Source organism: Meriones unguiculatus, chromosome 4, assembly GCF_030254825.1.
Source record: "Meriones unguiculatus strain TT.TT164.6M chromosome 4, Bangor_MerUng_6.1, whole genome shotgun sequence".
Taxonomy (NCBI): Eukaryota; Metazoa; Chordata; class Mammalia; order Rodentia; family Muridae; genus Meriones; species Meriones unguiculatus.
This window is the reverse complement of record NC_083352.1, coordinates 88,404,205-88,543,141: the sequence shown is the minus strand read 5'-3', so window position 1 is coordinate 88,543,141 and position 138,937 is coordinate 88,404,205. Positions and strand designations below refer to the sequence as shown.

The following is a 138,937-nucleotide window of genomic DNA, read 5'->3' as shown; positions in this document are numbered from 1 at the left end:
TGCAATCTAATCTGATGTGATCTCTCAGGGACAGGGCTGGGGCCCTGAATGTCAGCTGCCAGATTCTTCCCAGGCCTCCTCTGACTTTACTCTCCTTACCCTGCGGGACAGATCCCTAGTGGGAGTCATTCTAGAAGAGGACTAAGTGCCTGTGAACAGTTTTCATCAAGGCTCATGATGTGTATCAGCCACTCCTTTTTTTTTTTTTTTTTTAAGATTTATTTATTATGTATACAGTGTTCTGCCTACATGCCAGAAGAAGGGACCAGATCGCATTACAATTGGTTGTGAGCCACCATGTTGTTGCTGGGAATTGAACTCAGGACCTCTGAAAGAGCAGCCAGTGCTCTTAACCTCTGAGCCATCTCTCCAGCACCCCAGCCATCCCTTCTTGTTGAGGGTCATTTCTTGTATGCAGCCCTGTGGCATTGAACTTGGTCCTGTCTGTGGCAATGGTGCACACAGCCACTGTGTGGTTAGACTTCCAGGAATGATAGATGAAGGAAATAGGGTTTCTTCCGGAGCACAGCACCAGTCCTTCCTCTTCCATGGAGAGCTCAGCCTTCCCTCAGCCCAAGGCCGTGAGGATACGCAGAGTATGTGTGCCTCGGCTGGGTTTTATGGCTGTGGTGATGCTATCCTGCAAAGATGGTCACTTGGCCGGGTCTTGGGTGAAGAACTTGCCCCTGATGTCCACATTGGGAGCCAGTGCTGCCTCAGAAGGGCCAAGCGTGCCGGCCTGGGGAGTTTCTCTTGCACTTCTAACTCTTTGTTTTTCTTTTTAACTAAGATTTATTGAGCTTCTCCTGTGGCTGAGTCTGTGCTAAACATTTACACTTCAAAACCTCAGTGGCCGTGTGAAGGAACTGTTATATACACAGACTTTAGAGTTCCCCTACCCTACCCTAGAGCAGGAAAGCTACCTTCCTGCAATTGTTCTCACTTGTCTGAGCCTCAGTTTCCTTATTTGAAAGTGAGAAATGAGCGAGTCTGTCTGTCTTGTGCGTCTGTGCATGGAACCCAAAGGCCCTCACCACACTAGGCTAGCATGCTACTGCTGACCTACAGCCTCTGCCCCAGGATTGATAATCACTAAGAAGAATCTTTGAGCCAGGCAGTGGTGGCTCATACCTTTAATCTCAGCACTTAGGAGGCAGAGACAGGCAGATCTACAGGTTCGAGGCCAGCCTGGCCTCACTATGTAGATAGTTCCAGGACAGCCAAGGCTACGCAGAGAAACCCTCTCTTGAAAAACCAGCCAACCAAACAAACAAAAAGGAATCATTGATATGCTAAAGTTTATCATCTGTCAGATCGTGCTTTAAGGACATTTTGTGGTCATTAGCTCTGGAACTTCATAACTATCATAAGCAGGCCTTCATTTTACGGATGCAAAAATTGGGGTACGGAGGACTTCAAATACTTGCCCAGAGTCACAGCTTTGTAAGGTGAGGCACAAATTTCACATTCAGCTTTGTGTTATGAGGGGTTGTGCTTAAAGCTCTATGGGGGGAACAGTAGGCTAGTTGGAGGTCGCTGGGATGCAGGGAAATATACAAACCCAGCCAGGAACACCCGCAGGGCATATTCCCCTCTGCCCCAGTGGACCAGGCAGTTCCACCAAACTCTCCTGCTTGTCCTTTCTCAGGTTTCAGGTTCCAGGACAACAGGCCAAAACAGGAAGAGGAAGTAAGGGGTGGGGAGGTGGCAGGAGGTGCTGCTGCTGAGAGTACACAGGCTGGGGGCAGAGACTGGATGAGATGTGCCCTGCCTTGCTGTGCTGCTCCGGGTCCCTCACCCGCATGTGCTGGGTTGCTCGGCTCCATTGCCCGCATGGGCTCAGAAGAATTCTCAGGGTTGGCATTAGGCCAGCAGGGAATCTTAAACAACAGTCAGAATCCTCATGGCAGTGCCCCAAATTTACATGAACTTGAACTGTTTTGTAAATTCTCAGGCTGAAGCGTCTGTATTCTTGCTAGTTGTGTCAATTCTTGGGCAAAAGCCTTAAAACCCTGCTGAAATGTCCTGAAAAGTCTTAGGAATATATAAACCGGGCTGTTTCAATGCTGTTGTCCACTCCTTTCCCAAGATTCTTGGGCTGTCTCTTTGCTGTGTCTCTAGTCTCGTCTCTTCCACCTTATAGAGGGGGTTGGGTGTGAACCAGAGCTCTGGAGTGAGAGTTAGGATGGCTCTGGCTTGAGAGCCTGGCCTGCTGCTGCCATGCTTCTCTCCAGCAGGAGGAGGGGAAGAGCCTGGAGAGTTTCAGGTAGACTGGGATGGAAAGGAAGGTTTTAAACTGACCAGTAATAAAATCCATTTTAACTGATTTTACTGTGCCCCCTCTCAGCAAGTATTTGACATGGATTAGCATAACTACTTTCCCAGGCATTTACCATCATTTTTCCCCCTTAAAGACTAGGTAGCTCAGGCTGTCCTTGAACTCATTATGTGGCCAAGGATGACCTTGAATGCCTAATCCCCTTTCCTTTCCTAGTGCTGAGATTACAGGCATGAAGCACCACACATAGTTTATTTCAGTGTTGGGGATTGAACAGAGAGCTTCATGCACGGGAGGCAAGCATTCAACCAACTGAGCTACATTCCCCAGCCTCCCTTGATGGCAGTGTCATTTCCCCTGTTTCTTTGCTGCCCTTGAGCCGCTAGCCCACATGGGCAGACCCTGGCAATGTACCCAGTTGCCCGCTGCTCCTGGCCCAAATCTGATAAGTCGACTCCTTTGCATGAGGGTTACTTGCAAGATCCAGGTGTAAAGCGCAGGTGGCAGGCCCAGAGCATGCCCCCACTGAACCCAAATCCTCAGGTCTCCAGGAACTGGGGAGCTGCAAATGTGTGAGCCCTAGGGCTGAAGGAGGGGATGCCTTGGGGCTTGCTGGCCGCCCAGACAGCCAAGATTCAGACACTGGGCTGAGCCTGTCTGTTCTGAGAAGCCTTCCTCAGTTCCTTGTTGGCCTGTGCACTCTGTTCTCAGAATGGACCTGGATGTGGCCTGGGAAGGTCTTCACATCTCCCACCCATTCCTTGTCCCCCAGAGCAGGACAGGAAATTGTGTCCTGTTTGGGTATGAGAGTGTGGGGCCAATAGGATAGTGGTTGGTAGTTCATTTTTGTTGGTTTGTTTTGGTTTTGGTTTTTCCAGACAGGGTTTCTCTGTGTAGCTCTGGCTGTGCTGGAACTCAGATCTGCCTGTCCTGAGTGCTGGGATTAAAGGCATGCCTGACCACCGCTGGGATTAAAGGCATGCCTGACCACCGCCAGACGGTAGTTGAATTTTTAACTTTTAATGTATTTTAAGGCTTTCTTGGTCTGGAGAGGTAGTTAAGCAGGTAGAGCTGCTAAGATTGACACTCTTGAGTTTGACCCCTAGGACCCACATACATGGTAGAAGGAAAGAGCTACTTCCCAAGGCAGAGGCAGGTGGAGTGCTGTGAGTCTGAGGATAGCCCGGTCTACAGAGCAAGTTCCAGGACAGCCAGGGCTACACAGAGACCCTCTCTCCAAACCAAAAAAAAAAAAAAAAGTCAAATTTGCAGAATATGCTTAACTATATACTGTCTTCACTATTTGTGATTAACACTGATAGTGGCAGCGTTCCTATTTGGAAGATAATTGCTGTACACTGGGAACGCTCATTTAACTGTTAAAATAATTCTGTGAATTAATAGGTCAGACCCATTTTCTGTATACGGTAAGGCCAGGAGGCACTGACCCCTGAAGGACACAGAGCTAATGGATTCATGCTTTCCTCATCGGTACTCTTTGCTACTTCCAACCCCGAGTGGGCAGGCTTTACCATTCCCAGAAACAGACTCAGAGCCAAGTGTCGGGGCTGATGGGAAGAGAAGTAGGATTTGAGGGAGACACTCACTTCCCTGTTCCCGGCTCCTAGGTGGCGATGGTGGAAGTCCAGCTGGAAGCAGACCATGACTACCCACCGGGGTTGCTCATCGTCTTCAGCGCCTGCACCACAGTGCTGGTGGCCGTGCACCTGTTCGCGCTCATGATCAGCACCTGCATCCTGCCCAACATCGAGGCCGTCAGCAACGTCCACAACCTCAACTCTGTCAAAGAGTCGCCCCATGAGCGCATGCACCGCCACATCGAGCTGGCCTGGGCCTTCTCTACTGTCATTGGGACGCTGCTCTTCCTGGCCGAGGTCGTGCTGCTCTGCTGGGTCAAGTTCTTACCCCTCAAGAGGCAGCCAGGCCAGCCAAGCCCCACCAAGCCCGCTCCTGAATCAGCCGTGGCCGTGGCCAACAGCAGCAGCAGCGGGAGCATCACCCCAGGCGAGGCAGCTGCCATTGCCTCCACTGCCATCATGGTCCCCTGTGGCCTGGTGTTCATCGTCTTTGCTGTTCACTTCTACCGCTCACTGGTCAGTCACAAGACGGACCGGCAGTTCCAGGAGCTCAACGAGCTGGCTGAGTTTGCCCGCTTGCAGGACCAGCTGGACCACAGAGGGGACCATTCTCTAACACCGGGCACCCATTACGCCTAAGTCCTCACCTTCCCTCTGGCCCTGCGGAGCTTTGGCCTTACTCCCTTCCCCGAGACCTTGTCCTGGCCCAGTCTGGAGGACGGTCTGTGTAGGCTTCACCAGGGCAATGTGTGGAAGGAAGAGGCTTTAAAAAAAAAAAAAATCACTGCACTTTGAGACTTTCTTCTGTTGAGAATAAGCACTCCCTGTTCTTCCGGCTCGGGTACCCCTCCTGGTAGGAGGTGGGGGTGGGGGGTGGAATGGAGACAGATGATCTCTTTGTCCCTTCTCCTCCCCTGCACCAGTGCCACCCGGATGCTTCCTGTCCTGTCCTCCTCAACCTCCTTCCTGGTTCACCAAATGTGCGTGTTTGTGTGTGTGAGTGTGTGTGTGTGTGGTGTGTGTTTCTCTGTGTAAAATGCATAAAATATATTCACAAGGGACATCTCTTCCTCATGTCTATGTTCATTGGGTCTTGACTGACCGATAGGATGTCCCAGTCAGGTGAAGTACTAAACAGTCTTTTTTTTTTTTTTTTTTTTTTAATTGGGAGGAAGAGGCCCAGGGACAGAACACAACAGGCATGTTCAAAGCCTTGGGATCAGTTGAAATCAGTTACCAACTCTACAAAAACTGTTTTGCTGGGGACAGAACCCAGGAACTTGACTGGGCACTCTCCCACTGAGCTACACTTCCAAGTCAGGGAACTCTGTCTGGAAAATTTCTACTCAAAAGAAGTCTTTAGGGATAGTCATTAAAATGTGTACCTAAGTTGTTTCTTTTGGAGGTGGTTACCAGAAATGGGTGTGCACATACTGAGCCACTGTTTCAAGGGGAAATGCAAAGTTAGGTTCCTGTTAACCTCTGGTCACAGTATTTTTATGTTATTAAGATGCTACATTGTGTTGAATGAAGCTGATCAAAGGAATAAACAGATCTAAGCAGCCCCCCCCCCAAAAAAAAAAAAAAGATGCTACATTGTATTAGGTGTCACTGAGTTTGAATACATATGTTGCAGGGTAGGAGAAATGGCTGTGTTTCAGAGCCCTTGGTTGTGCTTCCAAGAAGACCCAGGTTTCAGGCCTAATATCCAACCATCTGTAACTTCAGTTGCAGGAAAGCCAGTGGCCTCTTCTGGACTGTGTGGGCACTAGGCATGCATGTGCTTCACAGACATATAGGCGCCACAAAACAGTCATACACATTACCTTTTTGTTGTTTTTCAAGATAGTTTTCTGTGTGAGTTGTCTGTCCTGGAACTCTGTGTGTGCTCTGTAGACCAGGCTGGCTTCAAACTCATAAGAGATCTGCCCGCCCCCCAGTGCTGGATTAAAGGTTTACACCTTCACTACCTGGCTTGAGAGATAACTTAGTCATGAAGAGCATATACTGTTCATCCAGAGGAGCGAAGCTCAGTTCCCAGTACCCATATCAGCCTGTTAACTCCAGTTCCAAGGCATCCGTCTTCCAGCCTGCACACATGGTATACACACACACACACACACAAGTTTTTATTAAAGACTCTTAGGACCAGAGAGAGCTCAGTGGTTAAGAGTGTTTGCTGCTCTTCCAGGTCTGAGTTCAGTTTCTGGCACCCACATGAGGGAGTTCACAACTGCCTGTAAATTCAGCTTCAGGGGACCTGACAGCCTTTTCTGCCTCCACTGGGCGCCAGTGCACACATGACATGCTCACACGGACACACAGATATCCTTGTTAGCTTAAAGATGACCTTGTGAAACCAAAGATATTCCCTTACATACCCATAGCTCATTGGTCAAATTCAGAACAAAGCAAACAAACTTGAGAACAGGATTTTATGTAACCCAGACTAGCCTCGGTCTTTAGGGATACCCACCTCCCAAGTAGTGGAATTAAGTGTGCGCCATGCATCCACTTTATGGGATGCTAGGGGTTAAATCCAGGGCTGCTGGTGCACTAGTCAAGGGCTCTGCTTTGTCTAAACCCCCAGCCCCAAATCAGGAACTTGGATTTTGGTACATTGCAGTTACCACCTGATAACTCCTGTTCACTTCCCTACCTTTCCTGAGAATACCCTTTCTAGCAATCCTTTTCTCCGCTCTATTTGTAGTAAATGAGTTATCCCTTATTGTCTCTAATTTGGAACAGTTGTATGGCTTTCGTCTTTTCAGATGTGAACCTCTGGAAGTCTTATTAAGATGGCTGCATGTAGCCCAGGCTAGCCTCGAATTTGCTATGTAGTGGAGGATTACCTTGAGCAACTGATACTCCATCTCTCAAGTTCTGGGATTACAGGTACATACCGAGTATCTTGCAGAGCTGGGTGCTAACCAGGCTCTCTGAGCTGCCGTCCTCACCCCAACATTCAGTTTGTTTGTTTAATGTGCATATGTGAGTGCCTGCATGTATTGTATGTGAACCATGTGCTCACCTGGTGCCTTTGGCAGCCAGAAGAGGATGCCATGCCACCTGATAACTGGACTGACAGTGGTCAGCCACCGACTAGGTGCTGGGGACAAAACTTGGATCCCGTGGGAGCAGCCAGGACTTTGACCACTGAGCTATCTCTCCAGGCCAGATATTAACTTTTAAAAGTTTTTGAAGCACCAGACCTGTGGTTTTACAGAATGCCTTGTTAGTTTAGCTTCTCTTGATATATTTTTTTTCCTGGTTATGATCAGATTGGGCATTTTGACAGGAGTGGTCCATGAGTCTGTTAGTACATCCACCTGAAACGAGACTAGTTAGCCATTGTGTCCACAGGATGCTTAAGTTCTGCTTGCTGCTCATTTGACCCTTGACCCTCAACAGTATCAAAATATGTTAATCAGCCCTTTGCAAGAAACAAAACTGTTGCTCAAGAAAGTTAATGTAACAGACCTTTGTGTCACGTGACTATGTAGGCAAAAAGGCAACATTGAGGATTTGTTTTAGTTTGTGTTCTCAGAGACATCAGGGCAGCGTGATGGAGAGGAAAGGGTAGAAACATCAGTTTATGTCATGGTGGCCAAGAGTCAAACAAGAGGATGTGGAGAGCAACCAGTCATCCTCCTGCCAAGCCCCAGCGCCCATGTTTCACCACCTCCCAATAATGTGAGCCCAAGAGGAGTGACTCCCTGCCACTGATTAGGTCAGAGACCTTGTGAGCTAATCGCCTTTGGATATGCACACATAGTCCCACAGGTGCTTTATTAATCCCCAGGGCTTTTCCTGATCCAGTCAAGTTGACAGTGAAGATTAACTATCACAAGTAGCCTGCCAGGACTCCAACCTGGAAGATGGCCCTGAGCCCAGGGCCTGGAAGGAATCTTACCTGGGCAGATTCTGGCATTGCTAGAAGGGGAAGGAAGGTCCAGGAGCACTGGTACCAGTGCTAGTACCAGTCCATACATACACTTCCACCCTAAGAATATAGAGGTCTGTGCTGGAGAGATGGCTCAGCAGTTAAGAGCATGTGCTCTTCAGCCAGAGGACCCTGTTTTGATTGCTTGCACCCATGTGGCAGCTCACACCTTCTTGGGCACCAGGCATGCATATGATATACACACAGGCAAAACACCCAAACACATAAAATAAAAATAATGTAGAACAACAAACAATATAGACCTAAGGTTAGACCCATACGAACCAGTTTCCTTTCAAACAGCACAGAGCGGTAGGCTACCTCACAGGCTCTGGAGTCACAGGAGAGGCAACTGGAGCTCTCCACATGGGGCCTGGGGCAGAGGAAACACTCCGCACCTGTAGTTGGGTTGGTCCTACATCTTGGAGTCAAGTACAGACAATACCCAATACCACACACCCTGAAGCAGGTCACCACACCTAGAGTTTAGGAGCAAAGAAAACCTCATCATGTCAGTGTGAGCTTTTTTGTTTGGTCGAGGCTATCCTTGTCCTCACTACTGAGACCAGGCTGGTTCTCTTCCTTCTCTAGAGAGCTGGAATTATAGGTGTGAGCCACCATGTCTCACTAAGGGCGCTTGCTGAGAATTTTATGGACAGACTTGGAGCCGAATCATTCCTTTGTAGCCTGTTTACATTGTAAGGTGTTGAGCTGGGCATAGTGGTGCAGGCCTTTAGTCCTCGGGAGGCAGAGACAGGCAGATCTCTGTGAGTTCGAGACCAGTCTGGTCTGCATAGTGAGCTCCAGGACAGTCAGAACTACAGAGTGAGACCCTATCTTAAAGAAAGAGAAGAAAACCAAATATTAAAAAAGCATTATAGCGACATCCCTGCTCTAGAGTCCAGGAGCATTCCTCTCTGTCCATCATGACACCCAGAAGTGTCTCCAGGCTTTACCATATATTCCTAAGTAGTTAGGGGACAGCAAAAATCCTAGGTGGTTTTAAACCACTGTCTGTCCATACCACAGAAAGAGGGTTTCTTTGTGTAGTTCTGTGTGTACTAGAACTCAATGTAGACAAGGCTGGCCTCAAATTCAGAGATCCTCCTGCCTCTGCCTCCCAAGTGCTAGGACTAAAGGCAAATGCCACCAGTGGTCTTAAAGACAAGATGTCGGGCTGGAGAGATGGCTCAGAGGATAAGAGCACTGATTGCTCTTCCTAAAGGTCCTGAGTTCAATTCCCAGCAACCACATGGTGGCTCACAACCATCCAAACATGAAATCTGGTCCCCTCTTCTGGCATGCAGGTGTACATGCTAACACACATTGCATAAGTAATAAATAAATAAATCTTAAAAAAAAAAAAACAAGATGTCACTATGCAACCCTACTCACTGTGTAGACTAGATTGGCCTCAAACTCACAGAGATCCTCCTGTCTCTGCCTCCCAAGTGCTAGGATTAAAGGTGTGTACCACCGCCCTGCTTACAGCTTCCTCAGGATTCTTGTATTAGTCTAAGAAGGTGAGGAGCTCAGGTCTTAGTGGCCACTGTGGCAGAGTACAGGCTCACTCTTTTTCTCTGAGCTATCTTAAGGGCAGAAGAGCTAAAGCCACTTGCTTCCCTGTCTCATACCCTCAGCTGCCCCTGATACCCATGTGTACATGTACACACACACCTACACCGGGGGAGAAATCCACACATTAGGGGAGGCGGCCTCTCCACTCCTTCAGGCCCCTCCAACCCCTACTCAAGCCATAGGCCCTTGGATTAAGGCCACCATGTTCTTTATTTTCATGAACTCAGATATAACACCATAGGGCAAAGGCTTTAAAACAAGTGGGTCCTGATGGAGAAGGAATACCCCATTCCCACTGGCAAAGAATAACCTAGTGTCTGGAGGAGTGGGTCCCTCTGGAGAAGCCAGGGGTGTGCCCAGAGACACTGGTTGTTCCTCCTGCAGGAGCTCCACCGGTCTGAGCAGTTTGGTGACACAGGCTGGAGTTTCTCCTGAGCCTCCATGCAGTGTCTGCACTGGAGGGGATGATGCTGGAGCTAGGATCAGAAACCAACCACCCGCACCCTCTCCCTAAAGCCCCACAGCCACCCCAAGACAAGGCCCCACCAACAACCCACAGCCATGTGCAAGGGCCTTGAGAAGGCATGAACCACCCCAGGAGGCTGAGAATGCAACTGAGGGGAGCTGGGCAGGACTGGAATGCACTTGGTCTTCTGGGAACGTGTTTCAAAGAGGAGTGACCAGGAAGGAAAATCTGGACCACGCGAGGCAAGAAACTTGCCCTCTCTGGTCTTCTGCTGAGCCCTTCAGTGTTCGGGGACCCAGAGCGGCCTCAGCCATCAGAGAGGGCAGCCGGCTGTGTCTTCTCAACTGGCATCAGTTGTGTCCCTCCTCAGGATGCATCAGTTTAGCTATTGCTTTTTTCAGCACGCCATCTGGGTCTAAAATCTCCACCTGCAGGAAAGTGGGGAGGGGAGAGGAGGGAGGACTGGTTGGTGGATTTAAGGAGCATGGAAGGCCCAGGCTGCCTTGCTAGAGATGCTCCGCTTGGAAAAAAAAAAGAACCACATCTATAGTCCCCAGACACGTGGGGCTGTGGATGCAGCTTTTCGTCTCGTTTTTGGGCAGCAGGAGGACCACCTACCTTAGGAATGGGGAACTGGGTGGGCTCAGGGGCCTCATCACGGCCGAAGTCAATCATGGTGCCACACTTGGCCACATCGTCCACCCAGAAGCCTTCAAACAGTTGACCATGGTCCAGATGAAAGAAACGCCCACGCCCATTCTTCATGCCTCTCTCCCAATTGCCCTCATATCTGTTTCCGTTCTCTAGAGAAAGTTCGGAAAAGCCATGGCTGCTGGGTGCAGGGAAGCAGCCAGGATCAGGCTGGGCCTGCCCAGTCCCAGCTGCTGACAAGTATGTTAGCTATCTGAGAGTCATTAAGAACAAAGCAGTAGGTGCAGTGTCCAGCTCAACATAAATGTCACTCAACTTCAACCACTTCAAGAGATTTTATTTTGCTAGTTGCAGTGGCTCACGCCTTTAATCCTAGCACTCGAGAGACAGGGCAGGTGAATCTCTGAGTTTGAAGCCAGCCTAGGCTACCAAGAGTTCCACTTGGAATAAAAGATAGTTCCTATCTTGGAATAAAAACAGATTTGATTTTTTTGTTTGTTTGTTTTTGAGACAGGGTTTCTCTGTGTAGCCTTGGCTGACTGGGATTTGCTTTGTAGACCAGTCTGGCCTTGAACTCACAGAGATCTGCCTGCCTCTGCCTCTGAGAGTGCTGGGATTACTACAGGTGTGGTCCACGTGCCCAGCTTTACTGTTTGGTGTTGGAGATAGAACAGGGCGCTTGTGCACTAGGCACATCCTTTGCCTTGAGGGCTACAGTTATAGCTCCAGTTTGTGCGCAGTAACAAAAACCAAAGCTGCTTTTGTTATTTTGTTTTGTTCTGCAGTGCTAGGGGTTTTGAGCATGCCAGGTAAGTGCTCTATACCCTCAGGCCTTGGCCGGAAACTCCAGATGTAGAACAGGAATTCAGAGCTCTATCTGCCTCTGCTTCCCAAGTACTGTGATTAAAGCCTAAACTTCATTTTATGAGACAGCATTTTGCTACACAGCTAGCACAGGCTGGTCTTAGACTCTCTTTTCTTTCTTTCTTCTCTCTCTCTCTCTCTCTCTCTCTCTCTCTCTCTCTCTCTCTCTCCTCGTTCTCTCCCCTCTCTGTTCCCCCTCTCCCCCCTCCTCAGTTTTTTGAGACAGGGTTTCTCTTTTGTAGCCTTGGCTGTCCTGGACTCGCTTTGTAGACCAAGAAGGACTAGAACTTACAGAGATCTGCCTGCCTTTGCCTCCCAGAGTGCTGGGACTGGAGACCACTGCGCCTGCTCAGGCTGCTCTCTTAAGTCGAGGCAGTACTGCTGATCCCAGGTGTTGGGAGATCATGCTCACCTCCCATTTTTTCTTCTGGCGTGAATGTGTTAAAAGCAGGCCCTTGCATGCCGTGGTTCATGGGTAAGACACATGTGGAGGCAAGAGGGCATCTCTGGGGAATCAGGATCAAACCAGATGGTCAGGCCTGTGCTGAAGCGCCATTGTTAGCCACCGAGCCAGCTCACAGGCTTTCCCATTTTTAGAAAATTCGGGCGTATGTTAACCACAGGGAAACGACTGAAGCCGCTCACGCTAATTACCTCGGGGTCCCAGAGCTAATGCCGGCTCACACCGGAATCTGAATTCATGCAAGCTCGCCCGGAGTACAGGCCATGAGGAATGAAGCACCAGGGACATTTGCTCTGCTCAGCCAGGGCTCACTGAATCCAGGTTACGCTCAGGGGAAGCTCACTGAAGGCAGTCCTGTAGCTATAGGGGCTCCAAACACCCTATAGACCCTGTAGACTGACCGCCTACACCCTCCCACCTGACCTAGGGCCTCAGTTTACTGGGCTCTCATGGAGGTCGAATCTCACTTTTCCCACGGCCAACAAGAATGGTATTATGGGGCGTGGCTGGCGGGGCAGGGGGTTGGGGCCAGATCTTTCCGGGACTGGGCGGGGTCAGAAGGCGTTGGGGCGAAGTTTGATGGACCCGGAGCACTCACTCAGCCGCAACATGCCCTCCCCGTCAGGCTTGTCGTTCTGCCAGTGGCCTTCGTAGATGTTGCCGTCGTGGTAGTACATGCGTCCCCACCCGCTGCGCTGGTTGTTACACCACTCACCCTCGTAATACTCCTTGGGTCCGAAAAACTGGATCCCATAGCCCTGAAAGCAGGAAGGTGTCCCCCCATTTGCCAGTTTACCCAAGTCTCACACCTACGCTTCCAAGCCCGCATTCCAAGCAGAGGTGAAGGAATTCTAGCTGTGTCTTCACTGCCTTCAGACACCCGCATATGATCGCCCAACCAACTCTGGCTGCATTCAGTGGCCTCCTCAGCTAGTCTACTTAGAAACACACATACATACATTTGGAGGCCAACCGCAGGAAATCAGAGACTGCTGGGGATCGCAACTCAAACTGGCTGGGTTTAAGTAACTGATCTGTACCTCCCTGACGCAGGTGCCATTACTCTCTTCCCTTCCTCGGGCAGACAAGACCTGCTGTTTAGCATCTCTGTTATTTCTTCTCACCCTCTGACACATTTGCCTGGCCAGCTCCTTGCTTCTTCGGGTGTGACCTCCTGCTCTGTGTATTCTAGGTCAGACTGCACGATCTCTCAACCACGGAAAACCACTGTTAACTCTGCATGAAATGTGAAGCATTTGTTTTAGGCTCAGTCTTTTCACCAGGAGCAAAGAACTTGGTGTCTCGGACTGTGCAACTGGCTGGCTGTGTCTCTAACACCGGGCTAGGGACTTCACCTCTCTGAGCTTGCTCCCTTGGTAAAAAGGAAATAGCCACGAAAACAAAGCTGTCAGAAAAGTCACTCAAGCGCCACATACATTAACTGCTCAAGAGCAACACGGCTGTAACTATCGGGGTCCATGGTTTATAGCCCAGGCTGCCCTCAAACTCACTAACCTCCTGCCTCCATCTTCAGAACTCTGCAGCCCCTCGCCCTGCTTCTGAGCTCTCATGGGACTCAGGCCAACAGAAAGAGGATTCTCAGAATGGGGTACCAGGGAGAAGAAAGCCAGGAAATGAGGGAGGGAAGGGGAGGAGACCTTGCTTGCTGTCTCCTTGTAGCCACAGAGGTTTTTAAAGGGCTCCTCCCTAGGGGCCCCCTTCTCTTGCTTCCTGTTTTCTTGGTTTTGATTTGAGAAGGACTATAATCCCCCCTTCCTTCTCCCACCCACCAAAACACTGGCTCAAGGTCCACCTCCCACCTTCCCCCTACACACACACACACACACACACACACACACACACACACACACTCTGCCTCCCCTACAAACAAGGCATGCTGGGAACCACTCACCGATTTCTTACCGCCTTTCCACCAGCCTGAGTACACCCTCCTGTACTTTCCAGTCTCTGGGTCAGGGTGACTAAGGATGCCATAGCCATCTTGCTTCCCAAACTTCCAGTCCCCTTCATACATAGCACCACTCTTCTTCCAGAACTGTGTTCCTTTCCCTGGTGACACATGATGGGCAAAGACCATAGATGGTTTATCACCCTGAAGCCAGAAGCCACATTCCAGCCCAAACCTCAGGGACCTCTGCCCTGAACGGTTTCTTCGTGACTGGAATAGGGTCTGTACCTCATCTTTAGACTGTAAGCATGGAGAAGAAAGGAAAGTTCCGTGTCTGACAACAGTGATTCTCCTGCCCACTAACAGCCATACTGATATGGCAAACCTGAGGCAGAGGTGAAGCTGAGGCGGGAGGATGGTGAGTTCCAGTCCAGCCTGGGCAAATCTGAGGCAAAATAAAGTTAAAAAAAAAAAAAAAAAAAAAAAAAAAGGCCAGAAAGTGGCGTGAGAGCCTCGGTTCAATTCCCAGCAGTGAAACAAAGGAAAAAGAAATCCTGCTGTTTACAACATGGATGAAAGACATTAAGATGAGTGAAACAGCTGTGCAGTGGTAGCACACACCTTTAATCCCAGCATTCAGGAGGCAGAGAGAGGCTAGCCTGGTCTATACAGTGAGTTCAGGACATCAAGGGCTACACAGAAATCCTGTCACAAAAAAACCAATAAAACAAAACAAACAAAACCCAAACCAAAAATAAATAAATAAAGAGCAAAATAAACCAGATGTAGAAGGACAAATACCAAGTGATAAGTGATGTGCCTGTCATGTGGACTATCAAACAGTCAAACTCAGAGATGAGAAAGATGGATATGGGTCAAAGGCTATTTCAGCATAAGGTGACTAGATTTCGGACTGTGATTATAGCTGATGACCAAGCCGGGGCTGGAGAGACTGCTCCTGGGGTGAAAGTGCTGGCCATGCAAGCCTGGTGACTTGAGTCTGAGCTCCAGGACCCACGGTGGAGAGAAAGAACTGGATTTCCATCTACACACATGCCGTGGCAATGCCTGTACTCACCCATGTACATCACACGTGCCTACATTTATGCTGTGACGGAGCTCAAACCCAGGGCCTTTTATGCATGCCCGGGAAGTCTTTTACCATCTGTCATCCTGTATTAGGAATTTGGGGGACAGGATTTTTTTTTTTTTTGTAAGATTGATTTTATTAAGTATATAATGTTCGGTCTGCATGTGCACCTGAACGCCAGAAGAGAGCACCAGATCTCATTATGGGTGGTTGTGAACCACCATATGGTTGCTGGGAATTGAACTCAGGACCTCTGGAAAAGCAAGCCGTGCTCTTAACCTCTGAGCCATCTCTCCAGCCCCTTGAGACAGGATCTTGTCCTGTTGCCTCATGATCCTTCCACCTACACTTCTCAAAGCCATGGATTACAGCTTGTGCTACCTTTCCTGGCCACAATACTTTCAGTGAATGTAGCAAAGGAATGAATGAATGAATGAATGAATGAATGAAGTCACCATAAAGCAAGCATGGCAAGCAAACACCCATGTCTACATGCAGCCACTCCTCAACTCCACTGTTGACTCGTTAGCAAGCGGGAATTTCCTGTCCCCTGAATAAACTTAGATCAAGAGCAGCTGGTGGCAGGGAGAGTATCCTGCTTCTTGGTTGGGTCTCTCAAGGAGAATCAACCACTGGAACTGTGAAAGCCAGGTGTCTCCCAGAAGGGACGGGCACATGAAGAAAAATATCTATGATTTACTTATACCCCTCTGAACATTTCCTTTAGCTAGGAAGAAAACTCTCACAAGTGTCAGGAATCACATCACTCTCCCTGGCATTTGTTCCACCATCTTCTGGCTATAGACTCTAGACTGAAGAATCGAGTCTGTGATCAGAACCATGGCTGAGTCAATCACTCTCTTCCTTGGATTTTCCCGTATTCGCTTTTATGTTTTTATAGTGCTGGGGGTCACATGCTGGGCTCGGCTCTTGTCAGGCAGCTGTCTACGCTATGCTAGCTACTTGACACAGCCAGAGTCATTCCTGAAGAGGGAGAAAACGTCTCCACCAGATTGGCCTGAGGGCAAGCTGGTGGGACATTTCTTGATTGATGATTGGTGTGAAAGGGCCATAGAGCTCACTGTGGGTTCTGTCACCCCTGTGTTAGTGAACCTGAGTGTGCTGTAAGAAAGCAGACTTGGGCAGGGGTGGCAAGGGAGATGGCTCAATGGTTGGGAACTCTTGCTGTTCTTACAGAGTATCAATGTCCATTTCCCAATACTCTTGGCTTACCACCATCCACAGAAATGAATGTGCTGCACACACATACATACAGGCAAACACACACATAAAATAAATGAACCCTAAAAAAGGAAGAAAGGAAGGAAGGAAAAGAAAGCAGAGTAGGCAAGCCACAAAGAGCAAGCCAGTCAGCAGCACTTCCCCGGCCTCTGTATCAGATGCTGCCTTGAATTCCTGTCCTGACTTTCTTTGATAATAGACTGTAATGTGAAATTTTAAGCTAAAATAAACCCTTTCCTCTCCAAGTTGCTTTTGGCCATAGTGTTTTATAATAATAAAAACCTGAGTAAGACAATTATTGAGCTATATTCCTAGCCCTTGTATTTTAAATTTTGTTTGTTTATAAAAGAATGTTTATTTCTAAAGATAGATTTTTGCTCCTGTGTCTATACCATGTGAATGTAGTAGCTACAGAGGCCAGAAGAGGGAGTTGTAACCCCTGGAAGCTGAAGATACAGGTGCTTGTGAGCCACTGGATGTAGTCTCTGGGAACTGAACTCAGGTTCTCAGCTTTTTAGTTTGTTTTGCTTTTTATGTTTGAGATGTGGTCTCAGAACTGGCCCCAAACTTGCCATGTAAATCAGGCTGGCCTCCAAGTCAGAGATTTTCCTACCTCTGTCTCCTGAGTGCAGGGTTTAGAAATGTGTACACCAAGGCCAGTGCACAGTACTTGTTCTTAACTGCCAAGCTATCTCTCCCGCCCGCTCTTAGGATCTCAAATCTAAAGCAGACGAGGTTTCAGTCATGTGTCATTTGCCTAGCGCTGTTTGAAATTGTGAAATAAGATATGCACATTAGGAGATAAAAATTTGATCTAGGCTCTTCCTGACAAGGGCAGACTCAGCCTTCATCCAGCACATGCTTGGCACACACAGTGCTGACTAGCCTGTACCCTTCTTTCCAACAGTGTTTGTCTGCGCTAAAGAGAGAGAAAGCTTTGGGCTGGAGAGATAGATGGTTCAGTGGTTATGAGCATTTGCCGCCTTTGCAGAGGACCAGGGTTCTGTTCCCGGCATGCAGACAGAAGCTCACAACCACCTGTAACTTCAGTTCCAGTGGGATCTGATGCCCTCTTTTGATCTCCTTAGGCACCAGGTACTCACATGGTGCATATATATATATATATATATATATACGTGCCGTGGTCCATGAGGCACAATGTATTTGTTGTATAGTTATCTGTACTAGCATCTGAATGTTTTTTTTTCTCTCTCTTTCTGTCTCTCTGTGTTTTGCTTTGTTTTGGAGATAGGGTCTCATTATACAGCCACAGCTGTCTGGAACTCCCCATGTAGACCATCCTGGTCTTGAACTCACAGAGATCAATCTACTTCTGCCTCTGGAGTAATGGAACTAAAGTTATGAGCCACCACAGCTGGCCACTACTTTCTTTTTTTAATTGTATTTTGTTTTGAGATAAGGTCTGGAGTAGTTCAGGCTGACCTTGAACTCCTGATCTTCTACATTCTCTTCCAAGCACTTGGGACAACAGGACTGGCCTATAACACTTGGCTTTCCCACCACTGTTTTGTTTGAGACAGGGTCATAGCCCAGCCTTAATCTTCCTACATCTGCCTCCTCAGCCAACAACAGGAATTACAGGTGTCTACACGAAAACCACACCCCAGTCTGGCCCACTTTCTCTCCCCGTGCCTCTGCTCCAGCTACACTGACTTCTAGTCTGCTCCTCAGTCAAGCTACACTAACCTACCAGATCCTATGGCTTAAGGTCAAAACTTGAGACCAAATGCCCTTCAGCCTGGTCCCTGCATTTTCATCCTTTCAGTGCAGCTCAAACATCACCTTGCTCCTACTGTCTTCTGTCTCTTTCCTCCCTTCCTCTCCTCTGTATCAGAGGCTGCCTTGAATTCCTGTCCTGACTTTCTTTGATAATAGACTGTAATGTGGAATTTTAAGCTAAAATAAACCCTTTCCTCTGTGGTGCCCTTACACCCCATACTATCCCTGGAGTAGTGGCTTCCTCCCACCGGGCCTCAGCTGCATCACTTGGGGAATGTGATGGTGATCTACAGATTCTCTGCAACTCTCCTTACTCCCTGAGTCATCTTGCTGGCCTCCCAGCTCTTTTTTGTTTGTTTGCTTGCTTGCTTGTTTTGTTTTTTGAGACAGGGTTTCTCTGTGTAACAGCCCTGGCTGTTCTGGAACTCATTTTGTAGACCAGGCTGGCCTCGAACTCAATAGAGATCCAGCTTGCCTCCGCCGTGCGCTGGGATTAAAGGTGTGCACCACTGTGCCCTGCACAGTGATGGTAATGACTATCTCAAGACTGAGGCTGGCAGAACTGGGATTCTGGCCGTGCAGGCTCGTGGATTCTAGAGCAGATAACCCAGGAAGGCAGGAAAAGAAGGTCATTAAGTCTGGAATTGCAAGACTGGATTGAGTTTTTAAATAGAGGCACACCGTCCAACCCCAACCTCACTCCCGGTCAGGATTTGTATTGCATCACCAGAACCCCTTCGCCCCCTGCTGGTCAGACCTGAGCCCAGGCACACAGACGTGTTCATGGACGCCCAGTTACTTCTGGGGGTTGGAGAGGTTCTACCTGTATCCTGAGGCCCAGGCCCTGTGCTCCACCATCTGCAGAGCATCAGGGCTGAGTCTGAAGCCCAGGACACCTACTGCAAACCATTTTCTTAATGTGTTACCTTTTCTCCTGCCAACCAGCCCCAGGCTCAGCCAGCCTGTCAGAAGGAGAGGATCACAGAATCCCCAGAGCCCCAGCTTTGGGCTGGCTTCTCATGACCCCTGTCCCATTTCTGTTCCTATGCCCTTGCTCAGCTGAAGTCGGGATTGAGATGGATTTCAGAGCCACAGCATGGCTGATCCTGGTCAACACTCACCCTCTAAGGAGGTTTGGGGACAGGCCGTTTATGTTCTTAATGGACTACATACACTGCTTTGCTTTGTTTTGCATTACCCACACACACTGACCCCACACAGACCACTAATCCTTCAAGGGTCTCCTACTCACCATGTTTCAGGTTGTCTTTCCACTCGCCTTCGTAGTGATCACCATTCACAGCGAACACTTGGTGCCTCCGTCCATTCTTCTGGGCTTTCTGTTCCCATTTTTTCCACAGGGGCTCTGTTTTTTTGGGGTACTTGGTGACTGGCATGATGGGTGCTTCTGTGATGGTGGTGGAGGAGGCTGGCAAAAGGTAGGGGCATCAGGGGCTCAGTGTATCCCATGTATCTCTGGGATCCTGGGGTTTCTTGGGGAGGTGCCAGCCTGAGTTCCAGGAGGGCAGGTCATGTGTGTTCTGAGTCCCCAGGGCAGGTGAGCAGCCCTCAGCGGGGACCCTGCTGTGCTGGATTGACCCAGGACAGCCACCTCCTTTGCATTTTCCTGGGTCCCTTCTATGGGAGGTGTGATGGCACAATCCCTTTGGAACCCAGGGAGACCAATAGGAACCCAGGGTTTGTGATGACATCAGGGAGACGCTGCTCCTGGGAAGAATGATGGTCACTGACATGGTGACTAGGAGGACCAATCAAACTGGGCTTTGGTGGAAGAGGAGCACAGTGGGAAGGGTCAGGTGGTGGTAAGTCCAGGGGTGTGAGTGGGGAGCAAAGAGACAGCTGCCTTCTGCACACACTGCAGAAGCATCCCGGGGCCAGCACCTGCACTATTATCGCTTGGTCATGTCTGATAGATGGGACAGAGAATGCTTAGGGAGTTGCCTTTCAGCTGGGGAGATCCCACAAATTAAAGAGACTGAGTCCAAGGTGACTGATTGTTCTAGAATGGCTAAACAGTGAGACCTTGCCTCAAAACAAATACACTAGGAAAGTCCTCAAAACACTGGTCATCTGTCTGCATCTGACCCCTGACCTCTGTTTAAGCACTCTATTCAAACCCCTGGCTAGCTCTTTCTATGGATCTACATCACGCTTTGTTTATGCAGTGCTGAGGATCAAACCCAGGGCCTCATGTATGCTAAGCAAGTACTCAAGCAACTGGTCCTCTGCCTTTTCCAGAAGGCAGCATCAGATCCCATGTGACTGGAGTTACAGTCAGTGATGACCCACCATCTGGATTTGGGGATGCAGACCCAGATCCTCTGCCTGAGCAGGCGGTGCTCTTAACTGCTGCGCCGCCACCACCGCTACCCAGTCATTTCTCCACATGACCTTTCAGCAGGAATCTGGATCCCTGGCCTCAGATGGGGAGTGGGAACTTTGAGAGGGGCAGAAGGATTTTGCTGCTGGCAGAGTTCTGGGGCTACCAATCTGCATCTGCAGTATCTTTACATGCTCTTCAAGACCAATCTTGGTAGTACCTTTCCCTGCTGAAAGCACCCCTGCTCTGGCCACCATTCTCAGCAGAGATGACAAGGGACCATGTGCTTTTCTGTTTCTTACCATACCCAGTACCTGCACAAAATATGTCCCCAACTAAGGACAGAGGGATGCTGGGACTGTTAATGCAACCTGTAGTCAGAACTGCTAGAAAGTTGAAGCAGAAGAATCACCATGAGTTTGAGGTCAGCTTGGGCTACAAAGTGAGGCCCCTGGCTCAAAAACAAGCAGAAACCGGGGCAGGAGGGGGGGGGAAGGATGGCTCAGTGGTTAAGAGCACTTACCACTCTTCTGTTGTTGTTTTGGGTTTTTGAGACAGGGTTTCTCTGTGTAGCCTTGGCTGCCCTGGACTCCCTTTGTATACCAGGCTGGCTGGGAACTCACAGAGATCCACCTGCCTCTGCCTCCCACTATGCTCGGCTTCACTTAACCACTCTTGCAGAGGACCTGGCTCAGTTCCCAACACCCAGAGCGCAGCTCACAGTGTAACTCCAGTTCTAGGGAATCAAATGATGGCATACAGATTGCACACAGAAATACAAGTAGGCAAAACACCCACTCACATAAAATTGAGAGAGAGAGAAAGAGAAGGAGAGAGAGAGGAACAAAAGTTAAAGGAGGTATTGGTGCCATATTAGCCCAAAAGTGACAGTGTGTCCTGGACTTCCTCAGAACTGTAAGAGAATCCTGCCCAGACACTAATGAGGTTACGGTGTCAATAAATGTCACTGCTTGTCTAAGACTCCACTCTTGTCCCCACGCTTTTCTGAACTTACAGAGAGGTTGAAGTCCACCGAAAAAGAAATGTCTGCAAGCCTGCCCAGGTTGTTTTGTTTCTAAAGAACAAAGGAGAGTAGTTCGGGCACTGGAGGCACGGGGCACAGACAGCTGGGGGTCATTTCTGAGCTCGAGCCCGGCTGCGTCCACCCAACTCACCTGTAGCAGCAGCTTTGAGTTTCCATTCAGCTAGAGTTAAACAGGAGTGTGAGGCTCCTGGGAGGTTGTTACGGTAACAGCAAAGCAAGCTGGTAATGCCGGCTTCTTCCTGCAGAGGCAGGAGAGCGGGAAATTATAAGGACAAGGAAAGTCATTTTTGTTCATAGTCTCATAGGACTGCTTTGGAGACCGTCTCTGTGGAAGTCATAGTCATAGATGCAAAATCTTGATCCCCAAACGCTCATATCCTATGATGTAGCCCTGCAGCTCCTGGAAGACCTGCCTCACTCCTCTACTTTTCTCTTGGTCCTGTCCTGCTAAGCCTCCCACTCAACATTTGCTGGAGCTACGACACACTTGCTTCCCTGCTGTTCTTGGAAAGTGGGCCACATTCCTGCCTCAGGCCTTGGGCTCTTTTGGGACAGCTGCCAGGACCTCTCTCCCTCCACTTGAGAGCACGGATCTTGCCTTCCTGTCCTGTCAAACATTAGCTCCTCATTAGAACATGAGAACCCAGGAGTTCTCAGAACCACCCTATTTAAAATGGGAACCTCCTTGTGTTTCATTCTTGTTTGTTCTGTTCCAGCATTTAGCAATGCTACCAACACACCCACCCAGCCCCCTAGAATTATCTATCTGTAGAGACATAGCTTTTTCATTCTCAGATTTTTTTTTTTTTTCCCTCAAGACAGGGTCTCACTATAGCCCTGGCTGTCCTGGAACTCAGTATGTAGACCATGCTGGCCTAACAGAGATCCACCTTCGTCTGCCTGGAAAGTGTTGGTATTAAATTTAAGCTTTTATTTATTTTGAATGCTCTATGTACCTGCCAGTACAGAGGGCAGTAGAGGGTACAGATGGTTGTGAGTCACCATGTGGTTGCTGGGACTCGAACTCAGGACCTCTGAAGAGCAGACAGACCTCTTAACCACTGAGGCATCTCTCCAGCCCTCATTCTCACTTTTATTTTGTGTAAAAATAAACAAACAGGGTGGTGGTGATGCACGCGCACACACACACAGAATACAAATTTCAAACACACAGGAAAACATGGCTGTAACGAATAGCCACTACTTCCTCTTCCTTCACTCAACATGTCTGCTATTCTTCCCAGTCTGAAAACAGAGAAAGTTTTGTAGGTTTTTATTGTTGGAACTCACAGAGATCCATTTATCTCTGCCTCTAAGTTCTGGGATCAAAGGTTTTCGCCACCAAGACTTTCTCATCCCACCGTCAGCTTCCTTATGTTCTTGGTGACAAATGAACTGCTCTTTGTGTCAATGTGATTTCGTTTCATTTTGTTTCCAGGCAGGGTTTCTCTGTGCAGCCCTGGCGGCCTTGGAACTTACTCTGTAGACCAGGCTGGCCTCGAACTCACAGAGATATGCCTGCCTCTGCCTCCCAAGGGCTGGGATTAAAGGTGTGTGCCAGCACTGCCTGGTGTCACTGTGATTTTAATTCCTTACAGGAATCAGCTGTTTCCAAATTCCTATCTCAAGTACTCAGTTGGCCCAGCTGGGTTCTACAGCCTGCCCTGGCTGACTCTGATTCTCCTCATTCTACTTCCCTCTTCAGGCACCTGGCCAGCAGCTGAAGCCAGCCTTTATCCTGGTACAAAATGTCCTTTGGCTAGAGGCCCTGTCCGGAGCCTCCTTGCCACCTGCTGAGCGGCACCGTCAGGTCCAGGCACTCATTCTTTCTAGGCCAGACTACAACCCAACATTCTGCATATCAGTTCCTCACTGTGAGTGGCTCATTTTTTGTTCGTTTGTTTGTTTAATGAAAGTTGGAGGAAGCCAGGTCTGACTCGCAGAGGCAGGTCTGAGCTATGGTTTATTTGTATCACAATCTGGCCAAGGGGACAGGTTGTAGGCGTATGATGCTGCTCTCCCTATGGGGTCAGAATCTGCCAGCATTTTTTAAAAATGTTTTTATTTTATGTGTATGAGTGTTTTGCCTGCATGGATGTCTGTGTACCATGTGAGTGCAGTGTCTATAAAAGCCAGAAGAGGATGTCAGATCCCCTGGACCTGGAGGTACAAACAGTTGTGAGCCGCCATGTGGGTGCTGGGATGGAACCCTGGTCCTCGGGAAGAGCAGCCAGCACTCTTAACCAGTGAGCCATCTCCCTAACTCAGGGGCATTTTTCACAAGTCTGTAAGTGGGTCACTTGGACTGGCAAGTCCTTGGTATAAGACTTTTGGCATTTATTTCAAATGCCCTTTTGCTGTTCTTGTTAAAGATTTTGTAAAATTTCTTGTTTTATGTGTTTGAGTTTTGCCTGAATATATAAAATGTACCACATTTCTCCCGCCTGTTGACTGCAGAGACCAGAGATACCCTTTAACTGACATTATGCCTGGTGGTAAACCTCCAGATTGGTGCTGGGAACCAGACACCAGTCCTCTGTAAGCGCAGCAAACATTCTTCACCTCCAAACCCTCTTGCCAGCCCTCAAACACGTTTATAACAATCTCTCGCCAGATCTGCAAGGTTGGGATGTGACTAGACTCTTCTCAAGGACTTCATTTACAAGAAGGGTGTTCCCGTGTGATGTGAAGAGAGAGAGGCTTCCCCCCCCCATATATAAATGCTACCTTGGGGAGGTGTGGTCCTGTAGACATTAACAAACTCCAAAGCTCTGGCTTAAGCCTGGGTGTTCTGCCCTAGCAAAGAAACCTCAGACCTCATTCAGAAGTGTCCAGATTCAGCGGGCACCATTCATACTGAAAATGAAATTGAGAGTGGGGCGTCCTGGATCAGAACAGCTTGGGTCTCAGCCTTCCCAGAATTACCAGGAAAGACCTACCTGTCTGGACCAGCAAGTCTCATTGAATACAATGGACAGAAGGTGGAATCAGCCCAAGTACCCAGCAGTGAGTGAATGCATAAACAAAGTGAAGTCTCTCTGTGCAATGGAATATTATTGGGCCATAAAATGAACGCAGTCCTGTATGGTGCATGCTGTAACACGGACAGTACTTGGAAACGCGATGCTGGGAGAGAACAGCTGGACACCAAAGGACACTAAATAGATCCCATTCGTTTCAAGTGTCCGTGGGAGGCCAATCCATCAGTAGAGAAGGTAGGTTAGTGGGTGTTGGGTAGTCATGCTTAAGGCACGAGTTGTTTCGTTTTGTTTAGACAGTCTCATTCTGCAGCCCTGGAGGGCCTGGAACTTGCCTCCTAGACCAGGATAGCCTCTGTCTCATGAGATCACGCTGTTTCTACTCTCTGAGGGCTAGAATTAAGAGCATGGGCCACTGCACCAGGCCTCCAGCTCTCTTTGCAGCTTCCCGGACCTTCCGTCACCAGCTCCAGGGTGCTGGGATGAAAGTGTGTAACAACAGGCAAGGCTTGCTGGGATTTCTCTTTTTGGGGTTGATAAGATTGTTCTAAAATTGACTGTGGTGATGGTTTCACAACTCTGTGGGAAGTCTTAAAACCAACTGTAGACTCTAAATGATGTATGAATTTTGTATCTATAAAGCTGTCTGTCAAGTCTTCCGTGTAGAAGGAGCGCCCTCTAGGGGCTATCAGAGGTTTAGATTGGGTCACAGGCCAATTTCTGTTTGTTTCTTTAAAGACAGGAACTTCCTATGTAGCTCTAGCTGGCCTGGAACTCTCTTTGTAGACCAGGCTGATTTTATTTTATTTTTAGTTTTGGTTTTTCAAGACGAGGTTTCTCGTGTAGCCTTGGCTGTCCTGGACACACTTTGTAGACTAGGCTGGCCTTGAATTCACAGGGATCCTCCTGTCTCTGCCTCCCCGATTGCTGGGAACACAATCATTCGCCACTGCGCGCTGCTGGCCAGGCTGATTTTAAATGGAAACAGATTGGACTGTCTTTGCCTCCTGAGTCCTGAGACTGACCAGTCACTGTGACTGGTCAATATTTTATGGTGTTAAGCACAGAACCCAGGGCCTTGCACAGGTTCAGTGACTGGCACATTCCTTCAATCCCAACACTCAAAAGGCAGAGGCAGTCGGATCTCGGGGTTTGAGGACAGCCTGGTGTACAGAGTAAGTTCAGAAATGGCTACACAGAGAAACCCTGTCTTGAAAAAAATAATACCATGTAGTCTTGGCTTTGTTTCTGGGGCACTCACTTGTAGGCCAGGCTGGCCTGAAACTCATGAGCCTCCTGAATGCTAGGGTTATGGGTTCATGTTACCACCCTGTAATTTTTTCTCTTTTAGTGCTGGGGATGGGATCCAGGCATGCTAACTACAAGTTTTACCATTTGAATTCCATCCGAGCCCTTGTTTAACATTTCACTGAAGTGTAAAAATGTGACAAGGTCTCATGTAGCCCGCACTAGCCTTAAGTTGTTTTGTAGTTGAGGGTGATCTTAAACTCCTGATCCTCCTTCCTCCTGTGTTCACCTCCCAAGTGCTTAGATTACAGGTGTGCACTGGCATGCCTCTTGTGAAAACTGATTTCCGCTGGGATTTTCTCCTTCAGAAACAATGTCTTTTATTTTATTTATTTATTTATTTTGTTTCCTTGCAGCTATGTGGGCCATCTCCTAGTGAATCTGCTGATTGTCTCTTTTTCTCTCCCTTTAGTCCTTTTTTTGTTCCTAATCTCTGTGGCACTGCTCTATGGGACCGGGCAGGATGAGAACAGTCCCTTATTCTGGAAAGTTCTACTCCAGGGCAGAACCGTGTTAGAGGGAATGGGCTTTGTCTGCTAGCCTCTATCCCCTTTCTGTCTGTCTGTCTGTCTCTCTTTTATTTATTTTTTTTCAAGATGGGCTCGCTCGTGTAGCCCAGGTGAGCCTTGAACTATGTAACCAAGGACAGATATAAACTTCTGGTTTGTCTTGACTCTAGCTCTAAAGTGTTGGGATTGCAAAGGTAGCTGCCACCATGCTGCAAAATGCCCTGTCAAAGCCAAGCATAATGTCTACAGGCATAAGCCAGTGGAAATTACAGTGTCCAAAAATAGTTGTTAGGCAAAGCAATAAAACTAATAAATTATCCCAAGGGAAAAAAAAGCACAGCCTCACTAGCAATTAAAGAAGTGAAAATTAAACTAACCCTTCCATACGATTACATACTGTCTAGACTAGGGAAAGTGCAGAAAAAGAATGGCCTGTAATGCTGGCTGCCCTATGGTCCAAGAGACCAGTACACAGCTGGCCATTCTTGCAATTAGGTAAACCCTTCTGAGGAACTTTCTGGAACTGTGCAGACAGAGCAGTACTACTGTCTTGTGTGTGAATAATCCTAGTTGTGGACTATTATTTGTTCAATACAGAATTAGAATGAGGCTCTGGCACACTTTAAAAAATTACTTCTTGGGCTAGAGAGATGGCTCAGTGGTTAAGGGCAAATACTTGCCAGGAGGTAGGGGCCATATACCTTTGAACCCAACACTCAGGAGGCAGAGGCAGGTGGATTTCTGAATTCAAGGCCAGCCTGGTCTACAGAGTGAGTTCCAGGACAGCAAGGGCTACACAGAGAAACTGTCTCGAAAAAACAAAAATAAACAAAAAAAGAATTTCCTTTTTAATTATTTTTCTGTGCTTGTTTTGAAGCATTTAAAAAAAAAATCATGCTGGTTTCCTCTTTGGCCTTGTACTCTTTTAAGCCTCTCTTCCTCAAGGGATAATTAACTTAGGGAGATAGGAGCTATACAAACAAGAAAATCTTAGAACAGCCGAGCAACTTCCTCAGGGCACAAGAATCCCTAATCTTACATTTTTTTTAGAACAGTGATTAGAACTCATAAATCTCCAAGAGTGTGGTAGCACACACCTTTAATCCCAGCACCTGGGAGGCAAAGGCAAGTGCATCTCTGTGAGTTTGAGACCAGCCTGCTCAGGAAAGAGTTCCAGGACAGCCACGGCTACACAAAAAGATTCATTCATTGGTCTCAGCCTAAAGGGGTTTTGGCCCAATAACGTTATTAACTCAAGACTTTCTTGGGGGCGGTGTCTCTGTGGGTGGTTGGTTCAAATCCCAGAGCCTCATCCGGTAGGAGAGCTAGCTCCGGTAACTTGTCTTCTGACCTCCATGCTCACACCACTGAGTGGGTGAGCTCTGCTTTGAGGTATGGCCGCCTGGAAGGAAGGCTGGTCTCCTAAACCCTCATGCCTCTACCTCCCGGGTGCCGCGATTATTGGCCTGAGCTACCACGCTTGGTTCCTAAAATACTTTTTTTGAGGCCTCAAGCATTCCAGCAATGTTAAGAAATCATCAGGTGTAAATACAAAACTGAAATATTTCCGACTGAGACGGGGCGGGCTTGTAATCCCGGAGTCTGTGAGGCTGAAGCAGGAGGATGGAAGTTTGAGGCCAGTCCGGGCTAACAGGTCGAACTAGTTCCAAAGACAAAAAATGAAAGAGAGAGAGAGAGAAAAAAAAAAAAGCTCCTTCGCGTAGAAGAAGAAAAAAAAAAGTGATTTTGCGAAATCCTTTAAAATCGAAGAATAATTCCTGTGCCCAGACGCCAGTGTTCACGTGACTTGCAAAAGCTCCAGACACCACGGGCGGAGTCACGACACGACGCTCCCCCGCACTTTCTGCCCCACCCTCCGTAGGTTCCGCGTGGAAAAGGCCCCCTCCCCCACTCACTTCCGCGACGGGCATCCAGAGCGCAGGCGTAACTCCCAGTCTCCTTTCCGTTGCTTCCCAGGCCAGCGTTGGCCAATGCGCATGTGCGAGGGCGCTAGGCCGGGTAATGGCGCGGGAGCAGGTGGCTCCCGAGAGCTCGCGCGACGGGCTCCTCCCACCTGGAGAGGCAGGCGGGGCCGCGCCGGCTTCGGCGCGCACGCGCGCTGGGTGCAGGGCCCGGCGACCGTTGAAGCGCGCCACACGCATGCTCGTTGAAAGCGAGCGAGCGCAAAGCTCGTGACGTCAGCCGCGGAGCCCGTGTGTGGGTTCCGCCTGTTGCCCACAGCCCGTAATATTAAAGAGCTGCCCTCTACCTAATTGTGGCTTTGATTCGCAATTTTATTTTATTGTGATTAAAAACTCACCGTGATTCTTGGGGAAGATTTCCAAGTTCACATTTACGGTGTTCTTGGCTAAATATAACCAAACGTTTTGTGCAATATTTATTTTTAGCTTACGTGTTTGGCTGTTTTGCCCGCATGTATTAGGCAACATGTGTGTTCCTTGTGCCAGAGAGGCCTGAAGAGGGCGTCAGACCTCCCGGAACTGGAGTAGCAGGAGGTTGTGAACTGAAGTGCTAGGAACAGGACCTCTCAAAAGAGCAGCCAGTGCTCTTAACCACCATCTTTTGAGAGAGGCCTCCCTCTGGAGGCCGGGCTGTCCTTGCATTTATAATACCCCTGCCTCAGTTTCCTAAGTGCTAGAATTACCACCATGCTTGACTTAAAATGCTTTTTGAAATTAAGTATTTAGGGCTGGAGAGATGGCCCAGTGGTTAAGAGTACCCGCTGCTCTGCCAGAGGCCCACAGTTTGATTCCCACCAACCGTATGGCAGATCTCAATGGTCTGTAGTACCAGTGAATCGGATGCCCTCTTCAGGCATCTACCCATGTACATTAATAATGACGATGATCATCTTCTAAGTAAAGTCGTCCTTGAGTGCTGACTGTGTGCGTCAGGCAGACTTAACCTCTCCTTTACTAAATTTTTCCTTACACAGTCTGTACTGGGCTGGCAAAATGGCTCAGCAGGTACAGGTGACTCCCTCCAAGCCTGAGGACCGAGGTTCATCCCTAGAACCCACATAAAAGGAGAGAACAGACTCTCACAAGTTGTTCTTTGACCTCCATGTGCACATGCGTGTGTGTGTGTGTGTGTGTGTGTGTGTGTGTGTACACACTAAAGTAAAAAAAAAAATGTGTAACAGCTAGGTTTGGTGGCACATGCCTTTAGTCTCAGCAGATGGAATTCTGTGGATTAGAGCCCAGCTTGGTCTGCATAGTTATTCTCAGGACAGCTATGACTACATAGAGACCCTGACACAATTGTGGTTAAAAACTCAATTTAAAATGTGCTTTTTAGGGCTGGAGAGGTGGCTCAGAGGTTAAGAATACTGGTTGTTCTTCCAAAGGTCCTGAGTTCAATTCCCAGCAACCACATGGTGGCTCACAACTATCTATAATGAGGTCTGGTGCCCTCTTCTGGTACACAGGCACACATGTAGGCAGAACAGTGTATAAATAATAAATAAGTTAAAAAAAATGTGCTTTTTAAATTTCTTCCACACTCAACCATACTCTTTCCTTAATGTAATGCTATGAAATGCCAATCTCAGTGATGTCCTCGGGACATCAAGAAGAATCTTGACTGTTTTACCTCCTCGCCCTTTAGTTCTAGAAATGTTGCTTAGCCAGTGAGCCCAAGGGTTTGTTGATTTTAAAAATGCAGACAGTACCCACCAGTCTCACAGAACTGTCAGAAGTAATTTTTAATAAAATTGTGTGTGAGTGTGTGTGTGTGCATATTACAAATACCTTCGAAGGTCAGAGAACCCCTGGAGCTGGAGTTACAGGCAGTTAAGTTGTAAGCAACCCAATATGGGTGCTGGGACTTGAACCTGGGTCCTCTGCAAAAATAATATGTCCTTTTTGTTTGTTTGTTTGTTTGTTTCGAGACAGGATTTCTCTGTGTAGCCCTGGCTGTCCTGGAACTCACTTTGTAAACCAGGCTGGCCTCAAACTCAAATATCCACCTGCCTCTGCCTCCCTAGTGCTGGGATTAAATTAGTGCACCGCCATGCCCAGCAATAAACACAAATTTTTAAAAATGAGTGTAGCTATTTAATTTATAGCTGCCCAGTTATTCCTGTATTTAACAAATACATTCTGTCCGGACCTTTAACCCCAGCACTTGAGAGGCAGAAGCAGGAGAATCCCTGCCCCACACAGTGAGACCCTACCTAACACATCAAAATAAACAAAGCACAGAGGCATTCTGAATTCAGCATCAATAGCCATTTGGGAAATGCAAACCAAATTTCAGTGCTATGCCGGGTCATACCCAGGAGCAACGTGAAAGGCAGCAGGAACAGGTGGAAGACACAGAGAGGGGCTGCAAGGAAACCTCAGTGGCTAAGAGCACTGGCTGCTGCTCCAAGGGACCTGAGTTCAATGCCCAGCACCCACATGGCAGCTCACAACTGTCTGGAACTCCAGTTCTAAGCGCTCTAAGAGAGCCACCTCGTCTGGCCTCAGGCCCCAGGCATGCACGTAATGCACAGGCAGAACACCCATATATTTAAAATACTAAGTGTTTTAAAGGCAAAGAAAAACGAAAACCCTTACAGGCCAAATTTAACTATGTGACACATAAATTTCACTTCTAGCTGTAGCCATGCCACCAAGAAAAGAAAAGGATGCATGTGTCCGTACGAAAACGTGTCTCTGTTATTAAAGCATCTTTTGAGGGGGGTTGTTTGTTTTGTTTTGATTTTGGAGGCAGGGTTTCTCCCTGTAGCCTTGTCTGTCCTGGAACTCACTCTGTAGACCAGGCTGGCCTCAAGCTCAGAGATCCACCTGCCTCTGCCTCGTGAGGGCTGGGATCAAAGGCGTGCGCCACCACAGACCGCTTAGCACCCACTCTTATGTACACATACCCATACACAGGCAGAAACACAGAAATAAATAAATCTTTAAAAAAGTAGATAATCTAAATGTCCGTCAATTCACGAAATGAATAAAATGTGACCTCAAATACAGCGGAATAGTATTCCGTCCTAAAAGGGAATGATGTGGCACATACACTGCCCCACGGGAAAACCTTGACAGTGCCCCATAGGTGAAAGTCAGGCCGTGTGGGCCTTCTGCAAATGCAGCGTGTGCTCTAAACGGTCGAGCCATGGCTCCGGTTTGCCTGCTCCTGTCTTGCAAGTGCTGGGGTTCCGGGCATGCAGCACCGCACCCGGCTTCCATCTTCCATTCACACCACCAGGCCCATCCACTGCTGCAGACGACAGCAGCCATCTTCCACAGCTGGGATACTCTGTGTGTGGATCCCCCACTCCTCCACTGACAAACTGTGTGTGTGTGGGGGGGGGGGGGGGGTTTCCAGTTAGGGATCTAAAGAAAGTGCTGCAGTGGACATGCTTGCTCCTTTCACCGGGTCCCTAATTGGATACAGTGTTCTATTTCCAACCTTTTGACACTGCAGTGTCTTTCACATGCTTTTCACTCCCCAGAGGATGCAGGCCTTCTGCTTTCTCTAATTACCTTTCAAAAGCACGTTTCATCTGGTTAGTGGTTTCTAAAAACATCCAAGTGTGTTTTCCTGAGAGCTGACAGTGGACTAATTTGCACTGAGTGGAGAAGTACCACTTGGCAGAAGAAAGCACTTGAAAGAGTTGAGCGAACTCAGGCCTCTTAGCTTCCTCGTGTTTGACAACAGAGCAAACACGCCTCCGGTACATTTTCCACACACCTTCATGAAAATAGCTGCTAGCTGTTTACAGTCTGCTCCACAAACGCCACTTCACTCGATCCTTGCGGCCATCCCAACAGGACAGGCGTGATCACTATGTGTGTTCAGGATGATGGAAGTGAACACCAAAGCACAGCAGCTGTCAGGTGGCTGCCCAGGTCAGCTGCCCAGCAATGCTATGGTTTAGACTCAAGGTTATCTTCTTTTTATCTTTTTTTTTCTTCCTCATTGTAGGTCATTTCTCTTTATCACAGGGTGACTAGAAACCTGAGACGAAAATCTTCCTGCACAGAAAATTCCTTTATTTTTATTTTTTTGAGAAAGGCTCGTGTAGATGACAGTAGAGACCAGAAGAGGGCGATGGATCCCTTGAAACAGGACCAACAGGCAGTTGTGACCGGCCTGATGTGGGTGCTGCCACCTAAACCCAGGGCCAATCTCTGCAAGAACATAAATGCTGTAACTGCTGAGCCATCTCTCCATCCCATCACTTAGGTGTCTTTGTTATGATCTGAATGTTTGCGGCGGTATAATGTGGACAGCCTTCCGGAAGATGAGAAAATACATCTACTACGTAATTTGTTGGGGCCCAGGGCAAAATGGCAGTGAGCAACTACACAGATATGCCCATGAAACCAGTGCATTTTACTACCTAGCAGACATTTTGATAGATTTAAGAGTTTCCTTTTTTGGAATCCAGGCATACAGCCAGGCAGAACACTGTATAAATAATAAATAAATCTAAAACAAAAAAATGTTTTTTTTTTTTTTTTCCTTTTTAGTTTATTGTGGTGGCGCATGCCTGGAATCCTAGCACTCAGTGAGGCAGAGGCAGGCAGATCTCTGAATTCAAGGCCAGCCTAGTCTACACAGAGAAATTCTGTCTGGAAATTTTAAAAAATTCATTATTTTCTGATTGGGAGTTCACGTACCACGGCAGCACGTGGAGGTCAAAGGACATTTTGTGCAATCAGTTCTCTTCTTCCACCTCTGTGTGCGTTCTTGAGAATTGAAATCACGTCATTAGGCTTGCTTGGTTGACTCAAAAGTGCCTTCACCCACTGAGCCACCTTGCCACCCTAAATCATTTACTGATTTAAAGTACTAATTTAAAATTCATACTTTTGAGCTGGGCCTAGTGGCACACACCTTGAATCTCAGCACTAGGGAAGCAGAGGCAGGTAGATTTCTGTGAGTTTAAGGTCGGCCTGGTCTACAGAATAAGTTCCAGCCAGCACCCAGCACTACATAGGGAAACTCTGTCTCCAAAAAAAAAAAAAAAAGGACTTTGGGACTTGGAAGATACTAACTTGGTAATACTTCTCATGCACGAATGAGGATTTGGGTTTGGATCTCCAGAACCCATTTAAAAAGTCAAGTATGGAGCCAGAGAAATAGCTCAGCAGTTAAGAGCTCTTACTGCTCTTCCAGAGGACCCAGATCATCTCACAGTTGCCTGGAATTCTAAACTGACTCCAAGAGTACCAGCACATACATGGCATACACTTACACAGACATCTCCACATAAATACAAAAAATAAGTTACTTCTTAAAAAGGCCAGGTGTGGGGGCTGGAGAGATGGGTCAGTGGTTATGAGCACTGGCTGTTCTTCCAAAGGACCCAGGTTCAATTCCCAGCACCCACATGGCAGCTCACAACTGTCTCTAATTCCTGTCCTAGGGGATCTGGCGCTCTCACACAGAGATGTACATGAAAGCAAAACACCAATGAACGTAAGCTAAAAAAAAAAAAAAAAAAAGCCAGGTGTGATGGCCCTGCCCTGTGATTGTGGTGCAAGGGAGGTGGACACAGGAGGAGCCCTGGGGCTGGCTGGCCAGCCAGGCTAGGTGACTGAGTCTGTAAGCCCCAGCTCACCTAGAGACCCTGCCTCAAAAAGTAAGATGGAGCCCAGGGTTGATCCCCTGCCTCCACAGACATACGCACACCAATTAAACTCTTCCTAAGAAGAATACTCAAGGGATGCACTGGAGCAAGGTACTGCACACATGTAAGAAAACATCGCAATAAAACCGACATGTTTTATGCTGACTGATTCTTTTCCAAGACAGGGTTTTTCTGTGTAGCTTTGGCTGTCCTGGACTCACTTGCTAGACCAGGCTGGCCTCGAATTCACAGAGCTCCACCTGCCTCTGCCTCCCAGAGTGCTGGGATTGCTGGCATGTGTGCCACCAAGCCTGGCTGAAATAATTTTTTTTTTAAATGAATAAGAAGAATTGAAAAGTCAACATTTCGCCTCATTAAGGATAAATGAACTTCAAATATTTGCGTTACCCGAGCATAGAAGTTCATCTTTCTGTGAGTGATAGATGACTAGTTGAGATTTATTCCTTTATTTTTTTCTGATGCTGAGGCTCAAATTCAGCCTTATGTAGTATTCAGGAATCGGTTTTTAACACTTGTGTTTTTTGTTGATAGGAAATAAAGTATATGAGATTGCCAGCAGGGGGCGCAATGAAACAAGATTTAAGCTTGCATCCAAAAAAAAAAAAAAAAGCAAATGAGCTCAGCCAACACACTGTACCTTGTTTTTTGTTTGCCTGTCTGTTTTCAATATAGGGTTTCATGTAGCCTAAAACAGGCTGGCCAGATAGCTCCCGAACTTCCTGACTCCATGTTCCTAGCCTGGGATTACAGGTGCGCGCCATAACCGCCAGCCTTGGCCTTTTACCGTGTGTTTGGAAAACATTTTTCTTGAATTTCCCAGAGGAATCTGCCATTGTACAAAAGAACCTGCTTAATATGGTTTAAGCAGAGAATAGTTTCTCTTAATCCTACAACAAGGACAAAACCATACACATTGGGCGCCTTCTCTACTGCTTGAATTGTGCTTCAAAATAATGGGTTTGGCTGGGGTCCAGGATCCGGGGCTTCTTTTATCTGCAGCCAATGAGGAGAGCAAAGGTTTCGTTATCGGTGAAGACAGGCTTATGTTCCCTCACTCCTTTCCTTCCTTCTTTTTTGCAGTCCCGATGCTAGAATCCAAGGCCTTGAACATCTAGGCAAGCTCTCCACCACTGAGTTAGCATTGATTCTTTTACTTTTTTAGGTCAGGAGACAGCCTGCAGAGTTCAGAAAACACGTGCGTCCTGGGGATTGAGCTCAGGTTCCCAGGCTCTGCGGCAAGTTCCTTTATCCACTGAGCCACCTCTCCAGCCCCGTGCTGGTTTTTTGTTTGTTTGTTTTTTTGTTTATTGTTTTTGTCAGTTTGACACCAAGTAGAGTCACCTGGGAAGAGGGAACCTTAGCTGAAGAATTACCTCCCTGAGACTGGCCTGCGGGCAGGACTGTGAGGCATTTTCTTGATTGGTGAACGATGAGGGGGGGCCCGGTCCACCGTGGGCAGTGTCACACCTGGGCAGGTGGCCCTGCGTTGTATGAGAAGGCAAGTTGAAGCTGGGCGTGGTGGTGCACGCCTGTAACCCCAGCACTCAGGGAGGCAGAGGTGGGCTGTTCACTGTGAGTTCAAGGCCAGCCTGGTCTACAAAGTGAGTCCAAGACAGCCAGGGCTACACTGAGAAAGCCTATCTGGAAAAAAAAAAAAAAAAAAAAAAGAAAAAAGGAAGTTGATCTATCCAGGAGGAGAAATACCAGGAAGTAGTCCACCTCCACAGCTCTGCTTCGGCTCCTAGGTTCATGCCTTGGCTTTCCTCAATGATGATCTGTAACTGTAACTTATAAGATGAAATTGACCCTTTCTTCCCCAAGCTGAACTCAGTTTTTTTTAACTCTATGTGTATGGGCATTTTATCTGCATGCACATCTAGGTACCACATCCGTGCCCGCTAGAGGCCAGAAAAGGGCGTTGGGTGCCCTAGGATTGGAGTCACCTGGGGTTCTACGATGTCATATGGGTGCCAGGAACCGAAAGGTCCTCAGAGCTCACACATGTCAAGCGCACGGCTAATGATAGTTTTTTAATGCAGTATTAGTGGGTATGAGTTTGTTTGAAGGAGAAATAACAATGTTCCAGAACTAGGCGGCCATGGTGGCTGTGCGGCCTGTGAATGTTCAAAAGAGCAGTGGGATGGGCGGTGATGGTGCGCGTCTTCAATCCCGGCACTGGAAAGGCAAGGCAGGTGGATCTCTGTGAGTTCAAGGCCAGCCTGGTCTACAGAGTGAGGTCCAGGACAACCAAGGGTACACAGAGAAATCCTGTCTCAGGGAAAAAAAAAAAACCCCACAAACCCAAAAACAAAAAGAGTTCAATTTCAAGGTTGGGGTGGGCTCAGTGGCTCACACCTTTAATCCTAGCACTCAGGAGGCAGAGGCAGGCAGTGTTTAATGATAGCGTCAAGTGCCATGCCAACTAGGACTAGATAGTGAGACTCTGTCTCAAAAATAAAAGGGGTGGAGAGATGAGAGTGCTGGCTACTCTTGCTGAGGGCTTAGATTTGGTTCCCGGCACCCACAGGGCAGTTCATACATATCTGTAACTCCAGTTCCAGGGGACATGAAGCCCTCTTCTGGCCTCTGTGGGCACTGCACCCACAGGTGGTGCATGGACTTATATGCAGCAGAACATCTATCTGCATAAATTAAAACAACTAAAAAATATGTCAAGGTCATTCTTGGCTAAATTATGAGTTTGAGGCCAGCCTGGGCTACATAAGAACCCTTCACCAAAACACAGAGGGAAGAAAGGTAAAGGCAGGGAGGATTGAGGTTTCCACAGTGAGCCCGGGAAGGTGTTAAGGGCTAGAGGAGTTATGCTCAAAGCCAAAAGATAAGTATCACACAGTCTGCTCTTTATAAGCCTCTGAACAACACAAAACAGGGCTTTGTTTTATTTTCGTGGCACTTGGGTTCTGTGCTTGCTAGGCAACTGCTATACTATTGAGCTATGTTCCAAGCCTCTGTCTTGCTTTTCACTTTGAGACAGGGTCTCACTTAGCTGCCAAAGGATGGCCTTGAATTTGCTGTCGGCGCCCTCCCCCACCCCTCCACACCCTGTCCCTTCTCTCCTGGAAGGTCTTGAATTTCTGATCCTCCTGCCTCAACCTTTTAGATAGCTAGGATTAAATGCCTATGCCAGCAGGCTTGCCTAAAATGGAAATTTTTAATTTCAACAGAACATCTGAGTAATTTTGAGAAAAAAAAATCCATAAACGTATATAATAGACCGCTTCTGTTATATTACATTTACCTTTTTTTTTTTTCAGGAAGCATGAATGGTCATATATCTTTAATCAGCATTCTTCTTGGTTTTACTACCTTTAGGTGGATATTTTGAGACAAGGTCTCGGTATCTGTCCCAAGATGGCCTCCAGCTCACAAAGATCAGCTCCTGGATTCTGGAACAAAAGGCTCGTACCACTATGCTGGCCTCAGACTTTTTTTTTTAACCCCCAAGATAGGGTTTCTCTGTGTAGCCTTGCCTGTCCTGGACTCACTTTGTAGACCAGGCTGGCCTTGAGCTTACGGAGATTCACCTGCCTCTGCCCAGCTCAGACTATTCTTTTTTAAGTGTTCCCCTAGCATGGGGTATTTGAGGTGGTTCTCGTCCGTGCTGTGCTGCTATAAATATCTTTACAAAATGTCTCGGTGTAGTCTTCAGGACTATTTTGAGCAAGCATGTTCATGGAAATAGACAAAGGAAGAGTCCCTGGAATTTAAAACCTTGGGCAGCCGCGGTCGGTCAGAAAGGCCTGGTGTTTTGCAATGCAAGCACCTGGGTAAGTTTGTCACCCAGCCATGCCAGCCACAAGCACTATTTGGAGGCCTGCAGGACGACAGTGTTGAGACAGAGTCTGCATTTAACAGGACTCCCACTAGGGGCTCCCGGGGCACACGTAGAGCTGGAGGAGCCCTGGATCTGTGGTCGTAGTGCTTAAAAGGATACAGCAGGGGAGCACCACAAGGGCAAGGTCATCCTGGAATGCATAACTCTCCCCCTACCCCTCTTTCTGGCAATACAACCAAATTTCGGTATGCATCCACCTTTCAACACTTTGTGGTCCCGAACAGAGTGGAGAGCTTGGCAACAAGCCAGGAGGCCAACAACCACCTGCCTGCAACTCGGTGAGGCCCCTCCCCCATCTCTCCACACACCCCCACCCCACCTCGGCTCTCTGCTGCTGAGGGTCTGAGGAGCAGCAATACTGAAATCTGAGTCTGCAGGTCAGGGCCTCCTGTTCCAGCTGTCAGGCTTCATATCAGGCCCGATGGTGACACAAGAGGCATGTTGAAACCTCTTCAGTCTGTAAAAGCAAAGCGGTTTGGGGAAGAGGAACCAACTGAGAGCCATGTGCGCTTAGGATTCTCTGAAACACCTTTCTCTAAGTGTACCGGACAAGGACCCTGAGCGCTGGTGAGTCTGATCCGCCTTGTGACTGCTCTGTGCACCCGGAGACCTGAGCTCAAAGAGCACCGGCTGATGGTGGTGGCAGGACCAGGACAGGGCACTCCCTTCCCAGGCCAGTAACAAACGAACTCGTGGTCCAGAGCTCAGTGAGGGATGCCAGATTCTTCCAGCCTCATCTGATGGCTTCTGGCCACAGCAAGTATTGGGTGGTGATGGGCAACAGAGAACTGAGAGAATTGAGGAGCGGGAAAGCAGCACTCCTTGATAAAGATGGGGAGACAGGAAACCTTGAATTCCTCACCCACAGTGGATTTCAGAGCGGGGAGGGGGGTTCAGTCTAAGCTTTGGCCGAGTGTGGGAATGGAGGGGAGGCGATGGCTTGCACGGGCATCTCCTAAGATTGGAGAAAGCAGGGGTGCATGCAAAACCCCCAGCCTTGCAATAATTCCCTGGCTGCCACCTGAAGGCTTCCTATCTATGCTAAGGGCCGCCACAAAGCTGTGATGGGAGGGTGGGCGGGCAGACAACGGCATTCGGGCGTATGTCAGCAGCAGGTGTGTGCCATGCCTATGCCCAGCTGTGCCCCCCTCCCTAAGGAAACCAATTTCAATACACCTTAACCCCAGAAGTTCAACCGGACAGTACTTACACTTGATGGAAGATGTCACACAGCCCAGCTTCGGCGTTTCAAAGGGACCAGAAGTTAGGTGTAATGGAAGTTGTGTTTTAATCTCAAGCGTGGAATTTTAGTTTGGGCTTTAGTTTGTCCACAGCTGGTAATTGCCAACTGGTAACGGCCTGCCTTGTGCTGCCCGGAGAGGGGCGCGGTTTAGGACTCTAAGGGACACAGATATGAGAGGCCAGCAAGAGAAGGTGTGGCGTGAGAGGTTGGCGTGTGGCATGCAGCAGTTTGGAGTGACCGGGGATGGACAGTGTGGTGGACACAGAGAAGTGTGTCAGCGCAGCGGCTTGGAGGAGACTGCCTGCTGTGTTTGCCATTGAGCGAGATTGGTATAGCCCCAGGGGGAGCCATGGACCCTAAACAGCTGGAGAAGTAACAGGGTCTGAGCCCCCTTCCCCACTAACCTTCTCTCTCCCGCCTAGGGTTGGGGGGTTGGAAGGGAGAGGTGTTGCAATATTCACTAATATTTACTATTGATATATCTTTCAGTATCGCTGGTGTTAATCCTAAACAGCTGTATAACCAAATCACCACACAGAGACTATGATTTATTTAGTTAACCTAGAACATAATGCTGGGCAATAGTTACTCCATCCTAAACCCCCTCATATTTTCCTAACATTTAGATTCACCCATTATACTTGCTTTTTGTGAAATCTAAAGTTCGGTTCATTTCTCCACGTCATTCCAAGACCTCTCCTTCAGCCTCTCCTCTCCCAGCTCCTCTCCTCTTCTCTGGGATTAACACCAGCGATACTAGAAGATATATCAATAGTAAATATTAATGAATATTACAACAGAGAGGCTTTAAGGAACCCCAAATTAAAAAAAAAAAAACAGTTTAAAATCAAGCACAACAATTAGTATCAGAACAGTGTCTCAGGATGAAGTCTGAGTGGATATTCCTCTCCAGTACTTTGAGGTGTACAAGACATATCTAGAAAAGTCACTCCTGTGGAAAATGATCTGGGCAGGGACGCTGGGGCCTTGGTGACTAGTGACTGTGATTGTCCTTCTGGCGGCTGTGGCCGCTCCATGTTCTCTTCCTGTCGCCAGGTTCCAAAGCTCCTGCAGGATGACTTTGGTGCTGTGGGAAGTGTCACTTCCCCGGCACTGCCGTGGCTTTCGTTACAAACCTTTCAGGTGGGAGGGTCCTCCTGGTGTTTAGGCCCGCATTCTATTTCAAGGCTGTGCATTCAGTTTTCCCAAATTGTTCTTGGAGGCCCAGTCGTCATGCCTGACCCTCTTGTAAGTGTCGTGCCTTTGTCATCATCTGGACCCCAGCTAACTGCACCTCACCTGCTCCTTTCTGGACTTCCTCCAGACCTTCCAACAGTTGGAAATTTCGAGGAGACTTTTACTCCGGACCCTGTCATCCTGCGTTGCTGTGGTTGCCTTCTCTGCCTCTCTGAGCTAGCAGGCTTTTGCCCCAGCATCTGGCTCCTGAGTCTTTACAGGTAAGATCAGATCAAATGCATTTGCTCCTCATTGAGTTTGTTAAAAACAAAGGAGTGTCCCACCATAACCATTTCCTCTTCAAATTTTCTTTCTTTCTTTCTTTCTTTCTTTCTTTCTTTCTTTCTTTCTTTCTTTCTTTCTTTTCTTTTTCTTTTTTTTTTTTTTTTGTATTTGTTTTTTTCCACACAGGGTTTCTCTGTGTAGTTCTGGCTGTGCTGGACTTGCCTTGTAGTCCAGGCTGACCTCAAACTCACAGAGATCCACCTGCCTCTGCCTCCCTGAGTGCTGGGATTACAGGGTTGTGCCATGATTTCCAGCTCTCTTTTTCAACTTTTCACTTCCAGCATTAGACTATGGAAAGTATTTCTCTGAAGGAGAAACAAAACAAACGAACAAACAAACAAACCCCAAAGATCTTCATGTCCTTGAGTGCCTTCCTTCCCCCAGGGAAGGGACTCACGCTCACTCGAACTGCAACAAACTATTTCTGAATTTGCTCACAGCCCCCCACTGAGTTTTAGGGAACTCTCATTTACTCATAGTACACCAGGTTATGAATCAGGGATGAGAACCTGAATTCAAAATGGGTCATGAATTTACATCTCTCATAGAGTACATTCCTCTTCTGGTTTCAAGTAAGAATTGAAACATATCTAAAATGGAGAGCTTTACTCCCAAGCACTTGGGAGTCAAGTCTCTGGGAGTTTGAGAGACTCTGCTAAAAAACCACACCAGCTACAACAAAAAATCTAAAACCTAAAAGAAAATAATAAAAATAAATGTTTAAAAGATATCTATATGTATGTAACATATGTAAGAATTGAAATTGGGGTAGAGAGATGGCTCATTAGTTAAGAGCAATTGCTATGCACAGCATGAGTGCTCGAGTATGGATTCCAGCACCTGAGCTGGCCCATTCGCAACTCCAGCTCCAAGGGATCCAACTCTCCCCTCTGGTCTCCTCAGGTACCCTCAGGTACTAATGCACACACACACACACACACACACACACACACACACACACATACACAAATGAAAAAAAAATGAATCTTTAAAAAACAAAGTGTTTTTGGGGCTGGCTCAGTCGTGAAAAGCACTTGTTGGTCCTTCAGAGGATCCGGATTCAGCTCCCGGCTACCACATGATGACTAACAACCAATTAACAATCCAGAGGAGGTAACAACACCCTCTTCCCGCCTCTACGGGCAACAGCACTCATGTACACATACCCACACACAGACATATGCTTCCTCATAATTAAAAATAAAAATAGGGGTTGGAGAGATACCTCAGTTTTTAAGAGATTAGTTGCTTTTATATTGCTGTGACAAAACATCATGACCAAAGCAACTTAAAGAGTTTTGCCGGACGTGGTGGCACACACCTGTGATCCCAGCACTCTGGGAGGTAGAAGCAGCCGAGTGCTGTGAATTAGAGGCCAGCTTGGTCTACAAAGTGAGTCCAGGACAACCAGGGCTACACAGAGAAACCCTGTCTCAAAACAACAACAAAATAAAAAAGGAAAAAAGGAAGAATTTAATTTGGGGTCCATGGTTCCAGAGGATTAGAGTTTTGACCATCATGGCAGGAGGTGGAACAGCAGGCAGACAGGTGTGACCCTGGAGAAGTACCCGAGAGCTCATGTCTGTTTTTAAAAAATATTTCGCCATGTTTTTATTTCTCCTACACCTAATTTTTTTCAATTTCAATTTTTTTCTTCATAATTTATTCATTATATATCTCAATTGAAGCCCCCTCCCCCAACTCTTCCCAGCCCCACTCTCCCTCCCTCTTCCCCCATCCCCTTCTCCTAGTTCACTGAAAGGAGTTCTCCACCCCTGCCATCTGCCCATAGCTCGTTAAGTCTCCTCAGGACTGCCTGGCTCATATCTATTTTAGAAGAATGAGGCAGGTGGGGGTGGGGGTGGGACAGACAGAGAGGACATAGAGACAGAGAGAGAGCAAGCCAGATGGGAATGTCGTAGGCTTTTGAACCCTCAAAGCCACCCCCAGTGATATATCCTCCAGCAAGGCCACACCTCCTAATCCTTCCCAGACAGCTCCACAACAGGAGACCAGGAATTCAAACATATGCACCTATGCTGGCCATTCGTTCATTGGACCCAGGTTCAATTCCACACACACATTGGGCTCACAACCATCTGAAAACTCCAGTTCCCTCATCACCCTCTTCCGGCCTCTGTGGCTGCTAAGCACATGTGGTGTACAGCAAACACAGGCTCAACACCGATAAACACATCTTTAATAAATCAAAATTAGAGTTGGTTGTGGTGTCTCGGCCTGGCACTCAAGAGGCTGAAGCAGGAAGATGACAATGAATTCAAGGCAAGCCTGGATATGTAGGTGGTCTAGGCTAGCTTGGAGATTCTGTATCAAAAAACCACCACAAAACTGAGTTGTATGTGAGGAGCCCGTTGTGTGGTATCATGCTGTGTGATTTTTCCTGAGAGACATGACCAAACCTCTATTCATCCCGATAGAGTGCAAGGACAGACAGACCAAAGAAAAGGATTCCACCAAAGTCTAGCTTGGTGAGGCAGTGAATTTACTGAGGCTATTCACAGGAGTATGGGAGAGGAGTTACTTAAGAGAGTATAGATGACATCAGAGGCAGCCGAATCTCTGAAAGGTCCGTCCCTTCCCAGGTAAAGACTCATGCATCCATGGTGCTCTTGCAAGACTGGCAGGCAGTTAGGCTGCATGGAAAGCCTCCTCTTCCAGCAGCTGTTGCTGTTCTGTAACGCTGAGGAGGAGTGGTCTTATGAGTCTTGTAAGTTTCAGGAGCTTCCTGAGGTCTGTAAATGTCTTAGAAGTCTCAGTCCAAGCCAGATGAAATAGGTACACAAAGACTAGAGTATGCTTGTAATCACAGTAGGAGGTGGAGGCAGGAGGATCAGGAGTTCAAAGTCATGCAAGTTTGAGGCTAGCCTGGGCTACATGAGCCAATGTCACAATTCTCTTTCACTCCCTAAAAACTGTAAGTATGCTCCTTTGTGCTTTCGTGGGTTTTCCCTGAGTTCTTGGAGTGAATGTTCTGGGAACCCCAAACATTGTGAGCTTCCACAGTAGATGATTCTATTATTCATTCCTTGTAGGCGTTCAGCAAATATTTGTTCAGAGTCAGCTATTCTCTAAGCTCTTGGGACCTAATGACAGTGAAAAAAAAAAAAGACAAGTTCTTTGCAGTCTCATAGAGACGGCTTACCCCTGGAGAGAAACGTACACTCAGCCAGAAAACAAAACAAAACAAAAAACAAACAAACAAAAACACTTGAGAAAATGCAACTTACATGAAGGAAATAGCAGCTAGTACATAAGCAGCTGAGACAAGGTGTGGCTTTCTGACTTTTAGTTTCTTTTGAGGTTTTTCGAGACAGGCTTTCTCTGTGAATCTCTGGCTGTCCTGGAACCGGCCTTGTAGATCTAGCTGGTCTCAGACTCACAGAGACCCACTTACCTCTGCCTCCAGAGTGCTCTGATTAAAGGTGTGTGCCGATACTACCCAATTTTGACTTTATTCTTTTTTCTTTTTCAAGATATGTAGAAAGGTTTTATTTGCAGGGGAGCAGGAATTTAATCAAACAAGCCACATTCCACGTCATCATCTGACTCCTCAGACTCCTCCTTCTCGTCTTTCTTCTCCTCCGCGGCTGCAGGGGCAGAACCAGCAGCAGGAGCTGCAGAGCCAGGGGCAGCAGAAACAGCCACAGCCCCACCAGCAGGCACCCTGGCAAGCTTGCCAACACCCTGAGCGATCACATCCTCAATGTTTTCTCCATTCAGCTCACTGATGACCTTGTTGAGCCGGTCATCTTCCGCCTCGATGCCCACGCTGTCTAGGATCTTCTTGATGTCTTTGGCACTAGGAAGGAGTTGCCCCCGAGGGCAGCCAGCAAGTAAGAGGCGACGTAACGAATGTCAGCAGTGGCAGACAGACCTCACGCATGCCACCTCGGTGGCGTCGGGCGGCGAAAGGCTTGACTTTATTCTTAATTTAAAATGTATTTTAAGTTTATGAGTATTTGCCTCTATGTATGTCTGGTGCCTAAAGATTCAGAAGAGGGCAACAGACCTGGAGCTAGAGTTACAGATGGTTGTTAGCTGCCAGGTAAATGCTGGGAATCGAACCGGGGTTTCCCGGAAGAGCAGCCGGTTTTTCACTGTTGAGCCATCCTCTCATGCCTGCTTTCTGGCTATTTCTGGAGAGTCGTTCCTACACAGTGTTGATGTGCGAATATCCCACCGGTTACAGTATGACCTCACATGGAAACAGGGTATTTGCAAATGTGATTAGTTACAGTAAGGTTGTATTAGGGTAAGATATTGTCCACGCAGAAACAGCTCACACTTCAAGTGGCTGAGAGTTATTCTGTGCTGAAGAGATGGGTTAGCCGTTAAGGGGGCTTGCTGCTCTTGCAGAGGACCGGCATTTGGCTCTCAGCACCCACAGGGTGGGTCATGATCTGCTCCAGTTCTAAGGGGTCCCACGAGCTACCCCCTCTTCTGGTGTCATGCACCCGGTGCACAGATACGCAGGTGAAGCCCTCATACACGTGAAGTAAGTGTTTTGTTTTTAAAGTGAGATCATTTATCCTGGAGCCAAACACGAATGCTCACGGTACAGGAACACAGATTCCGTGCCTCGAAGTCCGTGTTCCAATGTGTTAACAGTTTGATGAAGTTTCTATAGTAACTGAACAAAGGAAGCCATAAATCAAGACACTTAAAGAGACACTGCAAAAAAGGTCAGAGAGTGGAGTAATGCAGCTGAAAGCCAAGGATTGGCAGCTAGGGATGAAAGCCTAGGGTTGGCAGCCACTGCCATGAGCTGCGGGGCTGTGAGGGAAGACTGCCCGGGGTCTCGGGAGGCGTGAGGTTGCTTTGCTTTCCGTTTGTAGCCGCTAGAACGGAGAGAAGTGCATTTCTGTTGTTGAGGCCACCCACTTGGAGTTACTGCAGCCCTATGAAACTAAGGTGTCTTTTTTATGATGATTATTTTAAGCAATTAACTAACTTTCCAGGGTCTTACTGTGTAGCTGGCCCAGAACTCGCTACGGAGACCAGGCTGATCCTCTGCCTCGCTGCAATGAAAGGAGCCTGCCGCCCAAGCTCCACCTACAGAACGCACCCTTCAGCTACCGAACCTTTACCCAGCTCCCACAGGCATCATTTGGTATTTTATTTTGTTTCTCGAGATGAGCCTTACGACGTTGTCAAGGGTGTGCAATGCCACACCCAGCTGCAGGTATCATCTGATTCAGGCTCCCAGGTTGAGCAAGGAGCCGCCGCAGGAAGATCCAGAGGGAAGAATGCCAAGTCGGGATGGGAACATGGCTGGGGCCAGGGCAGTGAGACGGAAGGTGTGACAGGCTGGTGCAGGCCTTGTCGGACTTCGCAGGGAAAGGGAGGAAACCATATTCAGTAAACTTGGAGGTGGCTGTGTCTTTTGAGTGGCAGCAGCAGCCGTCAAGAGTCACCCGGCGTCTTAGAGGACAGGAATCTAAGCTGTGTCAGTTACAATAAATACCAATGCCAACGCGAGTGAGTCAAATCTGCATTTTCCCACACCGCCCTTGACCTCACTACATGGTCACTGACAACTCCGGCATCCCAGGGCACTGGCTTCGGCCTAGATCAAGAACCGTGAAGGGGTACGTGAACTGTCTTTCGCGCCTCCCCCCTCCCCCCCAAACACAACCCAAGGAACATAAGTCGTAAACGCAGCTGACGGATGAGCCCTCCACCCGCTCTGGGGAGAAACGTACTACGCAGGAGAGGAGACAGAAAAGTTGCCCGGTCCACGCGGCCGGGGCCGGGGAGGCGCATGCGCACGTGCGGGCGCCACCCTCGGGCGAGGGGGTGGGGCCGGCGCCGGGGCGGGGCCCGTGACGTCAGGTGCGCGCGTGGCTCCGGCTGCGCAGGAACAGCTGTTGGCTCGGGAGGCGGCTAGTGAGCGGGCGGGCGTGGGGTGCTGGTGGCCGGCCGGGTCACGCTGCGGGAGCCGCCGCCGCCTTGCACCATTGCACCATGTCCGGCCAGCTGGAGCGTTGCGAGCGCGAGTGGCATGAGCTGGAGGGAGAATTTCAGGAGCTGCAGGTAGGACCGGGCCACCTGGTCCCGCAAGTCTGCTGCCTGCGGTGCGGTGCCTTTCCCCGTCTAGCCACCCCAGGGCCGGAGGTGGGGCGAAAGGACCCAGAGGATGGCGCAGGCTGTGCGTCCGATGGGTCGGTGGGTGGCCTGGCACAGCCCCTTCCCATCTTCCAGCGCTTCGGCTCCTCAGCCTCGTGGGGCGCCCGGTCGAAGCCCCCATTCTCCCGCCCTCTCACCGGCTCTTTGCTTCATGCTCCCCCTTCGCTGCAGAAAGTTGGTCTCTGGTCCCCGGGGACAAGTTCCAGGTGTGTTCATGAGGGAAGAGGGACACTCAAAGGACACCGGACCAGCCCCCATGTAGGGGGTCTCCGCCAACCCTGCTACTCTCCAGCTGCGGTTGGCAGCTCAACTCCTCTCTCTGTGCTGGCGGGGCAGCCCTCTCCTGCAGCTGCGTTTTGAGGGATGTTCATAGTTGAACTTTCACCTTGACCCCTTCATCAGCTCTTAACCGACTGGGGTCGGCGACCCCAGTCATAGCCCTGTCTTTGGGGGCTCTGATGTGGTTATTCTTGTAGGCTGCTGCAAGCTGCGTTTGGCATTGTGGATGGCAGGCATCTGTCGGTTCTGACAGCTGGCAGCCTCACCCAGTGAGAGAGGGCTGCACCCAACCCTAACCCTTTTGGCTCAGCTTTCCACCTGAAGGTTGAAAGGTTGTTGTGAGAACGGGCTCTTGAGAGAATGGCATTGTCACCAGGTTCTATCAGGAGAGTCCTTCCTTCTAGGTCCAGAGAGGCCTCAGCTCTATACTCTGGGGACTGGAGACTCAGGATACCTTGGAGGATGTCAAGAGGAACAGCGCATGGTTCCCTCTCATGCCCCTGCGTTGCTTGGAATCCTCCCAAGCTTCCTCCCCTCCATAGATACCTCATCATCTCCCCTGTCACCATAGCTTTCTGTTGACGTGCCCTCTATGTGCGGAGGAGGGTGTTATCAAGGGCCGGTCTGTGATGGGTCTTTCTGGAGTGAGGCTGTGGATCCTGATGTTGCAGCAGGATGCTGGTGAGCCTGGGCAGGAAGGCATGTGCAAAGACTATGGTACCCAGCACTGTCTCCCTTCCAGGTCACAAGGATGGGTTGGTGCCTCCTCTTTCAGATCTAGGCTCTGGATCCCTCAGTTCTCTTTTGGTCCCGTCCTCCGGTTGAAGATGCAGCCCATTCTTAACTATTTGTTCCGCCGCGCTGTGAGGCCATGCTCAGCCACAGAGCCAGTGAGTGAGTCTGAGAGTTGTGAGTGTGAGAAGAGGTTTCCCGTGTGGGGCTTTAGTTCATAGCCCCTTCCTTTTGGCTTGTCTTTAAAAATATGAGGAGGAGGAGCCTAATACTAAAGAACCGTGCAATTAATGCAATTAACAACAATTAGGTAGCAGGTCTTGGCAAGCACATGTTGCAAAGGAGCCCTTTGATTTGTTATGTTCCGGCTTGGACAGAAAGATGTCAGGATTTGTCAGATGGTGCCGTGGTCAGGGACAAGAGGAAATAGGGTTGATCTGGATTTCGTGGTCTGGTGGTGAGCAGCCTGGGACATAGAAGGACCTTCGGGGTAAAGGTGTTGAAGTCTCCGACCGTGATCCTCGGAACAGGACAACCTGAACAGACCACATCTTCCCTTCAGAAGAGGAACCCAACCGGGGTGGGCTTGATGGGCAGCTGCTGGGTCTGACTCCATAGTAAATGGCTTCCTGGGGGTCAAGGTCATAGACTGAAGCAAAAGCACCATCTCAGCCGGCTGTGGCGGTGCACGCCTTTAATCCCAGTGCTCTGCAGACAGAGGCAGGTGGATCTCTGTGAGTTCAAGGCCTGACTGGTCTACAAAGTGAGTCTAGGACAGATAGGAAAAAAAAAATCTTTCTTTTTCTCTCTGTATATACATATGTATGTAAAGGTATAAATATACTTAAATATTTAAAGGTTTATTGTTTTTATTTATGTGTGTGGGTATTTTGCCCACATGTATCTCTGTGCACCACATTTGTGCCTGGTACCAGAGGAAGTCAGAGGAGAATGTCATCAGATCTCCTGGAACTGGAGTTACAGAGGCTTGTGAGCCAACCTGTGGGTTCTGGGATCCAAACCCAGGTCCTCTTCAAGAGCAGCCAGTGTCGGTAACCACTAAGCCATCTTTCCAGCCCATTTATTTATTTACTTATTAGTTTTATTTATGTGTCTCTCTGTGTGTGTGCCACGAATGTGTGGCTGCCTGTGGAGGTCAGAAGACAAAAAGGTGTTCGAGCCCCAAGAGCTGGAGTTATACCATTAAACGTTTTTTGCTTTTGAGACAGTGTCTCACTGTAGCCCTGACTGGCTGTGTAAATTAGGCTGGGCTCAAACTCACAGAGATCAGCTTGCTTCTGCCCTCCGAGTGCTGGGATTTAAAAGGCGCGTGTAACCACCACTGCCTGGAAAGAGGCCCATCTACGGTTTTCTCTGTATAACAGCCCCGGCCATCCTAGGTTTGCTTTTGTCCAGGCTGGCCTCGAACTTAGATCCATCTGCCTCTGCTGGGATTAAAGGCCTGCGCCAGCGCGCCTAGCTCTTATTCCAAGACAAGTAAACTGAAGCTTGGACATGCCAATTGTTCTAGCTGGGAAAGTTAGTGCTAGATTTTATTCTGGGGATGTCTAGAGTTCGGCCTGTTTTTTGCACACACAGGAATTCGGAACTCTTGGGAGAAAAAGTGTCCAAGTCCTGGGTGTATGTTGTGCATATGTTGGACAGAGATTCTGATGAGAGACATTTGTGGGAAACGAGGTGATGTAGTGTGTGTCTGAGTGTACACGTGTGTGGTGTATGTGTGGGGTTTGACTGCAATTGGAAAATTTTACAATAGAAGGGACTTTTCATTTTGTCATCAGGAAATCCTGATTAGCCAGTTTTCCTACAGCTGCCTAAGAATCTGGGATTGTGGGTTTCAACTTTACATCTCTCACCTCTCCATTTCTGGAGAGACAGGCCGCGTCTGTGTTTTCCTGCCCTTTCCCTTTTTGGAATGAAGAAAGAGGAAGCCCATGTCTCAGACCCTGGAACATTTAAAAGGTCTTTGGAATCCCCCTCCACCCACAAAAAGCCCTAGCGCAGTGCCTGAGTCTTCTTCGGAAAGAACCTGCTTTCTTTGGACTGTGATTTACCTTTCCCGGACCTTGCTGGGCTCTGGGGCAAGTCCACAAGGACTTGGCGTGTAGGCGGCTGAAGTTTTGCCTGTGCTCATGAGCTGAACATCAATCGGAGATCAGTGTGTACCTGGCCCCCTGGCCTGGATTGTGATCACAGAAGGTCATTCGAAGATACTGGGGCCGATTTAATGATCAGTTCCTGCCTTTGGTCACTGGAAACCTGACCCCATCCTCCCCAGCACAGGAAGCAGCCCTTTTCAACGCCTGGCTCAGGGATCACTGGGGCCTTGTATACTGTTGTAAAGAGTTAGAGTTTTTCCTGCCAACGGAATAGCATGCCTCTGCTTCCAGCACCGCAAAAAATAAAAACGAGGGTGTGAGCCTAGAAACAAAGTCAGTGTTATCTCACTGAGACCCCATGAGATAGCAGGGCCCGGTAGCGCACGCTGGTAATCCCAGCACTCAGGAGGCAGAGGCAGGAGGATCTCTGTGAGTGTGAGGCCAGCCTGGTCTGAAAACCAAGTCCAGGACAGCCAGGGCTACACAGAAAAACCCTGTCTGGATGCCCCCTCCAAGGACCCCCAGAACCCCCAAAAAACGAGCCGTGAAATGTAACCTAAAGTTAAATCAGTTGCTTGGGGTGCTAGTGTCAGATTTGAACATAGACTGTACCAGTGTATGCTCCTCCCCACAAATATTTGTACATAATTATACGTATTTATGTGTATGCACATGTGAGCACAGGCGTTCATCAAGTCCAGGAGAGGGTGTTGGAGCTTCCGGAACTAGAGTTGTGATCTGCCCAGCATGGAGACTAGGACCTGAACTTGTGTCCCCTGGAAGAGTAGCGAGTACTATTAATAGCTGAAACATCCCTCCACACCTTGCCCCCATTTGGTTATAGAAACATATGTTTATTTGTGTGTGTGTATGTGTGTGGGTCCCACAGCAGATGCGTAGAAGTCAGAAGACAGCTTGTGAGACTTGAGTCTTTTTGTCTCCCTTTAAGGTCCTGGGATCAAATTCAGGTCATCACGCTTGGTGGCAAGCGTCTTTCCCTGCCAAGCTCTCTGGCTGGCCCTAGAGTCTGCTTCCTTCCTTCCTTCCTTCCCTCGCTCCCTCCCACCTCCCCTCTTTCCCTCCCTCCTTCCCTCTCTCCTCCTCCTCTACCTTCTCTCTCTCTCTCTGGCAAGGTCTCTCTGTATAGCCCTAGGACTCTCTAGAGAAATCAAGCTAGCCTCAAACTCACAGATTCTCCTGTCTCTGTCTTCTTAGTGCTGGGATTAAAGGCACTATTCCTAAGTCTGCACTCTTGACCACTGCACAAGGCAGATTCACAGGGAGAGTTCTTTTATTGGCCCTGGTTGCTCTTTTATTTGGTTGCCCTGGGAACCTCTCACTTTTGAAGTAGGTAAAGTAGAAAGAGCGCTGGCTGGGGAGTCGGGGTTCCTGGGCTCAGGTCCTTGCTCTGTCACTGTCTAGTATCTGGCCTTCAGTAAGCCACCACTCCAGGCTTGACTAAGACTTAACAGTAGTTTCACCCTGTGCTATAAGCCAAGTAAGTGACATGTAGATATCCTGTTTAATCCAGACAACAGCTCCCTCCAGGAAGGGGAGCAAAGCTGAGGAACTTGAAAAGCATCTAGAGGGCAGGGCCTAGAGATACAGGAGTTTAATCCCAGTACTCGGGAGGCAGAGGCAGGCAGATGTCTGTGAGTTCAAGGCCAGCCTGGTCTACAAATCGAGTCCCTGACAGCCAAGGCTACACAGAGAAACCCTGTCTCGAAAAACCAAAAAAGAAAAAAGGTAAATAAATAAATAGATAGATATGAACTTAGGTCTGTTGTTTGACTCTGATGTGGGTTCCAAAGTGTCTTGAGACTCCTCAGCTCTAGAAGAAAACTTTTGTGTTTTATTTCTTGTGCATGTATCTATGCCTGTGTGAAGAGCGTGAGTGTTGTGGCAGTTGTCTGGAGGTCAGGGGACAACTCTCGGGAGTCAGCTCTTTGCACCACATGAGTTGCAGGCATTGAATTTAGGGGGTCAGGCTCTGTGCAAGCCTTTCTTCCCTCAGCCCTCTCGCTGGCCCCTAGAAGAAAAGCTTTAAATTTGCTGAGTTCCTTTTCATTTGTGTGGAAGTTCCTTCTTCCTTGTCCAAACTATTAGTTATAACTCTCAGTGATGGAACCCAGTTCTACTGGCTTTAAGCCAGAAAGGGAGTTCATGGACTCCTGACTTGGGAAGTCCAGTTGAAACGACTTTAAGCAAGTTTGGATCCAGGAGCTCAATTTATGTTTGTCAGCGTCACCCCTGGTCCCCTCTCTTCAGTTTCATCGCCAGTCCCCCTTCCTCCCCGATGAAGGTAGCCAGGGCTAGGTGTGGCGGCATACATTTAAAATCCCCGCTCTCAAGAGGCTAGGCAGGCGGGTCGTAAGTTCAAAGCCACCTCTCTGGACCTAGTTTCAAAGAGAGAGAGGGAGAGGAAGAGAGAGAGAGAGCGTGACCAAGAGTGAGCGCTTGGCTCATATTCAGCTGGCTGCTGTACCGACTAGCCAGTCACTGGTCATATATGTGACTCTGGAGTGGAATAAGAAGAGGTGCGGTTCCCACGGAGGAAAACCGAAATAATAAAAGTAAAAAACAAAACACCAAAAAAACCAAAAAAACAAAAAACACCCAAAAGAGAGAAAGGGATGATTGCTGCTTGTTTTAGCTAAAGAAATTACCTTTATCTGTTATTCTCAAATTCTGTGTCATGGCAGCCCTCCCCCCAATACGGGTAATTAAAAATATCAAGGGAAACAGTGAAATGTCAGGTCCCGGGTAACCTGCCATTCTTTTTGATGATGTCATGTCTTGGCAGCAGCCTGGCCCTCACCTCTTAGCCTTTCCCCCCGATGAGGATACCCAGGCAAGAGCAATTACATAACTCAGCTAGTAAGTGGAGGCACAGATCCGAACACAGCAGCCCGACTGACTGCAAGGACGCGGTCGCTTAACCGTTACCCTGCCTCCCTTGCTGAGTACCCCTGTGGGCCGTCCTCCTCCTTTTCCTGTGGCAGACATCACCTGTCAACCCTGGCACATGACTCACAACATTCCTCCTGTATGGGAATGACATGCTTGAGGTGGAGGGAACCTGCCATGCTTGGTTGTGTTTCCATGGTGACAGGTCCTCCTAAGGGGTAGTCAGCACGAGAAAGTCTGCTTGGGGATGCTCTCTTGGACAAGAAGCTGTACGAAAGCAGCCTCTTTAAAGTTTCCTGCCAGCGAGTGGCACAGCTCTCAAGGCGATCTGGTGTGGCCCTGGCTCTGGTGCGGCCTGCTGGATTACCACCAACTTCCAGTGCCTCTGGGCCAGAGCCTGCCTGTAGGTGCCGGGAGAGTCATTGGCTGACTCTGTTCTGGATTGTGGGCTTCGTGGTTGTGTTAGGGAGGCGTTTCCAGATGTTTCACATCTGCTGGGACTTGGAGTCATTAGCCTCACCTTCCCACTGGGGTGGAGCCTGGGCCCTCGGAGGACGGCCCAGGATTCGCGCCTCCGTAGGAAACTCGCTTGTTTGTGTCTTCTACGTGTGGCAGGTGGCGATTATGCAGGAAAGAAAGATGCTAGGGACACCCTGGGCACAGAGCTAGCTTGCTTTTTTTCTTTTTTCTTTTTTTAACCTTTTAATCCAAATGCAATCTTGTCTATATTTTGTTGTTGTTTTGTTAATTTTATTTATCGTGGTGCCGGGGTGGGGGGCATGTGTTACAGTATACTGTGGAGGTCAGAGCGCAACGTGTGTGTGTTTGTGTGTGTGTGCCTTAGTTTGTGTGTGGAGGTCCGAGGACAGCTTGAGAGTAGGTTTTCCCCTTCTACCATGTGTGCTTTGGGAATTGAAGATGTCAGGATTGGTGACAGGCACCTTTATTACTGAGCCATGTCGTCATACTGCTGTCTCCCAGGCCCCAAAAATGGCATTTATAATAGAGCTAAAAGCCTTCAGAACAATTCGCTGTGTTGCTTCATAGAGTGTGTGTGGTAGCTCAAGCAAAAGACTCTCGCAAGAGGTGGCAGAACTCTAATTCAGCTTGGTGTGGTAGCACATTCCTGAAATCCCAGCACTTGGGACATGGAAGCAGGAGTCAGGAGTTCAAGGTCATCCCCAGCTGTGTTAGCTAGCCTGGGCTACGGGAGACCCTGCCTCAAAGACAGAAGTACCAAAAAAAGCAAACAAGTCTGTTAAGAATAGCAGTGTTTGCCGGGTGGTAGTGTCGCACACTTTTAATCGCAGCACTCAGGAGGCAGGGGCAAGTGGATCCCTGTGAGTTTGAGGCCAGCCTGGTCTACAGAGTGAGTTTGAGGACAGCCAGCACTACACAGGGAAACCCTGTCTTGAAAAACAAACAAACAAACAAATATTATATATATATATTTATCAATCGGTGGTTTAAGGGGGGGGGGGAGGGTTGGCTTCCAGGTGTGTATAGTTTAAGTGAAGCCTCCCTCTCCCTTAGAACTCAAGTCTGGTTTGAACTGTAAGAAAGAGTGAAGATTATTAGGAAGGCCCTGCCTAACCTCCCTGGAGCTGCAGTCAGGAGCAGTTCTAGTTGAAGGATGCTTTGAAGCAGGAGGAAGCAGCATCCCAGCTTGTCTTTTCTCCCGTCCGCTAGTCCTCTTGCTTAGGCCCATTGACCCAGGCCAGTGAGGGGACAGAGCAGGGGAGCCCAGGGTGGGCAACGCATGGAGGGGGTCAAAGAAAACCGAGCAGATCTGGGATAGGAATGAGGGACAAAATAACCAGCTAAAGTGAGTCTCCTCTGTGGGTCCCATATAGGAAGGATGTGAAACCTCTCAATTCCCTGTGCACTGCCGGTGGTTTTTGTTCTGGGGACAGGATCTCACATAGCCTAGTACATCTTGAAACTTGATGTATAACCATGACCTTAAATTCCTAATTCCCCTGCTTCCACCTATAAGAATTCCAGTACTAACACTGACAGTATAGTTCTCATTGAGGGTGGAAGGTGGTTGCTAAATCTATAATTGTATTTTGTGTATGGGAGGGGTTATTTGAGGCAGGGTTTTTCTGTGTAGCCTTGTCCTCGACTCACTTTGTAGACCAGGCTGGCCTCAAACTCACAAAGATCCGCCTGCCTCAGTCTCCCAGAGTGCTGGGATTACAGGAGTGTACAACTGCACCAGGCTTTGTAATTTTATTTTTAACAACTATTTTTAGGTTCATCTATTTGATGTGCATGAGTGTTTTGCCTGCTTGTATGTATGTATGTATGTATGTATGTATGTATGTGTACTGTGTGTGGTGCTCTCCAAAGTCAGAAGAGGGCATAGTATCTCTTTGAAATGGAGGTACAGATGGTCGTGAACCACCATATGGGTACTGGGAATCAAACCCAGGTCCTTTGTGAGAGTGGCCAGTGCTCTTACGCCCTGAGCCATCTCTCCAGCCCCTGTAGTTTTTGCTCTTGACAAGTAAGCATTTGAGTCTTCACTGGCAGTGTTTTCTTTATTTAACGCCTCACAGCACCTCGGTCTTTGAGTATTCTACGATAGGTTGCATGCTTTTTTTTTTTTGTGGTAGGAATCTGTATTTTTCGCCTTTGTTGAGAATACATGAAATTGGTAAACATGTCACATGCCTTTGGTGGAAGAACTCTTACTGCTATACATAAACTATGAGACTGGGTTAGGAAAAAGACAGACAGGTAATGACAGACACAATGGAATCCCCACATCATCTCATAGCAAACCAAAGACGGGGATGTGGGAAGCATGCTTTTTTGTGTGTGTTTGGATTACTCTGGACAGTTGGGGACCTGGGCTTGCTTTGAGCTATAGGACAGAGTCCTCTCCACAGCTGTCTACCTTGCTACTTCCAACACTGGATTATTTTTAGAAGTAGCGACTCGATGTGGGAATCAGTCGTGTTTAATAACGTGGTTTAAGAAGCAAATGGCAATGTCTGCTGAGGGCTAGGTCCTAGTTTGGGGTGAGTTAGCTCCCATGTCCCAACCCCTTGTTAAAGTTAGAAGTGAAAGTGACAAGAGAAACCCTGTCTCAAACAAACAAACAAACAAACAAACAAACAAAAAAGAGGTAAAGATGAAGTTCAGAAGTTTGGCTTTTTCTTTAAAAGTTAAAATTTACTTTATAAGAAAAAATAAAGATGGATACAGTAGCACATCCTTTAATCCCAGCACATGGAGGCAAAGACAGGCAGAGTTTAAGGCCAGCCTAGTTTATCTATATAGCAATTTCCAAGCCAGCCAAAGTCGCAGGGTAAGACCCTGTCTTCAAAGACAGGGGTGTGTGGAGTGGGGGTGGGGTGTGGGGTAATTTACTTCACAACCCAGCAAACCATTACTAAGTATCTATTCAAAAGCATACCACACCCAGATGATTTTGAAGTTCTAATCCTCTTGCCAGTACCTCTGGAATCCTGAGGCAGCATTAGAGATGTGTGCGGCTGTCAGATCCCAAGGAAACTAGGGTGCCTATTAGTACACCAAAGTGCATGCTGGCCTCAGGCTCTCTCAGCAATTCTTACCCGGCCCCTGCTCTAAACTCCAGCCCCTGGGTGCCCTTTCTCCCGGTGTCTAATTCCTGTATAACCCTGCCCTTTTGGCCATGCACCCTTTTTGCTCTCTTGACTCTCTTGGTTCTCTTTAGCCCCGTCTTTCCCCTGCCCTCATCCTCTCTTGCTACCCCCAACTTCTGTCACGGCCCGGTTCAGTCTGCTGGCCATGTTCGTTCTACACTTTTTCCTCTCTGCTCTGGGCTCCTTCAGATGCCTCTGGCTATCAAATGTACAATAAAACCCCTCAGCCATACAGGGAGCCGTCATGTCCTCGTTTCATTCCGCCACCACATCCTATTTACTAGCACTGAGAGTGAAATCCAGGGCCTCTTGCTTGCTAAGCAAACACTACCAACTAAACTAGGTCCTTTACAAACAGACGCGTTCTGTAGAGGCAAGAGAGTAGTAGACAGGGCTGGGGGAAGAGAAACAGCCAATGGCTGTTGATGGAGCATAGGAATCTTATTGGGTGATGGATGTCAGACACTAGCTTACACCTTAGAAAATGCCTAAAAGTCCCTGAACTGGTCCAGGGAGATGTCTCGGCAGGTAGAGTTTGATCTTTTGAATCTACATAAAGGAGGAAGGGCTGACTTCATAAAGTTGTCCTCTGACCTTCCCATTCGTGCCATGGCATGTTCCCCATGGGTACCTTTATACACACACACACACACACACAAACACACAAATTTAAAGTTAACAGATGTCACTGAACCGTCCTTGTAAAATGTATCCATTTTTGTGAGCTTGTATACAGTCTATGTGTATACACATTTGTCAGTGTGTAACTTGCACATTAACAAAGTTGTTAAAAAAGGAAGGCTTTGCTTTCTGAGGTTGGTGGCAAGCTACCCCACCTGGATGGTTAGGGAGCCACCTGCTTGGCTGCCTCCTTAGCTACCGGCCTGATGAAGGAACCGCTCAACTGCCTTTCAAGCCCTTATTTGTGGCATTTTTTTAGAGGACAGTGCTCCAGGCAAGAGACTGGTCACTAGACCAAGGTCCGTGGCTTCTCCTCTAGTCTGACGTGGTTAACCTTACCCAGAAGTGAAGTTCTGTTCCTTGATCCATCAATGTGGATTCTGGCACCCATCTCCGTGGGAAGATAGTCCGAGCTGGTAACGCCTCACAGGGCACAGTATTTGCTAATGCAGCTGGGAACTCAAGGACATGCTCTCAGGGGAGGCAGATTCAGGAGAGCTCTCGGCCTTCATCTCCCTCTCAGCTTTCCTCTCCTCAGCTGGGTTCGTGCCCAGGTATCCAGACTTCGGTAGGGCAGCCCTGTTAGCTCTGGACCTCCATCTTGCGACGTTCTGAGTTAGTGAGAGCAAGCCCACTCTGCTCCAACAGTTCTCTTCCAAGTCCCACACTAACTGTCCTCAGTCGTGGGTGCTCATCCTGGCGTCAGCCAGCTGAGCTGTCAGTGATGGGTGCGGAGGTTCTAGTTGGCTGGCCCAAGCTGCATGTCCTTGAGACTAAGGCCAATCTCACCCCTAGCCTGATCTCATAGATTGAAAGTGGGGAGAGATTGGTCTCCAAAGGAATTTACAGAAGTTGAACCCTGTCTCATTGTGGGAAAACACCACAACGACAACAGAAGGGCCCCCCCCTGGCCAGCTGGCTCTCTAGAGGAGGCCGAGGTTGCTTGAAGGAAAGGAAGTGAGGGACAACGTTGTCGTTTGACTGCGAAGCAGATTTCACAGGCTCGGTTCTGAACACGAGCTGTAGCTGGTCATGCTGTTTTGAAGGCTATAAAGCCTCTAGGAGCTAGGGCCTGGCTGGTAGAAAGCAGGTAACTGGAGGTGAGACTTTGAAGGTTATAAACACCTATATCCAGCTGTCTTAGTCAGAGTTTCTGTTGCTGTGAAGAGACACCATGACCACGGCAGTTCTTTCTTTCTTTCTTTCTTTCTTTCTTTCTTTCTTTCTTTCTTTCTTTCTTTCTTTCTTTCTTTATGTGCATTAGTGTGAAGGTGTCAGATCCCTTGGAATTGGTATTACAAACAGTTGTGAGCTGTCACGTGGGTGCTGGGAATTGAACCTAGGTCCTTTGGAAGAACAGACAGCACTCTTGACCACTGAGCCATCTCTCCAGCCCCCACAGCAACTCTTATAAAGGAAAACATTTAACTGGGGCTGATTTAAAATTCAGAAGTTTGGTTCATTATGGTCATGGTGGGAAGCAGGGCAGCTTGCAGGCAGAAATGATAGAGAGAGGCACCTAGAGAGGGAGCTGAGAGTTCTGCCTCTGGATCTGTAGGCAACAGGAAGAGTGAGACACTCAAGCCTGGCTTGAGCATCCGAAACCCAAAGCCTATCCCCAGTGACACAATATCTTAGGGTTGTATTGCTGTGAAGAGACACCACGACCAAGGCAACGCTTACGAAGGAGAACACTTAATTGAAGGGGCTTACAGTTTCAGAGGTTTATTCATTATCATCATGGCAGGAAGCACAGCAGCGCGCAGGTAGACCTGTGCCTGGTCTGAAGGCAGCGGAAGGGGACTGTGTTCCACACTGGGCGGAGCTTGAGCATAGAAGACCTCAAAGCCCGCCCACAGTGACACACTTCCTCCCACAGGGCCACACCTCCGAACAGTGCTACTCTCCCATGGGCCAAGCATTCACACGTGAATCTTAGGGGGCCAAACCCATTCAAGCTACCACACACACTTCCTCCAACAAGGCCACACCTCCTAATAGTGCCACTTCCTAGGGACCTGTGGGGCACATTTTCATTCAAACCATCACACCACCCCAGCCTCCTGTCTAGCCTCCTCTGCCTATGTTCCTCAGTGATATGAGAGGTCTCTGTTGCATGTTCTGGCCGTCACAAACTCCACCATGCCTTCTCCGCCACGGTAAGTGGAGTCCTCTAAAACTGTGAGCCAGAAACCTCTTCCTCAAGTTGTTTCAGGCTCTGTTTTGGTTAATGACACAGAAGGACAGACAGCTTCTTTGGTTTGTCTTGGCTCCTGGGAGAAGCAACTCACAGCATGTAGGACTAAGCATGATGGAGACACTCTGGTGTACAGAAGGAAGACAGGAACAGTACCCTTTGCTTCTGCTGGAAACCCAGAAACTTTGTGTCAGTGGAGAACTGTGGGCCTGAGGATGTGTCTCAGCTGCAGAGTGCTTGCCTAGTGCCGTGACTCCGTGAGAATGCCCCTGATGGGTGACTCTGTTTGAGGAGGTTTAGGAGGGACAGCCTTGCCAGAGGAAGTATGTCACTTGGGATTAGGCATTGAGATGAAAAGCCCTGTGCTATTTCACTCTCTGCTTCCTGCTTCAGTTGAGGATGGGAGCTCTCCGCTCCCTGATCTCTGCTGCCATACTTCCCCACCAGGATTCTTATCCCTGTGAAACCATCAGCCCAACAGACACTTCTTTAAGTCCTTTGGTCGCTGGGACCATCACAGCAATGGAGAAGTAACAATGCATAAAAGTAACTAATCATGGTACCAGAGAGTAGGCTGTTCCTCTGAAGAACCTGACCATGTTTTTTGGGGGGTGAGTGTGGAGGACTTGGGAACTTTGGACTAGAAAAGTAACTGAACACTATAAACAGCACACAGGAGCTTGGAAGGCAGTACTGCCAAGGGCAGCAGGGGCCATGGAGACTCAGCTCAAGAAGTGTCAGAAGGGGTCAGTGTTAGCCACTGGGCTAGAAGGCTATTCCTGTGATATTTTGGCAACCTGTGTCTTAAGAATTTGCCTGAAGACCTGCTCTACAAAGTGAGTCCAGGACAGGCACGGCTACACAGAGAAAGCCTGTCTCAAAAAACAAACAAACAAAAAAAAATAGAGGATCAATTAAAAAGCAATAGACTGATTTCTTTGGCTGAGGCAATTTCAGCGCAGCATAGTATTCCCTGTGTGGCATGGTTATTAGTAATAACTGACTCATATTCAGGTCTACAGTGAAAAAAAGAGCAAGAGGAGCAGAAAGAAATACAAAACGTACAATATGCAGAGGAAAACGAGCACCAGGAAACTCTGTGTTGCAGAAAGAGATGAGATTAGAGCCATTACGGGGAAGGCCTCCTGCTCTGCACCTGAGTGAAAGCAGGGGCGCCCTAGGGTGAGACCCTGTCCAGCTAAGCTTCCAGCCCGTGAGAGAGTATGAGGAATTCTGCTCCCAGAAAGCAGCTCAAAAAAAGCTGCTAAAGCTTCAAGGGGGCCAAGCTGGCGGAGGTAGTTAACTGGTCACCCATGTGGGTTGGCTTTAGAGGCATGAAGGCTACAACAGTGAAGGAAGTGTGGATTCTCTCTCCACGGTGGCGGGGAGCCCTGAGGTTGGGCGGTGTGGCCAGGGAGTCCCTGCGTGAAGGTCAGGCTGTTCTAACAGAGGCCCCTCCAGTGTGGCAAGAGTCAAGGAGTCTCCTCCTTCCTCCCCTTCCCTAGCCACTGAGGTGCATTCCAGGTGGGGACATGAATGAGGATTCAGTTACATGTATTTTGAGACAAGGTTTCAGTGTGTATCTCCAGATAATCCAGAACCCTCTGTGTAGACAAGGTTGGCCTCCAACTCATAGAGAGAGCGCTGCCTTTGCCTTCTGAGTGCTGGGATTAAAGACATGTACCCACTCTAGTTTTTGTTGTTGTTGTTTGTTCATTTGTTTTTGTTTTAATCCCATCTTGGACTTGAACTTGCTATGTAGCTGGTTGGCCTTGAACCCGCATCCTTCAGACTCCATTTACCATGCCTTGGCTTTTAATTCCACGTTGCTAAATAGAACAAATGTGACTGCCTCAAGCTCATGGACTTGGGTTGTGGGAGCTTGGGAATTGAGACCGGGCACAGGAATTTAGAGCTGGTGCAGAGGCCTGGCTGGGTGATGTCTAAAGTCTCAGCTGGACGTCTTTAATGGCTAGTGTGGCCAGGACCAGAACCACACGGAGTGTTTATTTTTTTGCAGGTGTCTGGCTGGACTAACTTGTCTTTATGTCAGTGCACTTTCTGACTTTTGCATTCTCTGTATAATTAGGGCCTCGGGGTAGTTGGACTCTTTGTTCCAAGAGCAAACGTTCCAGTGAGTGAAGTAGGAGCTGTGTGGGCCTCTGCGACCTTTGCTCGGAAACTGTACGGTGTCATCTGGGCCACATTCTGCTGGGCCGGCAGTGCAGTGCTGCTCAGATTGAGGGGGGACCGAATTCCCACTCCTCTCTTCTCTTTTAAAATAATTTTAGCCAGCACTTGGGAGGCAGAGGCAAGTGAATCTCCCTGAATTCTAGGCCAGCCTGGTCTTCAAAATGAGACATTGTCACAAGACAAAACACTCAAAGCTATTAGAGAAAATTACTTTTTGCAACAGTATTTATTTTTCTGTATGTATTTAGAAATAACTGTATCTGGAATATAGAATCAGGCGATAAAGGGAAGGAGGGCAGGGAGATACTTTATTCAAAGCATACCTGGTTTCAGTCATCCAGCGATAGAGGCCTGTCTAGCATAAACGGTGTCCTGGGTTCCAGCTCTAGCACTCAAAAAAGGAGGCGGGGGGAAAGGCTAAAAGGAACCACAGAGCACCAGGCCAAATGCAGTGGCGGGCGCATTTAATACCAGCACTCAGAAGGCAGAGGCAGGAGGATCTCTTTTGAGTTGAAAGCCAGTCTGTTGTTCATAGTAAGTTCCAGCCCAGTTAGGGCTATAGAGTGAGACCCTGTTTGTTTGTTTGTTTTTAAATACATACATATATATATATATACATATAAATATATATATATTTAAATACATATATATATATATTAAGATAAAATTACCAAGATCGTAGCTTTTATGTCAACTATTCATTTTTCTCTACCTGCTCCCTCTGTCTATAGCCCTGGCTGGCTGGAGCTTACTGAATAGACCAGGCAGGACCTTGACCTTGCAGTAATCTTCTTGCCTCTGCCTCCTAAGTGCTGGGACCACGAAGGTCCGCCCGCACATCTGCCTTGAATGTAGAAGTCAATAAGAAGTCAATAAGAAGAGGATGAGAGGAGACCTTTGGGAGTGCACGGAAGGTTCTTCACATAGACTGTGGTGGCGGTCTTGTGGTTGTACACTCATCTACACTTTCTTTTTTCTTTTTTTAGTTTATTATATATACAGTGTTCTGCCTGCATGTACGCCTGCACACCAGAAGAGGGCACCAGATCTCATTATAGATGGTTCTGAGCCACCATGTGGTTGCTGGGAACTGAACTCAGGACCTTTGGAAGAGCAGACAGTGCTGCTAACCCCTGTGCCGTCTCTCCAGGCCCTCATCTACACCTTCATCTCATTGTAGACATTAAATTCGCTTCCTGTTGTATGTCAATCACACAATAAAGTGCCTTGTTTCGGTTCTTATTTTGGTGCTGGGCATCAAAACAAGGCATCACACATGATGCGTTTTTTAAAGAAGGAAGGCCGTAGACACACAGACACACAGACTGCAACCTGGAAGAACGGGGGGTGGGGGCAGAATGTCTGGGAGATGAAATCGTAGCTGGTGACCGTAATGCACCTCTGTAATCCCAGCAATTGGGAGGCAGAGGAGGAGCCCCTGAGATCAAAGACAGCTTGGGTTATGTAGTGAAGGTGATGTCAGCCAGGACCCCATTGCGGACCTTGGAAGAGCTTGGTACCATGGTGACTTCCGGGGAGCAGGGGAGAAGGTGGACGGCAGTGGTCTCTCAACCCTCCTCACGTTGTGACATTTTAATATAGTTCCTCCTGTTGGGGTGACGCCCCTCAACCGTAAACTTACTTCTTTGCCATTTAATAACCGTAATTTTACTGCTGGTATGAATTGTAATGTAAATGTCTGACATGTGACTCCCAAAGGGGTCTTGACCCACAGGTTGAGAACCACCGGATTAAGGGACTATTTGCAGCTGATTTCAGCCAGGGGTGGCGTTTTAATTTTTAACAAAGATAATGTCTTTGTGCTTGACTTGTGAAATTAAATATTAATTCGCACTGAAGAGGGGCCTGGCCAGCATCTGGCTGCTGAGGCTACAGCCTTTGTCTTATCTCTCCAAGGTAGAGCCTAACCCCAAGAGCGCCAGGAGGCTGTGCAGGCCTTTATCGCCTGGAGCCAGCCCCTCATGTGAAGGCCTCACCTTCTAGAGTCAGCCCACCCTCCCATGATGCCTTGCAGTCTTTTCTTTGTTGTATTTATGTGCTGCACTGAAGCATCAGAAACTCGCTCACACGTGGTCTCCATCCGAGAATTTGTTTCATTGTGTTTGTTTATACATCCCTGTTGCTGGGGCCTCCGTGCACAGGCGGGCACTTTTCCGTGCTCTACACCTGGCCAGAGGTAGCTTGTTCATTACAAATAGCAAAGGCTGACTGCTCTACAGCGGAGCCTAGCAACCGCTCCAAGCTGACGTCAGGGACACGCTGTTCCTCCTACGGGAAGTTCCAAGCACAGCGCATCACAGCCAGGCCCACCATGGGCACAGAACCAGATCTCTAAATGTCTTGCGCTCTAAAGGCATCGGTTCATCAGCAGGGTGGCACATGCCTCTGAACCCAACGCTCTGGGAGGCGGAGGAGTTCAAAAGAGAGGGAGGCGAAGCTCTGGCCTAGATTGAACAGATAAAAGATGGCTCAGTGGTTAGGAGCACTGGCTGCTCTTCTAGAGGACCCGGGTTCAGTTCCCAGCACCCACATGGCAGCTCATAGCTGCCTGTAACTCCAAGATCCAACATTGTCATACAGACGTACATGCAGGCAAAACACCAATGCACACGAAGTAAAAATAGATATATAAATAAATTAGAAAGAGACAGTGAAGTGAAAGGACATGCATGAAAACTCAGTGTGAATGGGGTCCAAGATCTGAAGGACAAATCCCATAAAGAGACAGTTTTATGGGCTACAAGATGGCTCAGCAGGTGAAGGGGCTTGCTGCCGAGCCCGACAGCCCAAGTTCTATCACCAGGACTGGCATGATGGAGGGCAAGAGCCCCTCCTGCAGATTGTCCTCTGACCTCCTCACATGAGCTGTGGCAAGCAACAAACAACCATACAGAGAATAAATGAATGAATGAATGAATGTAATCTAAAAACATTTGAAAAAGACAGTTGGCAAAATGTGAGTTGTGGAGTCTGAGATGAAAGCCTCATATCAAGGTTTAAAACTGCACCTGGACATAGCAGATACCGTTGAGCCCAGCTGAAGCACACTGATGCCCAGTTGAGAAGTTCTGTGCTTCCAGCTACCTCCCTAATGGGTTGGCACAGGGGTGGGCAAACTTCCTTGGCAAAGGGCCAAATAGAGATGTTTTGTTTTCTTTTAAGGCCTGGAGGCCATATGGTCTCTGTCACTGCCACTTACTCAGCCGTGGCGGTGCCAAAGCAGCCACAGGCCACATGTGAGAGGCGTAGCGGAGCAAAGCTGTATGTGTGTGTGTGTGTGTGTGTGTGTGTGTGTGCGTGTGTGCGTGCGTGCGTGCGTGCGTGCGTGTGTGTGTGTGTGTGTGTGTGTGCGTGGCTGCCACCATTCCAGTGGCCTGTAATGTTTGCAGAGCATGGGATGTTTTACAGCATGTTCAACCCTTCAACACCTATTCTACTTCTGGCTTAGAGCCTCCAGACTCAGATGGCAGGTTTTGCCTGGAGGTTCCTGGTGCCTGATACAGAAACACACACCCAGGGGTCACGCCCTGAGGGCTGCCTGTGACTGGGGGAGGCATCTGCATGCTTGAAATTGTTTTTAGGATAAACAAGCATATTAGGAAAACCTGGTTTTCCTCTCTAGGGGACCCCAGAAGGAGAGGAGGCTGCAGGTTATGCATGCGCCTCGACTCCTCCCCGTCCCCAGCAAATGAATGGTCCGTGGTGACTGACTTACACAATCTTGGATGTCATTGCTTTTTGTTCTCCCTTTTTTTTTCCTTTTTTGAGACATGGTCTCACTCTGCAGTCCCGGCTGGTCTAGAACGTGCTGTATATACCAAGCTTGGCTTACACTAGAGGTGCTCCGCCTGCCTCTGCCTCCTAAGAGCTAGGATTAAAGGTGTGCACCATCATTCATGGTCTGCTTTCTATTTTTTTTCCTTCTTAACTTTCTGCTTTAACTTCTCTTGCTTGGCAGACAGAGTCGTTTAGATTCTGTACTCAGTGTCCCTTCCTTTTCCCCTCAGCTAAATATGCTTTTACGTCGGATAAGAAAATGACCGCTTAAGCCACGTATGGTGGCATACTCCTTTGATCCCAACACTTGGGACACAGAGACATTCAGATCTCCAAGTTCAAGGCCATTTCTGCCTACACAGAGTTGCAGGTCAGCCAGGACTACACAGTGAGACTGCTCGAAAAAAAGGAGGAAAAGAAGGAAGAAAAGGAGGAAGACGTGAAAGTGGGTCTTTGTACTACGTCCACTGCTCATTGATTTAAGTTCCATGCTCTGCGTCTTCCTCTTGGCTCCCACAACGGAGTGTGGCAGCAATTTGAGAACCATGTTCCCTTCTCCCAGCATTGGCACAGGTCTCTCGTTAGAACTCAGAAGGGTTATCTCCAAGAATGAAATATCAGGTTTATTGAGTGATGATCTCTGGGAAAGGGAAGATGGCTTTAAAAGAGGAGATAGGCGCTTTGCTTAGTTGACTTTGCCAGAGCTCTCTTCACAGTGAGGATCGGAAACCCAGAGTGAATAGTAAGTGGAAAGGAGCTTACAGGCCCATACAGCCTATGACTCAAACTCAAGAGCTGAGATCCGTGCTGTGTTGCTACCGTAAAATACTTGAGCCTGGATACTTTATACGGAAAAAAGGTCAGCTTTGGCTCACAGTTTTGAAGTGGCAAGGGTCGTGCTGTGCATCGTGTGGTAGATGATATCATGGAATGTGATGAGAGCAGTGGGAGAGGGGAAGCATACGGAAGAGCATCTGCTGAGTGGCTGAGGGAGAAGCACCAGACTTCAGTGTCACAGTGGTCCAGTGAGTACTGACTTAGCCCCACGAGACTTAGCCGACCCAATCCTGTAACTTGGTCCTTTCAGCAGGCATGCTGCCTTGATCTAGCTATCCCTCACCTCTTCCCAGCTCTCAAAGATCCTGGTACGTCTCAATACTGTGACACGGAGGACCCGGCAATGCACCTTTGCACGACAAAGCCTCACCATAGCAGATGCTGTGAGGATTTCATCTTTGCATTCCCTTTTCCTGTTTGGCTTCATTATTAGGAAGACTTGGGCTTTTCAGACTAGAGATCTGACTTCCATACCCAGGGAACATACCCAGAGGACAAAAGCATCTCTCATCTCAGTTAGAGTCCCAGGACTGGCTCTCATTGGGCCAGCAGGAGACATGTGTTTGCCTCTGAACCAATCAGGAGACTAGAGGATAATGATTGGCTGGGCCTAGGCACCTTATGCTCTTCCAAGCCATGCAGGGTGGGCTGACAGAGGTGGGCTGGGGATGCTGCGCAGTTGGTACAGTATGTGCCCAGCATGCCTTGGGTTGAGTCCCAGCACCACATAGACTGGGTGTATTGGCACATGGCTGCAATCCTCATACTCGGGAGGCAGAGGCAGAAGAATCAGAAGGGTGGTCAACTACATAGTGAGCTCAAAACCATCCTGGGATGCATGAAACCAAGAAGAAAGAATTGATAAGGAGGCTGAGGATGTAGAAGGTGAGCCTAGAATGTACAAGGTACCAGTTTCAATACCCAGACAGATACCCACACACAAACACAGATAATGCATGGCAACGCTTCTACAGCTTCTACAGCTTCCTAATGTTTGGTTATTAACATCAGGAAGAATGAGATGAGCACATGCTGTTAATCCTAGTACTCCGCACGCAGAACACAGTGTGTTCAAGGCCAGCCTGGTCTACACAGTGGCTTCTTTTTGTTGTTGTGTTTTGGTTATTTGAGACAGGGTTTCTCTGCGTAGCTCTGGCTGTCCTGAAACTCTCTCTGTAGAGCAGGCTGGCCTCAGACTCAAAAAGATCCACTTGCCTCTGCCTCCCTAGAGTCCTGGGATTATAGGAATGTGCCACTGGGCCTGGCTGCACAGAGAGACTGTTGTCTAAAAATAAGTAAGAAAAGGAATGGATGGATGGATGGATGGATGGATGAACGAATGAATGAACAAACAAATAAAATCAGGACTAGCCACCTGGAGAAAGCAGGCGCTTGCTCCACAGCTGCTGCGTCCTGCCTCCTTCCTCAGTCAGTTGCAGTACTAGTTTTCAGAACCACATCCTTGGTAGGTGGACCATTATAGCCGCCACCCGAGACCTCTCTCAGCCTGTCCATGGTCCACCCTCCCACCTTGATGCTCTGTCCTCCAGGAGACACATAGGATCTACAAGCAGAAGCTGGAGGAGCTGACCGCTCTGCAGACACTGTGCAGCACCTCCATCAGCAAGCAGAAGAGGCATCTCAAGGACCTGAAGCACACGCTCCAGAGGTAAGATGCTCGAACGCCCTGCCAGGGTCGCCTGTAGCTGAGACTGCTTTCACTCCATAGGTAGCTGAGGACGACCTTGAATTTCTGACCTTCCTTCCTTCCCTCCTGAGTTGGGATTACAGGTGTCAGCCACCACATATGGCTTACACTGTTTGTGTTCTCTGGGATGGAGCCCAGGGCTTTGCACACAGGAGGGGAACCCTCTACCAACTCAGCTACAATCCCAGCCCTCCCCTGGTTCTAAGGGACAGAAACCCAATTCCAAACTGGCTAAAGAAGAAACCCAGGGCTGGCTTCAGGCTTCACTGGATCCAGGGGTCAAAGTGTGTTTGTAGGAATCTGTTTTTTTCCTCTGAGTGCTGCTTTTCTCTCAGTCACTGAGGTGGCCACTGGCATGCTGAGCTTAGGCCCTCCAGTCCTCCTGACTGAGAAGTCTGGGGCTTTCGGCCTCCGTCTTTTTAATACATGTCTGCTGGTCCTACTGGACACTGTGGGTGCTCATCAGAACCCCAGTCAGTGCCAGAAGAGCTTCTGTGTGTGACAGCTGGAGCATCTGCAGACACTGCTTGGCATTACCACAAGGGAAGCACCCTCTGAGGAAGGCCGACCTGAGACTGAGAAGCCCTGCCCCTCCAAGGGGTGTGGCCTCCTAGTGTGCTTCTCTTTTTCTTGGTTTTTAAAAACAGGGTCTCATGTAGCCCAAGCTGGCCCCACACTGCCTAGATCAAGGATGACCTGAACTCTCAATCCTGCCTCCACCTCCCAAGTGCTCTTTCTCCTCTTCTTCCTCCACCCCCACTTCCTCTTCTTCCTCCACCCCCACCTCCTCTTCCTTCTCCTCTTTTTCTGCTGTTTTCTGTTTTTGTTTGTTTGGTTGGTTTTGTTTTTGTTTTTGTTTTTGTTTTTGAGACAAGGTTTCTCTGTGTAGCCTTGGCTGTCCTGGAACTCACTATGTAGACCAGACGGACCTCAAACTCATAGAGATCCACCTCCTTCTGTTTCCCTGACTGATGGAATTAAAGGCATGCACCACCACCACCTGGCTTCTCCTCCTCTTTCTCCTCTTTCTTCTTCTCCTCCTCCTCTTGCTTCTCCTCCTTCTCCTCCACCTTCTTGTCGGTTCCTCTGTAGTCTAGGCTGAGTTCCAACTCAGAGACCCACCTGCCTCTGTGCCTCCTGAGTGCTGGGATTAGAGGGGTGTGTGTGGCTACCCCCTTCCCATACCCATCTCCAACTTTTCTCATTTTGAGAGATGCATCTCTCCAAAGGGCTACAGGAAGACCTTGATAGGCTGACAGCTAATGCTTTCTACAGCCTCTCAGTCAGTCCTCTTAGAACCTTCGAGTTCTGTTACAGTGGAAGGAAACAGCTTGGCCAGCCAGAGTCCTGTGTGCCGAGTATGGTCCCAGGTGCCTCACCATCTACTCACGTGATCTTTACGTGCCTATTATTTGTGAAGTACCCTGGTGCCATCCTTCTTTGTCTGGGAAGTGAGACAGAGACTCAAGGACGCCACCAAGGTCGTAAGACTGCAGGGGCTCAGCGTCACTACCTTACAGGTACAAGCGCCATTCCAGTCAAGAGGAGGCAGAGCTCATCCAGCAGATAGGCGCCAACATTAAGGAGCGGCAGAATGTCTTCTTCGACATGGAGGCCTACTTACCGAAGAAGAATGGGTAAGAGCAGGGGCCCTCCGATTTCCTAATGCAGTCCCTGCTGGGGTGTGAGATTCTGAGGAAAGGGGGGACCAGGACGAGAAGGAGGAGAGGGCACTTCTGTACCTGCCCCTCCCAATTCAGGAGGAGCTGCAGTCAGTCGTTCCCCTGTGGCTGGGAGTGATATCCCTGGGCACGACTCTTTTGAGCTGGCACCTGATACCTATGTGTACCACCTGGGATAGAAGGAAAGTATTCTCTCTCAAGAGAACCAACATGTAGTGAGTATGTTTTGCATGGCCAATATTGTACTGGGCATGCCCATGGCAGTAGTCACTTTACCCTCAACAGCCTGCTGTAGTAGATTGAAGTGTTCCTCAGGGATTGAAACCAGGGTACCCTGGCATGTTAGCCAGTGTTCTAGACTCAGCGACGTCACCACCTACTCTTTTTTTTTTTTTTTTTAAGGCAGGGCCTTACTATATTGCTCTGGCTGGCCTGGAACTCTGTGTAGACCAAGCTGCCCTTAAACTTGGGATGATCCTCCTGCCTCTGCCTCCCGAGTGCTGGAATTACAGGTTTGTGCCACACTCTGCCCTTATTTACTTTCTATTTTTGAAGCAGGGTTTAGCCTGGCATGGAGTCAGATTTTTTCGAGAGGGAAGATACCTTTTTAAGCCTCAGCCAGATGGGTGTTGATACAGTAGCCCAGGGACATTGCAACCCATTCCTTCTTTTCTCTTTCTTGCTGTATTTGGATGAAAAACTCCCTAAGTTAGTTGGCATCTTCTCCATCAGTCAAGACCCTTTCCTCTAGTAGAGTGTTGCTCAAACCCTTTTTCCCCAGCTTTACTCTCTGAAGCCTTTGGGGCATTTTACAGCAGTTGGGAATCTTTATCGCACAGGCTAGAAAACTCAAGAGTTGCTTAGGAAGAAACGAATTTGTAGCTCAGATATTAGTATAGATCAGGTGTGGATGGCTCCTGCCGTTTAGATGCTTTTAGAACCTTAGTCTTCTCCATTATGCGTATTTATTCCATTCATAGGTGGGCCTTTCTATAACTACCCCAGCCATGCTAGGCTTACTCCTACCTGCCTAACCATAGGGGGGAAAATCTGATTCCTCGGTGGTCTAGTGCCTTTTCACTGGATTAGATTATGTCCTGTAAATTTAACCTAATCAAGAAGGCACAGTGTTTGGATTAAGCTATCTATCTTCATGTGCCTTTTGGGGCTGTTCTCTGAAGGGATTGCATTGCCTTTGCAGGATATACGGCTGAGTGCTAGGTAGGAAATCCAAATGTCCCCTTAATACTGCAGTCTTCTTCGGCAGACTGGCCGTGCCCACAAAAGCCCCTCATTGCTGAAGAGAAGGGCCCCCTGCTCACATTTCTCCTCTCTGACTTCTAACAATTTTCAAAGCACAGTTCACGTGCCATTGCCTCAGCCCCGTCCATCCCAGGAATTTGCTCTTCCTCCCTCAAGTCTCCAAGAGCCTGTGTTTGCACTGTTGTTCCTGTGTCAGAGCACAGGCTGTTGAACAGAGGCCTGGTCACTGTGGTTCACATAAGAGAGCTTCTCCAGGGGCTGGAGAGATGGCTCAGTGGTTAAGAGTACTTGTTGCTCTTGCAGAGGACCTGTGGTCAGTTTCCCAGCACCCACATGGCGGCTGACAATTGTCTGTAACTGTAGTTCCAGGGGGTCCTCATGCCCTCTTCTGGAGGACATGTGTGGCCCTACACACATGTATACATATGCACATATGAACAAAACATCCATACACATGAGAGAGCGAGCAGAGCATGAGAGTGCACTTCCCTCTGTCATGAAGAGACAGAGGTAAGAGGCCAAGAGCCGTGGGCTCGTGAGACCGTCAAGGGGCCATAGTTCCTCTGGCTGATGTTTCTCTACCCCCCAGGAGCCGTCTTCCATGAGGACAAAGACAGCTCCCACCGTCACAGTCTCAGGAAGGGAAAAGAGAGGGAGGAAATTTCGCAAATGATCTCTTTTTACAAAGAACAGTTGCCACGTCTTGTAACAGCTAAACAGATAACATATGCTGTGATCCAAACATGCCCTTCCGGCATGTACACCCAGTGGTAACGACTGCTCACGTTCCTACGTTTGTTTCTGAGTGTGCGTGTCTGTGGGTACACGCATCCTGGTGTGTGTGTGTGGAGGACAGAGGACACCTTGCCTGAGTCTGCTTCCTCCTTCTATCATGTGAGTTCCAGGGATTGAGCTCAGGTCCTCAGGCTTGGTAGCATGTACTCTTATCCACTAACTGGCCTAGAATCTTTTTTAAATTGACCTGAATGTCGGATACCTGTCTTTGACCCTTTGCTTGTAAGTTATTCGTACCTGCACTGTAAGTTAGTCACATGCTTGCATCTGGCTGCAGAAGGAGGCTGGGAGATATGGCCTGTAAGTCAGCTTCAGTGGGGAAACATGTTCATACTGTAATGTGTGCCGTTGCCATGCTCTCTGGCTAGCCATTGTTCTCAGCCATCGTGGGGCCCTTTTGCCCACTAGCCTGGCATCCTGTTTTCTGGTTTGCGACGCACAGTGCGCATTCCTCTAAGCTTGAAAGGTGTTGGTTGCGCCCTCACAGGTCTTTCCTTCCAGGCTCTACTTGAATCTGGTTCTTGGCAATGTGAACGTGACCCTGCTCAGCAATCAAGCCAAGTGAGTATGCCCAGATCCCACCCAACTTGTTAGCAGTTGAGGCTCGGCTGTCTGGCTTTCTGGCCTCGGTGGGGGAGCACTTGGGGGAACCTCTTACGTCTTCCTTTCCCAGTGTGTTGGTGGTTAGTACTCCCCCATTTCCCACGAGGGCTACACCTGCTCTGTCTTACATCACAGCATTTGTCCTGGGGAAACGGAGAGTCCTGTCCAACCAAATCTAGGGGACATTTCCAGGTGTCATTAGCCCTTATTTCTGCTGCAATCTGTAGGTAAGAGCCTGTCTGTGACCTCTGTCTGTCCTCAGCACAGCCCCAAAGCCCAGGGACAGGGCCCTTCTGTAGTTGGTCCTCTTTCCCTTCACTAGACATCACTAGCTGAAGGTCAGGTTCCGCTGTAGATCGATGGGCAGGATGTGGCAGCGGAGGCAGGGCCTGGGGCTGCTGGGGCGGAGTGGGATGGTAGCAATGTGAGACCTTTCCCGGGGTGTCTGTCCTGGCAGGTTTGCTTACAAGGACGAGTATGAGAAGTTTAAGCTCTACCTGACCATAATCCTGCTTCTGGGTGCCGTGGCCTGTCGCTTTGTCCTTCACTACAGGTAATGAATGGGGCGTGGCAGTGTGTGCAGGAGGGCATGGGGGCATGGGGGCATGAGGAGGGGCTCCTCAGGGAGGGCCAGTCCTGACAGGAGGTCCCATTCCTGCCCACCTCATATCCATCTAGCAAGCTTTGTGGAATAGCTGCTGGCAGGCAGGGACTCAGGATGTCATAGTTGACAGTCCAGTGTGGTTTGTGTACACACTGGAATGTGACAAAGCCTGAACATGGAGTTCAGCGCTGACGTGCTGCAGCAAATGAGCTTCAGCAGCATCGTGCAGAGTGAAGGAAGCCAGGTACAAAAGGCCACGTAGTGTACATATCCACTGATATGAAATGTCCAGAAGGGACAGGTTCAGTGACAGAACTTGGTGCCAAAGAACTTGCCGTGGGAAGCAGGAACAGGGAGTGGCTATTTTTGGGCACCAGCATTTTCTGTTTTTTTTTTTTTGTTTTGTTTTTTTTTTAATTTCATTTTATGTGCATTAGTGTGAAGGTGTCAGATCTCTTGGAATTGGTATTATGGACAGTTGTGAGCTGCCATGTGGGTGCTGGGAATTGAACCCCCGATTCTTTGGAAGAGCAGACAGTGCTCTTAACCACTGAGCCAGCTCTCCAGCCCCGAGCATTTTCATTTGAGGGTGGTGAAATGCTCTGGAATTAGTCAATAGAATAACAACATGGACAAAAGATACCAAATTACATGCTTCTAAAAATTATTTATTATTATTATTATTATTGCCTTGATACATCTCGTTGTAGCCCTGGCTGTCCTGGAACTTACTCTGTAGACCAGGCTGGCCTTGAATTCACAGAGATCTGCTGCCTCTGCCTCCCGAGCGCTGGGATTAAAGGTGTGTGCTACCCAGCCTTCAAATGACACACATTTTTATGGTATGTGGAGTATATCTCAGTTATAAAGCCACTCTGTAGGGCTGAGGCGACCCAGTTGGGAGGGTGTTTGCTTGGTGTGCAGGAAGGCCTTGGTTCGGTCTCCAGCACCGAGTCAACCAGGTATGGTGGCACACCCCTGTAATGCCAGCTCTCAAGAGAGTGGAGGAAGGAGGATCAGAAGCCCAGGCTCATCGATGGCTATAAGAGAGTTGGAGCCCAGTGTAGGATATTTGGGACGACTGATACATGGAAAGATTGCATGAAGAACAAAAAGAACCAGGCCAGGCCATCTAAGTTGAAATCCTGGCTTTGAAACCGAATGATGTATCTGTGGGCAGATTCCCTGCGGAGTCCTCGGTCTCTCCATTTGTCAGCCGATGGCAGCAGGCCGTACCTCAGAGGGTTACAGCCAATCACTATGTGTGGTAGCACTCTGCGTGCCCCTCACTGACTGCAGAGGGAGGTAGGGAGAGAGAGAGCAGACCGAGCTGAGCATGGAGAAAGGAGCCGTACTGCCAGGAGGGTCTGGTCCATTCTCTCTGCCTGGGTTTTCTGCTCTAAGGAGGGAGGCAGCCAAGTGTGGTTTAGGCATTTGGCCTAAGTGTCAAGGGTTTATTTCCTGGCATGCGCTTTGCTGCAGAGAGTCCAGCTGCTGGCCCAGCTACTTGAATTTCCCAACAAAGGCCCTCGCAGGCTCTTAGTCCATGCCTGCCTGCTGCCAGTGCCCAGCTGGTGCCCCCGAGGGTAAAGGCTGCACACACCAGTAATGCCTGCTCATCTGCCCCTCTGGAAGAGAGAGGAGTTCTTGGGAAGCCATCGCAGGGCCTTACCCTGGGGCCCCTGGGTTCCTCCCAGGGCAGCCTGTGGTGTATCATGTTCTAATTTAGTGTCTAAGCTTCCCCTAGAGCCCTCCTCTTATCCATGACTCCCCTACAATCTCTCTAATGAAGTTTTACCAACTAGAGGACTTAACACAGCAGAAACATGTTTTGTCACCACTCTGGAGCCCGGAAGTGAGAGGTCAGGGTGTTGGAGGACAGTGCTGGCTCTGAGTTCCAAGTTCCGACAAAGCTCATTCGTGTCTCTCTTTGCTTTCATCAATCAGTGTTTTTTTAGTACCCCAACACCCCATTAACACCCCGGTTGCTGAGTGGGCTGGGTAGCTAGGAAGGGAGCCTCTGCTAGACCTTAATATAAGTGGGTAGAGATGGCACAGGGTGGGGCGTAGGCAAGAGGAGGCAGCTAAGAACTGGTAGGAACACTGGGCATTTCCGGTCCTGGCTGTCCTGTCAGGGCGAGGGGAGAGCTCATGCTGTTCCCTGGGGGGTGTTTCTTCCAACCAGGGTGACAGACGAAGTCTTCAACTTCCTGCTCGTGTGGTATTACTGCACCTTGACCATTCGGGAGAGCATTCTCATAAGTAACGGTTCCAGGTAAGCAGAGGCTCTGTTTGTGGGGATGGTTGGTTGGAGGGCGGAGAGCCAAAGAGAGATGTTGACACTCGGGGCTGGGGAGACCATCCGTGATGCTGTTGGTGTAATGTCACCTACTTTATGCTCAATCTCTTGGTGAAAAGCAATGGAAACCCTAAGTCACACTGATTTCCTGTCATAAGAAATCTGTCGTCTAGGGCTGGAGAGATGTCTGCTGGCTGCTCTTCCAGAGGTCCTGAGTGCAATTCTAGCAGCCACATAACAATCCATAGTGAGATCTGATGCCCTCTTCAGGCATGCAGGTGTACGTGCAGGCAGAATACTGTATACATAATAAAAAATAAACACATCTTTAGTAAAATGAATAAATTATAAAAAAAATAAATTTAAATTAAAAAAGAAATCTGTCATCTCATAAAAAAACAATAGGTTTGTTGGGACTGACTTCAGGTAAGGTTTCAGTCAAGGTCTGGGTGATAATCAGTTTCTCTCCATCTCTCACCCTCCCGTTCTGTGCTATCTATTCTTGGGCTCAATATAGGGTACTCCAACAGCCTTTGGCTTATGTCACCACTGCTAGAAAATAGGGCACTCTTCCTTTCTTCCAAGAGTCTCACCAGCCTTGTTCCATTGGCTGGGCACAGGCACTGGCTGGACCGTATCTCTGAACCAGCTATTGTCACCAGAAATTCAGTGATGTGACTGGCCAGGCGTGAGTGCCGCACACATCACAGCTCCAGTGACAGACCTGACTGGGACATCGGGGGAATGAAAAAAAGACAGACATACACAGACACATGGTCTCACAGAAATGACTAGGTGCTCTCATTCCCCCCTCCTCTCCTGGAGACAGGGTTTCTCTGTGTAGCCCTGGCTGTCCTGGACTCGCTTTGTAGGACAGGCTAGCCTCAAACTCACAGAGAGCCACCTGCCTTGCCTCCCAGAGCACTGGGATTACTGGTGTGCACCACACCCGGCATGACTGGGCTCTCTGACGGAGAAGCTGCAGCACCCCGGAAGCTCATGGTGTTTGTAATATAGAGTTGGGTGGAGGGGTGTAGTCAGTGCGCACAGCTGAACGCGGAGGCGGGGCTGTTGTAAGCAGCTGGCTGAGGAGACAGGGTTACTGCACACCGATAAACCGAGTGACAGCGTTAGGGTAGACAGCTTTAGCTGACGTCAGTAGGAGCAGTCTCTGCAGGGGAGCAGTCTTCACTTCGTAAATACATGGGGGAAGAAAACTACAGTGGACGTCCCAGCTCTGCCATGTCCTCATGGGTCTGAGGCCTGGAGGTCTCTGACAGGGCTGTGCTCATGTCAACAGCACACAACCACCCAGGACTTGAGTCATGGCTTCCTCTGCTCCTCACACTGAGTCTCACCTTCTGCTGGATCCAACAGCGGCATAGATGGAAGTGTCAGGAGGGGAATGGATCCCTGGAGGAGCATTGTTCCTGGGAGAATGAGTCGGTTTTGGTGAAATGAGTGGGCTATCTTCCACAGGAGAGGTGAGGAGAGTGTGGACCAGTGATGGGGTTCTTGTAGAACACCTCCATTGTGCTAGGAAATTCTGGGGTGTCTCTGAACAGCTCTGGAGCACCGGGCAGGCCATGGTCCCTCTTTGGATTGTTTCCGTGTCCTCTGGGAGAGTTGCCGTGTCTTACTGTCAGTATGAATCTAGCCAGAAGGAGGTTCCCAGTGGTTCTGAGTTCCAGAAGACCCACTTTTTTTCTTTTTCCTTTTCTTTCTGTCCACTCTGCCCGCCTCTGAGCAGAGTCTTAGGACCCAGGTAAGATCTGTGATTTGGGGGACTGGAAAGATCGCCCAGCAGTTAAGAGCTCCTGCGACTCTTGCAGAGGACACACTTTTGGTTCCCAGCACCTGTATGGTGCCTCACAGCTGGCTATAACTCCAGTCCCAGGGGTATCCAGTATCCTTTTCTGGCCTCTGAGGACACGGGGCACACATGTGGAGCACATTCGTACATGCAGGCAAAACAGCCATGCACATAAAATAAAAATAAAATTTAAAAAGTATTTTAAAAAGATCCATGATTTGGGGCTGGCAAGATTGCTAGCTGGTAAGGGCTCTTTAGTAACCTGGCTCTAGTTCCTGGGACCCACATCGTGGGAGGAGGGAACCAACTAAAAGGTGTTTTGTGACCACACACTCCCACCCATGATAGATAGATAGATAGATAGATAGATAGATAGATAGATAGATAGATAGATAGGTGGGTGGGTGGGTGGGTGGGTGGGTGGGTGGGTAGATGGATGGATGGATGGATGGATGGGTAAGTAGGTAGATAAATGTAATTAAAATATTTTTAAAATTTATAATATGCTAGGGGTAGTGGTGCCTGCCAGCACTCATGTGGCAGGGGCAGGTGGATCTCTGTGAGTTTCAGGCCTGCCAGGGTGGCACAGGACCTGTTTTTTAAACTTCTGACTCCTATTTAATTTCCTAACCCCTTCCTACTTCCTTGTGAAAATTGTCTATCTTGTGTGTAGGGGACACGTGCAACACTGTTACAACTGTGGTCAGGTGGCCACCTTGTAGTTGTCAGTTCTTTTGACCTCGTGGATCCTGGGAGCTGAGCTCAACTTGGTTAGGCCTGGGGGCAAGTGCTTTTTCCTTTGAAGCCAGCTTGTTGGTCCTACCTTCCCTACTTCCTCCTTCCTGGGAGCAAGGGAGGATAATCCCAGAGCTGAGTGTTTAAGACAGGGCCTTCTGCTGCCCGTGGTGGCACACGCCTTCAATCCCAGCACTCTGGGAGATAGAGGCAGGTGGATCTCTGTGAGTTCCAGGGATGATGGTCTGCACTTATGGTGTCAAACTTTGTGTGGGGGTCTGCCCAGTCCATGCCCCCATGTGCCGTCCGTCACACACTGGTTTTGTTCCCTAAGCGTCAGACCCTGCATTAGAGATTTCAAGATAACTCACCTTTTGCCTCTAGGAACCACCCACACACAGACTTTTAAAAAGAGGCTTTCCTCACAATCCCATGCAGTAGTGGAACTATTTCTCAAGGCCTGGGAGAGCCTGGAGTAGACCCAGTGGGCCCAGCTTCTGGAGTGACTGCAAGAGCTGCTGCCAGCCTGTGGGGAGACAGGGCAAGGCAGATGGACGGCTCTGTTCATCTTAAATTTCTTTCTATATATTCATTGTCTATGTATTGTTTGTGTGTGTGTGTGGATACAAATGCAACCATGTGTGTCCTAATTGTTTTGCATTTATTTCATTGTGTGTATCAGCAGGCATGCATGTGCAACTAGTATGTCTTAATTTTTGCATTTGCTTATCATCTCTGTGTATGCGGGTGTGCATATGCAATTGTGTCTTGGTTTTTTTTTTTAATTTATCGTATTTATGGTCTGTGCATAAATGGACGTGTACATGCCACCGTGTCCATGTGGAAAATAGGGCACAACCTGTGGGAATCAGTTGTCTCTTCCACCATGAAGGTTTTGGAGATTGAACTCAGGCCGTCAGTCTTAGCAGCAAGTGCTCCTCCCACTGAGCCATCCTGCTGATCCCTCTCTCACCCCTTAAGTATCACAGGGTCTATGCAGGGCTGATACCCAGCAAACACCCCATAAGCCTTGTTGAGATGAATGAAATCTGGGCTCTTCAGTGAGGAGAGGTCTTTGGTGATACCTAGGTTTCCTGGGACAGCCACACAGGCCTCCTGGGAAGGGCTCCTTGAAGCACACTGTCCTTATTCCTGCTTTGTACCTGGGAGCAAAATTGGAACAGAAGGAATGGTCAGGGAAAGCAGGCCTGGGGTAGTGGGGTGGGGATCATCCTTCTTTGAGATGGAGACATCCTTGCTGAGTCCCATACCTCTTACCACAGGTGTCACCGATTAGCTCAATAAAAACAGCTTTCCTTTTTTCGAGGGATTTTAATCCAGCAACATGGCTACTCTTGCTAGAATACAGACATGCCCTTAGCACACACTTAATCCCAAACAATGAAGGTAAAGTTAGTTTGTAAAAGGAAGCACCCATGTTTAAAAGCGATGCCTACTTGAGAGGCAGACAAAGTGACAAATCAGAGAAAAATTTGACAGAATGAGTCAGGATAGGACAGGCCCTATCACATGAAGAGACAGGAAAAAGAGGATTTAGGAGAGCAGAGAGAGGAGGAGGAGGCTGTTTTACAAGGAAAGTTTTACAGAGATGGGCTGGAGAGAGAACAAGCTAGAGACAAGTAAAGACAGACAGGCCAGAGAATGAGAAGGAACCAGAAGAGTAGAACAGATTGCTAGAGTTAGTTTGAGGCCAAGCAGAGCAATTCATTCAGAAGCTGAGAGAAGCCAGTTCGAATCAGTCAGCTTGGAGAGGAGTTTAAGCTAGCCAGAGTTCAGAAAGAACTAGAAAGGGTAAGTTTATTCAGCAGCTTATTTCAGCAGAGGCTGAAAACATTCTAGGCCTAGATCAGATTGTACGGAGACTAGAAGCTTCCAGAAATAGGCCTAGGTTAGCAGACAGAGGCAGTAGAGGACAATTAGACAGGCAAATAAAGGATTCTTTTACACCCTTATATTTTGCAAATGTTGGAAATCCACCTAATAGAGACCAAATCAGAAGGTTGCTCCACTGCTGCTTTTACTGGGACGTTCAAGGAGGCAAGAAGGGCTCCAGCCATGCTAGCAGCCCCATTGGCTACCTGTTTTCCCTGCTTTACTCCCCACAGCCCAGGCTGGCTTCCCATGGCATCACCAATGCTGGAGCAGGAAGCCTTCCTGTCACTCCCACACAGCCAGTGGGAGTCTTGAGAAAGGCTTCTGATTAGCTAGGCTTAAGGCACTTGCTCACTTTTGAGCCAATCACTGAGGCTGGAGGGCTGCAGAACCCAGAGGGCTGGCTCCGAGCTCTGTGTCCAGATACATTCCTCATCTCCATTTAGGCTCCTGACTGGCTGAGGTGCTGCCCCATAAGGAAGCAGAGGCCTGGGAGCCAGAATGGGTGCTGATTGACAGATGGCAAAGGAGTCTTTCCTTCAGGGTCAGAATGACTAATGAAGCCAACCACAGTCCCCGGCTCCCACTGGTTTTTTTTTTAAGGGCTATACTTAAAATGCATCCCGAAGGTAGCAGGCAAGGAGAGGAGTCTGCAGCACCAAAGTCATCCCACCGGCTCTCCTGGAAATCCAAAGCACAAAGCCAGAAGCTGCCCAGTGAGCAGTGAGTGCCTGCCTGATACGCCCCTCCTCTGCATGTGTGCAGGGAGAAGCAGTGAGCTCCGTCACCCCACCCCCACACAGCGCTCAGACGCTAGTACATTCTGTCCCCACATTCTAGGTGTAGGTGCACCTGCCCCTCCTGGAACCCAGAAGCCGCTACAAGCTGCACTTCTACAGCAAACAGATCCAGAAAGTGACGACTAAGCAGTCCAAGCCTAGTAGGGCTGAAACAGGTCCAAAATTGATTGTGGTGATGATTCGCACACATCTGTGAAAGCGCTTAAACCCACCGGACTGTGTAGTATCTGAATGCCATCACAGTGGAAACTGTTTCATAGAGAAACACATGTGCACAGAACCCAGAGCCTTGGGGCATGCAGACGATGATGGCAGTGCTCACGAACACGAACACGAGGCTGGGGAAGAAGGTGGCTTTCTAGCTTCGCCCGATGTCGCTGAGCTCTGTTTATGGGTGGCATCTGTCAGAGCTGGGCACAGCGGGCTGTGAAATTAAAAGCTGCTGCTCCGCCAGGCTTGTTGCCCAGGGTCTGGACCAGCCGAGCTGCTCCCATACCAGGAGAGGGCGTTTCTCACGGGAGCTTTGGGGGGACTAGGACAAAGGAGCCTGGGGGTGGCCAAGATCACAGGCCTGTGGCACGGCCTTGCAACGCTCTGGGGAGGTTGCAAAGCTCTTGGTTGCTTGTTAAGCAGAAAGTCGAAATCTGGCAAGCTGCCTTTACTGTTGGGAAATTGGAGCCAGAGTCTTAGAAAGGCGAGCGATGCGTTAGGGCTGCTGGGGACAAAGAAGTAAACGTTTTATCCTGCCCCCTCTGTCATGTCTGTGTTGATGACATCTAGACTCACTGCTTTTTTTCCTTTTCTTTTGTAATTTTTTTTTGTTTGTTTATATTTTTGTCTTTCGAGACGAGGTTTCTCTGTGTAGCCCTGGCTGTTCTGGACTCCCTTGTAGACCAGGCTGGCCTTGAACTCAGAGACCTGCCTGCCTCTGCCTCCCTGAGTGCTGGGATCACAAGCATGTGCCACCGTGCTGGCCTGTCTTGTAATTGTTAATCACTGTAGGAGTGTGTACGTATGAGCACACGTGTGTGCAGGGGCCTGTGCAGGCCAGAGGTGTTGAATGCCCAGGAACGTGAGTTATAGCTGGCTGATAGACCCCTCCCATGGACATGGGAACCGAATTCAGGTCCTTAGAAGAGCAGCAAGTGCTCTTAACCACCGAGCCGTCTCTCCAGCTCCGTTTTCTTTACATTTGAGACGAGGTCTCAATATGTCATCCAGGCTAGCCTTGACCTCAAGATCCTCCTATCTCAACATGTGTGTTGGGATTACAGGCGTGCGTCACTGTGCCTGGCTTCAGGCTATTTCTCTCAATAGCCACAGGTCCTAGATACCTGTGACAATACCATTCGTATTGTCTACCTGCTGCTGGCAACACAGAGCCACATCAGCTGCACTCAGTTGGCCTCAAGGTCCCCTCTACTCTCTTTTTTGACACAGGGTCTCATTGTGTAGACCAGGCTGAACTCACAGAGATTCGCCCGTCTCTGCCCCTGGAGTGCTGGGATTAAAGATGTGCACCACCACCCTTTCTTGGGAGAGGTAGCTCCTTGGACCCATCTTCGTTATCTTTTCAGAAGAGGGCTGTGAAGGGAAGACCAAGGCTCCCTGTTCCTGCTGCTCGGTCTCTGAGGAGTCCATAGCTCTGCTTTTAGCAAAGCGGGTTGCTGTTGCCTGCCGGATAGCCATTCCCAGAGCTGCTCAGAAGCCAGGGAGGCCTGCAGCAGACCTGGGCGTGTGGAAGCGTGAGGATCCGGCTCCTTTTCCCTAGCCCGGCTCTGATGCTGAGGAGGGGGTAGAACTAGGTTCATGAACTAGGGCCAGGGCCAGGGCCAGGCCTGCGTCTTTGGCAGATGATAGTAAACTTGGGATATATGGGAGCTACCACTGTAGTATCATATCTGTGCCTGTGTAAGCTCCCTTTGATCATGCCGCTGTGCGTGTGTGTGTGTGCGTGTGTGTGTGTGTGTGTGTGCACATGCATGTGTGCACATGTGTGTTTATTCAGCACATTTACTAAGCGGCTGCTCTGTTTCTACAGACACGCTGCCCTGCTTCTCTGGGCCTTATGTCTGCACAGGACAGAGGGCTCAGATTACAGCTGAGAAACGGTCACATATAATAAGCATCATAAAGAAATTGAAGCCAGGCTGGAGAGGTGGCCCAGCAGTTCAGAGCACTGCCTGTTCTTTCAGAGGATCTGGGTTCAATGCCCAGCATCCCCGTGGCAGCTCACAACCATCTTTAACTCCAGTTCCATAGGTTCCAATATCCTTTCTAGCTTCCACAGGTAATGCACATACAAATACACACACAGACACGTACATACATACACGGGACACAGCCATTATGCAGACAAGGCACTCATACACATAAAATAAAAATAGTGATTAAAAAATGAAGACAGGGAGCGCTGGGGAGATAGCTCAATGGTTAAGAACACTGGCTGCTCTTCCAGAGGACTTGGGTTCAATTCCAAGCACCCACATGACAGGTCACAAGTGTCTTTAACTCCAAGATCTGACACCCTCACATAGACATACATGCAGGCAAAACACCAGTGCACATAAAAATAATAATAAATAAACTATCTTTATGAAATGGAGCCAGATGTGGTGGTGCACACCTGTAGTCCCAGCACTCAGGAGGCAGAGTCATGAATATCTCTGTAAGTTCAAGGCCAGCCTGGTCTACATAGTGAGTACCAGGACAGCCGGAGCTACATAGTGAGACCTGTCTCAGAAAAAAAAGAAAGAAAGAAAATGGAAACCAGACTTCTATCTCTAATGGGGTTGTAGAGCCGTTTTAGACAATATAGTCAGGGGAGAGCTGAGGGTGGAGGTGACACTGGGTCTGAAAGTCAGGTTGGGACCCCAGAGCCTAGCAAGGAAAAAAGACGGGAGCTAAAGGACAGTGTGTGAGAAGGACCTGTATCAGTCCATGGGGCTGCCACAAGATCCCCACACTGGGCGCCTTAACCAGCGACACTTCTTTCCCGTGGCTCTGGGGGCTGGAAGTCCTTGATGAAGATGTCATTAGCACCCGTGGAGGGTGGAGTGGGGCTCCCTCTCCTGGCTTGCAGACAGCTGCCTTCCCATCCTGTGTTCTGTATGGCTCCCTCTGTTCTTCCTGGCTTGTCTCTTACACAGACACTAGGTCAAAGGTCCTTGGTGAAAGCTTCACCCTTGTGTCCCCTGAACCTGTTATCTCTCCAGATAAAGTCATGCTGGAGGGAAAAAAGTGATCAGACTGCAGTGCAGGAATTTGAGCACATACTTCTGTCCGTCCTAGGCCCTAGGTAGCCTTAGGCTTGGGGGTATCTCAGTGCTGGGGAGCTGGGGGGCGGGCTGGAGAGCACTGTGCAGATAAGGATGTGTTCTGTAGGTCACAGGAACTCCTGGACAGCAGCACAGATCCCTGGGCCGATCGGTGTGTGGCTTGTTTGGGTTTAGACGCCTCTGCAGGAAGAGGCAGTTCTTAGGTACAGGGCAGCCCCTGTTCCTGGAGGCTAAGAAGCAGAATGCTGTCTTCACCTCTCCTGTCATCTGAATTCCCTTCTGTTTTTTGTTCTTCCCAAGAATCAAAGGCTGGTGGGTGTCTCACCATTACGTCTCTACGTTCCTGTCTGGAGTGATGCTGACGTGGTGAGTCGTTCTTCACTGGACTCTTTGACCTCCGTGGCTGGTACACGGGGAAGGGGTTCTCAAAACTGGGTTAGAGGCCCAGTGCCAGGGTCCTGCCAAGCCAGCTGGAAGTTCCGTGGGGACTATTTCATAGTGTTGGCTGGGGCAGAGGTGACAGGGCATGAGGAGCGAGAGTGACTGTGATGTCCCTTCATTCTGGAAAGGGTGATGGGTGTGACCTGGCCAGCTCAAGGGCAGAGGACTGAAATCAGGACTTCATTTTACCTTTGAAATGTTTTCTTCCTTTTAGTTGGAATGAAAAAGAAACAGGGGGGTGAAGGTATGGATGCATGCCTGGTTTTACAGCCTGTCCCACCTCTTGTGTTTTTTTTTTTTTCCAGGCCTAATGGACTAATTTATCAGAAATTTCGAAATCAATTTTTAGCCTTCTCCATTTTTCAGAGTGAGTACTCAAGCCCGGCTTAGACGGAGGGACCTGGTTCCCTGAGCACTTTTACTGATGAGGAGGTCCCCAGGTGATAATCCGTGGAGGGGGTGGAGAGAGTCCTGGCCAGAAATTTAGATCAACCCTAGCTCCCGCCCCCCAACACAGTCTTTCATAGTGGTCCTAATATGCTTTATCCTTTAGAGTGCAGGCAGCTCAGACACACAGTGGCCCAGCAAAGCACCAACCAGATTAGAAGCCTCTGGGGAATTTTCCTAGGCTTGCAGTAGGTACTTAATAGATGTGTGGGATTATGCCGGGAGCAACAAGCGACAACGTTAAGACTCAAAAGAAGCGGCTCCACGCAGAGGGGAGCACAGATGCTAAAAATGAGGTAGCGACGTAGAATCGTAGCTGTGGCAAATTATTAAAAATTAAAGTAGGCCCCAGGGTGGTCCCCTTGGCCCTCTGCTCAGCCCACCCACTAGCCTGCTTTTTGTTAAGGACATTGGATTTGGAGGAGAGGCTGTGGGTCTATTTAACTTGAGTCCGGGCACTGTGCTCCCCCTACAGGCTGTGTTCAGTTCCTACAGTACTATTACCAGAGGGGCTGTCTCTACAGACTGCGGGCCCTGGGGGAGAGGAACCACCTGGACCTCACCGTGGGTGAGTAGCTGGGCAGCGGGTAGAATTGGGAAGGCTTGTCCACATCCCTGCAAGGGAGGCACAAAGTCAGAAGGGCATGAGACCCCCGGCTGGGACTGCCATTCTTTTTGGTTTGTTTGAGACAGGGTTTCTCTGTGTAGTCTTGGCTGTCCTGGACTTGCTTTGTAGACCAGGAAGGCCTCAAACTGAGAGATCTGCCTCCCCAGTGCTGGGACTACAGGCACGGGCCACCACACCTGGCTGGGACTGCCATTCTTTACCCCTTTTGCTGTTCATAATTCACCAGGGATCCTCCTGTTCCAGCCTCCAAGTGTGGTAGCCACAGAGTGCTAGGCTCTTCAGGGCTGGGCCCTGACCTTATGCTTTGAGATGCCTGTAGTTTTTTGTCTGAACTTTATAACATACATAATGTTAAGCTGGGTGTGGTAGGGGCATATCTGAAGTCCCAGCTACTTGGGAGGCCGAAATGGGAGGATTGCTTGAGCCCAGAAGATGGAGGTCAGCCTGGGCAACAGACTCTGTTGTTTTTTAAATAGTCATACACACCCTCTTAACTCTGCCCCACAGAAGGGTTCCAGTCCTGGATGTGGCGGGGCCTCACCTTCCTCCTGCCTTTCCTCTTCTGCGGCCATGTGAGTCCCTCTGTTTGTGGGTACCCCTGTCAGGGATGATCCCTGGGAACAGGAGATCTTTGGGGCACCCCTCCCTCACAAGGTGTCTGTCCCGTGTACCTGGGACAAGATGATCGTCCATACAAATATCACCCCAACCTAGCTCCCTGTTCTGATGTATTTCATGCCTGAGCCTCACAGATTCCTGGGCATCTGAGGGCTTCCCCACAGCTTGCTGGCATAGCGTGGGATAGGGCCGGGAGAGGAGGATAATCTCAGGTGTCCCCATTTCCTCAGGATGTAGGGACACTAAAGATAGAAGGAGAATTGGTCCTTCAGACATGCTGTGTGTGAGACACTTGTGGTTCCATGGGAAGGGGGTGTCCGTGGCTTGGGTAGTTGCTCTTTGACACCGGAGGCCTGGTCCATCTCCCTGGCTTTCCGCATGGATCTGCAGGGAAACTGATGGGTGAGTGGTGCCTGTCTCCCTGTCTCCAGTTCTGGCAGCTCTACAATGCCGTCACGTTGTTCGAGCTCTCCAGCCACGAGGAATGCAAAGAATGGCAGGTATCATGCCTACATTTGTCTGTCTGGCTGGCAGTAGGGAGTGGGGCGGGGGCTTTTGGAGAGAGGTGGGCTGGGCGGCCATGGGGAGGACTCTGAGCCCTTGTTTCTCTGCGCTGGGCTGCTTCTGCCCAGAGTTCTCTATTGCTGGGGCCTGAGAAGAAACAGTAGGAAGGAACTCAAGAGGTCATGGGGCCCTCAGCGTTGCTGAACGAAGGAAGATTATCCCATTGAGCACTTTTCTAGAACCCCACCTGACCTTGGGAGTTGTCACTTTATTCACTTCCTTCCATCGTTATTCTGGTCCCACCTGTAGCTTTGCTGAGAGTTTGGGATTGGGGTTAGAGGCAGGTTCTTGGGCCGTGGAACTGACTTCTTCTCTTTACTCTTCCCCCCCCCACCACTCTGGGTATTTCGGGGTGCTGCATGTCTGGATCGAGCAGGTGTTTGTGCTGGCTCTCACCTTCCTCATCCTCTTCCTCGGCAATTTCCTGACCACACTCAAAGTTGTGCACGCCAAACTCCAGAAGAACAGAAACAAGACAAAGCGGCCATGAGCCTTCGGACTCTTGTGTCTGGGGTTCTTAGGACTTAAGACTGCTGAGGATTCCAGTCAGCGCCCTGGCTGCCAGTCACTGGTAGCCACAGGCAGCAGCATCTCAGGGGCCAGCAGCATCGCTGAGAGCAGGGCCGAGGCCCCGGTCCCTGGCCAGACACGAGGAATGTGAAGGCCGCCTGTGCGCACAGTATTAGCCTGCCCCATCTCCGTATTTATAACGTATTTAATGCCGGGTCTTCCCCACGTCCCTGGAATCGGAGGCCTTTCCCCAAAGCTCTGGGTAACGGCGGTGGCCAGGTCTGTGTCTGTCTTCCAGGGAAGGGCAAAAAGCCTCAGGGAACCCCTCTCTTCCTACTCCTGTCATTTGAACCCCTCACGGGGGTTTGGCTGTGCCTCACCGGGGTTGGCTTTAGCTGACCTGCTTTTACCGTGTCCCAGGCACTGGGCGGAATGAAACTTTGAGCATCCTGTGGAGTGGCCCCCCGCCCTGGGCCACCACTCTGCTGTAAGCCTCCCACAGGCCCCACTCTCTGTGGTGGCGGGGGAATATTTTAGTTCTCAGAGAACCTACCAGTCTTGTCTCTTGCCTTGTGTCTCCTGAACCGCCTTTCTACTGGCCACTTGGGGAGAGTGGCGCAGCCTCCTCGGATCTTCGAGATCTCGGCTCCTTGGAGCCCGGGCGGCAGGGTTTTAAGGACGGTCTCCACCAGGGGGCGCCAAGCCTCTGGGTTGTTTGCGTTCTAGCCGGCTACTGGGGGTTTCATGTTGGCACCCTTCAGCCTTCCTTCACAAACTCGCTGTGAGAACTTGACATAATCCAGACCCTCAGCGTGACTGGCATTTAAGGTCACCCATTCCCTGCCCCTCTCCACCTCAGGGGTTCTTGTTTGTGTGGGAAGGGGAGGGGTGGGGCCTGAGTGGGCTCAGCCCAAGGTGCGACCCTGTGAGATGCAGGCAGCAGCAAGGCGGAGGAAGAAACAGGCCCAACTGAGTGTCCTGCCCCCTCCCACCCACGGGCCCCAGCTGCCCACCCAGCTCCACATCACAGCTGTCGTCCTCAGACATGCTTCATTCGGTCCTCACAGTTTTTAAATTCTTTAGTTATGCGATAAAAATGAGATCTCACCTTCTCCCACGCTGAGATGCCACAGAAGAATCCAGATTTCTGTTTACCTTACTAAAATGGAAAAACCTGGCAACATTCCCAAAGGGCAAGAGCAGGCACCTGCTCCTGTTTGCCGCGGCCCGCCCCTCCCTTCATCCCTGCCCTACTTCTGTCCTTGGTCTCCTGTCCTTGAATCACCTGGCCTGGCCTGTGCAGGTATGCCCCAGATTAGGAATCAGCAAAGTTTCCCCATTAAGGCCCAGAGAATGAGTATGTTAGGCTTTGTGGACTAGTCCTGTGGTAACTTCAGCCTGCAGTTGTAGAACAAAAACTGCCATTACATACTTGTGGCTTTTCAATAAAACTTTATTTACAAAACCAGGCAGGGGCTACATGTGGCCCACAGGCTGTGGTTCACTGACCACTGCTCTACACCTTTCTATCCACAACGTCTAGGATTCGGAGAGAGCAAGAGGTCCTTGGTTGGCTCCTCAGGGGACAGGGCCTTGGACAGGGGAGGGGGTCCTTGGCAACCTGACCTTGGGGGCTGAGTCAGGAGGTACTGGGACAGACGGGTCAGCCAAGGCCATGGTTCCATGGTCGGGTGATGCCCCCTTCATCTCGGAGGCACTGAAGTGGGATGCCTGGCTTGAAAAGTTCTGAAACGCAGACTCTAGACCTTCTAGAAGGTGTCAGGACTCGAGAATCTTGCCGTGGGAGACACCGGCGATCTGTAGGCGAGTTCCGAGAAACTGTCCGGTGTGGGAAGGGGTGGCCATGTCAGTTCTGGAACGAGGCAGGGGTAGCCTACTCCCGACCTCCACGTCATGGTGAGGCTGACCACTCAGATGACCCAACCCCAGCCATTTAGAGATGGGGCATAGTCCAGGGTGAGCGCATCCGTCAGGAGCCTGGGCACTGGCTATCAGGAGTCTCCAGTGGAAATCGGCTGAGGGTTTGGAGGAGAGACTGCAGCAGGAGTCAGATGGGCGGCCTACATTCATTTTGACCTTTTGAGAGGTTGTTTCTTCTGCACTTTAACATGTGTCTCAGTCTGTGGCCAAGGCTGAGGCAGAAGTCCTCAGTGTGGTGTGAAGGGAGAGGCCAGTGCCAGCCTCATGTCCGGCTTGACGCCTGCATTCTCCTGATAGGCTGTGGCCGCCAGGTTCCTGAGGGGAAGCAGGAAGGGGCTGGAGGATGTAGCTGAGCCTATCTCAAGAGCTCACGGAGACGGGGACTCTGAACAGCATTGCACATCCACATGTTGCTCTGAGGTTTTAGCATGAGTTGGGTTTGGAAAGGAAACAGGCGTGGCTAGGGCAAGGAGGAGCTGTGACAGGGAGGGCCCTCCCGCAGCCTGGCGATGAGTGCCCGTCCCAGGGTAGAGTGCCGGTGGGGTCTGGCATCTGCATTCACCGCTGAACTACAGTGTGACCCCGAAGGGGATAGTTCCAGAATGTTCTGAGAGTCTAGCCCTGGCGCCAGGCACCGCAAGGCTGTGAGGGGGCCGGGGTCCCTCGCTGCGACAGTTCCCCCAGGTTCACAGCAGCAGGCAGATCCTGTGCTTTTTCTTCCTCTGTGCTTTCTTGAGGGCGCTGAGGGCCACCTTGGCGGCTTCCCTGAAAACATCTTCCACGTTCTCCCGAAACTTGGCAGAACATTCCAGATAGAGTGCAGCTTGCATCTGTTCACAGGCACTCAGGCCCTGGGGAGGGCAGGGAGAGGGAGTGTTAATTAGATGAGGGGCCTGGGGCCTTCTGACACCCCTAAAGCTTGGGAGGCCCTCCAGAGTTGGAAACCTAACCTTGGGGGGACCCCTGCCTCTCCACGGCTGGATGGAAGAAGCCCCTTGCTGGCCCTCACCCATCTCCTTCTCTCGCCAGCTTCCAGCAGAGAGGGGAACTGAGTTCTGAGACCTGGGGCCAGGGCTACCTCTCAAGCTGTATCCCTGTTCCTTGACAGGGCAATTTAGGCAACTGAGTTTCCTGGCAGGGTGAACTAATAAAAATCTTGGTCTTCCTATTATTAGTGCTTCTTTTTATTTTATTTGTTTGAGACAGGGTCTTACTGTGTAGCTTTAGCTGGCCTGGAACTTGCTATGTAGACCAGGCTGGCCTTGAACTTACAGAGATCCACCGGCATCTGCGTCCTAAGTGCTGGGATCAAAGGTGTGCGCCACCGTGCTTGCTTTCTCTCTCTCTTTTTTTTTTCTTTCTTTCTTTCTTTTTTTTTTTTATGACTCTTAGACCCTTGTTTGTCTCAGCTCCCCTAAAAGTCAGCCAAGGCACTGCAGTTGAGAAGGCAAAGGCCTAGGTGGTTTCTGGCCGGCTAGGGGTATTCAAAGATCGTGGATCTGAGTGGTAGCGGGGACCCTGGCCCACCTGTGTGTAGGTGATGGGCTCCAGCTGGGCTGCCCGGAGCTTCCGCAACTGCTCCTTGTCCTTCCTCAGGTCTGTCTTGCAGCCGATGAGCACGGTGGGGGTCCCTCGGCAGAAATGTGTGACCTCAGGGAACCACTGAGGAGAAGGTAGGGCATCAGGGCAGAGACCCCCCTGGGGCTGACCCCCTCTCTCGGAGGCAAGCAGGACAGTACCTTGATGAGGACGTTGTCGTAACTGGTGGGGTTCATGACATCATAGCAGATGAGGACGAGGTGTGTGTTCTGGTAGGACAGAGGCCGCAGCCGATCATAGTCTTCCTGCCCTGAAGCCAGAGAGGGGTAGAGGCATGAGTCCCTGTCTGCCTGGGGGCCCCTTCTAAGCTTCAGTGGGGAGATGACCTCGGGGCCTACTTTCCTAGTTTATAAAATGGGCGGGAGAGGGAAAGAGGTGACAGATTGTATGCCATCAAACCCACGCGGTGCCCATCTGGACTGGTAATAGAGAAGAACTGCAGACTGCAGCCATTCTGCTGAGGATGTCTGTGCTCCCTTGCCTGACAAGCCTGAGACTCAGAACTGGGGTCTTTGCCACCCAGATCTCCCCAAGGCCCGAAAGAGTGTGCTGAGCTCCAGCATCCTTGGTTCTGGGGCAGCTGCCTGGATTTCTCTTGCCCATTTTTTGCAAATGCTGATGAAGTAGGAATAAGCACATTCATTACCATATCTCACCCGGCCCTTCAGCTGAAGCCCACCTGAGGAGCTTTCAGACCCCACCTTCTATAACCCCTCCAATCAGAACCTAGAAGCTGGGCCTAGGCTTTCTTTAGCTTTTGTAAATTTTGGAGGTAACTTTTTGTTTTGTTTTGTTTTTTGAGACAGGGTTTCTCTGTATAGCCCTGGCTGTCCTAGAACTTGTTCTGTAGACCAGGCTGGGCTGGAACTCACAGAGATCCACTTGCCTCTTCTTCCTGAGTGCTGGGATTAAAGGTATGCAGCCCCACCGCCCAACTGGAGGTAACTTCTTAATTTTTAAATTTTATTTTGATTTTTGACATAGGATCTTACTATGTAGCCATGGCTAGCCTGGAACTTGCCCTGTGGACCAAACTAGTTTCAAAAACTCACAGCCATCTGCCTGCCTGCCTCTGCCTCTGTGTGTACCACCATGCCTAGCTGGGGGGAGCTTCTTTGGTGAACAGTTTTAAACGTCCAGAAAGAGTCTACGAGGAAGAACACAGGACTCCAAGCCAGGACTCACCTGCTTGATCTGTCCCTGAGAGCCGGCCTGGGAACCTCCCACTGTACCCACACTGCTCTCCCAGCAGGATGTCTTAGGGCAGCCGTCCCATGCTTGTCATGGCCCTGGTGTCAGGCCCAGAGAGCCCCACCAACCCTGTCCTTGACCCACTCTGAATTCAGATTTCACCCATTTCACCAAAGAGATCTTTCCCCCCTAGTCTAGTAACCGGGCAGGATGACCCTTCATCCTGAGTCACCGTGCAAAGGCATTTTTAAAAACTCGGTGTGGGCGGAGCACCTAGGGATGTGTCCCATCATGCAGCTGTCCACTACAAGGAACATGGCTGTCCACAGGCCTCCCCCCTGTCCCGTCCCCACACTGCTGGGTGGTGTCAGCCTGCCCTCCAGTCAGAGTATACATTCTTGTTCTCCCATTGGTGTCAGAGCACAGGTCCCCTCTCCTGCCTGCTCTTACGTCCTCAGCCGGCTCCACCACAGCACAGTTCCAGAGGTCAGAGGTGGCAGAGCCAGGCCAGACACAAGTTCAAACCTTAACTGGTTCCCTCACTTCTGTGTGACCTTCCCTTACACAGGTCCTCTGAGGAGCCTGAGTCTCTACCTGGACCATCAGCATCTTTTAACTTTTATTTTTTAATTTTTAAGAAATTTACTAGTTATTTAAGAATTTCCTTCTTATTATACTTTTGTTAGCTAAAACAATTAAGTTTAAAACTTCTCTCCCTCTTACTACTCACACAACTTTAAGTCCTTTTATCCAAAAAAACCCAAAACCTAATACAACAAACACCCCCAAAATCAAGAAAACAAAATAAAGCCACCTCCCACAAAAACAAAAACAAACAAACAAAAAACCAAAACAACCCACCAAACTATAATCAAATAAAGCACACAAAAAACCCGTGGAGTCCATTATATTGTTGGTCAATGACAGAACAAGAGGCCTGTCCTGGAATGTTGATGCACTCAGGTCACCCCATTGTGGGGAAGTAATCTTCCCTCTCCCAGCCAGTATAAGTGACAGGTCAGTAGTTAACCTTTAGCCTCGTGGCTAGGTTTTCATCAATTCCGCCCCCCCCCCTTTTTTTTAAATTGTTTTAATTGGTTTAGTGGAGCTACAGAGACGGCTCAGCACTTAGGGGCACTTGCGGCTCTTCCAGAGGACCCAGGTTCTGTTCCCAGCACCCACAAGATGGCTCACAGTCATCCATTCCTCCAGTTTCAGAAGATCTGAAACCCCATTCTGATGTCTGGGGACACCAGACACATGGTACCTATGTGTGTGCAGCCAAAACACTGATACATGGCTAAACCAATTTTTTTTTAAGACAAGGTTTCTCTGGGCAGCCTTGGCTGTCCTGGACTCAAAAGATCTGCTTGCCTCTGCCTCCTGGAGTGTTGGGGTCAAAGGCCTGTGCCACCATGCCTGGCTGGACACATTTTTTAATGTACTTATTTGGGGGCTAAAGAGATGGCTCAGTGGTTAAGAGCACTGGCTGGGCTTACAGAAAGGACCCGGGCTAAATGCCGAACACCTAACTTTTAAAATGTACTTATTTCGTGTGTATGAATGACTGTTTTGTTGAAATGTACATCTATGTACCACATGTATGCAGTGGGAAGGGGGTCCAGAAGAGGGCATCAGATCCCCTGGGATTAGAATGACAGTTGTCAGCTGCCTGTGGGTGCTGGGAAGAGAACCCAGGTCCTGTGGAAGAGTGGCCGGCGCTCTCAATCACTGAGCCATCTCTCCAGCTCAGTTCTCTCTGTTTCTTGTTTTTTAAGATGGGCTCACTGTATAAGCCTTGGCTGGCTTCCAACTCGTTCTCCTCCCTCTGCCTCCAAAGTGCTAGGATTAAAGGCATCACCACTAGGTCTGACTTTCCTTAATTTTTTTTTTTAAATGTGTGTGTGTGTGTTGGGGGGTTGACACAGGGTTTTTTGTGCAGCCCTGGCTGTCCTGGAACTCGCTCTCGCTGGCCTCAAACACACAAGAGCTATACCTACCTCTCCTGAGTGCTGGGACTAAAGGCTTCCACTACCATCTTACAGTGTTTTGTTTTGTTTTTTTTTTTTTTTTGAGATAGGTTTTATATATCCCAGGCTGGTCCTCAACTCCTGACCCACCTGTCTCCAAATTCCAAGTGCTGGCACATACCAGCCCACCCAACTTGGGACATGGACCCTGTGGACTGCCACCAGCCAGTATCCCTCTAATGTATAGGGCTTATCAGCGTAGGCACAGGCCCTCCTGGTGACAGCTGAGCCAGACACTACCTGTGCTGTCCTTCAGTCCAGGTCCCCTCAACACGGGAGAAGCCGCAGCCTCCTCACTATAATCAGGAGGCACCCGTTGTGGGACAGTGGAGTGTTGGTTCAGGATGTTTTCCCATCTACGACCCTAAGCACCCTTCTCTTCAAACCTCTGTCAGTGTCCTTCTATACGTGTGTATCCAACGGGCAGCTTCCAGCCCTGTGTCACTATTTGAGTTCCTTGATCACACTAGCTAGCTACAGTGTAAGGGATCCATTGCCACACCAGGCTGGTGGCTGTCACTGCCAAGAGCCCTGTGCACAGCTTCAAGCTGTCTATTGTGGCCCTGGCTGTTTGCCATCCTCTCCAAAACTACCAATGGCTTCTTCCTTTTTTCATTTGTTTGTTTGTTTTTTGCTTGTTTTGCTTTTTTTAATTTTTTGAGACAAGGTTTCATTATATAGTCTTGGCTACCCTGGATCTAACTATTTAGACTAAACTAGCCTTAAACTCATAGAGATCTGCTTCCTGAGTGCTGTGACTAAAGGTATGTATCACCATAGCCAACAGCTTCCTGTGTCACCTCTTCCTGATCTCCTGTAGTCCTTTTCCACCTGGCTGCTGGATAGATCTTTCTTTTCTCTCTCTCTCTCTCTCTCTCTCTCTCTCTCTCTCTCTCTCTCTCTCTCTTTCTTTATGTATACAGTGTTCTGCCTCCATGTGTGCCTGCAGGCCAGAAGAGGGCACCACATCCCATTATAGATGGTTGTGAGCCACCATGTGGTTGCTGGGAATTGAACTCAGGACCTTTGGAAAAGCAGACCATGCTCTTAACCGTTGAGCCACCCTCCAGCCCCCTGCTGGATCTTAAAGCAATACTCAGATTCAGCGGCAACACACAGTGGTCCTCTAGCCTGCACATGCTGACCTGGAACTTGTGACATAGCCTCCCTAGTTCCCAGATTATAGGTGTGTACCGTCCCAGCCAGCTTTTTTCTTCTTTGTAAACATGTGGAACATATTATTCCCCTTTTTCTCAGTAAACATGTTCTGACTCTACTTTTACCTTCTGTAGTATGAAGTGTTTTATGTGCCTGGCTCTTTAAATGACCCTGTGACCTTTCAGTGTCAGTTGGCTCTTGGACTTCTGGGAACAGGAGAGGATATAAAAGCCAGCAGAGGCTGAGAGTACAGAGAAAGAAGAGTCAGAGAGGGGGAAGAAAGAGGAGTAGGCAGGAGTAGGCTCCAGGAGACAGAAAAGTGGGGTCAGAGATGAAAGTTGATGCAAGAAGATTGAGTAGGGCTAGAGAGAAGAGACTGAGCAGAGCGAAGGTAAGAGAGTAGAAAGTGGATTGAGCAAGCAGAGTGAGAAGACGGTTGGTGACAGTTGAGCCAGGAGAACCTGAGCTGAGCCAATGAAGATATTGTTAGCAAAGAGTCAGGAGAAGAACCCACAAAGTAGCTAAAAAGATAAACTATAAAGACTAAAGAACAGCGGCCTTCATTTCATCTTATATCTTGCTTTCTGTTTGTTTGGTTTTTGGCTTTTCAAGACAGGGTTTCTCTGTGTAGCCCTGGCTGTCCTGGACTCACTCTGTAGACCAGACTTGCCTGGAACTCACAGAGATCTGCCTGCCTCTGCCTCCTGAGTGCTGGGATTAAAGGTGTGCGCCACCACCACTGCCTCTGTGTGGCCATTATTTTATGTCCCTTAGTCACTGTTCTGTTGCTCTGGGGAGACACCATGACCAAGGCAACTTTTAAAAGAATGCATTTAACTGGGGCTGGCTTACAGCTCAGAGGCTTATCATCATCGTGGTGGGAAGCTCGGTGGCACACAGGAAGGCACAGTGCTAAAGAAGAAGAGTTCTACATCTGAGCTACAGGTTCCAGGCAGAGAAACGGGGCCGGGCAGGAGCGTTTGAAACCTCAAAGCCCACCCACGGTGGCACACCTCCTCCAACAAGGCCACACCACCTAATCTTTTCCAAACAGTTCCACTAGCTGGGGACCAAGCATTGAAACATATGAGCTATGGAGACTGTCACAGTGTGTGTGTACATCATGTGTGTTCCTAGAGCATATATCTGTCAGATCACTGGAACTAGAATTACAGACGGTTGTGAGCCATCTTGTGGGTACTGGGTCCTCTGCAAGAGCAGCCAGAGCTCTAAACTGCCGGGCCTCCTCTCCAACTACACCGTATGCCTTTCTTTATGTGTGTGTGTTTTTCTTGCCTGGGTGTCTGCAGCATGAACAAGCAGTGCCCACAGAAGGTAGGAGAGGACATCAGATCGCCTGAAATCAGAGCTGAAGAACATTCTGAGCCGCCATGTGGGTGCTGGGAACTGACCCTGGCCCCCTATAGGAGCAGTAAGTGTGCCGAACAACTGAGCCGTCACTCTAGCCCCTAGTTTGTTTTTGTTTGCCTATTCATTGTTAAGGGGTCTTTACAGGGGCGGGAGAGATGGCTCAGCGGTTAAGAGCCCTCGCTGCTCCTATGGAGGACCTGAGTTTGGTTCCTCAGCTCCTGGAGATTCAGCGCCTTCTTCTGGACTCTCGGGAACTTGGACTCACATGCACATTCCCTCACAAAAGGACTTGCTACTCTCACAGAGAGGCCAAGCTCTGTACACGGTACTCACACGGCACAGTCACCTGTAACTCCAGTTCCAGAGAATCCGATTCCCTTTTCTGACCTCCTACAGGCACCAGGCACACATGTGCGGCACATCTATACATGCGGGTGAACACTCATACACATAAAAATAATTCTTAAAAAAATAGATGCCTTTGCTGGGGTGGGGTAGCGCTCACCTTTATCCCAGCAGCTGGCAGGCAGAGGCAGGTGGATCTCTGTGAATTTGAGGCCAGCCTGGTCTACAGAGTGAGTTCCAGGACAACCAGGGCTGTTATACAAAGAAACCCTGTCTCAATGCACCCCCTTCCCAATACATACCATTAATTACAACCCAGTACGAAAGGGAAAATAATTGGACTGGAGAGATGGCTCAGCAGTTAAGCACACTGGCTGCCCTTCCAGAGGACTCTGGTTCAATTCCCAGCGCCCACATGCCAGCTCACAACTGTCCTGTCTGTAACTCAAATTCTAGCGGATCCAACTCCCTCACACAAACACCAAATGTGCATAAAAATATTTGAAAAAGGAAAAACATGGAGTCAACCAAGTATCTTTGGATCCTGTATCCACAGAAACAACTTCAGACAGAACTCAGACAGAAACGAATCTGTACTGACCAAACACAGGCTTTTTGCCACCTTTCCCTAAATGATACAGCACTGAGAGTGTATCGTGAGTAACCCAGAGTAACTGAAGGGACACCTGAAGACGCGCCAAACCACTGACGGCACACCATCTTATACACGGACCTTGAATTTGAGTCTCCATGGGTTTTACAAGGGGGTAGCAGGTGGGGGTCTTGGAACTCACCCTGAGAACCGACTGTCCCCAGATCTCACATACACGGGCTCAGTTTCACAGAACAGAAGCAGCCTGCCTCAAGCCACTGATCCAGGACTGCCAGCCCCAGACCCCACATTCTAAGTGGAGTTAATACAGATGAACAACTCGCACCCTGTCTCGTATAAGGACAGGCTCCGGGCCTCTAAGGTGTACCTAACTCTGAAGCAGCAAACACGTTCTCTTCCAAAACGGTGTCCAGAGCACTGGTTCTCAATCTTGCTGTGCGGGACCCTTGAATATGGTTCCTCATGTGGTGATCCCCAGCCATAAATTCTTTGTTTGTTTCAAGACAGGGTTTCTCTGTCTTACTCACTCTGTAGAGCAGACTGGCCTGGAACTCACAGAGATCCTCCTGCCTCTGCCTCCCCAAGTGCTGACACTACAGGCACGCCACCACACCTGGCTTCCCATAAATTCTTCTCATTGCTACTTCATAACTGTCTTTTTGCTACTGTTATGAATCATAGTGTCAATACGTGATGTGTGGGATATCTGATAGGCGACCCCTGGGAAAGGGACGGTCCATTCCCAAAAGGGGCTGCAGCCCCCAGGTTGAGAACCGCTAGTCTAGAGGTTTCTACCGGCAGTTGTAAAATGAGGTCAGGTACCGGTTGGTGCTTTCTCTGCATGCCAGCTGCCGGGGGTTTGAAGGACGCCCGCTCAGATCGGGCCTCCCTGCTCTGATCCTGTCTTCCAAGTGTGCCCCATTCTGCTTGTTCCTGACAGGTTCTGTATACAAGCACCTGTATTCTGTCTCACCTGGGCATACTGTCAGGGCAGAGATTTACCAAGTCCGTCTTTAAGAATTCCCGGCTGCTGGGCGTGGTGGCACATGCCTTTAATCCCAGCACCCTGGAGGCAGAGGCAGCCTACAAAGCCAGTCCAGGACAGCCAGGACTATTACACAGAGAAACCTTGTCTCAAAAAACAAAACAAACAAACAAACAATTCCTGGCCCCGGGAGACATGCAGGAAATACTGGGTAATCATTGTCTTGCTTTGGCTCGAGTGGCAGCAGAGATGAGGGCAGAGATGTGACTACAACTCAACTATTTCATTAAAGGAGCCGCCTGAGTAGAAGTGGGTGGAGTCAGGTGGCTGGAGGTTGGAGGAAGTGGAACCACAGTGGGCTGAGAGTGTTCACACACTCCTCTTGCTGGCCCCTCTTCCGGGAGGTTCTTCTGGCAGGTTGCAGCTGGCTGGTTCTCTCTCTCCTTACCTTTGGGTCTAATGAGAAAAGTCAGCTCCTCAAGGAAACCTTTCTTGATCACCCTGAAGCAATGGCCTCTGTCCATCTGTCCCATGACATTTGATGTCACAATATTTTATGACTTTTGTCCCCTCCCCAGGTAGGGGGCCATTGCAAGCCTTGGAAGTCATGTAAATGCAATAAAAACAGTGAGCCAAGGGAGAAAGCTCAGGTCCAGCCCCGTGCCCACACAGCCCTTTGGGGTTAAGTGCGTTTTACTTCCTGTTCCTTGCTAATCCAAGCAGCACCCAGCAGGTAAGCTGGCCAGGAAAAGTTAAGAGCCCAGGTGGCTGAGGAGAGCGCCCCTGTCAAGGTCACAGCTGGGCACGCTGTGAAACTGCTGTGCCACACATCTCAGCTCCCACTGCCAAGGTCAGGCGCTTGCTCAACCACTCTAAAAGTGTCCCCACAAAAGCTTCCCCACTAGGAATGAACCCCACATCAGGTTTTTGTGAAATGGAGCTGTGAGTCTTTTCCCCCCTAATCTTTTTTTTATTTCCATTTTATTTACCTTTATTTTATGTGCATTGGTGAAATGGAGCTGTGTGTATTTTTTCCCAATCTTTTCACTTTTTTTTTCAATGTGTTTACCTTTATTATATGTGCGTTGGTATTTTGCCTGCATGTGTGTCTATCTGAGAGTGTCAGATCTTGGAGTTACAGACAGTTGTGAGCTGCCATGAGGAACTGAACCCGGGTCCTCTGGAAGAACAGTCAGTGCCCTCAACTGCTGAGCCATCGCACCAGCCCCGCTGGTGAGTCTTGACAAGAGTGATTACAGGGATGCTTAATGATAGTAATAGTTACCTGTAAATGTTACCCTTCCTTTTTAAATTTAATTTTGTATAAATGTGTGCATCAATAAATGGATCTGCACGCTTGAGAATGTGGGTGCCCCCCCTTTTATTGTTTTGGGACAGGGTTTCTCTGTGTAGCTCTGGCTGTTCTTGAACTTGTTCTGTAGACCAGGCTGGCCTTGAACTCACAGAGATCCGCCTAACCCTCTGCTGGGATTAAAGGTGAGCGCCACCAACGCAGACCTCCTAAAGCTGGCCTCACAGGCAGGTGGGAGCTGCCTGACTCCACACTCTAAATCACCGAGCTCTCTCTCCACACACACCCCTAGCTGCCTCCCTTTTCTAGCCAGAGAAACCAAAAGGCAGACAGGTGAAATGACTTACTCCACAGAGCTAAAAGGGCATCCGGGTGCTTTTTGATCAGCTTCACCGAGTCAGGGAAAGAGCTTTATTCTTTTGTTGTTGTTCCTCTGTGTACCCTTGGCTGACCTGAAACTCTCTTTGTAGACCAGGCTGGCCTCGAACTCAGAGATCTACCTGCCTGTCCTCCCTGAGCGCTGGGATTAAAGGCGTGTGCCACCCTGCCCGGCTTCCTTTTTTATACCTGAAATGGCCAGTCTTGGGTGTCAACAGGACACATATGGGAAGAGGGAGCCTCCGTTGACAGCCGCCTCCACAGGTTGGCCTGTGGGCAGTGCATTATCCTGATGGCTAACTGATGGAGAAGACCTAAGCCCACTCTGTGTGGTGCCACTCCTGGGCAGGCGGTCTTGGGTTATACAAGGGAGGCGGCTGAAAAAGCCAGTAAGCAGCGTTCCTCCGTGGTCTCTGCTTCAGTGCCCGCCTCTTGGTCAGTGTTTCTCAAGCTGTGGGTCAGGACCCTTTCATAGGGGTCTCAAGGAAGATACTGTGCATATCAAACATTTACACTGGAATTCATAATAGTAGCAAAATCACACTTACGAAGTAGCAACAAAATAATTCTATGGGTGTGCACGGTGGCACACACCTGCGATCTCAGCAGCGGGGAGGCAGAGGCAGGTGGATTTCTGTGAGTTCGAGGCCAGCCTGGTCTACAAAGAGAGTTCCAGGACAGCCAGGGCTACACAAAGAAAGTCTCAAAAAACTAGTAACAATAAGAATAACCAATAATAATAACGTTGCTACTATCATTATTATTTTATGGTTGGGGATCCCACAACATGAGGAACTGCTCTAACGGGGCACAGCGTTAGGTAGGGTGAATCACTGGTCTAGGTTCTGTCTGGAGTCCCTGCCTTGGCTTCCCTCGGTGATGGACTGTAAATGAAATAAGCCCTTTCCTCCCACAAAGTTGCTTTTGGCCACTTTTTCTGGTTTGGTTTGGTTTAGTTTGGCTTTTCAAGACAGGGTTTCTCAGTGCAACCTTGACTGTTCTGGCCTAACGTTGTAGACCAGCCTGGCCTCGAACACACAGAGATCCACCTGCCTCTGCCTCCCTGAGTGCTGGGCTCACAGGTGTGCGCCACCAGGCCCCGTCTTTTGGTCACTGTTTTACTATAGCAACAGAACACCCAGCCCTGACAAGGCTGGCACACAAACAGTGGCACAAACAGCCGGCTCAAGGAACAGGGGGCCTCTGGGAGGGAGTGGGGAGCCAGCTTAGACCCTGTCTCCTTCTCAGGCTCAATTCTGCCTGGCCTGACTTTTCTCAGGATCCGATGTGTGTGTCTTTCATGACAAGGAACTTGAGCTGGTCTGTGGTGGCTCACTCCTTTAATCCCAGCACCGGGAGGCAGAGGCAAGCGGCTCTCTGAGTTTGAGGCCAGTCTGGTCTACAGAGCAAGTTCTGGAACAGCCAAGGCAAAAAAAAAAAAAAAAAAAAAAAAAAGAAAAAGAAAAAAAAGCGCCAGTCTGGAAAAGCAAAACAAAAGAACTTTGGTGCTGCTGCCCCAAGCTTCCCTGGACATACATTCTGGGGCTTGAGCCCTTTCTCTTCTAAGTCTTAATTCCTTTATCTAGTAGAATGGTGATTAGGTCTGCCCTAACTAGGAAACAAAGACTTTGGGGCTGGGCAGAGGTACCGGTTAGTGGCCTGGCCCTGAATCTCTGAACCCCTTTATGGGGCCTCCCAGCCACTAAGTTGATGGACTATCCTATGTTGCCCATGAAGATGCCAAGTCACCCTGCCCATATTCATACAAGGCTGCCAGCCATCTCCTGAAGCATGGCCTTGGTTCTAGTGGGCCGTGGGCGGGAGTTCCCCCGAAGTTTCACCCATTTTCCTGCAGCTGGCAGTCAGTGTGGCAGGTGGAAGTGAGGTGGTCAGCCCACCTGACGCATTTCCTCCGTGAAATGGGGCTTTCCCTTGACAATGTTCCTTTTCCAGGACAGGGTTCCTAAGTCCTAGAGCTGGGAGGCATGTCATCAGGCCATGGTGCTCCCCAAATCTGCTGGAGGGGATTTGCACTGCAGGAGGCGACCCGTTCTTGACCAGAGCATTGGTCGGAGAAGGGGTGTTGGCAGCATGAGAAGGGGAAGCTGGTGAAGGAGGAAGCCACGTTTACTAGCTCTGCTAGGGCTCCCCCACCTACCTCCTTTCCTCCCCAGGGACAGGAAGAGTCAGGGAAGTCCCATCCTGACACTAGACCATGATCCTTGACTTGACGTACTCTTGGCCTTAAGTGGTCCCAGCTCCAAGACCCACAATACCCCTCTGGTCCTGACCCTTATCTTACCAGCTTCTTTTTCTACCGATTCTCTCACACAGCTCCCCATGCCTCTGTGCCCCTCCAAGATTAGATGAGAGTCTTTGGGTGGGGTCTAAACTCCCCCACTGCCACCATGACACCGACTTTCTGCCCAGAAACCTTCTGGCCTCACCACAGCTTCCTGTCTGAAGATCTCAGGGTTCAGGGGAGGCTACTGAAGTTGTGTGCTAAGGCCCCACCCTGTCTACCTCTTGAGGGCCCAGCGCTTCCGCAGGATGGAGACAAGTTGTCAGCGAGGCCTTGTCTGTGGGCCCTGTGGGCATAGACCTAGCACTGCCCATGGCCGTCATTCCGTTTTGAGTTTGGAAAGAAGAAATCAACTTCTGGGGTCATTCCTGTCCCATAATTCTGATCACTACTGACTGGGAAGGCAGGCCCTGCTCCCCAGGTCTAGAGTTTTCTATGCCATCTACCAGACTCATCTCTAACTCAGTCAATGCCCTCAGCCACTAAGCCCTCACTTTTCTCTGGTCTAGACGGTTACTGGCCATCATCCTCTACCACATTTATCCCGAGACCCAGCCACAAGGTAGAGCTGACTCACCTCCCTGATGATGAATTCATTTACTCCACAGTCACTTCTAGAGCCTCCCCCTACAAACACTGTTCACACGTGAGGGGAATGACCCAGCCTCATAAGCGCACTGCTCACCGGGCCAGGGAATTTCCTCCACCATTAGGACTTCCCCAGTCCCAGCGGACACTCTCGAGGGGGTATCTATGTTCTCCAACCCCTACAGAAGGAGCTGGGAAGGAGGCATGCGTGGTGGCACATACCTCAAGAGGCTGAGGCAGGAGGCTGGAGAATCAGAGGGCAGCATGGGCTACTTGGTGTGTTCGAGGCCAGCCAGAGGGAGAGACCCTGTCTCAAACAAACAGACACATTCCGGCTGAGGACCGGGGCTCAGTGTGGAGTATGCATGCACAAGAGTCTGGTTTTTAGCTCTAGCGCAAAACAAAACAAAGAAGTCTGAAGACCAGTATGTGCTGAACCGCCTAAGAGCTGGCCCCGGTGCCGAGTGTTGGGTATATGAATTTGACTTAATTCTTTTGACTATTTTAGCTCTGATGAAAGATAAGGAAAATGAGGCTCAGATGCCCCCAATGACACACCTGGCAGAACCAAGTCATCATAACCTCCTGACAGCCACTGGCTCTCCCTCCATCCCTCCGAGGCCTCTTGGGACAAACGCGTCTTTCTACCCAGGAGCAGCTTTCTGAACCTCTTTCTGAACCCTCTTATGACATGTCCTTTGGGCATTTTTCTTTTTCCAGAAATTGTCCCAAATGGTCTCTGCTCTGGTCTGGTATGGGAACTGGTCATGAACAGGGAACTCTGGGATGTGACAAGAAGGGCTGATGGCAGAAGGAAAAAGCAGACTTCCTGGCCTCTCCTGCAGCTGCGGGGCGGAACGCAATACCTCTGCTCAGCCAGAACTTCCCCCCAAAGCGTGGTCAATGGTCCTGCCCCTCCCTGGCTCCTAGATAAGAGGCATGTGAAAGTAGGTTCTCCAGACAGACTCCTACTCCCCTCCAGGCCACACCTCTGGGAATTCCTTCCTCACACACCCGGGGCTGGAGGACAGGCTGGGCGGGGAGCCTCAGTGGGCCACTCAAAGGGGTAGGGGGTGTAGGAAGGGTGGGGAGAATGTCGGACCTGGCTCCATCTCGGATCACAGACTTTCACCCGCACAAGGACGGACTAGCAGGGAAGGGGCACTCCGTGACGTGGTTCCACCCCGGTCACCAAACACTGAGTCACAGAGCTGGGTGAGGCTCCACCTGATCCAACCTTTACCCCCGAAGATGTTGATGACACCCCAAAGGGAATCCCAGCATTTGTGGACTATGAGCACAAGTTCCCTCTTCGAGGGGCCAGCAGATAGAACCTTATTTTGATCCATTTCCTAGCCTTCAAGTTTCTTTTCTGAAGTCTGCTTCATCCCAGGACAAACAAGAAAACACAGCATGGACTATAGCTGTAGGGTCCCAGAGGCCAGGGACACAGGGCGAGGTACACACAGCGCCTCGGGGTCTCAACATACAGAGCTGCCAGCCATACGCAGAATCCTGGAGGAGTTCCAGCTCTGCCCTCCAGGCCACACCTCTAGATCTCCCTAACCTAAAATTATAGGGCCCAGAAACACAACCCATCAGGACCGAAGCCCCAGGGGGACTCTAATCAAAGACCACAGTAAGCAATGAATTCTGCAACCTTGGGAGGCAGAAGTACAGCCCACGTTTTCTGGAACCACAGGAGAGGAACAAGGCTTCGGAACAGAACGTGGCGCTGCTGGATAAGGCGGGGGGTGGGGGCGTCTCAGAGTTCGCCTCAACCCTATTACCTCCACCTAGAGACGGCTGAGGTCCCTTTGGCTTCCAGAACCTCCCAGCCAGCCAGCGCCTTGCAGGGACCAGGCATGTTGTAGTGTCAGGAAGGAAATGCCCCAACAAGGCAGGGGAACCATCAGGATGACCACAAGGACCTTCTGGGCTCTGGTGCACTCACCAGCTGTGTCGTAGAGGTTGAGGGTCACCTCCTTGCTGCCCACTGTCACACTAGCCGTGTACTTCTCAAACACCGACGGGGCATAGTGCTGTGAGAGAGGGGTTCGGGTTGATCTTTTAAGGGGTGCAATGGAGGCCTAGAGTCCCAGACATATCCCTCCCCTACAACTGTCTTAACACCCTCACTCCATCCAGCTCAGACCTGCCAAACCGCTAGGCTCAGGAATTCTCGACAAGGGCTGCCCCGAGGGACTCCACGGCCCAAGGTTGGGGCCTAAGTCCAGGCTGGGGGACTCCCCCTGTTTGCTGCGGTCCCAAGCCCATCATCCTCACCCCTTCTGTCACCTAGCGGGCCTCACCTCGGGAAATGAGCCTTGGCAGTACACCATGAGCAGCGATGTCTTGCCGCAGCCGCCGTCACCCACGATCACTATCTTCAGCTCCTTCCTCGCCGAGCTGGGGGCGGCGGCTGGGGCGTCCATAGCCCGGAGCCTGGAGCCCGGAGCCCGCAGTGCTGGATGCTGCGCGCCGGTCAGAGCCCGGGTGAGCGACAGGGATGGGGGCGGGGCTGTGGGGCAGGACTACGAGGCTCCACCCTCTGGCAGCTGGCGCCACTTCTGCCAGGCAGCCTCCCGGGCTCACCTCCCCGCCTCAGGTCTCCTCTGCTATGGTCCCAGACCTGGGTGTTTGTCCTTCAGTCCCGGGGGAAAGGAAGAAGCTTGAGGAACCGGATGCTGGACCGCCAGCGCAGCGCACCCCATCACTGCACACCCCCGCTCCTTAGAGTCGTGGTTTCTGCCACTTCGCGCAGACAGCCCTTGATTGGCAGGCTCCGCCTTCTGGCGAGGACCCTTTGATTGGCCGGCCCCCAGAGACTCCTTGATTGGCGGGTTGTACCCCAGCTCCCGGGTTCGCGTCCAGCCCTTGCTCCTAGTCGGCTGGTGCGGCCTGTCCTCCTACAGGTTGTAGCCGCGCTCGTCTCACAGACGACACCGGAACGCGGGTCGTGAGCGTCCAGGAATTGTGCTCACCAACCCTCCCGACCCGGTCTGCTGACCCGCCCCGTGGATCCACGGCGCCCCCTGCCAGGGGCTGCCCTCCGCACTAACCCCAGGTGAAGGGCCGGGCTGCACGGTAGATTCACAATACACGGGCAGTATTTGAGCCAGGCTCCGAGCGGTGGGCACAGGCATGACGTCGCAAGCGCGACAGGGTCCAGAGAGTATCTGGCCCTTCCGTAAACTGGAAACTGACAATCCCCAGATCCACCAAGAAGGGTTTTGGTGCCCTGTCTTTCACAGGAACTCCACTCCCATCACCACAATTCAACCAGCTCTCGGCTAAGCGCGCAATGCCAGCAGGTACAGCGGGCTGACGTCACTGTGACCACCCTTCTCCTGTGTGTACGGGCTGGGGGCTCGCTTCCAGAGCTAGGCCAGTGGTCCAGCGGTAGGACCCTGCAGCCTGCCAGCAGTAGGCGGACCCTACCGGCTGGAGCAGAGGTCATTTCTTCACAGAAGACCTGTCAAAGCTCGGGGTCCACCCTGAAAACTCCCCATTTTCAAGTTCGCGGGAAACATCAAGATTTCACTCTGAGGATGGAGTATGCCGCCAACCTGGGAGTTCCATACTTGCCAGGTCGTTGTTTCCCCGCCCTTCCCCCTCCCCTTTCCTCCAGGAGACGCAAGGCAAGGCTGAACCACCAGAGGGCAGCAGCGACTGCGCGAGGAAAAGGTAACCTGGAGCCAACCCCCAGCTGTTAGGGAGAAATCCCCTTGTTCAAGCCCCTTAGACAAACGCTCAGCGACTCGTACATCCCTTTTTTGCAACTTGTTTATTGAGAAGCACCCTTTTCACAATTGTGAGGAGCTCTTGTCTGGAGGGCGCCCAGCACCAGTGAGATCCATTTTGGGAATACGGCTGAGGGGCCAGGGAGGGTTGTTTTTGCTGTGCTGGGTACAGTTGGGCAGAGGGTTCAGTTAATGGAAGCAGGAGGGGTGCCCAACTTGGGCAAATGTACTGCAGCTGGAAAACCTCCTTCAGGTTCTAAGTGGTGAGAAGGGAGACAGGCCCAAGGGGTTGTCAAGGTAACAGACTAACTCGGGGAGGGCCTTACTGCTGCTTGAAGGGGGAGGGGAGCTGCAAAGGGACTCAACAGCAGAGGAGTCCTGTCAAAATCAGCCACACCAAGAGGGGCTAGGATTATCTCTTGGTGGCTCCCTGAGGATGGCACAAAAGGAGACCATGTCCACGGGCATGCCAGAGGTGAGATTCCTCAGTGGCATAGATCTAGCAGGCCACTCCAGAGTGGATTAAGAAGTGCAGAGAGAGGAGAGAGGTGTACAGTGGGTGGGGACCCACTTACCTTTGCAGGGATCCCACATTTCTTCTCTCAGGCTCCTTCAGGGCTTGGACCCCGGAGGCTGCCTGGCTGCATGTGTCATGGGAGAATTCACTTACAAGAAGAACGTGTTCTACCACATATAACCGAAAGAGGGCTCCTGACTTTCCACAAATTCCCCAGACCCATGTCTGCACTCTCCATCCGGGGTGACAGGAAGGCTGCAGGGGGCTGCAGGGAGGAAATGACCAAAAGCCAATAGTTCTGGCTTGGATGGGTGCGGGCAGCACACTGCCACCGGTTCCAGCCTGCCTGTCTGTGCACCCACCCACCCCAGCCTCAGCCAAGGCTGGCAGAACCCCAGCACTACCAGGCCTGGAGTGCCGGATTTGGACCCAGCTCTCATGGTGACGGTGGGGCTGGTCTGTAGCTAAAAATACCCAGGAATCCAGCCAGCTGCTGTTTAGAGCCTCCTCCGAGGTCAGGCCAGGCCAGGCCTGAGGAGACACACATGCTCACTGACCAGGGGTGTCTCACTCTCTCACCTGCAAGATGTTCTGGGGGCCTGGGTCACTCTCTGGTTCTCCAGGAATTCCTCAACAGCACAAGAAAGCAGAAGAGTCCTTCTGTGGTTGTCTTAAAACCCCTCAGGGAGCTGCGGGTGGTCACTGGGAGACTAGGCCAGAGAGGCCAACAAGGCACAGTGAGCCCAGGGGAGCATAGGACAAAGTTCAAGTTTGGGGGGGGGGGCTGAGGGCTCCACTCCCCTTCTTAGAGGTACCATAAATCAATTATTTAGCTATCTAAATGCAGACTGTACTGATAGCAGTGGGAGATAAGAGTCCTGAGCCAGAGCTTCAACAGATAAAGCAGAAGGGGGTGAAGGCGGGCTGCCCGGGGTGCTGGGCTGTCTTATCTACCTGGCTAGGTAGTCTTCCTCCAGGCCTCAGCTGCCTGACAGCGCTGGGGGACAAGTGGAGGATGGGCAAGTCATTTCTCGACGCTAGGCTGAGAAAGCAGGCAGCGCTGGGCGCCAAGTAGCGTGCTTACTGCGCGGCTGTCAACAGGACTGGCCCAAGCACGGGGAGACCCTCCTCTAGCAAACAAGATTTTTAGAAATAGCCCAAAAGGTTTCCGATTCAACTTTCCCCTCCTGTTTTCCATCCGATGCAACTTGCCTGAGGGCCCGAACAATCGGAGAAAACACTAGGGGCGGGAGAGCGGTGATGGCGGGGGCATTTCGACCCGTCTTGGCTGCAGTCTCCACTCAGAACGTCTAAAAGGTCAAATTCCAAACTTGGGCTCCAGGCCAGGTGGAGGAGCCGGAAGGGGCGGGGACTCTGGAATCTGTGTAGTAAAGCTAGTCCAGCCACCTCCCAGCTCAGGCAGGCCTTCCGCTGGCGTGGCCCTCTCTCAGCCGGCCAAAGCAGCCCCGCCCCAAGCTCCGTGGGTGACCAGTGGGCGGGGCACCCCTCAGGGCCAGGAACAACATCGGACAAACTGCCCCACCCTGCTGCCGGGGAGGTGATAAGGGGGCCAAAGCCAGCAGAAAGGGAGGTGAGAAAGCCCTAAGTGGAGACAGTCACAAGTTGGCCCTGTCACTTCCATCTTCCCCTTTCAAGCGTCGCACCACAGTTTAGCCCCTAATTGCTCTCTAAAGCCTCCAGGGTACAGCTGACACAGCACGACGTAAATCAATTACTTACTCCAAGGCTGGAGGAGGTAAAGAGGCCAGACACAAGGACTCTAACCAGAAGCAAAGCCCGGAGGCAGATCAAGTGGGTTCAGAGGCCTACAGGCTCTCTTTAAAACGAACGAAATCAACTTAGGAAAGCGCCTCTCCTGGCTCTCACTTGGGGTGAGGATTTCAGCCCTCCCAGCACAAAGCCAGGTCCTCCAGGACCGGGCGGGCGCCTGGCCCTGGCACACCAGCGGAGCCACCGGCCCACTGCGGTTCCTTGCTACCAGACAGCTCTCTGGCAGTGATAAAAGCAGACAGCTGGCAAGAGAGGGAGCCTAAAATAACCCAGACAGCTGGGCAAGGGGGTATCACGGGCCCAGGCTCTGGGCTGAAAATCAAGGCACCTGGAGCCCTGTCCAGACTCTGCCCGTGGTGGCCTCAACCTTGGGTAGACATTTCTTCTCTTGGGGCTACTGGTGGGTGACCCCTAAATCATGACCCCACCACAAAGCAGGCCATTGAGCCGGGGGCAGCCCGGACTTAAACTGCACTGGGAGAAAAACAGGGCTGCCTGCCTTCCCAAGCAGAGCCACTTTTCTTCCTCCTTTGCCTGGAGGCTCCAGCACGTGCTACAGGAAGTGGGCTGGCGGGGAGGAGCCCAGGAGGCGGCCCAGCCCCCACCCCCGCAGCCACTCCCGGCAACAATCGCGATCACAATGGAGGCCAACTGGTTGTGAGGGCAGAGCGGGAGTCTGGCCCTCTAATCTCACTTAATCCTCCCAGCAACCCTTTCCAGCAGGTATTTTACAGGGAGAAGCACTGGTCCAAGGTCACCTGCACCGTCCCAAAGCTAACTCACGGCTTGAAGCATCCCTGAATAGGCCCCAACAGGACTCCCTTAACAGCAGCTCCCTAACCCGCACTTCAGCACTCGCTGTAGGGGTGAGGAGAGAGGGGAAGGGGCTGGAAGCCGAGGCCCAAACAAGGAAAGATTCCTGGCACCTGCGGCCAAATGGCTTATCAAAGTGACATCACTAGAAACACTTGGGGTCAGGGGTCAGAGATCAAGGGCCACACCACCTTCAGCAGTGAAGCTTCTCGCCTGGAAGGAGGGCAGGCCAACTGCTAGCCGCTGGGCCGGGGAGTATCCCCAGGTGCACCTACTGGGGAGTGTCTGCAAAACTGGCAGTCTCTGGGCCCTTGTAAGGAGCACAGACTCTTAGATGCACTTCCTAAATGAGAGAGAGAGACAGGCACCGGCAGGTTTAATGGGGTTCCCCACGAACCTCCGATGCCCGTGCGGACGGGGAGGCCTGCACCCCAGTGCTTGCTGGCCATGTAAGGTCACCGCAGGTAAAGGGCCAATCAACTTTCATGCCAGCTTCCTCACATTCTAGAAACCAGACTGAGGACGCCTGGCCAAGCTGGAAGCCAGGAGGACATGGCTAACACTCGGGTCTTGCGGTTCTTTGTCTACCAGCAAGCCAAACAGACATCGGAAGGTGGCTCATTTGGCTGCCCCAGTGGGGCTCGGGAGGAATGGCTGAAACAGCACGGGCAAGCCTGGGAGCAGTCGGTGTCTTCATAAGCTTCCCGGGCCCTGCCACCCACCGTAAAGCACGCCACTGGGAAACACTTCCTAGCCCTTCTCTAGTAAGCTGCTAAATTCAGCAGAGCGCCGCCCGGCAGCACAGGCTGACAGGCGGGGCTGCATGGACCCAGCAGGCCGCCCATTTCACACACAACCGCCACATCAGCGTGGGGGAGGGGCTGCAGAACCAGCCCAGCGGGTTTGGGGATCCCAACCCGCCCTTCGAAGGCCGCAGGTCAAAGCCCCCTCAAACTTCTCTCAAGTTGGGAAAGGGCTCTTACCTGCCTCACTGGGAAGGCTGTCGGCCAATCTAGGCCTGCTCCAGCTGTCCAGAGGAAGCAAGGCTTGTCTACTGTGGGGGAGGAACCCAGACATTGCTCCGGGCTCCGGCCAAGACCTGTAAATTCGGACGATCTGTTAGGGCAGTTCCACAGTTTGTATGTAGGTCAGAGAATGGATTTGGCCAAATGCAAACCAATAGGGTCTAGTAGACAGAAAGAGCCTTAGAAATGCTGTCCCCTTTTTCCAGCTGATAAGGCGGCCCTCACTCTGGAATGGGTGGGGGTGGGGGTGGGGTGGGGGTGGCTGAGTCACTTAAGTTCAGCCAGGGCGACGAACAGCAGGAGACGACTCATCTGCATTTCCAAAGGCCCGCCCTGTCCCCATCCCCTCCCCCAGGAAGGCCGAGATCTAAGGCTTTACCCTCGGGCACTATCGCGGCGGGGAGGGGGGGAGGGAGGGATCCCGAGGGGGAGGCCCCAATCGGCTTTCCCAGGCCCCAAGCCCCCACCTTCCAACACACACCTCCAACTCAAGGAGGCCGTGCCTCTGGCGTCCCAGTGAAGGAACCCAGCCACTGCGAAGGCCTCTAACCCAAAAGTGGGGACAAAAGGGGAGACCCGCCCCTCCGGCTCAACTATCAAAGGACGACTGGGGGAGGCAGGGGTGGGTCTCCTGAGGCCGAGTGGGCAGTGAAGGGACGCTCAGGGCTGCCTGGTAGCCCTTGGCCCCTGGCTCCTGTTCCGGGGCAGGACCGTAGGCACCGCGGCCGGGGCGAAGCCTCGTGCCCGCGTGGGCCACGGGAGCCCGGGGCTGTGGCACCCATCAGGGGCTTGGACCCGCCTGCAGCGGCTCGCCCCGCCGGGCCCCGGCACCTCCCGCGGCCGCCACAGCCCGAGCCCGGCGCCGAGCCGGGGTGGGGGCGGGGGCGTGCGGGGATCACGGGGCGCGACGCCCCCCGGGGCCTCGGGGGCCCCGAGACCCGCGGCCGGGATGGCGGGCGCCGCGCCCTGCGGGCTGCCAGGGCCCGGCACCGCCTCGCGGCTCCCAGCGGCGGCCCGCGAAAGCAGGATGGCGGAAGGGAGGAGGAGAGCCGGCCGCCATTAGCCCTCGCGGTGCTCAACGGCCGGGCGGCCCCGGCCCCGGCCCCGGCCCCGACCCAGCCCGGCCCGCGGCTCGGCTCGGAGACCTGAAAATAAAACTCGTGTCTGGGAGGGAGGAGGAGCGAGCGCGGCCGGGAGCACAGGCAGCGCCCGGCTGCAGGCGGGAGAGATGCTGCGTCATGGTGCCAACATGGACGCCGGCCTTTTGTCCTTTCCCTCTTTGCAAGAGCTGATGCGCCCCGGAGCCCCGGGAAGCCGCTCTCGGGGCGCGGAAACGCCACAGTCAAATGGGAACGAGACCTTGGGGTGGGTGGGAAGGTCTCCTCGCTTTTTCAGCCCCTCCACCTCCAAAGCACTTCAATTTCTTCTCCGCCATCAAGGTTCAGACCTGGGGCGAGCCAGAGGGACTGGCACGGGCAGCTCCATGGATGCCTCAGGGTGCTGGGAGAGGCTCTCTCCGCGTTTAGGGCAGAAGAGGAAAAGGGGTCTGGGGAGTTCTTGCCTCCTCACCCGCCCACTGTAATCGGCTGCCAAACTCAAGCTCCAGAAACCTCAGCTCCCAATCGTCTACAGCCCATGGCCTGCTCAATCAAGAGTTCTCGAAAGGGGCAAAAGGCACTTTAAAATCTTTTTATTTTAGGTTTTTACTTACCCCCTCAGCCCGGTGCCATGGAGTCTAGAAGAAAAAGCTGGGCGGTGTTTTTGGAGATGTTATTATAAAAACAACAGGGTTCTTTTTGTTGTTGTTTTGGTTTAGTTGGGGGAAAAAAAATCTGGGGTTATGGTGTTCTTTTGTTGTTACCTTTTGTAAGTTAAACTCGTGGTATTTTCTGCTTCTTCCACGACTGCAAACTTTCCAGGGTTGGGCTGGCAAAAAGACGGCTTCGCTGAGGACTGTTTACTGCTCTGGATTTAGCAATGGTGTGACCGTCATTAAGAAACAAAAGGCGAAAACACAGTCAAATCAAACAAAAGCAAAATAGCTCACCAGCCATCCCAACCACCATAGAAAATACCGAGTTAACGTAGGTGTTTGGCTTGAACCAGCGAGGACTTGTTTTCCAGTTTTAATCTAGTTTTCAGTGACGGCTTTCAGTCTTTTTATACAAAGGTCTTCCTTTCTCTCCCCACCACCACCACCATCACCACCCAAGTTGAGAAAAACAGCTGTTTTTCTTCAAATAGATCGATTTTTCTCAAAGTGTACGAGTTACTGGGAAGAAATCTGAATAGCATCCACTGCTGTAAACATTTTTCAAAAAGCTTGAAGCTAAAAACCGTAGCTTTATAAAAGCAAACGTCTAAGAGCATTTTAACTGACATCAGACAGAGACAAAGACATACGTGCAGATGAAGGTTCGGAAAATTCAGGACATCTCAGGCGACAGTAACATGAAAACTGCAGTAAGGACAATGGATTGGGTACTTACAATGTAAAAAGGTTTTTAGAAAATTTAACAGTAACAACAGCTCGGTTTGTTGTTGCTGCCATTTCGCTACTCCTATGACTCTACATTTAAAACATTACCTTGTTAAAAAGAGTTAATAAGATGGCCAGACTTAAGTGTTTAATAGAGGAAACTATATTTAAAAATTTATTGTTCGGTCAAGAGAATACAGATTAAGACAGTTCCAAGCGCTCCCCCCACCCCGCCACCCACCCAAGAAAAAAAAAAGGAAAAAAAATTAAATATGTCATTTACTTAGGTTTTTTGAATTCAAAACTGTTAACTGCTGACATTAATAGTGTGCTATGACCTAGTTATACAAGACAAAGATGGATTCCAAGTCATAAGGAAAAATCCAGATCTTTTTAAAAGGTCTTCTTCATTCTTCCAACTCTGAGTCCTTTGGCAAATGTTAAACACATTCAGGCGTCCTGAACTGGATGGTGGAGTCAAAGGAAGAGCATTCCCCATTTTCAACAAAGGAAAAACCCACTTGGCCATTTAATTCCATTGCAGAAAAATGGCTCCCCTCATCTGTTGGCCTCTCCTTGGAGTCTGATGAAGGATGTTTTGAGATCAGCGTCTAATAACTCAAGCCCTATAGAAGCCGCGTGCTGATTGGCTGCCGCGCCCTGCCGCCCTGCTCCAGCCAATTACCTACCCACGGCCAAATTACAAACCCCGAAAAGAACCCCAATATGAAACACAGCACCACGGAGCCCCAGCCAGGCGGCCGCTTCGCCCCGGCAGCCCGAGAGGAGAGACCGAGGGGTCTGCGAACGCGTCCACGCCAAAGCCGGGGAAGCCTCGGAGTTGAACTCACAAAATGGAAGCCGAGCGCTGATTGGCCGCCGCCGCTCCCGGACCTTTAATAAAGAAAGGGGAAGGGAAATGATAAATGCAAAAAAGGGGACTTGCTGTCGCCGGCGGCTGGAGCACGGAGGGAGGGAGAAGCATGTGTTCAGGACAATTACTGGGCGCTCCCCTCCAAAAAATAAAAACAGAAAGGAAAAAAATAAAATAAAGAGAGAAAGAGAGCGAGCGAGCGAGCTCCCATATGCAGGCGAGGGCTGCATCCTCGCAGGAATGTGAAGCTAACGTGGTTCCAAACCTCGGTCTCCCCTCCCCGGGACGGCTCCGGGGAGGGCGGGGGCGCGCGGGCCGAGGAGGAAGCGGGACGGGGATGCCTCGATGGCAGCCGGCTCGGGGCCGACGTCCGCCTCCCCCGCCCCCCTCGTCCCGGGCTCCCGAGTGTTCAAGCACACAATCGCCCCTCCGGGACCCGGCCCCTCTCGCCGAGTCCCCGCGCGCCCACCTCCGCTCCGGGCAGTTTGGAGACAGTTCGGGAGGCCCCGGGGGCGCACGGCGTGGAGCGCCCCGGAGCTGGAGGGGGCAGCCGGGGCCGCGGGAGGGCCAAGCCGAGGAGACCCCCCCTCCCCGCGGCCTGCCAGTCAAGCCCCCCACCCCGGTCCCGGCAGAATAAATAAATTAAAAGGCCTTCCCCCCGGGGAGCGGGGGGAGGCAGTGTGGGAGCGCGCGAGCGAGGGGTGGGGGGCCGCTGGGGCCCGGGGCTTTGGCGGCGCAGCTGCCGCCGCCGGGAGAGCGCCCGGGGAAGCGGCGAGGCGGGCGAGGGGAGGAGGAAGAGGAGGAGGAGGAGGAAGAGGAGGAGGGTGAGCGCCCGGGCCGGGCTCCTCAGCGGTGTATTGTGGGATGTGCGGCTACTGGGAGCCGAGCCTCCGCCGCCAGCCGCCTCCCGGGCAGCAGCAGCAGCAGCAGCGGCGGCGGCGACAGCGAGGGCAGCGGCAGCGCGGGGCCCGGCAGCCGCCGAGGCGGCGTCCCCCCCCCTCCCGGCCCCCGCTCCGGCCGCCCCGGCCTCGGCTCCCGCGGGGGACACCATGTACTGGCTGGCGGCGCAGGGAGGCCGGCGCCCGGCGGGGATGTAAGCGCGGCCGGGGAGGGGAGAGAGGCCGCGGCCACCGCCGCCGCCGCCGCCGCCGAACGGCCCGAGCCCCCGGCCCCCGCCCCGGCGGGCGGCGCCAGGCCTGCCGCGCGCCCCGCGCCCGAGCCGGGCCGAGCGCCACGCCGGGCGGCCGGCGGCACCATGGGCCGGAGCCCGCGTCCTCCGTGCGCCCCGGACCGCGCCAGCCCGCAGTGGGGGCCCCGGGCGGCCCCTCGCTGCCAGCCGGAGACGGTGGCCGAGCGGGCGGGCGCGTAGACCCTCCGGGAAGGGCTTATTCTCTCGCTCCATTCTTATTTTTTTTTCGGGGGGGGAGGGAGGGAGAGCCAGCGAGACGAGCTTTCGGGGCGCGCTGGTGAGGTGGGAGGGGGCGGGGGGGGCAGCCGACTGGCTTCTCCGGCGGATGTGTGGGAGCGGCGGAGGGGACAACAACTTGCTGGTTTTCAGGTTGGGTTAACGGCATGGAGAACAGTCACCCCCACCACCACCACCAGCAGCCCCCGCCGCAGCCCGGCCCTTCGGGCGAGAGAAGGAACCACCATTGGAGAAGTTACAAGTTGATGATTGACCCGGCTCTGAAGAAGGGGCACCATAAACTGTACCGCTACGATGGGCAGCATTTCAGCCTGGCGGTGAGTGGCCGGGGCGCCTTCCCGCCACCCCCACCGCCCCCGGCGGGGTCCCCAGACGGGGGCGGACAGAGGGGGACCCCTCTCCCAGTCACCTGGCCAACTGTCAGCCGGGGCCCCCCCTCAGCCCGGAGGGGGGCGTCCGCCCCTGCCCCCGGGGGCGGCGCGGCCCTTCCAGGCTGAGCCCCCCCCGTCCCTGCCCACAGATGTCCAGCAACCGCCCGGTGGAGATCGTGGAGGATCCCCGGGTGGTCGGAATCTGGACCAAAAACAAGGAGCTGGAGCTGTCGGTGCCCAAATTCAAGGTAGGACCCCTCCTCTCTGTCTTATGGTCCCTCCCCCCCACCCCCCTTCCCCGAGTTCGAAAATAACGCCAGTCCTGACCAAGCCCAGCCGAGTTCCCGCCGTTCAGGGCTGGGAAGTTTTGGCGGGGAGGGGTAGAGGGGTGACCCCTCCCGGCCACTGTAAACAAAATAACACCCGGGGAAACTGTAACGAGGGCGCTGATACAGCGGCCAGCCGGCCCCCCGGGTCCCCACCTGAGCCCTGCACCCAGGGGCCTGGCTCTGGGACCCGCCCCCCTTTCCAGCCCTTTGCCCTTAAAGGGGACAACTTCCTAGACCAGGGGGTCGCCCCGGAACCAGCAGCAAGGAAAAGAGGCCAGAATAGGGGTAGGGAAAGAGAAACTGTTTCTTTTTCCCCTTTCCTTTCGAACTCAGAGGACTTCCAGGTTCCAAACGATTTAATCCTCCGCTTCCCAGGCCCGCCCGCATGCTTTTTTGTTTTGTTTTGTTTTCTTTTCTTTTCCAAAACATTAAAAAAAAAAAATCATCATTTATTGTTTTTAACTGCTGGGCGAGTGAGGACTGTCGTGTTTTCTCTGTGGTTTTAATGTTTTCCCAACTCCCTTCCCCCGCGGCCCCGGCCAGATCGATGAGTTCTACGTGGGCCCTGTGCCTCCAAAGCAGGTGACATTTGCCAAGCTGAATGACAACATCCGTGAAAACTTTCTAAGGGACATGTGCAAAAAGTATGGGGAGGTGGAGGAGGTGGAGATCCTGTATAATCCGAAGACCAAGAAGCACCTGGGCATTGCCAAGGTGGTCTTCGCCACCGTGAGGGGCGCCAAGGAGGCGGTCCAGCACTTGCACAGCACTTCTGTCATGGGCAACATCATCCACGTGGAACTGGACACCAAAGGTTAGTGGTGGCGGCCCGTGAGGGGGGGCACCTGTCAGTCTGCATCCTCCTCCCTTCAGAGTTAGGAGAACCCTTCTCCTGAGGCCTCTTCCTTGGGACCCCCCCCATCACCTTATTTATTTCTTCTCCCCTCCGGAGGGCAGAGTCACATGGAGCCAAATGTGTTGTCTGTTGCTAGGAGACAGGCTGTAATTTACCAAATGTGCCAGCCCTCGGCCACTGCACCCTTAGGGACCACCCGGAGGCCTTCCCCCTACGGCACCCCTGTGGGCCCCTCTCGCTGAGCCCCAGCGGCCTGTGTTTAGAGAGTCCCTGCCTGTGTTAGGGGAGAAGGGAGGGTTTATTTATAGGGGGCAGAGGGAGAACCCTGTGCCTTTAAATTCATAAAAATGGTTCCTTAAGGGTCTAGGGTGCCATGCCCCCCACCCCCTACTGGTGCCCCTTCCCTGAACCAATCTGAGCCCGAGTGTTTCATTGATAATGTTCGGGTAGCACTGATAGTGGATCTTGGGGGCGGGCTGCTCTGGGTGCTCAGGGGTTGACACTTGTCTTCCCTCCTCTCTCTTAAAGAGACAGCAGCACCTCTGTCTGCTCAGTAGGGCTGGGGAGCCACACCTCCTCCTCCAGGGCTGCTGCCTCTCTCCTGGAGTCCTGCCTCAGGACTCAGGGGGAGAGACCTGGCAAGACTCAGGAAGGCCTTCCCCCTAAGTTTCTAAAAGATGCCCGCGTGGGCCTACTGTTCAGCCAGAGTTGGGGAGGGGCCACACTGGCGGACCTCGGATCGAGGCCCTGTGCAGCTCAGGGGACTTTTTTGTTTTGCTCTTAATGGTGGGTCCTTGTTGACTCTCTCTTAAGACCATGTCGGGTTGTTGCAAAGGGCTGTGGTAAACCTGAGGGGATTTGGTTACCTACTTGCAGAGCCTGAGCCTATTGTGCCTCTTCAGGACAGAAGCTTGTCATTTCTGTCCATTCTGCAGCTCTCTGGCTCCTCTCTCCCCCCCACCCCCTACCCCATTCCTCAAAGTCTACCAAATCGCTGTCCCCCACCCCTCCCCGCTCTGTGTGTGGAGACTTAATCCACTACCTCTTCTTACAGTAAGCTCAAGTCTGATTTCCCCCAAGACTGAGGCATGCTCTCCTCCTCCCACCTCCCCTGCCCACATCTTAGGAGGCACCTACGTCTCACCACTGTTTCATCTGTGGGGAAGAAGGGGGGTGGGGGAAGACGAGACAGAAACACAGCCCTGGTGTACTACCACCCATATTAGAGGTTGTGTTTCGAGAAAGAGACCAGCAAAGTGTAGAGCGTAGCTCCAGGAATGCACCTCCTTTGCATATGTAAGCAGCCACCCCTGCGCTCTATAAATACCAATAATCTGGGGCCCGGTTGGTAAACGTCGTCGCTCTGCTGGGTGGAGAGCTAGGTATGGGGCTCACTGGGCTAGGCAGTCCCCAGGCAGACTTGGGGCCCTCTTGGGGCGTAAGCTAGTGGAAAGCACCACTCAGTTGGTTTGCAGGAATATGTGTGTTTGACAAACTTTGCTGGTCTTTTGGCCCCAGGTAGTTAAGTCGCCTCTGTGTCACCGCACCTCCCCTGTGCTAGCTACAGGCTGTGGCTGTTAAGCCTGGGGATGGGGCCGGCTCTGTCGTTAGGAACCACGCTCCAGGCAGTGGAGAGAACCTGGCACTGAGGATGGCATTTGGGGGGCTTTGGGGAGCCTCTGCTCTAGAAAGACATTACCCTTAGCATCTCAGGATGAGAAAAATCAGAAAAAGAGTGTTGCCGCTCTACTGGACAGATGGGAGTGCTGGGTGAGGCACCCAGAGAGGGTAGCAGTATAATCAGGGGACATGCAGTATCCCCAGGCCTGTGGTCGCAGGCACAAGGGATCCCCGAAGATGCTAATAAGCAAGTTGGAATCCCCACGGGGGTGCCTCATGCTGGAGCCTCCATGGATACCCTCTCCCTTGCTGTTACAGGGGAGACTCGCATGCGCTTCTATGAGCTGTTGGTCACCGGCCGGTACACGCCCCAGACCCTCCCAGTGGGTGAGCTGGATGCTGTTTCTCCAATTGTGAGTGAGACCCTGCAGGTAGGCTCATCACTGTTGCTCTTCTGCCTATGGGTGTCTGGCTTGAGGGGCCTGACCACAACCTGCTGTAGGGTCAGAGCTGCTCTAGAAGCTGTTCTCCCAAGATCTGCTTCAGCGTGCTTCCCTGGGGCTGAGCCTGCTCACTGTCTGTAGCTTTCAGTCCCCACGGAGTCCCTCCTCCCATTCTATCCTCCAAACCGTGCTGAAATTCCCACAGACCTGGGGCGCTGTTCCATATGAATGTCAAAACTTTGCTAGGTTTGGGTGTCTGGGCACCCTTGCACTCCTGTCTCCAGAAAGTTCAGACTGCCTCCTCAGCCCCATGTCTACAAGGACGCTCACCTGGCCACGTCCACTGGGTCACAGTTTCAACCTGGGCTTCCACCTCCCCCCCCATCGCACCCCACCCTGCCCCATCCCTCAGAGGGTTAAAATCTGTTTACCTGCTGATTGAGAGGCACTGGTCACACTGTTTTAAGTGTTTAGAATTTGTAAGGACAATCCATCAAGCCCAAGATCACAGTTACTGGTCACATCTCTGTCATGCCCTTTAATGTCAGATGGACTGAGGCAGGAAGGAAATGTCAGTATACCAAGATGTCAGGGTCTTCTCTTTCTGCCTCTGGGTTTAGGGAAAGTCCTCCTCAAGTCCAGAGGGTCATCAGCTATTCCTAGGGGTAGAGAAACTCTTAAGAGCTTCCCTGACTGTCCGCTCCTTTCCTTGTGCTGGGAAGCCATTCCCAGAGTTGTAATGAGAAGCCGCTCAGTTCCCTTACAGAGATCTGTCCTCCCTCCACTCCCATGATTTCTTTTTCTTTTCCTTCTCTTTCTAGCTATCAGACGCTCTGAAGCGCCTCAAAGATGGCAGCCTGTCTGCAGGCTGCGGCTCTGGCTCCTCCTCTGTCACCCCCAATAGCGGCGGGACCCCCTTCTCCCAGGACACAGCCTATTCCAGCTGCCGTCTGGACACACCCAACTCCTACGGACAAGGCACCCCGCTCACGCCTCGCCTGGGCACCCCATTCTCCCAGGATTCCAGCTACTCCAGTCGTCAGCCCACACCCTCCTACCTCTTCAGCCAGGACCCCACAGCAACCTTCAAGGCCAGGCGGCACGAGAGCAAGTTCACAGATGCCTACAACCGTCGCCATGAGCACCATTACGTCCACAATTCAGCGGTGGCTGCAGTGGCTGGGGCCACGGCTACCTTCAGAGGCTCCTCAGACCTCTCCTTTGGGACAGTTGGCAGCAGTGGCCCTCCCTTCAAGGCCCAGTCACAGGATTCTGCCACATTTGCCCATACTCCGCCTCCTGCCCAAGCAGCCCCTGCTTCTGGGTTCAAGTCCGCTTTCTCTCCATACCAGACTCCAGCACCTCCATTCCCCCCACCCCCCGAGGAGCCCACTGCCACAGCCGCCTTTGGGAGTCGGGACAGCGGGGAGTTCCGGAGGGCACCTGCGCCCCCGCCCCTGCCGCCCTCTGAGCCTCCAGCCAAGGAGAAGCCAGGCACGCCTCCCGGCCCCCCGCCCCCTGACAGCAACAGCATGGAGCTGGGTGGTAGGCCTACCTTCGGCTGGAGTCCCGAGCCCTGTGACAGCCCTGGCACGCCCACTCTGGAGTCATCGCCTGCAGGGCCAGAGAAGCCCCATGACAGCCTGGACTCCCGCATTGAGATGCTGCTGAAGGAGCAGCGCACCAAGCTGCCCTTCCTGCGCGAGCAGGACTCAGACACTGAGCTCCAGATGGAGGGCAGCCCCATCTCCTCCTCCTCCTCCCAGCTCTCCCCACTCACCCACTTTGGCACTAACTCGCAGCCTGGTTTCCGTGGTCCCTCGCCACCCTCCTCGCGCCCCTCCAGCACAGGCCTAGAGGACATCAGCCCAACACCACTGCCTGATTCTGATGAGGATGATGACCCAGGCCTGTGTCTGGGGCCCCGGCCCCCACCTGAGCCAGGCCCCCCAGACCCTATGGGTGTTCTAGGCCACACTGCTGAGGTGGCTTTGGACCTGGCAGGAGACAGGACTCCAACCTCAGAGAGGATGGATGAGGTACCACTCTGTCTGTCTGTCTGGGATTGATTTTGTCTGTCTGTGTTCCACTCCTAACCCCCTTGATACATTGCACTAGCTAAGACACGGGGGGCAGTGGGACTCAGTTGGCAGTTCTGTCCTTCCTGGAAGAGTTGAGACTTCTCAACTTGGGATAAGTTGTGATTTTGGCAGAGACCCCAGGGAGCATTGGCTGTGCTCATGGACCCAGGTCCTCTTCTCTGTTAGTGGCTTAGGAATGACTGATCAGTCCTGTCGCTCAGGCATCCTGAAAGTTGGCCAGGGCGCTGTGTGGGGCTGGCTCAGGAGCACTCCCAAGTGTTGTCTCATGGAGCCCCGTGCACCAGAGAGGGGAGAGCACGTGCCAGCGGGCATCCTGTCCTCCTCCTGCCGTGGGCTTTAGGCTCTAACGTCTGTGGGAAGCAGTTGGGGTTAGCTTTGCAGGGGAACATAGCCTAAGTCAGGCAAAGGTATCCTGTCTGCCCTCTCTTCATTCCATCCCATTTCCTAAGCCTACAGTCTCAGCCGTTTTGGAGCTAGGAAGGTGAAGGTGTCACTGTCCAGGTTTCCGGGGGGAGGGGAGGGTTATGTCACCCTCCTGGCTCCACAAGATCCTCACCCTGGGCCAGGCCCCTGGCATCACAAGGCCCAACAGGCATAAATAAGTAGAAGCTCAGATACAGCCCCATGCTCCTTTGGACACAGAAGGGAGTGTCCTCCTTTCCCCAGCCCAGAGGACTGCTGTGGGAGAGGAGGTGGGGCCCCAGGTGGCTGAGGCCCCTGGGAGCCTGCAAGCAGTTCTGGGGAAATGGTTTCTGCCTTTAAGGGTCAGGGCAGGAAGAGTTGACAGGTGTACTAGCGCTTACTAGGCTGGAGGCCCCTCCCCCATCCCTTCTAGCCAGCCTAGGTTTGGCGGATGTTTGTCGTGCCAGCCACCTGGTCCAGGGCTTGAGCAGCTCCCAGTTGCTGGAGAGCACGGGCCGCCTTCACGCGTACTCACTCCCTGGACTTAAGAAAATAAGAGGAAACTAAGGCTGGGAGGGAGGACTGGTCTTGGGGTGCCCCAGGACCGAAGCCCAGAGACGCTTCAGAGTAGGGTTGAGCATCTGGCCGGCCCTCGGGTGCCCCCTGCTGGCGGCCGGGAGAGCAGTACCTAGGTTCTGTGTCTTGTCTTGTGTGGAGTCTCTGCCCGTGCCGGGTGTGGTGGAGAGGAGGAGGCGGCGTGGAGGAGACCGGTGGGGAAGGACAGGATGGCCAGAGGCTGGTGATGAAAAATACAAGTTTCAGCCCCAGAGCCCTAGCTGTCTCGTCACATGGACTGTGTAACCTAGAGGAAGGAAGGCATTTTCCCCCTAGTCTCAGTTTCGTCATCTGTTGAGTGGGACAGTAGGAGTCCTGCCGCGCCATCTCCATGGAAACGAGGTGTCGCCTGGGAAGCCCAGGCGTTATTCACCTAGACCTACAGGAGCTGCAGCCAGCTGGTTCCCACCCGCTGTGCCCAGGGAGGGAGGGGGCAGAGCCAGAGCTCTCCTGTGCCCCCGTGATTGGCTGGCTGTAGAGGGCGGGGTTAACCCTCTGTGCGCCGCTCGCCTGTGCTGAGGTGCTGTCCAGAGCTGATTCTTTCTCTTTTTGCTCAGCCTGCCACTCCCTCCCATGGGCACCTTGGTCATACATAGATGTGTGGTTTGTACAGGGGAGATGAGAGGCTAGATACTCCTTCCCCGACCGATGTCCCCTCCCTCTGAGGCTCTCCTCACCAGGTGGTATGACCTCTGACCTCGTAGTGCCCCCTCAGCCTTCCAAAGCACTTGCTGCCTGTCAGGCCTTGTTTTCTTAACATTTTCACCCAGGGAGGGGTCCGACCCACACAGGAGTCCGGTGTGGGACTGGACCTCGTCTTTTGTCACCTTTTCTCCAGTCCTCAGGTCCTTGACTGCCCCCCCCACCTCCTTGCCTTCTAACAACAGCTCTTGATGACATGGGCGGTGTCTGGAGCAGGCGTCCCAGCCCCAGTTCTCACGTCACTTGTGGCTCTCTGGTCTCTTCCTCACTCTTCCTCAGGAGGAGCCTCACTCTGTGGGGTTTCCCTGCAGTTTAGGGACAAGACCATGCATGTCTGTAGCTCTCGGCCTTGCCGGCCCGTTCTAAAAGTCAAGGGGACTTAAAAGAGTGATGGGAAATGATGAAAAAGGTTCAGTAGGAGAGTGCATGCCCAGCCCCTAGCACCTCAGAACTGAACACACAAAAGTCCCCTCTTGTTTATGAATCCTTAGTACTGCTAAGTGCTGGGGACCCTGCCAGCCAGCACTTGCTGGGACACCTTTTGCACAGGGCCCTCCTGGCCACCATGAGGGCCACACACTGACCGAGCCCGGGTGTGGGAGCCACTTCCTGTTTCAGAGTGCCACCCAGTCTCTTACTGGTTTTATAGTCTCAGAAGTTACTCAGACCTGTCCTCAGTAAAAGTGGAGATAGCATCCCCACTCTGCAGAGTTGTAGTAAGAGCTGGCTAATGTATGTAAATGCTCCTGGCGCATGGGAAACGCTCTGCAGGTGTTAACTCTTTCCTGTAAGCTCTCTCAGACTGCAGCTGAGTTCACTTTACCCTGTTGGCCTTCCCTCTCCTCTCCTCCCCTCTTCTCCACGCACTACTGTCAATCAATTGCTCCCCTTAAGCTTCAGCTCCGCCACTTAGAAGTTGAGCTCCAAACCAGTCAAGATTTGTGTGTCTTCGAGTGAATGTGTTGATGTCCTTTGTACCAAAGGGGAAAGTATGATTTGGGGTGGCTGATTGATTTGCATGAGATTTGTCCTGCAATCAGGAGTCCCCAGTACTGGTCCTAGGTCTCCCGTCTTCTTCTTGGTGTTTTGAAAGCACTTTTTGAGCTCTTCTCTTACCCTCACTGCTCTCTTTCAGGGCCAGCAGTCCTCAGGAGAGGACATGGAAATCTCAGATGATGAGATGCCCTCAGCCCCCATCACCAGCGCTGACTGCCCCAAGCCCATGGTGGTGACCCCGGGGGCAGGGGCTGTGGCAGCCCCTAACGTGCTGGCTCCAAACCTGCCCCTGCCCCCACCCCCTGGCTTCCCTCCATTGCCCCCACCTCCTCCCCCACCCCCACCACAGCCTGGCTTTCCCATGCCCCCACCGTTGCCCCCACCCCCACCTCCCCCAGCCCACCCTGCAGTGACAGTGCCCCCGCCGCCCTTGCCAGCGCCGCCTGGCGTCCCGCCCCCGCCCATCCTGCCCCCGCTGCCGCCCTTCCCACCAGGCCTGTTTCCGGTGATGCAGGTGGACATGAGCCACGTGCTGGGCGGCCAGTGGGGCGGCATGCCCATGTCCTTCCAGATGCAGACACAGATGCTAAGCCGCCTCATGACGGGCCAGGGCGCGTGTCCCTACCCCCCGTTCATGGCGGCCGCGGCGGCCGCTGCCTCCGCTGGGCTGCAGTTTGTCAACCTGCCCCCCTACCGGGGCCCGTTCTCACTGAGCAACAGCGGCCCAGGCCGTGGGCAGCATTGGCCACCCCTGCCCAAGTTTGACCCCTCCGTGCCACCACCGGGCTATGTGCCGCGTCAGGAGGACCCACACAAGGCCACGGTAGATGGGGTCCTGCTGGTGGTACTCAAGGAGCTCAAGGCCATCATGAAACGAGATCTCAACCGGAAAATGGTAGAGGTGGTGGCCTTCCGGGCCTTTGACGAGTGGTGGGACAAGAAGGAGCGCTTGGCCAAGGTATGTAGACAGGGCGTGCAGGAAGCACCCTCCGGCGCCGAGAGGGCAGGGCAAGAACCGGATAGGCGTGCCTTTCTCCAAAGATGTGTTACAGGACGTGTGTCTGCCTCGGGCCCCAGCATGAGGCTCCTTTAAAAAGGGTCGCCGAACCAGTGGCGGTGGCGCACACCTGAGATCCCAGCCCTTGGGAGGCAGAGGCAGGTGGATCTCTGAGTTCAAGGCCAGCATGAGCTCTAGGACAGCCTGGGCTACATGGAGAAACCCTGTCTTGAAAAACCAAAAAGATAAATAGATAAACGAAAATCTAAATGACTGAACAGCCTAGAACCGTGGCCACTGGCTGTGTGTGGCTTTCTCTTTAAACAAGAGAAGATGGAATGAACTGAAAGCACAGCTCACACGCAGTTCCTCATTTTCCCGTGCTGAGTTTCAGATGCCCGGGGGCTTCCTGACCAGTGGCTGCCAGGCGGTCCCACAGCCAAGACCCGGTGCCTGACTCACCTTCCTTTTCTTTTCTGATAACTTTGGCACAACGTCTAACCTCGTGGGGACCTCTGCTTTTCCTTTTCCTGGAGCTTGTCTATCCAGATCTTCATAAACGATCCCTAACTGTCTTCTCTACTTAAGAAAGGACACTTTTCTTGGATCCTTTTTCTTTAAGAGAGGAAGTCTCTGCTAGGTATGGTGGCGCACACCTTTAGTCCCAGCACACTGGGAGTTAGAGGCAGGCGCATCTCTGTGAGTTCGAGGCCAGCCTGGTCTACAAAACAAGTCCAGGACAGCCAGAGAGAGCTACTACACAGAGAAACCCTGTCTGGAAAAACCAAAGGGGGGAAAAGAGGTGGAGTCTCAGCCTGTGTTTCACAGGCTCAAGGATGCTCCTGCTTCAGCATTCTTAGCTGCACTGACAGGCACTGACTGGCTTCAGTGCGTTTAAAATCCTCCCAATTAGGCTGGGAGCATTGGCACGCACCTGTAATCGCAGCACTGGGCGTGGGGGTGGGGCGCCGTGGCAGAGGCTCATGGGATCTCTCTGAGCTTGCGGTCAGCCAGGGTTCCATAGTGAGACCCTGTCTCAAAACAGCAAATGATAGTAATAAGCCATTCTTTAATCCCAGCACTCGGGGAGGCAGAAGCAGCCAGATTACTGTGAGTTTGAGGCCAGCCTGGTCTACAGATCGAGTCCGGGAAAGCCCAGGCTACACAGAGAAACCCTGTCTAGAAAAAAGAAAAAAAAGATAGTAGTAGTAATTAAAAGAAAAGCCCCCGTTGCTGCCCTTGCCTCTAGTTCTGTCTGCTCTTCACCCCGACCCCAGAGGAAAGCAGACTTGCCAGTTTTGCTGTCCCTTATTGTGGACTTTAGGGAACACTGTGACTAGGAACTTGCTCTCTGCAGTCTAGGTAAGTGAGTCCTGTTAGGCCTCATACTCTGCGGTAATAAAACCAGGAGGAGCTGTCTACCGCAGAATTCTTTACTTGAATTTGTTGCCCACCCCCATGAGTAATGGTCACAGCTAACTAAAGCTTAAAGTGTCCGTGCTCTCAAGATGGCCCATTTTGTCGGGCGTCCCTGCCATCCTTTCAAGAAAGACAGTTAGAGCCCAGAGTGGCCACTTGTGGGTGAACAACAAACAGCTATACAGACTTGTTCTATGTTTTGCTTTTTTTTTTTTTCATCGTTGTTTTTGAGACAAGGTTTCACTCTGTTGCTTCCTGGGTGTCTAGGCTAGCCCAGGCTAGCGTCCAACTTGGTAATCTGCCTGCCTCTGCCTCCTGATAACCTTGCTTTATTATTATTATTATTATTATTATTATTATTATTATATTGTTGTTGTTTTTCAAGACAGGGTTTCTCTGTGTAACAGCCTTGGCTGTCCTTGACTTACTTTGTAAGCCCAGGCTGGCCTGGAACTTACAGAGATCCAACTGCTTCTGCCTCCGTGAGTGCTGGGATTAAAGGCCTGCGCCACCATGCCCAGCTGAGTCCTGGCTTTAAAAGTGTGCAATACCTCAGATGGCCATCACACAAATTATAGCGAGTCTTGTTTTTATTAAAACTAAATCTGATTTAGGTTTAAATAAAATAATGAGGCCAGGTGCCGCATGTCTTTAATCCCAGTATTTGGGAGGCAGAGGCCAGCCTCATCCACATAGCAGGTTACAGGAGAGCCTGGGCTATACAGTTACCTTGTCTCAAAAAACAAAACAACAACAACAACAACAAAAAAAACTAACCAAGGCCAACCTCAAATTCCCTTTGTAACAGAGACTGATTTTGCACTTAGAATTTTCCTGCTTCCACCTCTAGGGCATTGGGATCCCAAGTGTGCCTGACCACGCCCGGTTTAGCAGATGCTGGGAACGGACCCTAGGCAAGCACTCTCCCAGCCCAGCTGTAGCCCTAGCCCTGAATAAATTCTTGAAGCTGTTGGCAGTGCCTGAGCCAGATGTGAAGCCAGATGATGTGAAGCACACCTGTAATCTCAGGAGTCTAAGGCCAGCCTTAGCTACCCAGTTCCATGCTAGCCCGTAACACAGCAGAAATGGGTTGGATAGATGTCTCAGCAGGCAAAAGCACTGGCTGCTCTTGCGGCGGACCCAGGTGTGGTTGTCAGCCACCGCGTGGTGTGTCACAACTGTTCAGAAGTCCAGATCCGGGAGACACACACACATCAAACTAAAATAACCCTTTAAAAGAAATCCTATAACAAATTCAAAAGGCCAGTCCCTTGAGTTTGATTTTCTGTGGTATTTTATTTTGAGATGGGGTCTTGTGTGACCCAGGTTGGCCTCAGGCTTGTTGGGTAACCAAACAAAGTTGGCCTTAAATGCCTCCCATCTGCCAAGTGGGAAGGATTACAAGCCTGTGCCACCAGCCCCAGCTCTGTTGTTACGGTCATTTGTGTGTTTGTTGGGTGGTGTTTTGCCTACATGTGTGTAAATGCAGTGAGGCTGGCCTGGGGTCCACAGAGGAAGGAACAGGGCACCAGATGCCCTCAAACTGGAGTTACAGATGGTTGTGAGCCACCATTTGGGTGCTGGGAATGGCACCCATGTCCTCGACAAAGGCAGCCCGTGCTCTTAACCACTGAGCCATCTCTCCAGTCCCCTTAACTCTCTCCTTTTTTTTTTTTTTTTTAAGCACTAGCTCAAGAAGTAAAAGTGGTTTCAGTTAGCTTTTGAAGCAAGAACGGCTTATGCTCCGTCCCTTCTCTTATGGGTGTATGGAATCAGCTGTGTAAACACTGTGGACAGTTTGTAACACACTGGAACCACGGGGCGCAGGGAATTAGGACTTTGTAAATGTGTTGAGTGTGGACCTTGGTTCCTGTGGCAGTGGTGCAGGCCTGTCCTTAGAGGACGCGGCTCTCAGTCTCGCCTCCCACACGTGGCGGCTGCTGCTCCAAGAACTGTGGCTATCTATAGTGGTGTGTTGTTGGTGAGGTCATGATGGAGGGGCAGGGCAGGGCTCTAGAAGCCCAGGACGGAGTTCAGTGTGGCCAGGTGTGTGGGAAGACAGTGTACCACTACCGGAGCCTGCCAGCAGGGGGCGGCAGCCATCCTCTGACTGGTCACTGTCCTTTCCTCTCCCATCCCAGGCCTCGCTGACCCCCGTGAAGTCTGGGGAGCATAAGGACGAGGACAGGCCAAAGCCCAAAGACCGAATTGCCTCATGTCTGCTGGAGTCGTGGGGCAAGGGTGAAGGCCTGGGTTACGAGGGCCTAGGCCTGGGCATTGGGCTTCGTGGCGCCATTCGCCTGCCATCCTTCAAGGTCAAGAGGAAGGAGCCACCGGACACAGCCGCCTCTGGTGACCAGAAGCGGCTGCGGCCCTCAACATCTGTGGATGAGGAAGATGAAGGTTCGTGCTCTGGGCCGCTGTCTGTCTGTCTGTCTATCGCCCTTTTTCCCATCTGTGCATCCCAGTTCTGACTCTGCTATTTCCACAGAGTCAGAAAGGGAGCGTGACCGGGACATGAGTGATGCCCCCTGTGAACTAGCCAAGCGGGACCCCAAGAGCGTGGGTGTGAGGCGCCGGCCAGCGCGGCCACTGGAGCTGGACAGTGGCGGGGAAGAGGATGAGAAGGAATCCTTGTCTGTGTCGTCGTCTTCGTCAGCGTCCTCGTCCTCGGGATCTTCTACCACCTCACCCTCGTCCTCAGCCTCAGACAAGGAGGAGGACCGAGAAAGCACTGAGGAGGAGGAGGAAGAGGAGGAGGAGGGCAGGCCCAGGAGCCGTGTATCCTCACCCTCGTCCTCGTCCACCTCTGATAAGGTCTGGATCGGGGAGGCTCCTGGGTGCTGGGTGCTGGGATGTGAGCCTTCGGCTTACCTATGTCCCTCCACCCCCAGGAGGATGATGATGACAGTGATGACCAGAATGATTCTGACATCGATGATCAAGATCCAGCACTGTCAGAGGCGAGTGAGAAGGACAGCGGAGAGTCTGAGGAAGGTAAGCAAGGAGGTGGGCTGCCTGGCCCAAGCCCACGCTCCCCGGGCGGAAGTGGAGCGTTGGTCACTGATGTTCTGCGACCAGTGTTAGTGCTTTTGAGAGGTTTGCTCCTTAAAGCATGTACCTCACGTGTCAGGATTCCAGCTACACCAAATGACAGAATGGGTGAGTCCCTAGACCCAGAAAATACGTAAGCTGGTGAGGGTGCTTAAGCTGTGTTGACAGGAGTGCTTAGGGACTCAGGGAAGTGGGTGGCTGCACCTCGGGAACCTGAATGTGCACTTGAGAGGGAACGGTTTTATGTTAATTTCACCTTGCTCTTTTCATGCTTCAGCGTCTCGAGGGTTGTGTTTCGGAGGGCATCCTGCTCAAGGCCTTTGGGGAACTCTAGCACGGGGCAGGAACACCACTGGCCATGAAATAACCCCTTCCCAACTCGTGTCTTTCACACAGAGGAGACAGAGAGCATCGCCACCTCAAAGGCCGCAGCCGAGTCGGCCTCATCCAGTGAAAGTTCGGAATCTTCTGAGTTTGAGTCCAGTTCTGAGTCCTCATCCTCATCTTCATCATCAGAGGACGAAGAGGACATGACTGCGCCTGGGGAGGAAGAAGGAGAGGAGGAGGAAGAGAAGGAGACGGCGATGGCTGCAGCGACAGTAGTGGCGATGGCCGAAGAGAGCATGCCTCTGGCAGGTGGCCAGGACTTCGAGCAGGACAGGGAAGAAGTGCCTGTGGGCCCAGGAGTCCCCATGGCTGAGTCCTTGGGCACAGAAGAGGAAGTGGACATTGAGGCTGAGAATGAAGCCCCTGAGATGCAGGCTGCCCTGCAGGATGAGCCTCCATTGCCCGTGAGCGCTCCGGAGCTGGAAGAGAACAAAGAGCCCCCAGAAGAGCCAAGCCCAAACACACCAGAGGACATGGTGCTCTCTCCAGAGCTCCCTGCCAAGGAGACGGAGGCCCAGCCCACATCGCCTCCTGAGCATGGTCCAGGTAATCCTGCAGCCTCTTGGGTGGGAGCGGGCCATGATGCAGAGAGCTGGCTTGTGTCTCTGTCATCAGAACCAGCCCAGGTTCTCTGGAAGGGCCTCAGCTGACGCCCTTCCCTGGAATCACTGATGGCCCAAGGGTTATTCTTCGGCCCATGTTTTCCTGAGGTGCCCCACACACATGCTTGGCGGGGAACCCACGGTTGCTCTAGTGGCAGGCGGCCTGGGAGGGCTGGGTCAGTGGGTTCGTCATCCTGCACCCACCACCTTGACCAAGTAGTGCAAAGCGCGTGACAGGCTGGTTGCTGGAGCCTCCGGATGGGAGTGTCTGCGGTGGCAGAAATGGTCTGCCAGACACAGTGTTGCTGCTGAGCCCCCCTCTGAGGAGCCTGCATTATGACTTAATTCAAATTCATCTTAACGTTTCAGAGTAGTTAGCACAGCCGCATGTGGCTGGTATGTACCTTTTTGAAATCCAGGAAAGGAAACTTTAGATTTTGTTTAATGTGTCTCATTTCACTGAGTACAGAGCACAGGTCTTCGAATAGGAACTCGCTCTGAAGGTTCTTTCAGTCTGCAGGACTGTTCTAGGCATTGTCAATACAACAATAAATCAAATGGACGGAAGATACCCGTCCTCGTGAAGCACGTACATACTCTGGGTCAGAGTGACAGGTTACAGCACACTGGAAAACTTAGACCCCAAGAGAGCAGAGGCAAATGCCAGGAGAAATGGGTGAAGGCTGACAGGTAGAAGATGGAAGCCGAGTTGGAGCGGGTTTTCCTGGAGGCTTTGCTCTCGGCCGTGCTGGGGTCCAAACCCAGGACCTAACACACGCCAGGCAAGTCCGCTAGCATTATGCCACACTCCGGCCACACGGACATAGTTCGGAAGGCACTCAGAAGGCTAGCATTGCTCCTCCCTGCACTTACGAGGCCCCTCCTGGGTCCCTGCCCCGGGCTGGTTACTGAAAAGCCCTGAGTGAGCAGTGTCTGTGTGTTGAGTGCCTAGTAGGGCAGTAAGGAGATAAGGTGCTGGAATTAGGTAACAACACCCTGGTCTTCTGCCTCTTTCCACAGAGGAGGATGTGGAAGTGGAGCCCGAGCCGCCTCCGATGCTCTCCTTGCCCCTGCAGCCACCATTGCCACCCCCTCGACTACCCCGGCCACCCAGCCCACCCCCTGAGCCTGAGACCCCAGAGCCCCCCAAGCCTCCTGTCCCCCTGGAGCCTCCCCCTGAAGACCAGCCTCCGCGTACTCCGGGCCTCTGTGGCAGCCTGGTCAAGTCACAGAGCACAGAAACAGTGCCAGCCACCCCAGGCGGAGAGCCTCCGCTGTCAGGGGGCAGCAGTGGCCTGTCACTGAGCTCCCCACAGGTGCCTGGCAGCCCCTTCTCCTACCCGTCCCCGTCCCCCGGCTTGAGCAGCGGGGGCCTTCCACGGACACCTGGTCGGGACTTCAGTTTCACACCCACCTTCCCTGAGCCCGGCGGGCCCCTGCTTCTGCCTGTCTGTCCCCTCCCAGCCGGTCGTCGAGATGAGCGCGCTGGCCCGCTGGCCTCCCCCGTGCTCCTGGAGACCGGCCTACCTCTCCCACTTCCTCTGCCTTTACCCTTGCCGCTGGCATTGCCTGTCCCTGTCCTAAGGGCCCAGCCTCGGCCGCCTACCCAGCTGCCTCCTCTGCTGCCTGCCACCCTAGCTCCCTGCCCAACCCCCATCAAGAGGAAGCCAGGCCGGCCCCGGCGATCCCCACCATCTATGCTGTCCTTGGATGGGCCTTTGGTCCGGCCGCCGCCGGGGCCTGCCCTTGGGAGGGACCTTCTGCTCCTGCCAGGCCCACCACAGGCCCCCATTTTCCCCAGTGCACATGACCCTCGGGCAGTGACCTTGGACTTTCGGAACGCAGGGATTCCAGCCCCCCCACCGCCCCTCCCACCTCAGCCCCCTCCACCCCCACCCCCACCACCTGTCGAACCCACCAAGCTGCCCTTCAAGGAGCTGGACAACCAGTGGCCCTCTGAGGCTATTCCCCCAGGACCTCGCCGTGATGAGGTCACTGAGGAGTACATGGACCTAGCCAAGGTGCGGGGACCATGGCGACGGCCGCCTAAGAAGCGCCACGAAGACCTGGTGGCCCCGTTGGCCTCACCCGAGCCCTCCCCGCCCCAGCCTCTCTTCCGGCCCCGCTCAGAGTTTGAGGAAATGACCATCTTGTATGATATCTGGAACGGTGGCATCGATGAGGAGGACATCCGCTTCCTGTGTGTCACCTACGAGCGCCTGCTGCAGCAGGACAACGGCATGGACTGGCTGAATGACACGCTCTGGGTCTACCATCCTTATATCCTGCCGGGCTTGGGGGCCCCACCCCCCAGAAGCAGGAAGGCTCTCTAGGCATAGCACCTTGTCTGTAGCAGTCAAGTACCAGGGAGGCAGTAGCACAGTCACTGCCGCTTACCAGGCGGCGGCCCTGCCAAGCCTGTCTTGGGTGCAAACGTAAGGGCGAGGAGTGTATAACTTAGCAATAGCAGAGGAGACCAAGCTGGGCTCCGTCAGCAAGGCTCTGCCTGGCCCAGTGATACTCAGTGCAGTTGGTTGTCTCATTTTACGCTGGCAGAAACTGTTCAGAGAGGATTGGTGAGCTGCCTAAAGCTGCCACACAGCCACTGAGTGGCGGAGCTGAGGTTTGAAGACAAAGCCTGCTCTTGAACCCAGCACTCTCCTATGATGCTCTCCTGAAGATGGTTGGTTGTGTGTGGTGCTGGTATAGGGTTGATGCTGTCTTGTTCCCCATTGTCCACCCTGATTTGAGCATTAGCTGTCTCAGGAGCTCTGCCAAAGTACTCTGACTAAACTTACCTGTTCATGGGTTCATCGTTATCCCTATCTTCAGGTGAGACACGGGCAGAAGATAGCAATAAGCATGCCCCGTGTCACGCACTGGGTGCAGGTCAGCAGAGCTAATTTAGGTGGCGTCCATGTGGGTGGCGGACCTGGCCATCCTTACCCCAAGATGTGGGTCTGAGGAGGCTGGGGAGGACAGGCAGGGGGACCGGGAGGGGGATCTCTGAGAACTGCACGTGGCCCTTGACCCACACCCACCCACCAGCCTCTCCTCGGCGAAGAAAAAGAAGCGGGACGATGGCATCCGAGAGCATGTGACGGGCTGTGCCCGAAGCGAGGGCTTCTATACCATCGACAAGAAGGACAAGCTGAGATACCTCAACAGCAGCCGAGCCAGCACTGACGAGCCGCCCGTGGACACCCAGGTACTGTGAGCCCGGCCTTCGTGAGCCTGCGCTGAGCCAGGGGGCTCCGTTCAGGGCCTCTGTCCTACGTGTTTGGGCCGTGGGAGGTGAAAGGTGAGGGTGGTGGGTAGAGGCTCATGAGTTCTAGAGGAGTCTATCCTATGCAGGTAGACTGTCTCAGAGTTAAAAAAAAAATTTAGCAGAGAACCCCAAATGGTGTTTTGTTTCTGTGTTTCAAGAAACACAAAATATATTCTTTTCTTTTTTTGCGTTGTGGGCCCAAATGGTTTTTAACCGTGGTCATAAGTACATTTCTAAGAAGTTGGCTTTTTTGGGTTTTTTTCTTCTCTATTCGGAATACACCTGTAGTATTGTACTGGGCATCAGTGAATAAAACAGTTATTCTCGTGGTGTGGAATGAGCATTCAAGCCAGTGTACAATCAGGAGCAAATGCTGTGGATAAGAGGGAGGTTGGCAAGTGCAAGGGGGTCAGAGAAGGTCATGTTGACTCTAAGTGAAGAGGGAGGAAGCCACATAGACCTACAGGAAAAGACCACTGAGAACAGAAAAGTAATTTGATAAGTCAGGGAGGCCCTCAGTTGTGAGGGAAAGGAAAAGCATTTCACGATGCTGATAGGAGCCAGACAGTGGTGGAGAGCGTGTTTAATCCCGGCACTCGGGAGTCAGAGGCAGGTGGATCTCTGTGAGTTTGAGGCCAGCCCCTAGGGCTACATAGAAAAACCCTGTCTCGAAAACCAAAGCTAACAAAAAAAAAAAGAGAGGCTGATAGGAAGAGATGGACAGGCCGGAGACGCTCCAAGCTGGGAGGCAGGGACAGAGCTGGGGAGGGTGTGGCAGGGCCTCCTGTGTCCCTCTCTGACTTGTCGTCCTGTCGTGCCAGCAGGGTATGAGCATCCCGGCGCAGCCCCACGCCTCCACCCGGGCAGGCTCCGAGCGGCGGTCTGAGCAGCGGCGTCTGTTGTCCTCCTTCACCGGCAGCTGCGACAGTGACCTGCTCAAGTTCAACCAGCTCAAGGTGAGGCTAGGCCTCCTCCCTCCGGGCAGCCGGCTCAGTGGCGGGGCATCAGCAGCTCATCCGTCCTGTTCTTTCCTCCCCTAGTTTCGGAAGAAGAAGCTCAAATTCTGTAAGAGCCACATTCACGACTGGGGCCTGTTTGCCATGGAGCCCATTGCTGCTGATGAGATGGTCATTGAGTACGTGGGCCAGAACATCCGCCAGGTGGGTGCTGCACGGGGGACCACCGACTGGGGGCGGGGGCCAAGGAGCCGGCCCGGACTTAAGGCTTTTTGCCCCCAGGTGATTGCGGACATGAGGGAGAAACGGTATGAGGACGAAGGCATCGGAAGCAGCTACATGTTCAGGGTAGACCATGACACCATCATTGATGCCACGAAGTGCGGCAACTTCGCGCGCTTCATTAACCACAGCTGCAATGTAAGTGCCCAGCGAGGGGCCGAGATGACCCACCTGTGCGCTGCGGGCTCCCAGGCAGGGCAAGCATGCTCAGTCTCCTTTCCAGGCTCCAGCTGGCGGGAGGCGACAGGCAGGGATGGGCTCAGAGGCCTCTAAAAGGAGCCTCTCTCCTGAGCTCGGGTGTGATGTCTGTACAGTGGGTACAGTGGGAATTCTGGACTCCGGTGTAAGACAGAAGGTGCTCGAGAGGTGGTCTGGGGACAGGTGTGGTGGCGTAAGTTAAGCCCAGCACTCGGGAGGCAGAGGTGGGTGGATTTCTGTTTAGAGGTGGTTTACGTAGTGAGGTCTGGCCAGGATTGCCCAAGTAAGACCCTGTCTCACTGTTTGTCTTGCAAGCACAGAGACCTGAGTTCACTCCCAAAGCCACATAAAAAGGTGGGGTAGATCCTGGGGCTGGGGAGGTGGAGACAGGAGAATTCCCTGAGCTCCCTGCTCAGCTAGCCTAGCTAACTGGGTGAGCCTCAGACCAGTGAGCAACACTTGTAGCACTGCTCCTCCCCAGGCGAGTGATGACAGGTACTGACCACGCCCGGTGGCGTCAGAAGCAGGGAATGATGGGGAGAAACCATAGCCAGCATTAACAGGGAAGGAGAGCTTCGGGAGAAGGGTACATACAGTTTTGGCTTCAGGCTCCCAGTGAACTTGATAACCTCTGTAGTAACTGCTTATCTTATCTTGTGCTCCAAACAAAAGCAAATACAGGTGATGTGCAAGTGAAGAGGGCAAGATCGTGTCAGTAAAACTGGCAACTGGGGTCTGGAGTTTATGGACTGACTTCTTTAGGGCTCAGAAGTACAGAATTGCCAGGCGTAGTGGTGCACAGGCCTTTAATCCTAGCACATGGGAGGCAGAGGCAGGTGAATCTCTGAGTTCCAGGCCAGTCTGGTCTGCAGAGTGAGGTCCAGGGTAGCCAGGGCTACTACTCAGAGAAACCCTGACTCAAAAAAACAAAACAAAACAAAACAAAAAAAAAAAAGGAAATGCAGATTTAGGCATCTGATGAGAAATAATTGTGGTTGTTTTAAAGACTTAAGTGTTTGTTTGTCTTATGTGTGTGGCTGTTTTACTAGCATGTATGTATTCCTGGAACCCAGAGAGGTCAGAAGAGGGCACTTGAATCAGGAGTCACGGGTAGTTGTGAGCCACCCTGTGGAGGCTGGGAACCGAACCTGGGTCCTTTGCAAGAGCAGCAAGCGTTCTTAACCGCTCATCATGTTTATTTACCATCAGGCATTGGGGAGCCAACTGGAGAGCTGAGCTGGGGCATCAGTTGGGTTTGGGGTGGCTGCATGGTGGGCCCTGGGTAGGGCCCTGGCCCCTGGCTGACCGAATCTCCACCTTGCCCACAGCCCAACTGCTACGCCAAGGTGATCACGGTGGAGTCGCAGAAGAAGATCGTCATCTATTCAAAGCAGCACATCAACGTCAACGAGGAGATCACCTACGACTATAAGTTCCCTATCGAGGACGTCAAGATCCCCTGCCTCTGCGGCTCCGAGAACTGCCGGGGCACCCTCAACTAGTCCCCGGGTGCCAAAGGCCAAGGATGTCAGCCGTAGCCCGGGAGGACCCTCGCCCTGGGCCAGGCTCCACCTCCCACCCATTTCAGGTGCTGTCCCTTCTCCCCAGCAGCCACGCTAGGGCCTGGCGCCCCCAACACTACCCCAAGGACCCACCCGCAGCCCCAGCCCCGCAGCGGGAAAGGGCTTCTCTGTCTCTCTCCACCCGTGTCTTCTGTTCTAAAGATGCTCCTGCAGGCTTTCTGTCCTCCTGGATCTGGCTTTCCACCCCCTTGTCCTCTCTCGCTGCCTTCAGCGTTAAGTCTTTCCCCGTGAATGCTGCTCTGTTGTGTTGTCTTCTCTTTATTTTCTTCCTTGTCCTAAGAAAAGACATTTTAACCATTGAAAATGTGAAGGCAGAATCAGAGGAGGAACCCTGTGGGGCCTGGAGGCCTCAGTGAAACTGTGTGTGGACCCAGGGTCCGGGCTGAGGCCGGGCCAGGTGCTGCAGGAGGAGGGGCCCTCCTTGGCCTCCCCCTCAGAACACTACATGCCCGAAAGGCCTCTCTGCCTCTGGGCGCAGTGCGCAGACCCCACAGTTTCTCCTGGCCTGTTCCCCAGTCTGTCCCTTCCCCTGTGGCTGAGGGTGCCCTTCTCCTGAGGTAGCCCCTGGGGGGGCTAAGCTGGCCCCAGGCAGGAACTTCCTCTCTGGGTGCTCCCAGCTGCCTACCATCCCCAAATCCTTGGGTTCAATGTTTACTTTCTCATTCGGATGCCAGCAACGATGGAGCCTCCTCGGGTGTCCCCAGTGCGGTGGGGGCACTGGGAAGGGTGTCTCCATTCTCTGCTGCCTCGGCTTTGCCTGGGTGTAGGGGGTGCCAGGGCCCTCAGGGGCCCCCAGCCCTGCCATTACGGGTTGTCTGACCGTACGCATGTGACATTTTTGTTGATAAGCTTTGCCCCTTTACCCCAACCCACACCCATGTCACCCTGCTGGTGGCCCCCACTGGGGAGGCCAGAGTATTTATTTCCATAGCGAGCAGGTTACTTCCAGAGAAAGGAAAGTAGTCTTGGAAATGATTTTAAAACTCAAATCTACTTTTGGACAGCTCCTGCGCCCGCCCGCCCACCCATCCTCATCCTCTTCAGGGTTAATTTCCATGATTTTTTTTTTCTTAATGTATAAAATCAAAAGGAAGAAGATGATTGTTTTGGTGTTCAGCACCAATTACTATAGATAGACTGCCATAGCGGACTTTTTCTCGGGAACTTTGTTTCTTGTAGAAACACGTGGGAAGAATTGTTTTTTCTTATTCCTTTTTACTTCCACACACAAAAAAAAGTAAACCAACCAACAACAAACAGACATACACAAACAGCAAGTCCCGTCCTTTACACCCCCATTCCCCCCCCCCCGAAAGCAGAGCAGGCATGTAAATACTTCTGGACCGTGACTGTTGTGACCCGGAGTCCTCACCAAGATGAAAGTGCTCCGGGTGGGTCGGCCCCACCCGCAGACCAGGCGGCGGAGCCTCTTGGTATCTCAGCTTGTGTCAAGCTTCCTTATCATGTAAATTCTGTACAAAGAATTGTTATTTTTTTCTTTCTCTCTCTCTCTCTGTCGTTGGTGGTTTTGTTGTGGTTTTTCTTTCCCTCTGTGTTTGCGTCTGTGCCCTCCGGTCTGAAGGTGAAGATGAGTGGCATTAAGACACAGGGTTTCCCTGGGCACAGCGACGACCTTCTCTTCCCATTTGCAGTTTTTTGCATAATTGTGCAAATGAGAAAAAAATATTTATTTTTCACACAAAGAAATGTGTAGTGTGTAGAGACGGCTAATTTGAGTTACTTAGCAGCCCACCTCCAGGGCCTGTCTTCATCTTGCCTGCTCCCATCCACCACAGAAGGGTAAGGATGAAGATGCTCAGAGGCCAGGGGACAGATGTGGGCTTCCTGGTTGTGCCTCAGTGAGCCCCGTCACGGGATCCACATCCATTAACCTTGGCTGCCTTTGAAGAAGGGTGAGGTTTGAGGCTGCCCCTCCCCCAAACCCCTGGCTCACCCCCAGGAATGGTTTGCAATAATCCTAATATGTGGGCTCGTTTTTTTCTTTGGAAGCTTTTGTTATCATTGAATAGATCTCTGCTTTTGAAGGGTCAGGGGTTTCTGATTTCTTTTTTTTTTTTTTTTTTGCTTTTTTTTTTTTTTTCTTCTTTTTCTTTTTTCCTCTCCCTGCCCCTGCAAAGAAGAGAACCAATAAATTTTGGGGTTGTCTGTGCGTATAGACTTTGTCATCCATATGTAACTTGTTTTTGAAGAGAAGTGTTTCCGTTGTGGGTGTGTCTTGCTGTAAATATTTGTTCATATTTTTGTGAATTCAATACTATGTACCATTGTATTATAGTAACTTTTATAAAGCAAACCATAAATATACTGACTTTTCTTACAGATACGCCGTCTCTCTTGCTCTCCTCCCACCCCTCCCCCCTTTCTCCCTGTTGAAAGTGCACCCTGTTCTTGAGGAGGGTAGACCAGAGACTGGAAGAGGGTGTGATAGACCACTCAGAATATTGTGGGTTCCTTTGCTTTTGAGATTGATGTACTCTGTAGTCCAGGCTACAGAGCCTCTGGCCTCAGCCTCCAGAAATGGGGTTGTAATCAGGACCTTGCCATGCCATGCTGCCCGTTTGATCTTCACTTGATCGTAACCGGAAGGTTCAGGGACAGTGATTGGATATAAATTCTGAGCCGTCAGTGGGTTCTGAACTGGGTCAGACTATACAGTCAAGCTAGATGTTCTGTCATTTTTGTTTTTTTATTTTTAAGGAGGATTTTTTTCCTTAGATATTTTTTTTAAGCCCTTAGCTATCTTGAGCAGGTAATGATAGGTCAATACGAACAAATCTGCCATAGGCCCCTCATCCCAGTTACTCC

General features: G+C 51.2%; 5 protein-coding genes and 2 pseudogenes across 10 annotated transcripts in view; 3 read left to right on the top strand and 4 right to left on the bottom strand.

Moving 5' to 3' along the window:
• Positions 1 to 4,950, top strand: part of LOC110545302 (calcium release-activated calcium channel protein 1) — a 12,970-nt gene extending 8,020 nt beyond the window's left edge. The window contains exon 2 of the mRNA XM_021631326.2: positions 3,907 to 4,950. Within this exon, the coding sequence (XP_021487001.1) occupies positions 3,907 to 4,515 (609 nt within the window). The 3' untranslated portion in view covers positions 4,516 to 4,950. The remainder of the gene's footprint in view (positions 1 to 3,906) is intronic.
• Positions 4,951 to 9,588: 4,638 nt separating this feature from the next.
• Morn3 (MORN repeat containing 3) lies at positions 9,589 to 28,081 on the bottom strand. The gene is made up of 7 exons (XM_021631327.2): positions 27,920 to 28,081; positions 21,339 to 21,447; positions 19,075 to 19,251; positions 13,754 to 13,911; positions 12,440 to 12,599; positions 10,482 to 10,666; positions 9,589 to 10,291 (listed from the first exon to the last, which is right to left on the bottom strand). Exons 1-7 carry the CDS (start codon positions 27,932 to 27,934, stop codon positions 10,214 to 10,216), a joined length of 882 nt encoding a protein of 293 aa, XP_021487002.1. The 5' UTR covers positions 27,935 to 28,081; the 3' UTR covers positions 9,589 to 10,213.
• A 9,363-nt stretch (positions 28,082 to 37,444) lies between these two features.
• On the bottom strand, positions 37,445 to 40,096 carry LOC132653798 (ubiquitin-conjugating enzyme E2 variant 1-like; annotated as a pseudogene).
• Positions 40,097 to 43,736: 3,640 nt separating this feature from the next.
• Positions 43,737 to 44,379, bottom strand: LOC110545304 (large ribosomal subunit protein P2-like; annotated as a pseudogene).
• Positions 44,380 to 46,091: 1,712 nt separating this feature from the next.
• Tmem120b (transmembrane protein 120B) lies at positions 46,092 to 89,560 on the top strand. 2 transcript variants are annotated; one of them, XR_009591489.1, is made up of 12 exons: positions 46,092 to 46,295; positions 67,318 to 67,436; positions 68,996 to 69,112; positions 71,717 to 71,776; positions 72,276 to 72,371; positions 74,608 to 74,697; positions 83,541 to 83,606; positions 83,987 to 84,048; positions 84,604 to 84,696; positions 85,264 to 85,328; positions 85,765 to 85,874; positions 86,315 to 86,391. XR_009591489.1 is itself a non-coding variant. In XM_021631366.2 (12 exons), the coding sequence occupies exons 1-12, from the start codon at positions 46,227 to 46,229 to the stop codon at positions 86,426 to 86,428; spliced, it is 1,020 nt and encodes a 339-aa protein (XP_021487041.1). In that variant the 5' UTR covers positions 46,092 to 46,226; the 3' UTR covers positions 86,429 to 89,560. The 2 variants fall into 2 exon arrangements, 1 of the variants encoding a protein (XP_021487041.1); XM_021631366.2 differs by having other exon boundaries at positions 85,806 to 85,874; positions 86,315 to 89,560.
• On the bottom strand, positions 87,881 to 114,242 carry Rhof (ras homolog family member F, filopodia associated). Of its 3 annotated transcripts, XM_060382394.1 has the most exons (7): positions 113,973 to 114,242; positions 112,226 to 113,523; positions 112,012 to 112,115; positions 110,109 to 110,224; positions 90,129 to 90,238; positions 89,917 to 90,051; positions 87,881 to 89,240 (listed from the first exon to the last, which is right to left on the bottom strand). In XM_060382394.1, exons 4-7 carry the CDS (start codon positions 110,200 to 110,202, stop codon positions 89,076 to 89,078), a joined length of 504 nt encoding a protein of 167 aa, XP_060238377.1. In that variant the 5' UTR covers positions 110,203 to 110,224; positions 112,012 to 112,115; positions 112,226 to 113,523; positions 113,973 to 114,242; the 3' UTR covers positions 87,881 to 89,075. The 3 variants fall into 3 exon arrangements, with proteins under 3 accessions (XP_060238377.1, XP_060238376.1, XP_021487042.1); XM_060382393.1 differs by having other exon boundaries at positions 112,012 to 113,523; XM_021631367.2 differs by lacking the exons at positions 110,109 to 110,224; positions 112,012 to 112,115; positions 112,226 to 113,523; positions 113,973 to 114,242 and adding exons at positions 104,216 to 104,303; positions 104,574 to 105,029.
• Positions 114,243 to 114,286: 44 nt separating this feature from the next.
• Positions 114,287 to 138,453, top strand: Setd1b (SET domain containing 1B, histone lysine methyltransferase). 3 transcript variants are annotated; one of them, XM_060382392.1, is made up of 17 exons: positions 114,287 to 114,327; positions 115,062 to 115,246; positions 115,450 to 115,548; positions 116,173 to 116,443; positions 118,424 to 118,536; positions 119,370 to 120,587; positions 123,505 to 124,323; positions 127,923 to 128,184; positions 128,273 to 128,598; positions 128,676 to 128,778; positions 129,232 to 129,768; positions 130,845 to 132,104; positions 132,866 to 133,032; positions 133,914 to 134,048; positions 134,133 to 134,252; positions 134,331 to 134,468; positions 135,857 to 138,453. In XM_060382392.1, the coding sequence occupies exons 2-17, from the start codon at positions 115,076 to 115,078 to the stop codon at positions 136,028 to 136,030; spliced, it is 5,913 nt and encodes a 1,970-aa protein (XP_060238375.1). In that variant the 5' UTR covers positions 114,287 to 114,327; positions 115,062 to 115,075; the 3' UTR covers positions 136,031 to 138,453. The 3 variants fall into 3 exon arrangements, with proteins under 3 accessions (XP_060238375.1, XP_060238374.1, XP_021487044.1); XM_060382391.1 differs by lacking the exon at positions 114,287 to 114,327 and adding an exon at positions 114,380 to 114,596; XM_021631369.2 differs by lacking the exon at positions 114,287 to 114,327 and adding an exon at positions 114,381 to 114,596 and having other exon boundaries at positions 133,917 to 134,048.
• The last annotated feature ends 484 nt before the right edge of the window (positions 138,454 to 138,937 follow it).

Excerpts from the sequence above, each read along its gene's own strand:
- Tmem120b (XM_021631366.2), top strand. The coding sequence starts at position 46,227 with ATGTCCGGCCAGCTGGAGCGTTGCGAGCGCGAGTGGCATGAGCTGGAG. Across the intron at positions 71,777-72,275 it reads CTGCTCAGCAATCAAGCCAA|GTTTGCTTACAAGGACGAGT; the intron begins GTGAGTATGCCC and ends CTGTCCTGGCAG. Across the intron at positions 85,329-85,805 it reads CTTTCCTCTTCTGCGGCCAT|TTCTGGCAGCTCTACAATGC; the intron begins GTGAGTCCCTCT and ends CCCTGTCTCCAG.
- Rhof (XM_021631367.2), bottom strand. The coding sequence starts at position 104,696 with ATGGACGCCCCAGCCGCCGCCCCCAGCTCGGCGAGGAAGGAGCTGAAG. Across the intron at positions 104,304-104,573 it reads GCCAAGGCTCATTTCCCGAG|CACTATGCCCCGTCGGTGTT; the intron begins GTGAGGCCCGCT and ends CCTCTCTCACAG. Across the intron at positions 90,052-90,128 it reads ACGACAACGTCCTCATCAAG|TGGTTCCCTGAGGTCACACA; the intron begins GTACTGTCCTGC and ends CCTTCTCCTCAG.
- Setd1b (XM_060382392.1), top strand. The coding sequence starts at position 115,076 with ATGGAGAACAGTCACCCCCACCACCACCACCAGCAGCCCCCGCCGCAG. Across the intron at positions 120,588-123,504 it reads CCTCAGAGAGGATGGATGAG|GGCCAGCAGTCCTCAGGAGA; the intron begins GTACCACTCTGT and ends GCTCTCTTTCAG. Across the intron at positions 129,769-130,844 it reads GCCTCCTGAGCATGGTCCAG|AGGAGGATGTGGAAGTGGAG; the intron begins GTAATCCTGCAG and ends CTCTTTCCACAG.
- Morn3 (XM_021631327.2), bottom strand. Across the intron at positions 13,912-19,074 it reads GAAAGACAACCTGAAACATG|GGAAAGGAACACAGTTCTGG; the intron begins GTGAGTAGGAGA and ends ATGTGTCACCAG. Across the intron at positions 10,292-10,481 it reads CCCAGTTCCCCATTCCTAAG|GTGGAGATTTTAGACCCAGA; the intron begins GTAGGTGGTCCT and ends ACTTTCCTGCAG.